Consider the following 121896-nt stretch of genomic DNA (forward strand, 5'->3'; position numbering starts at 1 on the left):
AGTTTACTATGCATTAGGCGACGGATCTATCCTGGTAAACCACCCAGGTCACAGAAATCGCATTTCAAATGCGATGGTGGAGCTGTTACCCCCGCGACCCGACTACGGATAAGCGGTTGAAGATGGATGGATGGATGCGATTTCCGCGACCCTAATGGGACCCTCAGAGTTACCAATCATTTAGCTGGGGACCCCCTGGAAACCCCTCAAGGATCCCTGGGATTTTTGGACCACAATTCTTATGACGATTCTAAGATTACCCAATGATATTCTTCATAGAAATTCTCCATCACACCCGTGTGAAGTGAGCGGCGCTCTTATCATCGTACATCGTCCATCCATCCATCCATCCATCCATCTTCAACCGCTTATCCGTAGTCGGGTTGCGGGGGCAACAGTTCCACCAGAGAGCTCCAGACTTCCCTCTCCAGAGAAACATTAGCGACTTCCTCCTGGGGGACCACGAGACGTTCCAAGGCCAGTCAATGTGTTTCCTCCAACTGCACCTTGGTCTGCCCCGGGGTCTCCTCCCAGTGGGACGTGCGTCGAGGACCTCCCGAGAGGTATCCTAACCAGATGCCCGAACCACCTAAGCTGGCTCCTTTCCAGGCGAAGAAGCATCGACTCTACTCCGAGTACATCACATCATCTTGATGTAAAATAGATTCTGAGTCTATTCGCTCAGACACTATGATGTAAAATTTTCTATTCATTGTCAATGGGAATTTAATGTTTGTGTAGGACAACGTTGGAGCACATGAAGCTGGATATAGGAGGGGCTAGCGCCCCTCAAAAATAGTTCTGTAAACCAGGGGATGAACGAGTGACGTCAGGACTTCGGTACTCACTTGTACTTGTTGTATATCACTGCCTGCAATGTTTTGTGAGCTTGATGTATTTTCACCATTATTCAATATTAGTCCATTTCTGACCATTTCTGAATAATGCACTTGTACCTGAATACTTGTACTCTCTACTTTGTCCACCGCTGTAGTGTGTGCATGGTGCCCGTGGGTGTGCAATACAACAACAATAAGGCCTTTCAGCATGTGGAGGAGAAGGGTAATTGACAGAGATGTTGTATGTAGGTCATCATTGGTGGGTGTTACTCACATTTCTCCATTTTTCTTCTTTCTTTTTCATCCGGGAAGGGGACAGATGTGTAGACATGAGTCTGTGCGTGCGTGCGTGCGTGCGTGTGTGCGTGCGTGCGTGCGTGCGTGCGTGCGTGCGTGCGTGCGTGCGTGCGTGTGTGCGTGCGTGCGTGCGTGTGCGCCTTTGTATTACTGTATTTATGAGGACACCAACATTTTTGCATGGCAACTTATTAATGTTATTCTTTTTCAACAATTTTGATTTTGAATAGACGATCTACTGTACAAGTGCCCAACGCGTTATGGCACTTTTAGCTATGTTCTGCTTGCAAATAGATACACATCAGGCATTATAGCTGATGTGTATTATAACTCCTAAACCTAACCTTCAGGGAGCCTGGGACCCCAAGGGGGTCTGCCCCCTTGGGATCTTAGAACATTAGCCAATAATAGCAGATCTACAAGCTCTGTCTCATATCTGACCATTAATTGGTGCAGCAGTGCTACATGTTTAACTCTTCCGGCTGTCTCTTTAACCCATTAAGACCTGAGGCCGATTCTACAAATCGAATCTTCGAAACATTTCTGAAAAACATACTGCTCAAACTTTTTCATGTCAAGGACCCCCAAAATGATATGTATTTGGCCGCCGACCCTCCCCATCTCAAAATATTTTGTTACAGGGACCCTCAGAAGCAAAGATTTTGCTTGCATTAAGTGATGCATGATGATGTTATTATAGGTTATTCCACCCAGCAGCACATAAAGTCGTTAATTAAAAATCCCCACCTGTACCAACTGCAACATTAAAGTGATTAATTAATGTATTACTAATTTACAATTCAATAACATGAACGGACCATTCGACATAAGGAAGTACTTCTACCTTTGGTACTGAGTATATTAGTTTATGATGCCAATGCTCTTACTCGTAATAACTTGCATTTCGTCTCTGTCATGTACCGTCATGAAACCTTATGTCCAAAACTGTTACTTTCAAATTCAAAAGTAGCAGATCTAATACTGAAATGGACAGATGTCTACTGTGTATTGCTGCTTTTACTTATAACTATTGTATGTATTAACTCATACATCTTTTCTACGGCCGACATTGAGGGACATTTGACTGCGTCAGCAGTAAATGAGTTCCCCCATTGGTAGCAGGACGGGAACCCCTTTTGGTGTTTTAAGCATTGTGTTATACTTTAGCTATTAATAAATAGCAGATCTACAAGCTCATAGCGTGACACGAGTGCCGCGATACGAGCTTGTAAATCTGCTATTTTTGAAAAATCATGAAAATGTGGCGCAAATCTTTGAATATATGTTCTTTCAGAGAGAATGTTTTTAACTTTGCTTTTTTTTGGCGGTACCTGGAACAACACATTTTCAGATGGGGGTCGTTAGCCAAATACATCACATTTTTGGGGCTCCTTGACATGAAATAGTTTGAGAAACACTGACCTAGAAACATAATAGGTTTATCAGATTTAGAAGAATCTGGTCTCAGTCCTACATGAGGTAATACAATGGGAGTATACAGTTCTTCACAGTGCTGCTTGTGACACCCATTATTGCAATAGTTCCACATGTCTTGCATCCTCTTGCCTAAGCCGGAACTATATCTATAAGCAGCATGCAATACGTCTCTGTCGGGGGGAAACCTTGTAAGTCCTGAACCGCTCTAGCCTGGTTTCCAGCCCATAGACCCCGCCCACTCGACTGAGCGCACTGGAGGCTCTCAGAGTCTGACAATCAGGCTAGAACCGCTCCTTTTTAAAATTATAATAAAAAAATAAATCTGATCTGCTATCTTCAGTAACTCTGTGCGACACTCTGTATGATGAAGTAGGGCACTGATTTGCAAAGAATACGTAAGTGGAAATATGGAGATAAAAGGTTTCTTTAATGGCTTTTTTTTTCCTTGTATGGCTTTTTTTTAATACACACCGTTGCCCAATCTTCTATCGGCAGTATCTCACTTAATGCCCCACTTACTACAGATGAGGTTATCCTCACTGTCACGTGGAAAGCTTGTATGTCTAGTAAAAACGCTAATTTTCAGGAAATGGATGAAACGTATTCATAAAAACCAACACATACACTTTCAACCTGGCATTGCCATGTTGTGAGCTTGTAGATCTGCTATTTCTGTTACTTCTGCATGACACTCGTGTGTTATAATTATTAATGCTGAGTGCCATGTAGCAGGGCATTGGATGCCATTTTCATAGTCTTTGGTATGGCTCGGTGTCAGTGTTGGAAAGTAATTGAGCCTACATGTCATGTAGGCTACTCAAGTACTGTACTTAACTAAGATTTGAGGTATTTTATTTTACTGTAATGAGGTATTTCCAATTTTCAATAATTGTACTCCACTATGCTCAAAGGCAAATATTGTACTTTTACCCCACTATTTTTTGAAAACTGTAGTTTATAGTTACTATTATGATTCATACAAAACCACTACACCTACAGTGTACATATACTTTGGCAATTTAAAAATAGATTTTGATTATTATTACAAAACATACATTAACCACTTCAGCCCTATACATTTCGGCCATTTGAAAATAGCAGATCTACAAGATCACAATGAGTCGCGATGCAACACATTGTGCGTTTGTAGATCTGCCATTTTCAAAAGATTTTTATATATTTGAAAACTTGAAATGAGACATTCTGCATAATTAGACTTTTGGTACTTCAAGTACATTTTGATGCCAATAGTTTTGTACTTTTACTCAAGTAATTTCCGCAATTTACTTGCAACAGAGTATTTCTACATTGCAGTATTGATAACCTTTTCCACCGTACTGTCTAGGGTTTAAGTGGCTAATGCTTCCCTGGCATGAGGCGTGAACGTGGCCGCGGTTTCATTCGAGCGTAGCGTCCTTCCCCATTGGTGCAGTGCGGTGGGCAGGTGCTGGCCTGTGCGTTCCTTCCCCGTTGTGTGGTGTGGTGGGCAGCTGTGTGTTCTGATGCGACTTGGCGGTGTACCGTGGGAGAGGAAGTTGTGGGTTCTTTTCAGCCAGCCAGCCCTGTTCACGCTGCTCCACCCTAACGCAGCCCCGCCCATCTGGTTTACCCATCTACCCCCAAACAGGAAGCCACCATCCTTCCTTCCTTCCTTCCGTAGTCACACTGCTGCATCAGATAATGACTGTGTTTTTGGGATGCCGAGAGGTGACACCACGTCAACCGTGTGTGAGACATGGCCCACACACTGTCAGTGGTGGACAGTAACTAAGTACATATACTTGAGTATATAGTATACTTCTGCATCTCTCAAACTTGTTTCATGTCAAGGACCCCCCCCCCCCCCATCTGAAAATGTGACCCCCAATACAAGAAGATAAGATTGGTGTTAAAACAATAAAAAAAAGTATTCAAAATCTTCCTTTATTTCCTTTTCTCCTTTTTTTTTTTGAAAAAAAATTGCCGATTTGCAAGCTTGTAGATCTGCTATTTTAGCTGGGGACCCCCGGAACCTTTTCTTAAACCTGTCTTCTACCCTGAGCCACCCCAAACCAGCAACGTCATATACGGTGTAAGGCCGAGAAGGTCCGTAACTCAGAGAGTTATTGGGAGCCGAACGTTTGAGAACCTACTCTGACCTATACTGGATTCTGAGTTGGAAGTGAGAACGATCACATCCATGTTCCAGTGGACAGGACTGGCAGGATGCGCCACTATAGTAAACGACCTGACAGTGAGAATAATATGTTGTATACAATTACAAGCTGCGTCTTTGAAGGGTTCTTGTCCTCTGTTTTTCCCCCAGTGCCAGGCGCCGCTGCCAGCACTAGCTGCCCCATGCCTCCTCTGTTCTCTGAGGCGCCGCTGCCAGCACTAGCTGCCCCATGCCTCCTCTGTTCTCTGAGAGAGAGAGAGAGAGAGAGAGAGAGAGAGAGAGAGAGAGAGAGAGAGAGAGAGAGAGAGAGAGAGAGAGAGAGAGAGAGAGATTCAGTAACTTAAGTGAGACAGACACAAACTACTTCCAGCGTCAGGGAGAGACGGCACAACAGAGTCAGACAAACAGAAGAGAAGAGAGAGGCCTCTGCTTTGGAATTATCTCTCTATAGCGGCACAATGCACCGCAGAGCGAGGACCTTCAACCACGTGAAGATGAAACAATGTTACCAGTACTCCTACAGTAGGTGTTTTTATGTTGGTTAGTCCGGGGTGCAGGGTGGGGGGTTGTAGAAGTGTTCTGTGGAGGTGTGTGCCATGGCACGGACCCCCAGAAGAGAAGATTTATGCTTATGTTTATGTTTTGTTTTTAATACTTGTAGAACAACAGCTTGTAGAACGCTGTTTAAAGGAATACTTCACCCCCCAAAAATTCCTATCAATTATTCGGCCCATGAGTTCATGGGGAATTTTGATTTTTGTGTTGCATTCCTGAGCCAATATAATTCAATATTTGCGGTGTCCACTCTTGTTAAGATTGGTCTCCTATTAACTTCAGTTAGTCAAATATTGGATAGTTGGCTTAGGAATGCGACAAACTAAAGAATCCCCATGAATTCAAGGGTGAAGGGTGAAGTTCTATTGGGTCTATTGGGTGTGTATTATGTATGTTTCTACCGGTGATATGGTCGCAGCCGGACTCATATTTATCGTTTTTTCGGGTTGTCAGTCCGTCCCCTTTTCCCGGGATATCGGAGTCCGCTCGTAATTCCGACATCCCATCATTCAGACTATGTGGCTTTGCGTGTGGTTAAGGGAAAGGGTTAGTAATGGGGCGAGTCGGACCAACGCGTCGAAACAATTGAAACAATGCGCCGTCGGAACAATGACACGTTACCGTGATAACTTGCCTCAAACGCCCGCATGGACCCAAGGATGAACTGATTAGAATTTGGTGATCAAAGGTTACTGTAACATTTTAGTACGGGTGCGACAGGTAGTCAAACTAATCAACAAGCTCTGTCTCAATGCGTGCCGATGAGCTATAGATGGAGTGATATTAGTCTAGCTGCTTTTGCGCAACGCTGTCATGTGAGAAAGTATATCATCGTTGTTGAACCTTGCATCTCCATATTTTAACATTGTGTGGGTTTTATTGGTGTACTACAGCGTCACAGAAAAGCATCACAAGTAGCAAATCTGTAATCGAGATGTGGATCTGCTACTTTTGCTATTTTTTAATTTAAATCCTGAGAAGTTTCAGTTTTGGACATACAGTATGAGGTTTCAACCCGACTGACACAATTTAATCTTTTCATGAAAAGATAAATATGGAGATACAAAGTCTCTGCCCGACGACTTACTGTATAAAAGCAGTACTCTTTGTTGTTTTTTGTCTGGACCATTCGGTTGTCTTTTCTATTAATATAATCCCATTATCAGCCATAATGAATTTGTCTGCATGTATCGTGTGTGTGTGTATCGTGTGTGTGTGTGTGTGTGTGTGTGTGTGCGTGCGTGTGTGCGTGCGGGTGTTATATAGTGCGAGGTGGGTGACCCCACATGAATCAGTGTGAGTGCCGTGGCGAATCAGCTTTACCACGCAATGCCCTCATTATTGTTACCACGGTAACCAGACACCCCTCCACAATCATTTCTTTTTGTCAGCACCCTTTAGAGGGAGAGAGAGAGAGAGAGACAGACAGACAGACAGACAGACAGACAGACAGAGAAAAGCTGATCTACAAGCTCACAACGCGGCATGAAAAGAAATATGTTGTTGCTGATCAGATCCATCTTGAGCACATGACTATATAGGAAACAGTTGGCCGAATAACGAATATACAAATATGATTAATATTATATATCTTTTTTCCTACCATTGCTGTCATGGCTGTACCTTAAAGCTACCTGATTTATGGCAAAAGGAATGGTTATGGCAAAACTTAACTTAAATAATAATCACTATTATGGGTCCATAAAACATTTATTCAGCTCTTTTGAATGCATTAATTGCTTACATATTCGGTGATATATTTTCTGCCTATTCGGGCCGAAACCGAATAGGCCGAATATTCGGTGCATCACTAATCTACACCTAGCCCGATCGTTCATCCAGTATCATTTAAGTCCCGTGCGTTCTGTACACCATCTTAGTAAGTCCATGAATAAGTCATGTATAGCCAACTTACCATTATTGGCTCGGCTCTCCCGTGTTGGCATACCGTGTCAATTCAGGCTGTCTAACTAAACATCATACATGGTAAACTACATGTAATCTACACTAGCTATTAGACAACATTTGGGACAATTAAGTCATTATTTAGCAAGCTACACCAAACAAATTACTCGGCTGATACTGAACCCCATGCTGAGTTTCACAGGAGCGGTGCCACCAGTGTGCCCTGGCTGTACGTTGACATCCACTCTGTTGAGCTACTACATTACCCCCCCCCCCCCCCCACCACCACCACACACACACACACACACACACACACACACACACACACACACACACACTAAACCTCTAACAATATTAAGATATACACTACCATCCATTTTACCTGAATCAGACATAACACAAACCTCTAATTTAGCAGAATATTAGGATTCCGGGACTGATATATGGTACAAGGAAGCCAGTGAGTAAGTCCATGGGTCCAAATTTGGATTCTACATAGTGAAAAATTTATGATTTGACACCAAGATCATTCAAATAGCACAAGTCTATTGGATTTTTTTGCGAAATGCAATATTACTGTATATTCAATGGCGGCCATCTTGAAAAATGGCCGCCATATTGAAATTTTATTTGGCACAATGGTTTTATCAAAAGAGCAATCCCTAAGGAGTATGTGTACCAATTTTGGTGCTTGTATCCGCAAGTGAACGATTATTTCCGCTATCTGCCCCGCTATAGAGATACTGTGTAACGATTTGCGGGATTTTTGGACAGAATCTGGAGGAGTAATTAAAAAAAATGTGTTTTACAAAAGTCGGACTCTTGGTGGTGCTATAAAAAACAGATGTGAACTAGAAAAAGTGCCCCTCGGGGCACAGGTCTCCACCAAACCAGGTCAGGTTGTGGCCTCCTGGTGGCGCTATAATAGGCCAATGTGAAAAGGTGCCATTTCTTCATACGCCTTTGATGGCAATTGGATGATTTGAGGCATTTTGTTCCAAAAATTTGTTTTGCAAAAATCAACCTGTTGGTGGCGCTATAACAGGCCAATGTGAAAAGGGTGGGATATATTCCTCAGCCTAGTAAGAAAATGTGTGAAAGATTTCACGTAAATTGCACGCTGCGTTCATGATTTGAGGCTTTTGTTCAAAACGGGGCAATCTTGCAAACTGTGAAAGCCAATTATAGCCAATTAGGATGGAATATGAAATATCGGACAGATCCGACTTGAGCACATGACCATAGAGATACTGTGTAACGATTTGTGAGATTTTTGGACAGAATCTGGAGGAGTAATATCAAAAAATGTGTTTTACAAAAGTCGGCCTCCTGGTGGCGCTATAAAAGGCAGATGCGGAAAATGCAGGTCAAAGGTTTGTCCTTGGCCTCTAGGGAGTGTGCATGCAACGTTTCACGCAGATCGGTGCAGTTTTAGGTAAAAAATGTGAAAAGCTGCCTCATGGTGGCGCTATAACAGGCCGTTCTGGAAAATGTGGGGCAGAGGTTCATCGTTGGCATCCAGGGAGTGTGTGTGCAAAGTTTGGCATCGACTGGGTTAACGGTGCCGGAGATTAGCTGGTAACGGACGGATGGAAGGACGGACACACACACGGACGGAGTGCAAAACATACTCTCTCCCCATGCCTTCGGCCTGGTGGAGACAAAAATGCAGGTCAAAGGTTTGTCCTTTGACTCTAGGGAGTGTGCATGCAACGTTCCATGCAGATCGGTGGAGTTATAGGTAAAATGTGAAAATCTACCTCATGGTGGCGCTATAACAGGCCATTCTGGAAAATTTGGGACAGAGGTTTGCCGTTGGCATCCAGGGAGTGTGTGTGCAAAGTTTGTTGCTGCTGCATGCTGTTGCTCAAGATGGCTGTTCTGGGAAATCCTGTTTGCAACATCGATGTGGATTGTCTTCAGTGGGGAAACAGTTAGTTTCCTTACCAACTGTACTGTATATTTACAGTCTATGAGCTGTTTGAACTTGTAAGATGTGTCATTGATTGATTCCCCACATAATAAGGAGCAAAGTGTGTCCCTTATCAGATCAATAAGGGACACGTCTTTGTGTTTCCGAATAAGCACTGCATGGTGAAATAACGTAACTATAAGTACTGTACTTACAATTTACAATTTAGGCATTTATCAGACGCTCTTAATCCAGAACGACTTACATTAAGCAAGAACAAAAACATGGCGATAAATCATATACATAAAGACTAGTTATCATGGATCATACGTAAGCTAAGAACATAACAGTATGTGGAATATCTAATGAAACTATGCATATAAACTATATAGTGCTATGTGACTGTATATACATGTATAACATGCTATCTAAAGCCCAAACCAAACGGTTTTTAAGGTAGACCACACCAATGCAACTCATTGCAACTCAATGACTTGCGACAAAAACAAAAAAAATATCCGGGTGAGTAATCGATAGAAAAAAATATATTGATACCAATACTTTTGTACTGTAGGCTACTTTTACTCAAGTGATGAATTTTGAGTTTTAACCGCTGGAAACCCTCGATGCATACCTGTACACTACGGGGGTCCTTGGAATACTAGAAGACATTTGAGAACCACTGTTGTAAATTGTGTGTTTGGGCCCACCATGACAGGAGCCACACTGATGTCTATACTGTCAGTCAGAGGCCGAAAACTGTGTGTGTGTGTGTGTGTGTGTGTGTGTGTGTGTGTGTATGTGTGTGTGTGTGTGTGTGTGTGTGTGTGTGTGTGTGTGTGTGTGTGTGTGTGTGTGTGTGTGTGTGTGTGTGTGTGTGTGTGTGTGTGTTTGCGCGCGCGACACAATGCAGAAACCTTCCTATTCTAATCCGCGGGTCAATTGACAGCCCCATTGTTTGATCCCCCATTCAAGAAAAAATGCACCATTGTGTACACAAGAGATGTGATTGTCCCGCCGCGGGCTCTGGTGTGTGTGTTTGTGTAGTGTTTGTGTTTCCCGGGATGTGTGTGTGTGTGTGTGTGTGTGTGTGTGTGTGTGTGTGTGTGTGTGTGTGTGTGTGTGTGTGTGTGTGTGTGTGTGTGTGTGTGTGTGTGTGTGTGTGTGTGTGTGTGTGTGTGTGTGTGTGTGTGTAGGCAGTCACTGACATACAGCAGAACATCACAGTAAAATTGTTACTAAAATGTATCCATTTATATTCTGAGAGTGTACAAATGTAACCAAATGTATACACTGCAGTGTTAAAAGTGAATCTGAATTTTACTGTGCGGTATTTATGCTATGTTGCTCTCAGTGCAATTGTATTGTGATATTATCATGATAGTGTAATATTGTTACTTTTTATGATCAGCTGCTATTTAAAATGAGGTAAGTTAGGTTTAGTTTAACATATAACCAAGTAGTTTTGGGAACCATAAAACAGGAGCCTATCTCAGTTCTGAATGACAGCGAGCTGTAGTTATATCACCTCCCTTTACGAAGATAACTTTGGATGTGGGAAAGGAGCTTGTGCATGGGCTTTACGTCATTTATTGTCATTACATTTTTTGCAAGTACGTCTTGAACGTTTAGTCAATGAAACACGGAACGATTTTGTTAAACGAACAGATTGATTCTGGTAAATGCTGGCAAAAAAAACTCTTGGTGTGTGTGTGTGTGTGTGTGTGTGTGTGTGTGTGTGTGTGTGTGTGTGTGTGTGTTCTCTACTTGGCAGCATGACTAATGTCTATAGTTGCATCCTCACACATGTGCAGTCAGAGCACGTTCAACGCGCTAAGCTAACATGTCAGCTCTCTCCCTGAAGCAGCTCATTCATTCACTGGAGGATACGACCACTTCCACTCAGAGAGTGTACACATGTAACCAAATGGACCTGTAATGTTACATCTGTACTCTCTCTGTTACACATTTTTATTACACGGCTTGGTTGAATGCTTTACTCTGATTGGTAAATCGCTGAATTGCTTGATAATGACCGTGGCTCTATAACAGACCGCTGTCTAATCAAAGGCTCAGAGCACCTGCTCATATCAATTTGCGTTACTTGATTTCATGCCGTATCCAACATAACAGTCATGTAAACAAACACACCATGTCATTTACAACTAAACGCTCTCAAGAATGTTTTTGAAAACATTTGAAGCGAGAAATGGACAATGCAGTAACCTTGAAATTGATCAACACTTCCTAGTGTATGTAACAATGATGATTGAACACCTCGGCTTACCCCTTGGAGTTTAATCATCCCGTTTGGCGTTATTTCTCAACAACTACCAGCGTGGACTATATTATCCCTTGCATAAATGAACGAATGAAGAGTTTCACTGTGTATCATTCCTAGCTAATGATGTGTACATGCATGTGGCTCATGTCACTTCCATAATTCATTTCAAAGCATTTTTGGTACTTCCTTGTGTGAGTTTCGTTTTTCAAATTTTAGAAAACAAAATAAAATAGATATAGGCCTAGTGCGTCCCAGTAGTGAATGTGCCTGTCAAATTGTGCCTGTGGGAAGTGGCGGACAACATATTACTTATGACGAGTATCTGTACTCACATTACTCACTGTAGACGAGTATATATAATACTCAATATATATAAATATATATATATATATATATATTTTGTTGTACTGTAAATCCCTGTCTCTCAAAATGGGCTCTGGGGACCTCCAGGTGTCCGAGTGTCCGCCCTGGGGGGGACCTCCAGGTGTCCGAGTGTCCGCCCTGGGGGGGACCTCCAGGTGTCCGAGTGTCCGCCCTGGGATTGAAATGGGCTCTGGGGACCTACAGGTGTCCGAGTGTCCGCCCTGGGATTGAAATGGGCTCTGGGGACCTCCAGGTGTCCGAGTGTCCGCCCTGGGATTGAAATGGGCTCTGGGGACCTCCAGGTGTCCGAGTGTCCGCCCTGGGATTGAAATGGGCTCTGGGGACCTCCAGGTGTCCGAGTGTCCGCCCTGGGATTTAAATGGGCTCTGGGGACCTCCAGGTGTCCGAGTGTCCGCCCTGGGATTGCAATGGGCTCTGGGGACCTCCAGGTGTCCGAGTGTCCGCCCTGGGATTGAAATGGGCTCTGGGGACCTCCAGGTGTCCGAGTGTCCGCCCTGGGATTGAAATGGGCTCTGGGGACCTCCAGGTGTCCGAGTGTCCGCCCTGGGATTGAAATGGGCTCTGGGGGACCTCCAGGTGTCCGAGTGTCCGCCCTGGGATTGAAATGGGCTCTGGGGACCTCCAGGTGTCCGAGTGTCCGCCCTGGGATTGAAATGGGCTCTGGGGACCTCCAGGTGTCCGAGTGTCCGCCCTGGGATTGAAATGGGCTCTGGGGACCTCCAGGTGTCCGAGTGTCCGCCCTGGGATTGAAATGGGCTCTGGGGACCTCCAGGTGTCCGAGTGTCCGCCCTGGGATTGCAATGGGCTCTGGGGACCTCCAGGTGTCCGAGTGTCCGCCCTGGGATTGAAATGTCGGGAATCGATTCCCCTAACGGGTCTTGCCAAAGACTATTCTTCTTCTGCCTACACATACATCATGTCCTAGTATGAGCGAATAAGGGAAGGGGATCAACAACACGTGATTCCCTTGTTTGACCCATGCAGCAAAAACTCAGATGTGTCTCAAACAAGACTATTGGCAGAATCGCAGACAGTTTAGAATATTTGGAGGTCCAGTTTTAATTTTTCACAAGATCGGTGGTTGGTTGCAAATACCTGCACCATATGTTGCGCTATGATGAAAAAAATCACAATCGTGTGAACAGAGGGGCGTGCTCTTATCATCATACATCATCATACTGTACATCACATTCCGTGCTCAGCCAATCAGCTGAGCACATTCCGTGCTCATACAAACACACAGAACTGTGCATTCCGGGCCCATTCCGTGCACACACACACACACACACACACACACACACACACACACACACACACACACACACACACACACACACACACACACACACACACACACACACACACACACACACACACTTTTGAGAACTCTGCATGGTCTAAAGTAAACAAGCGTTTCCCAAGCAGCTGTGAGGTCTTCAGCCTCACAGCCCAATTGATGTTGAAGACTTTTAGCAGAGCCTCCCCAGGTCACGTTGTGGACTTTGAATTATTTTCCTATAGTGGCCGAGTCGCCTCATGGTGACGTGATAGTTGTCAGTGACATGCATGGGGTCAGTCATGTTGGTCATGTAAATCTATGAAGTATATGACCCAGTTCTGTACGATGTGTGGATGTCACCGCTCCTTCCATCATGTCCTAATCTAACGGCCTGACGCTTCAGGGTCTGTCTGTGTGTGTGTGTGTGTGTGTGTGTGTGTGTGTGTGTGTGTGTGTGTGTGTGTGTGTGTGTGTGTGTGTGTGTGTGTGTGTGTGTGTGTGTGTGTGCGTGTGCACGTGCACACGCGTGTCTATCTCATATTTCGTTTGAATATTACATTATTCATTACTTGAGCGGCACCTCACACATTCATGTCTTTCTCTCACACACACACACACACACACACACACACACACACACACACACACACACACACACACACACACACACACACACACACACACACACACACACACACACACACACACACACACACACACACACATTGCTCCATCCAACACCTGCCCACAGACCAGATATCCCATAATGCACTTGCAAGGAAGGACGACTTCCTCTCATCTCCCCACACACACACACACACACACTAATGACAGTGCATGTTATAGCATGTATTCTTCAGAACGCAGGTTCTGCCATTGTGCTGCTGGTTAGTTGACGTCATGAGGGACGTCTGGGCCAGCGGTGATAATGGGTTTTGTCTCCAGGCCTGTTACTCTGGGGGGCTTTAGGCTCTAAGGGGACGTGCACGTGACGTGCACATGACGCACACTATGGGGGAGGCAGATAGGAGAGGGCTGAGGGAATCAGTTAAAAATGGATCGACAGGAGGCCTAGTTTCTATTTAAGTGGGAGGAAACATTCAGTGTTAATGGGAGTGAGTCAGGACGCTAGGGCAGAGACACAGGTTTGCTGCTCTGTTTGACCCCCTCAAAGTGATGTCTGGGGGTCTCGGTGGGTGGGGTGGGGTGGGGGTTTAGTGAGGTCTGGGGGTCTCTGTGGGTGGGGTGGTGGTTTAGTGAGGTCTGGGGGTCTCTGTGGGTGGGGTGGTGGTTTAGTAAGGTCTGGGGGTATCTGTGGGTGGGGTGGGGGTTTAGTTGGGTCTGGGGGTCTCTGTGGGGGGGGTTTAACCACTTTAACCCTGTGCGTCTGCCATTTCAAAATAGCCGTTCTACAAGCTCTTATGAGCTTGTAGAACGGCTATGTCTACTTTCTGTATATGTAGATCGATGTAGATCTTCTATTAAAACACACACACACACACACACACACACACACACACACACACACACACACACACACACACACACACACACACACACACACACACACACACACACACTTCTTCAGAGTACCTGGCACGACATGTTTTGCTATTGTGCGATTAATTCACTTTCATTTGGAGTGCTGTTTGTTTCATGAGTAGCTACAAGCACACTGAGTTGATTGAGAAGTGAGAATTATTTGAGGTTTTCAGCGTAAATAAAACCATCAACCAATGGAGGCAAGTGAGATAATGTTGCATCACTTGTTCAGATCGCGCCGACATTATTGACAGACCTGGCTGGCTTTGACGAAGATTCAGAGAGAAGGAATCCACTGTCCTCACACATTGCTCTGAAGTGGAACGATACTTTTAATTAAATTGTGCCTACGCACAGCTGATATTAGTGGGGTGTGTTTGAGGGCATGTTTAAAAGCTGTCACATGCAGACATTGTCAACATCACCAGCCCTTCACAGGGCAGAAATAGAGGATGCACTCACTCACCACTCACCCAGCTCCCATGATTCCTAGCGAGATGTAAAGGAATGACAAGTAGAGGCAACCTTGCACCTCACACCCACACACACACACACACACACATACACAGGGCACGGGCACACACGCACAAACACACACATACACAGGGGCACAGGCACACACGGGCACACGCACAGGGGCACATATGCATTATGCACGCACGGACACACACACACACTCACTCACTCACACACACACACACACACACACACACACACACACACACACACACACACACACACACACACACACACACACACACACACACACACACACACACACATCCACAGCAGTCTTCATCTCCCTGCTGGCTCAGAATACAGAAGCTAATTATTGCTGCTAATCATCAACCACTTGGGCTGACTCACTACTGACACTCTGACAGACACACACGCACGTACACACACGCACACACACGTACACGCACGCACACACACACACACAGGTTCAAGTGCACTCCACACACACAGCTCACTTTCACTTCAGCTTTGCACAGGATATTATGAAACCACCAGTGTTGGGGAAACTTAAAGGGGAGGTAGAGTTGCCGGAGTTCGTTCTCTCTCTCTCTCTCTCTCTCTCTCTCTCTCTCTCTCTCTCTCTCTCTCTCTCGCACACACACACCCATCCACCCACACACCCACTTTCACTTGCCACACACACTCGGCACCTTCCACACACACACCCACACATATACACACACACACACACACACACACACACACAAACATCTCTCCAAAACATATGCAGAGAGACATCCGCCTCAGAGAGCCGTTGCACGCCGGCTGATAAACACAGCTTTTCAGTCTCTCTCTCTCTACACACACACACACACACACACACACACACACACACACGCACACACGTACATGCAGTTACTGTACTCAACCCAGTTCAGTGAGCAGAAGCTATTCTACCGAGTCGCGTGCACGCTATCGAGGAAGTGACCATTGGTCGAACGCACGGAATCGTCGCCCCCCCAGAGCCATCGGGGGGCCAGAAGGAACTAGGAGGAACCAGGGAACGGGCGGCGGGGGCCCAAGGGGGGAGCCCAGGAGGCCAGACGTCGATTCCATTCCATTTCAATTCACAGCCGCATGCAGTCGCTCGCCATCATCCCACCCTGAGTCCTGATTAAGCAGCCGTTGGAGGAAAAAAAAGAGACAGATAGAAAGAGAGAGAAAGGAGTCAGGATGGACATGTCCGAGGAGGACTACGACGACATGATGAGAGAGGAGTCCGAGGACGTCTTCTACCTGGACGGTAGGATGTGGTGCTGACTGCATGGGGGGGGGAATATGAGCTAAAAAAAATGTTTTCTTCATTTGATGATGTAAGTTTTACTTTGCAGTGTGTGTGTGTGTGTGTGTGTGTGTGTGTGTGTGTGTGTGTGTGTGTGTGTGTGTGTGTGTGTGTGTGTGTGTGTGTGTGTGTGTGTGTGTGTTGTCTCTAGGGAGGGGAAGGGTGACAGGCACAAAGCGAGCGTGGGCCATCAGAGGACCCATGCAGCTGTGTGGGTGGGGTGGTGTTTGGGTACAGTTGGGTAAGCACACCCATTCTAAAGATGAATAAGAACATCATGTTTACTGTGGTGTAAATTAATTTAGTGGCCATCGATTCCAGCAACTATAGAGCTATAATTGTTTTACCACTTTCACCCTGGTGTCACCAACCATGTTGGGCTCATCATAAGAAAATTTTTCACAATTCTTCATTTTCAAATGTCACAACATTTAACACTGTTTCTCAGGTATCAGGTAGCCTACCGTCACCCATAATCTTTTTTTCCCGCTGACCTCACGCCGACCGCTCGGTGCGCTGGTTCTTGTATTCTTTATTTTGTTTTACTGAGAATAAGGTTAGAAATACGTTTAGGGTTAGGCATAGTTTTTCTGGGGTTAAGGTTAGGAATAAGGTTAGGTTTAACCGTTTAAGCATAATTTACTTAGGTTACTTTAGGAATACCAGACTGAGCAGTTGCGCCAGCTATGCATGCCTGGGGCGAGTTGATAAATGGGCGACTCGTTTGGTATTCGTTTCTCACATTTTCATATTTTTCACACGTGAGAGTTCCTCTTGCAATATCTGGCAGTGCGGAGAACCCCGTGGCCTCGGTGTGGGCGAGCATCGCTGTTGTGTAACCGGGCAGATGTTTACAAGCAGGCGTCAGGTCTTCACAACACCAACGTGACTGGCTGCTTCTGTTCTATTTATTTTCATCTTACAGTAGCATCAGCTGTGGAGGAATTTGGACAGGCCTGAATGTTGTGCAATTGAAAGCTTGGGCGTTTCCGTGTGCCTTTCAACAGAAAAGGGGAAATTAATGTGTGAGCATTAAACCAGTGATGGTCAACCTTTTTATTTCATTTCAAGGACCCCCGATTTGACATGCGTTATAGGCCACCTAGGCTACCCCCATTTATATCTCTATGACACTAAACTCCACGGCAAATTCCTCTTTGTTCATTTAACTCGGAGTGTGTACAGTACAAATGGAACCAAATTGAACTGTAATGGTCCATTTGGTTCCATGTGTACACTCTCTGAGTTTCAGACATGAATCAGGTCCATTTGATTTCTAAGTCTAACTATCATTCATTTAGCTGGGGACCCCCTAGCTCTGGTCCATAGTGGGAGGACGTCTCCTTAACTTTTCAACTTCCTGCACACGCATAAAAGCCTGGAAAGCAGTCGAAAGTGCTGCAAAAATAAAAAGAACACTTACGCTACTCACCAATACATAGACGGTTTTGTGGAGTTGGAAGCCTAAAGGTTGACAACGACACCTGAAATAAACTTTTTTTTTTAATGGCCCAAAATTTGGATAACAATTGCCAGGCAGGGTTCTGAGATTAAGCCTAATGACTGTTGTCAACCCTTTTTTGTGTTTTTATTTTTTTAAATACATCACTCCTACTCAATAACAACAGATACAGTAGTCACTAACATGAGTCACAATAATGCTAACAGCCCAGCCATGCTGTCGTGCAGGGTTGTTACTTACGGGATCTCACATGTTCCTGTGATGCCTTGAATGAAAACGTTTCTCTCCACAGATTAGAAACACACGTGGGTCGTAAATTAGGCTTCAAAATGCCAATGACTGGAAGACTTGTTGTTATGAAATAGATTTCCCCAAAACAAGATTGCATTACACCTGCTGCTGTGTCCAATTATACAATCTTCCACTCATACACACACTAAAATGGATCTGTTGCTCTGAATGATGGAATTGTTATTGATGAAAAGTTTTTTTTATAGTAAATTATGTCTCTCTTTTTCTATTTCCTTGACATCACTCGATGTCGATGTTGATCGATGTCGATCGATGCCGATGTCGATCGATGTCGATGTCGGTCGATGTCGGTCGATGTCGATGTCGATGTCGGTCGATGTCGATGTCGGTCGATGTCGATGTCGATCGATGTCGATGTCGATCGATGTCGATGTCGGTCGATGTCGGTCGATGTTGATCGATGTCGATCGATGTCGGTCGATGTTGATCGATGTAGATGTCGATCGATGTCGATCGATGTCGATGTCGGTCGATGTTGATCGATGTCGATCGATGTCGATGGATGTCGATGTCGAAGTCGATGTCGATCTATGTCTGTCGATCGATCAATGTCGATGTCGGTCGATGTCGGTTGATGTCGGTCGATGTCAATGTCAATGTCGATGTCGGTCGATCGTTGTCGATGTCAACTGAGTCGCCATGAAAAATCGGCCACATCACTATGATAACATAACCATAAACAAACCACAGTCACGACTCAGCCATAATCCTATACAAATGACTCATTGTGACATCACATTGAGTCTCATCAGACTCATAGTGATGTCAGATGTGCAACGTAGTTGTGAAGGCAGTATGGTGCCTCAAACTATATCTACATATAGTTAGAGAAAATCAACCACATTATAGATCACCATGGTCTCACCTATGGTCATGAAGTGTGGGTCATGACCGAAAGAATAAGGCTGCGGATACAAGTGGCCAAAATGAGTTTTCTCAGAGGGTGGCTGGCATCTCCCTTGAGACGTCGCTGCTCAGTTGACTTGGAAAGGAGCCAGCTTACAGTAGGTGGTTCCAATTGGACACTGTATTTTGACATAATGGTCAACCCAGGACTCCATATTCAGCCATATCAGGCATCGCGACGTCACCACAATGACATGGGCAAACTCTATTGGACAGTATAAAGGGCAGGCGCAGTACCAGCCCGGAGCAAAGCTCCTTCAGAGTCTGAGAGTAAGATAGTTTGCTTTGGGAGACATAGAGATACAGAGAACAAGACATAGATGGAGAGAGCGCGCATTGAATAAAGCTTCCAAGATCCAAGACCTCCCTCCAATCACTTCATCCCCGTCACTTTCTGCGACCAGCTTTGACGATGAAGCAGGGTTATGATGAAGCAGCCCTCCTGGACGGAGTGAGGCCACAGTCTCCCCAGACTCAAGTCTTCTGTTCTGAAGCAGCCCTCCTGGACCGAGCGACGCCACAGTCTCCCCAGACTCAGGTCTTCTGTTCTGAAGCAGCCCTCCTGGACCGAGCGACGCCACAGTCTCCCCAGACTAAGGTCTTCTCCTGTTCTGAGTGCGCGTATGCCTTCGCGTCACAGGTCTTCCTCCACAGACATGTGAAGAAGAGTCACAACGACCTCTACTGCCAAATGTTAAGGAACGATCAGATCCCCTCTGCGGCCTGTCGGCAAATCAGGAGCACCGTAACCAGCCAGGAACAAGAAGCACCCATGGATGAACCGAGATCTTACAGCCATCAACGGTTTGCAGAGACAGAAGAAGCAAAGACGCATCCTTCGAATGGACGTGTCACCCCGGCAGCCGGTCAGCCAACCAGTGGTGCTGGAACCGTCCAGAAGGTGGGACCCGCCACAGATGAACCAAGATCTCACAACAATCGACAGTTTATCGAGACTTTGCCTCGGACGGAAGTGAAGACGCCTCCGCCGACGCGCACGGGAAAGAAACCCCACGTCTGCAAACAGTGCGGCAAGAATTTCAACCGGCTGAGTAATCTGAAGAGACACGAGCACATTAACACTGGAGAAAAACCCTTCCGCTGTCAGCACTGTGAAAAGAGCTTCGGTCGGATGAGTCACCTGAAGACACACCAGCTGATTCACACCCGGGAAAGACCGTTCCACTGCGATCAGTGCGACAAGAGTTTCAGCCAGCTGGTCAACCTAAAGACGCACCAGCTCGTCCACACTGGAGAAAAGCCCTTCCGCTGCCAGCAATGTGACAAGGGTTTCAGTCAGATAGGAGCTCTGAAGAGACACCGGCGCGTTCACTCCGGAGAAAAACCCTTCTGTTGTAAACAGTGCGACAAGAGCTTCAATGATTTAGGTGATCTTAAGAGACACCAACGTATCCACACTGGAGAAAGGCCCTTCCACTGCAAACAATGTGGCAAGAATTTCAATCGTCTGAATGCTCTGAAGGAACACCTGTATACCCGCACTCCACCTCTGTGTCCACCAGAGAGCGCTGAAACCACCGACATAAATGTCGAACGGCCATACGGAGGGAATATGTCATTACTTGAATGTTTAATGACACAACGACCCCAGATTGTACGTACATAATGCAAGCTTTAGGGGCCAGAGCCAGAGGCCAAGTGCCTTTGGGAACAGGCAAGACCAGGCAAGTGACACCGAGGAGATAACCAAGCAGCGACTTGCCAAACGGCATCAGCAGGCTGGCTGCACCTCGGACTGCTGTGGCTGAGGAGGACACCCAGCAGCGCCTTGCCAAAAAGCGGAAGTGTCGTTCTGCAACTGTCGTGTTGCGTAGCTGCCCCAACCTCCCATTTCCAAAATGTCTCAAAGAAATCTGGAAGGGTCTGATAAAATGAATATGAAATATCTAAAAACTATTCCAGCAGCAGCAATACAGACGTTTCTTTTTTGTTTTTTCAGTTCTAATTAGCGTGTTGGATTAGTTGCAGTAGGAGACTTTATTTATGTAGAAGCTTTCTGTTTTGTTTTGCACTGAATATTCAGCCCCTTGCTTTCATTTCGCTGCTGGATGCAAATTGCTCCTGGCCTATTTTCTGACAATGTTTAAACTTGGTCATTTAGCAGGGAGTGTTGCAACATTTCAGCATTGTGTGAAATGCCAAGACGAGTAGGACTGTCATGATTATGAAACTGTACATGACAAATAATTACCATTAACGATTTGATTGAGTTTTTGTCATTGAATACTGGAGCATAATGAATAGAAATTACATTTCTGTTTGGCTTGCACAGGGCAGATTTGACAAATAGGCCTCAGAAAAATATTAAAAGAAATTACTGACTGATTTAATAACTATACAAAAAAATCACACTCGTGTGAAGTGACGGGTGCTCTCATACATCACATTCTGTGCTCCGCCAATCAAATCATCACAAAAGTCATTCCGGCCAATCACTTTTGGCGTCTTCACTTTTCTGCCCTCACTTTCACTATGTACTTTGAGTGATCAGCCAATCACAAGCCAATGTTTGTGTTCACACAAACACAGAAAAACAGAAAAAAACAGGGAAAAAAATCACATTTATAGTGGAAATAGCTGATCTACAAGCTCGTATAGATCTGCTATTTTAACTATTTAGAAAACGATTATGGAAAATAATTGTGATTATCTCACAGTGTGTCAGACACGGAATCAGAAGCAATAATCGTTTTGTTGGGCAAGTAAAACGTGGACATCAGCACGATGTGTGAGAATTGCTCACACATTAAAAAAATCACACCCGTGTGAAGTGACGGGCACTCTTATCACCATATATCATCATACATGATCTCATCCCGGCCAATCGTAATTTGTGTCTTCACTTTTCTGCCCTCACTTTTTATCCTCAATACGTACTTTACTTTGCTCAGCCAATCAAATCATCTCAATTCCGTGCTCAGCCAATCAAATCATCGCTATATGATTCACACAAACATACAAGGGCATGGAGGGGCAGGGCACCTCAAAAAGATTGGGCACTTGGGACATAAGCAGATTCTGTTCGTCTACAAATTGTCACAGTGCCCCCTCCATAAAACTATCTTAGGAGTAATATTAGGAGTAATTCAGTCCGCTGTGGGTTGTGCCGACAGACAGCAAGCAGATCTACAAGCTCACATCTCTCTGATATACTGTAAACGCTCACAATGCTGTCACAGCACGATGCCGTGTGAGCTTGCAGAGTGGCTATTTTTGTGTCCCTCCTACTTCCACTGTCCCTCCAGGCCACAGGACATTCCCCTCCTACTTCCACTGTCCCTCCAGGCCACAGGACATTCAGCGCTGCAGGAATAAATCTGTGGAACGCCCTGACCCAGTGACTCTCTACCCCAAGAGCCCCCAAGCCCAGGGGGGTCCTATATGCCCCCCAAGCCCAGGGGGGTCCTATATGCCCCCAAGCCCAGGGGGGTCCTATATGCCCCCCAAGCCCAGGGGGGTCCTATATGCCCAGGGGGGTCCTATATGCCCAGGGGGGTCCTATATGCCCAGGGGGGTCCTATATGCCCCCAAGCCCAGGGGGGTCCTATATGCCCCCAAGCCCAGGGGGGTCCTATATGCCCAGGGGGGTCCTATATGCCCAGGGGGGTCCTATATGCCCCCAAGCCCAGGGGGGTCCTATATGCCCAGGGGGGTCCTATATGCCCAGGGGGGTCCTATATGCCCCCAAGCCCAGGGGGGTCCTATATGCCCAGGGGGGTCCTATATGCCCAGGGGGGTCCTATATGCCCAGGGGGGTCCAATATGCCCAGGGGGGTCCTATATATGCCATGAGATTCTCAACCTGCGGGCCACAGTGACAAGAAATAGGGAGAGAGAGAGAGAGAGAGGACATGCAGCAAAGGTCGTCAGGCATTACAATATTCATTAGGCCATTGGTGCCCCAAAAAATGATAATAGGCTACATTAAAATAAAATAAAACATTAACAGAAATTATCCAGAAAGAGTTGAGATGACAATCCCTACCACTTGCTTACTTTGCCTGAAATCTCAACGCCATTTATGTAATCACCCTGTGAGTGTGTAATTATGAATAATTATGATTATTATTTCCATGCATTTCACAGTGTATTAGCCTATTTTCAGCAGCGTTTGCTTTGGTTTTCGTATGAAGTGATCTTATTGGTGCTGATCATAGCTACAGTGATAATAATGATGTCCCTTTTAGAAATGCATAGATGTGATATCAGTATTAGTAGTATAGTAGTATCTGTATCTCTGAGGTGATAGGCCAGTGGTTCCCTAACCAAAAGAGGAACTGGTGTAAATAGCCAATCTACAAGCTCACAGCGGGTCACAATGTGATGCGTTGTGAGCTTGTAAATCTTGTAAAATGTATGCTTGGAAAAACATGAGGGTGTATATCAGTCTCTGGGGTGATATGAGTGTATTGATACATACTGTATATCAGTTTCTCTTGAGGTGAGAGGGCGTATATGGATGTATATCAGTTTGTCTTGAGGTGAGAGGGCGTATATGGATGTATATCGGTCTCTTGAGGTGAGAGGGCGTATATGGATGTATATCAGTTTCTCTTGAGGTGAGAAGGTGTTTATGTTCTGAGAGCTATGGTTATCATTCTAAATGATGGCTAAATGAGGGCGTGTTGACCTCTGTCACAGCAGAGATGTCACACAGGCCATTCGGCACTGCTATAGACAAGATACTCAACAACAGGAAGCTAGCATGTTCACTCTCCCTGCATCTCTGTCTCTCTCTCTCTCTCTCTCTCTCTCTCTCTCTCTCTCTCTCTCTCTCTCTCTCTCTCTCTCTCTCTCTCTATCCCCCCTGTCCACAGTACAGTGTATAGTTTCCAGGCAGACCAGTGTTCCTCTGCACACAGTTTGGGACTCATGATAGCCTGCTGTCCTTGCTGTCCTGTCTGAGTTCATGCGTGCAGGAATGTAGGCTATTTCCCCACTGGGGTCAAAGGCCACGTGTCAGCCAGCGGCAGGTGGCAGGTCATGTGTCTCACACCAGCACACTTTCGTTCTTTGAACAACTCCGCTGCTTGCGTGACATGCTGTGACACTGGCCATGAACCCTAACTCTGGTGTGCCCTGAGACAAGTCCAGGTGTGCCTTGAGATTTAGAAAATAACAATATGTTTAGCAATAACAAGCTCACAATGCGTTGCGATGTGACACATTCTGAGCTTATTAGATCTGATATTTTTTCTGTGAAATTTGCCTTGACTTGAAATTTTGGCTTGCCCATTTTGGCTTGCCTTAAGTTCCAAAACCATTGAATTAGCCCATGTATAGGCTACCATTGTATCATATTTTGATGCCAATACTTTTGTACTTTGACTAAAGTATGTTTTTTAATAGAGGACTTTTAATTTTACAAAAGTATTTCTGCATTGCAGTATTGGTATACTTACAGTACCCGGTCAAGACTTTTGCAGAAAATAGCAGATCAACGTGAACTTGATGTCTTGATGATTTTCAGCAAAGATATTTAATATAGAATAAAACAGAAAATATACTAGTATAGAGCCCTGTCGGGCTCTGGTCAACAATATGTTTGTTAAGTTTGTTAAGTAATAATGTGCTTCTTTACTTTCACCATTGCCCAGCATGGATCTTAGCTAGTGTCTGTATTAGACCACAGTAAGGTAATCTCTTGACACAACACTGCCCCTCCTGACAGATACACTGTGTAGACTGTAGAGAATACTTTTATTTCAGAGTTAACTCTGAGCTAACAACTAGCTAAATCCTTTACACACGCATGCACGCACGCACGCACGCACGCACGCGCACACACACAGAGACATGTCCACACACACACACACACACACACACTCACACGGATACTCACACAAAGAGCCCTGCTTACTTGGAACTATTCTCAGAATTGGTTGACAGGTTGTTTTTTTCTAATCTGATTCAGCCAGTGAAAAGTAGGGGAGAAATCGTATCCGAAAAAGGCTAAGTGCACAACAGTTTCATTGAGATGGAAATAAACACAAAGGTTGCTTTTGACTCTGTCTTCCCTGCGTGACTGATTCCAATGGGCCTCATGTTGATGCTGCTCGCCTCCTGCTGCATTAACCACTTAAGCGGTCTAAGTGATATTTATTTGTGGTTAAAGTGAGTGATAAATGCCTCTATATTGTGATTATAATCCATTTTACCCTGTAGCTGAGAGAGCGATGAAGCATGACTTTACAGATTGTATAAAACTGTATTTCATAGATAGCTCCATAGACTTGTTTGACGGCACTATCATCAGTCTTAAGTCTAAATTCATGTCATGTACCTGTTTGGGTCTGTTTGGGTCACCCTATGCAGCGGTTAGAGCGTACACCTTTCATGCGGAAGGTCGCAGGGTCGAAAACCTGCACTCGCAACGGGTCCCTGCCGCCAAGTGAAATGGGTTCAGATGTCAGCCCAGTCTACTGCAGGAGGTGCGTCTACTCTGAAGCCTGTGCTGCTTCATGTTAATGTGTACTTTCAGACATTTAACCACGTAAACCCTCAAGTGGTTAAATGTTCCGACCTGAACATGTATTTTCTGTTCGCTAAAGAGATGGGGAGACCCCTGTTACTGAAAATGAAAACATGCAGCTCACTGTATTATCCACTAATGGCTCAACACTGCATGGTCCCCAAAGGCCAGCAGTAGTCGTGGGGCTTTAAAACCAGAGGAAACCCGTCAGAGGTGAGTTTAGAGTGGATGGGCGGTGTGCATGGTCATAATGGAGAGTGGATGGGCAGTGTGCATGGTCATAATGGAGACTAGTTTAGAGTGGATGGGCGGTGTGCATGGTCATAATGGAGGCTGGGCGGTGTGCAGGGCGGTGTGCATGGTCTTAATGGAGGCTGGCTGTTTGGAGACTAAATAAAGCAGTGTTTGACTAACTGGGTCAGGTGGTCAGGTGGGCCGGATAGCAAGAGAGAGAGAGACATGCTCTCTGTCACGAGAAACAACCGTGGTCCGTATAGCCCCTCTGGCTATCCGACGCTATCAAACATACCTCTGTTCCATTTTGTTTTTTAAGGCGATTGGTTTTTGGCATTGCTGCGTCATTACCGACAATAAGGGAGAGTAATTAGTCTCCGTGTGGCCCATATCACACCGGTCTTGACTATGAGGTCTTCTAATGTTTCTCTAGTCTAGTGTGAGGCAGCTTGATGTACAAGTACACTCCCTGGACATGATGTATGTAAGTACTGTATACCCCCTGTTTTTTTTGGAAACATGTAACTTTAATTTTATAATGGACATTATTACTTGCGCAAGCAGAATGCGCAAGTACTGCGATCGACTGGGTATGTATGTCGGGGTATGTACTGTATGTCGGTGTCCTCTCTTGTTTAAGACCGTAGCCCAATCAGGGACCAGCATCTCTGGCAACGTCATTTATCGTCATTACAATATATAAAATATCAGGGTTTTTTTTTAAAGCGGTGATGCCAGTGGTGAGCGCACCTCATGGCGTGCTCTGCTTGTGCACAAGTAGTCCATACATGCCCTACTTGTGTGCAAGGCGCAAGTTGGCAGCTCGACAGAGTGCATTACTAGTTGCTGTTGTTGCCGTGGGCACGTGTGATCTGGATACTTGTGAGTGTTTGATGTCTATGTTTTTAGATGTTCCTAATCTGCTGTAACTCAATTTGCCCAGATGGGGCTGAACCCTTGCCCAAAATGTCCAGTCATACGTCACATACTGTATGCCATTTACGACTGATGTCATAGATGACTGATGTCACAGGCTGCCCACATTGAAGTCTGAGATCCCACATTGGAGCCAAGTTCAAGATCCACATGGGAGCCATAGGTCTATAGCCTTGGATCAAGTCTGACGTTTTGCCATGCTGTGTCTAAGTGCATCCTGGCATCCACATCATTTCCTTTTTGAAAAAGTGTTATGTGTTAAAAGGTTAAATCCCGAGGTGTAGGGATTGAGACCTACCCTGTAGAGTAGAATTTGGTATTGCAGCTCGAGCCAGTGCTGGGCCGTTGACTATCATTGCGCACGTTCATGTTATTGGGTCAATGACACGTGAACGCTGTTTCATACGTGAACGTGTGCAATAATAGTCAACGGCCAGTGCGTTCACGATTTGGCCCAATCCATCCCAGAATGCTACCCGGAAAGAGGAGTGAAATCGCCTCATGCTGCTCAATGCAAGTGGATGGGAGGAGAAATCCGGTGACGTTTTTTTTCTCCCTATCGATTACTCACCCCATGAAGACTTGAATTCACGGATATTGTTGTGTTTTTGTGCACATTCCTAAGCCAATAGTTTGATGACCAGCAGTGGTTCCCTATGGAGACACTCATAGGGTTGAAAAGGTTTTTAAAGTTGTTCAACTAGCCGGTCTATATACATCGACATGTTGTGAGCTTGTAGATTGGCTATTTGAATTATTCCAAAATATTTTTCAAAATAGTAAAAAATAAAAAAAATGAGGTTTAGGCATAAGGCACTAGCAAAAATAGGGCCCAAAGAGTCTCTTTTGTGTCTCTATAGGGAGTATAGTGAGCATAGGGAGCATAGGGGTCATCAAATGATTGGCTTAGGGATGCAACAAAAACAAAACAAATATCCACCAATTCAAGTCTTCATGGGGTGAGTTAATTGATAGACGAAAAAGGTGAACAATCCCTTTATTTCACGAAAAAACAGTTAGGAATATGGAGATAAGAGGTTCCAGGTGGTCCAACTCCCGCTGCACCTGTCCGTGTGCAGGACAGGTTCAGTGTTTGATCCCTGTTGTTTCCACACGTGGCCACGGGGCTGTTCACGTCAGATGGAGCGCGCTCAGCTGTGAAGCACCTGAGAGTGCAGTGCAGTCATGCCAGGCCGCGTAACTAACGGTAAGACAGCACATAACTGGGCGAGGTCGCGGCAGGCGATACGTGTGTGCGTTTGTGTGCGTGTGTTAGTGTTACAGAAGAAAAGGGTGTGTGTGTGAATGCATGGGAGGAAGCTGTGGTAGATCGTATCAGCTGCAGTCATGGAAGAATACTCAGATTTTTATCAGTGCCACCATGTAGAAAGCTCTGTTACAAGTAAAAGTACAGTACAAAAAGTTAGGTATCAAAATATACTTACTGCTAATAGAAAAGTATTAATTATGAATGGCCACCGTTATTTTCATAAAAGTAACAAAATTGCACTTCATAGTTTAATTTTCAAATAAAAGTAGGGCTTAATTAAACCTAAAACTAACTAGTATAAACTAAACTGTCAAATAATTGCAGTGGAGTCGAAATGACATTTGCCTCTGAGATGTAGTGGAGTAGTAGTGTCAAACACTACTCAAATACTCACGTAAAAGTACCTCAAAAGTGTACCCCCTTGAAAACGAGTTGCTGCAACTCAAGGGAGGGTCCTTTCAGTGAAATTTAAAAATAAATGTGAATACTTTCTACCAGTATTCACAGGTACTGTATGTCAGTCACCACAGGGGGGCCGAGGTACAGGCTTTATAAACAACTGCACTACAAGTATGTTATAATCACATCGACGCTAATGAACAGCGCAGGATATGGAGACCACACACATGCACGCACGCACGCACGCACGCACGCACGCACACACACACACACGTGCACGTGCACAAACATTGTTTGTAGTAGTACTTGTGAGGACATACACACAGCAATATTGTAAGCTAAATGCCATTTTTACCAATTCTTTTGACACCTTTTAACCCAAACCCTAAGTTATACTTAGTTGCGTGCTGGTGTACAATAACAGATCTACAAGCCCATAACGTGTCGCTCTGTGGTGCCTTTTTAAATGTTTTTTTTTGTGGCTTTCGCCTTTATTTTATATTTTTTATGGAGGGACAGACAGTAGGCTGACAGGAAATGGGGAGAGAGATGGGGGGAAGACATGCAGTAAGGGCCGTCGGGATTGGGAGTCGAGCCCGCGGCACACTGCCAGACTGGATTACCAGCCAAGGTTCCTGGACCACTGAGCCATGGCCCAAGCCTCTGTGGTGCCTTTTAACCATAACATGTATCTGGGCAATTGGGAAATTGCCCTCACAATGTGTTGATTTCTCAAATTATACTACTTGTACTTGTGTGGAGACATTTGACCCTCATAATAATATATAGTAATACACGCAAGCACACACACACACACACACACACACACACACACACACACACACACACACACACACACACACACACACACACACACACACACAGTTCAGACTTCAGTGACGAGGCAGGTCAGGTTGCAGGACTCCATTCCTCCTCCTGCAGTTTCGTGTCTAGACTCGCCTGCACAGCAAGCCCCAGGAAACTGGATCCTCCTTTTGAGCCGCAATGGAGCCTTTGTACTGTATATCATAGAGAAGAGATGAGATGAGATGAGATGAGATGAGAAGAGATGAGATGAGATGAGATGAGGGGGACTCCCTCCTGCTAGAGTCTAGACTGATTGATGGACCTGGAGGGAGGGACGGATGATTTATTTTGCGTGCATGCATGCGTGCGTGCGTTTTGTTCTGTCACACACTCATGGCTGCTGTCCATTCAAGTGATATTAGAAAGACCCTGAGCCCGTACAAACACACATACGCACACACATACGCACACAGACAGACAGACAGACAGACAGACAGACAGACAGACAGACAGACAGTGCTGCTTTAATAGGCCAGCTATAGTTCACATGCACCGTCCCAACGGTCCCATGCCGATGAAGGAGCACTGCCACTCTCTCTCTCTCTCTCCGTCAGGGACGGCCCCATTTTCCGAGAACTGTGGGCAAAGGATCTGTCAACCCAATGAACTGGCATGGGCAGGGAGTGGGACACAATGGCTCCACTCAGTCCATTGTTCCCGGGGTGTGATGATCGGGCCTTGTTGGATACAACAAATGTCCTCCTGGCCCTCTGTCAACTCTCCCCGCTCCAACAATGACAGGCTCAGTGTCACTCTGGACGCTCCCACCCAGTGCCACCCACCCTCCCGCCCGCCCTCCGGGGATGAATGTCTCCGTTTGAACATCAGCGATATTATTATGATGAACAGGAAGTTGTGGCCGTCGTCCCGCCAGTCATTATGCTAATTGTAAACAGCTAATTACAAAAATTGTAAACAGCTGTCGAATCAAACCGAGACGTCCACCCACTTTGCTGTAGTTAACATAGCTAGTTAGTGATGGCTAATTTATTCTTTGTTTAATGACCAAAAACCACGTCCCTGTCGGGACTGTCGGGTGGAAACCCGACAGTTATTATTTAGTTACACGCTCTTTAATAATGTATCGTGTTTCGGCGTGTTATGAGATTGTATTTCTGCAGAATGTACGCCCCCAAATAGGGACACTCTGGGGTTCATGTGGTTAATGTAAATGCAAATCATTGTCATTGTCATTGTCTTGCAAAGAGACCTCTGCATGTGCGTGCGTGCGTGCGTGCGTGCGTGCATGCGTGGAGAGACAGGATGGTCATGGAGGACGATAAAACAGGCCAGGTCATGTGTTATGTGTGTGGAATGGAGCTGACCTGAGGGGACCTACTGTACTCCAATAGACAATGATGGTACCATTCTAGATCTCGTTTGTCTGTCTGTCTCTTTCTGTCTCTCTCTTTCGCTCTCTCTCTCCCTCTCTCTCTCTCTCTGTATCCAGTGCGTCTTCATTGACCTAGTTTCATCGCCGCCACTGTTATTACCATGTTCTGTTTGCACGCCCGCCTCGCTGGAGAGAGGGAGAGAGGGAAAGAGAGAGAGAGAGTCTGAGTCAGAGAGAAGAAAGGAAGTTTTAATGGAAACGTGAAGGCTAAATGTTGTCTCATAAGACCATTGACGTCTGACGGTAATGACATATTTTCATTCCGTCATGTCAGTCAATGTAGTGTAAGCCTTTGTACCTTTTGAATGAGGCGTTCTGATTCAAATACATTCTAACATGTGTTGTGTTAGTCACTGAGACATCGTAACAGAAAGAGGTTACAATTTAATTTGACAGAATATTGTGTCAAATTAATTTGTAATCAAGTAAGTCTCTGCCTTCCATAACCTTCGGCAATTCAGACATTTGGGGACATGTCTGAATTTCACCTATAATGACACTCTAAAATAGGAACGACGGGTTGAAAGTGCTTCCTTTGACAATCATATTCCCATCAATCATGGCCAAAATAGTTTGCTATTGTTGCCTAATAACAAAATGGAGCAGCTACAGTTTAATTAAACCATAGTTTTAGCTCACGGCCATTTCTGAACTGGTGATGAGTGCATTATGGGAATCCCTGTAGGCCACAAGACTCCACTGAATGAACACACACTTCTCTTCTTAGAACAGATTCTGGGCACTCTAGTCTGGTGTGTTTTTAACCACTTGAACAGTAGTGTCCCTATATAGTCCATTCAGGTGGAACATTTGGGGAAATATAGGTGAACATTCTGCTAATATAGCCGACTTACAAGCTCACAACACGACGAGTATAGAGCCCTGGGGGATTCCTAGCCTGGTAAACCATCCCAGTCAGTCGGCGTGAATTCACATTATCACGTGTCTTCAGAAGACACATGATTCGAGTCGTTTCCAGAGGTTGTACTGTACAAAAGTGGAAATGTTTCAAAGTTTCATCTAATACGTCAACAAAGTAGACTACTGTGTGTGCCTAACATGCTCACGACAAGCATAACGTTGTTATTGTTAGTTTGGGCCGTGCTGTATATGCTCAAACGCAGGTTTCTACTGTGTTGTTATTGTTAGTTTGGGCCGTGCTGTCTATGCTCCAACGCAGGTTTCTACTGTGTTGGACGTGGGTTGCCATGGCAGACCTTGTGCTGTGGGAAGCTGTGACTGATCACGGTTTACAGTAGCTTTAACACTGGTTTATACTTAGTTGCACGCTTAAGGTTGCATGATGTAAATAGCAGATCTACAAGCTCACACTGTGTGTCGCGAATGTGACGTGTTGTGAGCTTGTAGATCTGCTATTTAGTGATCATGGCACCAGCGTGCAACTAATTGAAGGCATTACAACTACAGAGAAAGCATCCGTGTCATTTTAGATTTTTCAGAAAATTCTCAGGATTTAGATCTATCTATCTATCTATCTATCTATCTATCTATCTATCTATCTATCTATCTATCTATCTATCTATCTATCTATCTATCTATCTATCTATCTAACAATTTTGGATTCCTACACACAAAACTACTGATTTAGCAGGCATTTGTATATAATCGGCCTCAGATCTTAATGGGTTAAAGTATAACTGAGTCTTTACAGAACGGTGGTTTGGGAAGCTGTGACTGTACGAGGTCTACAGTAAGGTTTACAGTACGCTGTGGTTTGGCTCCCCTGTGCTACAGCACTGAGGTGAAGCCTCACAGAATAACACAGCTAGCCATCGTTTGGGTGGTCATCAACACGACACAACCACCTCAGGCTGTATTTCAGTCGCTGCATGGAACTCAGGGTAGGATTTTAGAGGGCTGGTTACTGCTATTATTATGCTTTCTGCGTCGTTTTGGGCTCTTTTGAAATGTCAAAAGCACTCAAACAACACAGAACCTGCATGATAGTCAGTCAAAAAAACCTCTTAACCCATTTAGAGCCAAGACGGATTCTACAAATGCCTTGTAAACCAGCAGTTCTCACACATTCAATATTTTTTCAAAACTGTTCAAAAATAGCAGATGTACAAGCTCAGCACTATAGTGCGAGTGTGTAGATCTGCCAGCAATGGGTTCCTTCACCTTATTCTCACTGCTTTTCTACCATAGTTTTTTTTTATTGTGGTGTAAGACAAAAATGGCGAACAAGTGTGTTGGAATTGTGCAGAGACGATCTTGTTTTAACAGATCATGTCAATGTCACACGCCTGGCGTGCATGCTTCAGACAGCTGGTCTACATGCCACTGTCTAACGAGGCAAATTATGAAGATGTGTGTCACAGGGATGTCCTTGACATGCACCCACGCACACAACACACACTGTACTTGTATGTGTATTACTACTCATGTGGACATTGACATTGGGCCACTTTTAAGCCTAAAGCCAGAAAACAGCTGATCCACAAGCTCACAACGTGACGCATTGTGAGCTTGTAGATCAGCTGTTTTTCGGTGCATCATGCCAGCACGCAAATATACAGGTGTAAATCCGGCATGACTCTATCTCTAATCCCTAAACCAAACTTCTGCATGCCCAAATCTTAAACCTATAACCCCAACCTAAATCATATTCTACTATGTTTGTGGGGACATTTGGTACGCACACACACACGCACGCTCGCACGCATGCACGCATACACACAGGCTCCAGGGAAGCGGCTGCACAGACAGCCTGTCATTACACATCACACAGTAGAGTTCCAGCACACAGAGCCATGATGCCACAGGGTAGCGCACTCTCTAATACACTCACCTCCGACTGGCTGCCGTCTGCATGGGAACATGTAGTTATTTGTCAGGCAGAAACCTATTATCTCCATATTTCAGGTGTTGTTATTTTTAATGAATGCCCTACTTTGTCATATAACAGAGTCACATAAAAGTAGCAAAATTGCCAATGTACAAGATCACAACGCACCACATTCTTTGTACTTTGTTCTCCCCTTTTTCTCCCCATTTTAGTCGTTAATATGCCAATTCATTCCTCCCCGCGCACATTGCTGTGTTGTCACCGCTGTTGTGTCCTGTACCGAATCCTCACCTGCCAGTGAGGAGCCCCCACCGGGAGGACACGGAGCCTCCGTCCTATACTCCTCCTGCCTAACACTCTATAATAGAGCACCGAAGTCCTGACGTCACTGTCAGTAGAGGGCGCCAGTCCAAAGGTTTGTGTACTTTTTATTTGCATTGTGATCGGTTTATTTTTAAAACACAGTTCTTATATGAAGCGACCTAAAATCACCCTATGGGGATTACAATGCAAATACAAAAATACATGAACCTGTGTACTGGCGCCCTCTACTGAAAGTGACGTCAGACTTCGGTGCTCACCTTTTTCCTAGGCTGTGTGTGCTCCACTTCCTGTCGATTTGATCCAATGAAATCCAATGAAACTGGTCAGATGACCAATGATGTCCAATGAAATCGACAGGAAGTGGAGCACACACAGCCTAGGAAAAAGGTGAATAGAGTCTATTCTTTTTATTCAGACCGCAGCCATCTTGCCAGCAAGGTGATACCTACTGTAGGTGACACTTCCCATAGACAGCCCATTCATCAGAAAAGTCCTCTCTAATTATATTAAACGTCAAAATCACCAACATTGCAGCTGTAGGGAAAGCTTGAATTATCCTCTTTCAATCTGTAAAGTGTTTGTTTCATAAAAATCCACCATAGACATTTTATGAGCTACTTCCTGTCAAGAAATTTCTTGCAGATGATTTTTTTCTAAGTGCTGGAGTTTGGAAGTGCTCGTTGACTCTCACTCAACGGCCCATGCGTACCACCTGTTTTGAATGTGCACATAATGCAGGAGGCAGCAGGAGGTTGCTTTACTGATAACGAGCGCTTCCATACTCTGATACTTAGAAAATAATCATCTGCAAGGAATTTCTTGACAGGAAGTAGCTCATAAAATGTCTACGATGGATTTTTATTAACACTGTGCCACCCGAGCCACTTCTAACACTTTGTGTTGAATATGGCCAAACAAATCTTGATTTTCAGCAAATTCCAAAAGATTGAGAATTTTTAGGTTTTTATATTTTAAAACCAAGTAATCCAGGAAGCTTAACATACCGTTGACCTGTTCTTTTTAGTGATATTTCTTATAGAGGGTATGCGCGTGACATAATCATCAAACCCGGAAGTTATGTAGGGACACCAACTGAGTGGCAAAAAACTACTTTCTGGCCTTCACTGTGGCAAGAGTTTTCAGAGACAATATTAAAACAGAAAATTATGGTGGTGACTTGTGTTGGAGTCTGCTAGAGCATATGTTTTCTTCTGCCATATCACCCCACCCTGCATCAATCATAATTGCTTCATTGCATCTGATTTGTATTATTATTATGATACTGTTTAATTGTTATATTGTTTGCTGAATGTTACTACTGTCTCCATGGAAAATGTCCCTCCAACATTATGCAGCAGCTAGAAATATACACGTCTTGATATGCAATTTAATTCCCAATCTTATTATTTGTTTTCCTGAAATTCGACCTGCAGATTTGCTGTATTTAGATGAGCTTTATCCCAGAGGCTGCTCAAACGTTATACATTTTATTTGTAGACCACTTGGAAGATAATAATAAACATTGGACCACTAAAGAACAGAACATTTGTGCCCAAAACAAGTTCTGGAGGAATTTGGAGCAATCATCAGTAAATTCAGTTCATGAGTTGAGATGTCTGTGAGGAGTATCAGACCAACTTTGAGTTTTGGTATGTGTTTTAATCCCTGGTGATGGTGGGCTATTTGAGCATGTAATATGATTGAAGAAGTTACCATAAACACAGTAGGCCTACATGGATAGTTCACCTCAAACTGCCCTAAACTGCTGTCCATTGTGCATTTCCTTCTGTCATTTACATGCATATGGTAACTATGCATGTCCTTGAGTGTGAATGGGACTGTCTCTCCTCCCTCTTGTTATTCAATGTGTATCCATTGAGCATATCTGGGGGGAGTAGGGAGGGTGGAGGACAGTATGTTAGACAGTGATTGGTGTGAGATGGTCCCATTGTTCTATTTGCTGTTGACCTGTTCTTTTTTTAGTGGTCATTTTTATGCACTCAAGAAATGTCAGAGGCCTTATTAGAACAGAAAAGCATGGTGGTGACTTGTGTTGGAGTCTGTTAGAGCCTGTTTTCTACATTATTACTTAATTTCATCTGACCCAAACAAACATTAAAGGGATCGTGACATTATTATTTTTTCTTATTTCTTGTAGGTTTTCTGAGCTCAATTGCACCCCAATGACTAAACTTTTAACATTCCGTTTTCTGGCTCAAACAAGTGCTCTGATTTGCCTGTGGATTGTGCGGTAAGACTCCACAAATCCCATATGACATGGGTTTTGTGACACTGTTTTGCCTGTTTTCACTGCATCTTAAAAGGCAACACAATGTTCAAAGTTCTGGTGGGTGGGTGGAAATGTATGTCATGAAGTCCATAGACTTGGCTGGCAAAAGAAAGAAAGAAAGAAAGAAAGAAAGAAAGAAAGGAAGAATAGGGACATTCTTTGTCATCATGCCAGTCATGAAGCAATACAGCCACCCTGTCCCAATAACTCACAACGAACCTCAGCAACCACAAGCACACATAAACTACTACAAAAGTGTTACTTTTCAACATTTGTGTAGTAGTAGTACTACAAATGTTGAAAAGTAACACTTGGAATTAATGAATTGCATTTTTATAGCGCTTTTCCAAGTGCTCAAAGCGCTTTACAATGGTTCATGCATTCATACATTGGGAGGTGAAGCGGCGAACAGTCGACGCCAGCGACTCTTTAGTCTGACTTTATTGTATGCTGGTATACCATATCTCTGAAGTGTTTCTGAAGTGGTTGTCCAACAATCTTTGAACAAATGTTCAGTTGTTGCAGCAGTTGTGACTTTAGGGCTGCAGACAAACATCCATACCAGGTGGTACTACAGTACTGAAGAACACTCATAATAACAGAAGTGAAAAACAAAAGAAGAATCTGTCTACGTGCACGAAGGATCTTAGACGGAGAAGGAAGTAGATTCTTTGCTTTGTTTTCTTACACACTGAATCAATCTGATCGTTCCATGACAACAGATGGTCTATTACTACTCCTAGGTATTTGTACGAACATACCTGGTTGATCGGTTCACCATGAATAGTAATGGGGGATCTGTGTATCTCTGGTGGTGTACCAAAAACAATCTCTTCTGTCTTTTTTGTGTTAATGATGAGAGCGTTGTTACTCCATTCAACCACCTTATTTACTCTGTGTTGGTGCAGACCAGGATCACTGGAACTATCTAGGAGAGAAATCAAAACGGTATCATCTGAGTATTTTAGAATGTATTGGTCCGGTGTGTCAATCCGACACACCAGACCACTGTCTTCTAGCTGCTAAAAGTGAAGTAATTGTAATGATCAAACGTACATTGCAACTTTATTTATATTTTTAATTACAGGGCACAGTGATACAGTAGGCTATGTACAAAGTGTAGATGTGAAGGCTGGTGTTAGTGTACGATTCATGAAAACTGTTCATTTCATGGGGTGGGTGTCAGTTTGAGTCTTGGAAAACAAACGTTGTATTTGTGTCCTTATTGAGGGGCGCCAGCCCCTCCTATATATACAGGTTTAATGTTTGTTTTTAGTTCAATGTTTGTTTTAAAAACGCCATTGACAATAAATAGAATGTAATGTTTGTTTTGTCCCAATGTTTGTTTTACATCATCATGTTGTAAGAGGTGTGATTTATTTAAATACATATTCAAAGGCAAGAGTTGTAACATAATATAGGCTACCCTTTTAGGTTGCATTGTTAATATTGCTGCATTTTTATTCAATTTCTTTCACAATGTTATTCTTCATTTCATTGTAATTTTACTATTAGATTTAGATGTGCAGTTGGAGGATAATAATAAACCTTGGACCACTGAATTTGGAGCAATCATCTGCAAATTCAGTTTGTACAGGAACATGGGTCCCATTATTAAATGTGTTTCATGAAGGTCTATGATTGAAACAGGATTACACACACTAAACATTTTGGCACATGGGCTTTTCATTAAGCTTTATTCTACATGTAAATAACAGTGTGGACAGCACATCCACATAATGCCCTAACTAACTATACACAACATAATTCAAACCCTTTCATTCTGATGTGGGTGTAAAAGGTGGTCTATGTTTTAATCTCTGGTGGTGGTGATGGGCTATTTGTAATTTATTGCTGAAGTTACCATAAACAGTGCATGTATAATTCACCTCAAACTATCTCAGAGTACAAATCCACATTTCACCTTATTTATGTAAAGGTCACTGCTATCCATTGTGCATGTCCTGTCTGTCATTTACATGTACAGCTCATGCAAATGACATGTCCTTGAGATGAATGGGAATGTCTCTCCTCCCTCTTGTTATTCAATTTGGATCCATTGGGCATATCTGGGGGAGGAGGGAGGGTGGAGGACAGTATCTTTGACTGTGATTAGTGGAGATAGAGGTGGTCCTATTCTATTTGGCCAATCATATCAAATCAGTTAGTGGTTATACCTCAGACTCTCTGGTATAAGAAGACTTGGTCTGTGTCATTTCTCCACAACTCCTCCAGGATATCAATCATTTCTGATCACATCTGACTGTGGACTCCAGACTTCAGCTAAAGATGAACTCTCTCCACCCCACCAGGGACATTTCTGCTGAACAGGAGGAACCCAAAGACCTTGGTATGTTACTCAACTTAAATATTAAGTAGCCACTTAATTCCTATATTTTTAGTCATGCAATGTAGTAAGGTAGTTTAGGCCATTGTTAGTTAGCACTTTGTGGACTAGTTGTTGTGCAACAATCCCTGTCATGTAGCGGTCTTTCTACCTATCAACAATCTTTCCTTTGTATTTGTTTCCAATTCAGTGTTGCATCATCAGCCTGACTGCCCTGACTTACCAGGGGTGAATGAACAAAGAAGCTTGGCAAAGCAAAAACACCACTGCTGTGATCCGTGTGGAAAACACTTCCCTTCTATCTCCACACTTAAATCACACCAGAGAATTCATACTGGAGAGAAACCCTATGGCTGTGAGCAATGTGGACAATGCTTCTCTCAAATGGGACACCTCAAACGCCACCAGAAAATTCACACTGGAGAGAAACCCTATGGCTGTGATCAATGTGGACAACACTTCTCTGAAATGTCCAACCTGAAAAAACACCAGAGAATTCACACCGGAGAAAAACCCTATGGATGTGATCAGTGTGGACAACACTTCTCTCAAATGGTTTGCCTCAAAATCCACCAGAGAATTCACACTGGAGAGAAACCCTATGGATGTGATCAGTGTGGACAACACTTCTCTCAAATAGCAAACCTCAAAAGCCACCAGAGAATTCACACTGGAGAGAAACCCCACGGATGTGATCAGTGTGGACAACACTTCTCTCAAATAGCAAACCTCAAAAGCCACCAGAGAATTCACACTGGAGAGAAACCCTATGGATGTGATCAGTGTGGACAACACTTCTCCATGATGTCAAGCCTTAAAATCCACCAGAGAATTCACACAGGAGAGAAACCCTATGGATGTGACCAGTGTGGACAATACTTCTCTAAAATGTCAAGCCTTAAAAGCCACCAGAGAATTCACACTGGAGAAAAACCCTATGGATGTGATCATTGTGGACAACACTTCTCTGAAATGTCCACCCTGAAAAAACACCAGAGAATTCACACCGGAGAGAAACCCTATGGATGTGATCAGTGTAGACAAAACTTCTCCGTGATGTCAAGCCTTAAAAAACACCAGCGAATTCACACTGGAGAGAAGCCCTATGGGTGTGATCAGTGTGGACAACACTTCTCTGAAATGTCCAACCTGAAAAAACACCAGAGAATTCACACCGGAGAGAAACCCTATGGATGTGATCAGTGTGGACAATACTTCTCTCAAATGGGACACCTGAAAAGCCACCAGAGAATTCACACTGGAGAGAAACCCTATGGATGTGATCAGTGTGGACAACACTTCTCTCTAATGGCACACCTTAAAAGACACCAGAGGATTCACACTGGAGAGAAACCTTATGGTTGTGATCAATGTGAACAACACTTCTCTGAAATGTCCAACCTGAAAAAACACCAGAGAATTCACACCGGAGAGAAACCCTATGGATGTGATCAGTGTGAACAACACTTCTCTCAAATGGCACACCTCAAAAGCCACCAGAGAATTCACACTGGAGAGAAACCCTATGGATGTGATCAGTGTGGAAAGAGTTTCACTACTTCAAGTGCCCGGAAATGCCATGAGCGCACACATATGAAAGATAAATCTGTTTAGTGTGAACAGAATGACAAGAGCTTCAATATAGAAACACCAAGTTGATTAATTGCAAACTTAATGTACTGTTGACCTGTTCTTTTTAGTGGTATTTCTTATTCACTGTGTCAAGAGTTTTCAGATACAATATTAGAATAGAAAAGTATGGTGGTGACTTGTGTTAGAGCCAGTTTCTTCTGCCATTTTACTCCCCCTCCTGCATCAGTCTATCTACATAATTGCTTCATTGCATCTGATTTGTATTATTATTATGATACTGATTAAAACTGTTATATTATTTGCTGAATTTTACTTGATACTGTATTGTCTCTGTGGAACATGTCCCTCCAACATTATGCAGCAGATAAACACGTCTTGATCATATTATTTGTGTCACTGAAATTTGACCTGCAGATTTGCTGTATTTAGATGAGCTTCATCTCATTGGCTGTTCACATGTTATACATTATTTGTAGACCACTTGGAAGATAATAATAAACCTTGGACCACTGACTAGAGAACAGAACATTTGTGCCCTTTGTAGACCACTTGGAAGATAATAATAAACCTTGGACCACTGACTAGAGAGCAGAACATTTGTGCCCAAAACAAGTTCTGGAGGAATTTGGAGCAATCATCAGTAAATTCAGTTAATGAGTTGTGATCTTAGTTGAGATGTCTGTGAGGAGTATCAAACCAACTTTGAGTTTTGGCCTGTGTTTTAATCCATGGTGATGGTGGGCTATTTGAGAATGTAATATGATGGCTGAAGTTACCATAAACACAGTAGGCCTACACCTCAAAGTTCCCAAGTGTAATGATTTGTGCTTTATGGTGTCATCCACTCACAGTTAACAGTTTTTTTGTATTGAGTTGTACATGAAATGTACTGTATTTCTGCAAACTGTTAATAAACCAATCAATCAAAAGCCCTAAACTGCTGTCCATTGTCCATGTCCTGCTGTCATGTGCTGAGTGTGAATTGGACACTCTGGAGGTGGTCCTATTGTTCTATTTGGCCAATCATATCAAAGCAGTTAGTGGTGGTTAGCATCCGGCAGTTTCTACATGCTAATAAAAACAATAGAGCACAATGTGGCTATTAGACTCTGAGGATTTGGAAATAGACTACTGTCTTGTTAGGCCTTGAACATCATTTGTAGTAAAAATGCAGGTGAAAACGTTTTCAAAAAATAATTGGATAATTTAGATAATTAAATTGACATCCCAACACACAGAGAAGATACAAAATAGAGAGTACAGAAGGTGTCAAAGTCATAGATTATCCAATAGGCTACTGTTCACCCTGGCATTTTGTGTTATCTTTTAAGTTGAGACATGGTAGGTGAATAGGGAAAAAAGTTAACTAATAGCTATCACAATGCAACTTCTCCAGTTGATTACTTATATTAAAACTAAGATTTTTTTGTATTACAAAATTATATGTTTAAATATGCAAATTAGGCATTATATGCGCTAATTTCGGGACGATAAATCTGAAGATCGGATAAAGCCAGATTCAAAATGATTGTTTCATTTTGTTGACATATTAGAGACAAAGAAAATTACAGAAGGGATTTTAGATATCTCTAATTATCACTCCACAAATCAGAAAATAGCGTCAACAGGCATAAAAAAACCCAATTTCCGGCATGTTTTTAGGTATAAAATGTGATGTAAATCAGGCTGTGAATACTTCAGTCCACCCGTGCTTTTAACACAATAATCACGAAATATATATTTTTTCTCAATAATTAATTGCACAAAAATAACTTAATTATGGTCCAATGAGTGTGTGTGCGCATGCCCCAGTCCTTCATAACTCCAGCTGAAGAGTGGTGAACACTGCTGATGAATTATATGTTGCCTTTGATTGTAATTGAAAGCTTCCATACAGTAAAGTGACTGGTGTGTGTTTGTATGGACGGTATGTGATTTACAGGATGCATGTTCAATGTGTGTGTGTTTGTGTCCTGATTGTGTATTTCTGCGTGGGTGGTTGCCTGTGGGCATGTGTCTTTGGTCTTTGTGCGTGCGTGCATGCGTGCGTGCGTGGTGCGTGCATGCGTGGTGCTGCTTTTAGTAAATATAGCCACTAGACTGGGGGCTGTTGATGGCAGGCATAATTACAGGCTGAGCCATGCAACAGCTGAGAAAAATGCCTGTGTGGTGGTGGTAATTTCAAACAACATTTCAAACTTTCATTTTTTTATGGACTCTAAGAACAATTGGCTTGTATTTCAGCATGCTAATCTAGGACGAGAAAGGCTGTAGTTTCTATTCGCGTGGAATCGCCAATATTTTTGTATTATTTGACCTGATTACCATGTTGTGTTTGTTCCACCCACTGACTGATAACGTGACCTGTGGGTGTCTATTTAAGTGGGTGAGAGACCACGCTGGGCAAGACCTACGCTGTAGAACGCTATCATTTGTTTTGGGCGGAAGTTGCGAGATTTTGGCGGAAGTACCGCTCAAGGAAATGACGTTGATGCTTTACAAATCAGTTTACATTCTCTGTGAATGAAACAAGTGTTGTGATTGATCGGAAAAATATCGTATCCGGGGGAAATACATCTGCCGGATGTTCCGGACCGACACATCCGCCAATAGCGTCTCTGCCTTACGGTAGGTTGAGACCAGTCTTTTCTCTTCGCAGATGAGTAAGCCTGGGACCGAGGCTAGTGAGAGACTCACATCTTGAGTTTGACCAGATGATGAACCCTTGGCTCGAAACATGGTCAAATTAGATAGCAGATGAGTGTGCGGGTTTATTTTTATTTTTCTGATGTCACTTTCCAACCCAGCACCACTACTAAGTGATGTGTATTCTTTTAGTTTTTGTAGACATGAATGGTGCCATCAAGGTTGAAAATGGGTGACGCGCTCCCATAATTCTCTTTCCGTGTAAATGTGAAGCTGACAGATTGGAAGGGACAAGTCATTTTCTGCTCTCTTTGCTGCCACTCGGGGAGGGACTGTCCTCAATTGGATTTGTCCGGACTTAGTGGAACAGCAGATCCACTCACACACTATTGGCCACACACTCGCACTGGGAGAGGCAGCTCAAGTCCAATCACTCTTCATGATAAGAATCAATTTACTACTACTTTACTACTACTACTACTACTTGAGTACTGCACAGAGGCAAATACAGTATTTTTACTCCACTACAATTTATAACGTATATTTGTCTATATACATGTACATTTCGGCCATTTGAAAATAGACGATCTACAGTACAAGCTCAGAACGTGACACATTGTTAGCTTGTAGATCTGCTATTTTCAAAAGATTTTGAAAATAGAAATGGGACATATGTGAATAATGAGAACTTTTACTTTTAGTAATTTAAGTACATTTTGATGCCAATGCTTTTGTACTTTTACTCAAGTCAATTTTGAATTTCAGACTTTTACTCGTAACAGAGTACTTCTACGTTGCAGTATTGATACATTCGAGTACTTTTTCCATCACTGAATTAGTCACACTGAAATGTGGTTTTCTGCGGCTGCATTTGTCTGACTTCCATAGTAGTGATGAGAACTGTCGTTCATTTCAGTGAACCGGATGAGCCCGATCAGGTACGACGAACGGTGAACAGTTTCTCTTCAGAAAATTGCATTTGCAACTGAACGGAATGAACAGATCTTTTTGGGAAGTGACCTAGTTCACTAGGTCAGTACTGGTTCATTTGAGCTGTTGTTTCATGGCCGACACAACAAGCTCTTTTTAGCAAAAGGCCGATGCACACCTCAGAAGGCTAGTGACAGGTGCGTAGGGCAATAGAGCATAATTAAAAAGGGTATCTTTGAAAAACAAAGAAAAGGTCCTGCACACTTGACAAAATGTTGCTCTTTATTGGGTCGACGTTTCGGTCGATTAGACCTTCATCAGGACAGACAACATTTAGACACAACAAGCTCACAACGCGTCACACTGCGACACGTTGAGGGCTTGTAGATCAGCTATTTTTTAGGTGCAACCCCGCACTCTTAAGCTACTGAAGATGCTGCGTACGACTGATTGATTTCAACAATGCAAAATGCTGCGTTCAAGTCAGGAGAGTTCTGAATGCTGCCTTTTTGGGTATGGCGTGGAAAGGGGGGAATTTGCATTTCTTTCACCATAGTAGGCCTAAATGTTGCATTCATGGTCTGGACAGTGCACGTGCCTGCAGTAACTGAATATGTTCACATCTTTCTGTCCAGGGAGAGGCAATTTGCTGAAGCACTACTAGAGACTAGGGCGATTATGACTTCAAATAGGTATCACCATTATTTCAAACCTTTGCCGCGATAACGATGAATGAAAGTGAAAATCTACACGTGTACAGTGCGTTACAATCAGGGATGTGCTGTGGATTTTTTTTTAACTAGTGGGGCTATGTTGCGCACACGTGCTCGTGAGTGATCACTGTCTCAAATAACCTCTTAAATGTACACCTATTTATTAACCCACAATATACTGTATATCAAATTTCATTCTATTTACTTGCATAATGGAAAAACTTTAGTGTTTTTTTTTACCTTGCAAACGTCACCTCTGTCATTTATGAATCCATCAGCCACTGTTATCCAACTCTTTTTTTCTTTTTTGTCTCCACCAGGCCGAAGGCATGGGGAGAGAGTATGTTTTGCACTCCGTCCGTGTGTGTGTGTGTGTGTGCGTCCGTCCGTCCGTCCTTCCTTCCTTCCGTCCGTCTGTTACCAGCTAATCTCCGGCACCGTTGGCCCGATCCATGCCAAACTTTGCACACACACTCCCTGGATGCCAACGACGAACCTCTGCCCCAAATATTCCTCAACGGCCTGTTATAGCGCCACCATGAGGCCCATTTAGGCAAAACACATTTCTGTAGATTACTCGTACACATTTTATCCATACATCACACAATTCGGTATACACTATCTCCATAGTCATGTGATCAACACGGATCTGCACCATTTCCCATCTTCCTTCCTGATTGGCTAAGATTCGCTTCCAAAGCTCACATGATTGGTCCGTTTCGAACAAAATGCCACAAATCACAAACACAGTGTGCAATTTCCGTGAAATTATACACGCACATTTCCACTAGGCTGAGGACGACATGACACAATTTATTTTCCAAACCAGCCTCATGGTGGCGCTATAACAGGGCAATTCCTGTTTTTACCTATAACTGCATCGTTCTGTGTACAACTTTGTATGCGCACTCCCTAGAGGCATGGAAAAACATTTTCCCTGCATCCCTCCACATCTGCCGGTTATAGCGCCACCATGAGGCTGATTTCTGCAAAACACATTGTTTATATTAGTCACACAGATTTCATCCAAATCTCATGCAAATCGGTATACATGATCTCTGTAGTCATGTGATCAAGACAAGTCTTCAGGAGTGGCCCGTTTTGTACAAAATGCTGCACATGTCCTGCTCATCCAGAATTCTATCCTCAGAGATGCTATGAGTGATCTGACTCTGCATTTCCTCAACACAATGAAGAAAATTGTTGCAAAAAACAAACAAATGTTTATATCACTCCTAAACATTTTGCCAAACATCACACACACTCCTATCCTCCTGGTGGAGACCTGTGCCCAGAAGGGCACTTTTTCTAGTTTTTATAATGTTTATCCCACGATTTTGCAACCCAGTTTTTTCACCCAGTGCCAATTATCTAATGTAATCCTGGGCGCTACACTTCCTCTGCCAACCTGGGGGGGCAGCGGACTGATCTCATGCCTCCTATCCAACTCAACTAGACTACAGTACTTCAGACAGAACATCTACCTACAGTAGTAGGCTATTTAGCAGGTCGACACAATGGACCGTCACCATTGATGTGCATACGGTATGCATCCAAGTTCTGTCATTCCTGTTATTCCAAGCTGACACTCAGGGTCGATCGGCAGGTTTTGTTAGCGAGGTTAGTGAGGTGCGACTGTGAATGGCTGTGCAGGCTTGTGTGCATCTTCAAAACTACAAGGGCGCCACTCTGGATAGCCCTACCGGCGTCAGCTCACCCCTGGTCACTATACTGTTTTTGTGCACCACCATTTCACAACAAAGTACAGTTAAGTGATTAATCAGACTAATAGATTTAGTTTAGAATCATTTTTGTGTTGATTTGTTGACGTATACGGGGGAATAAATTAAAAATAATATATATATAATATATATATATAATAATATACATTTGTCAGTCCTTGACATAGAATTGAGAACCACTACTAGAGCGTTCTGGCATGGTAAAACACCCAGCAGTAGCCAGGCCTGTTATACTGAGATCCCCAATGACTATGGTTGGAATGGTAGAAGACGTACAGTATAGGTCCACTCCACTGTTGTGCAACCCCCTCTCTGAAGAATTGTTCAGCTCTCTTTAGCACATGCATGGACCACAGGACAGTGACAGCTGTGTCAACATGTTCAGACATGGTCATGGAACTGACATGATGTACATGTACTGACTGAAAACTGATAATGTCTACAATGACCTAGAATGGCCAGCTAATGCCTACTGTATTTCAGCACCACCCGTCAGTGTGTGTGTGTGTGTGTGTGTGTGTGTGTGTGTGTGTGTGTGTGTGTACGTGCGTGCGTGTGTGTGTGTGTGTGTGTGTGTGTGTGTGTGTGTGTGTGTGTGTGTGTGTGTGTGTGTGTGTGTGTGTGTACACGGGTGCGATGAGGGAGACAGATGTTTTTAACTTTTTTTGTCTCCTCTGTAGTGAAAATAGCAGATCTACAAACTCATAATGTGTCACGATCTGCGAACTACTATTTCACTATAGGCTACTTTAGTTCAGTGTGACACATGTTTTCAAAATAATAACACAAAATAATAATACTGTTTTGGACACACACACACGGACACACGCACACGCGCGCACACACACACGCACACACACGCGCACGCACACACACACACACACGCACACGCACACGCACACACACGTACACGCACACACACACACACGTGGATTGACACGCCTACAATTACAGGCGGCGCTGTCCATTGGTCCGCCGTTAGTCGGGGTGGGAACTCAACAATAGCCCAAACTGGATTGTGAAGCACACTCTCTCTCACATAACGTTATGGTTGTTGGCAGAGAACGGATTACATTATGCGTGTGTACGTGAACTAATGTACCTGAATCATTATTAACAGAGATCGGTCGTGCATTCGTCTAGGATTTGCAGTTGATTTCTGGGGATCTTTTTTTTCTTTTTTTTTCTTTTGGAGAGACATCGATTCCTTTGGACGCGCAAACTTGGCAAAGAAGGGGACTTTTCTCCCTCTTTCGCGCACGGATGGATGAGCACAGATAGAGGGGACCCTCGCACGCCCCCAAGGACCCCCACCCAGCTCCTGTCAAGTTCTACAGAGGTGAGAACGCATCAAGATCACGCCGACTGATGGATTGGATAATCAAAAGTGGCAACACATTTTTTGCTGGAGGAGATAAGTTGCGGAGCACACAGAGTTAAATACACTCGGGATCGAGTGGCGTGTCGATCGCTTCGTTGCGGGGCAGTCGAGGGGTTTTTGCAGGGCACTAGGTTAGTAGAGCACACAGCAGCGACGGTGGTGGTGGTGTAGCGACGGGATCGGTGACTTGTCGAATTGTGTGACTTCAGGGTAGACTAGAGCCGAGGTCGCCCGTTTTTTGACATTTTTAGGCAAATCCATGCAATGCTTTGGGATAGTTTAGTTTTAATTGTCCCTGGATGAACAAGAGATTGAGATCGCGGATACCAGAAAAATAATGTGCTTGGTGCTTGGTGATTGTTTTATTCATTGCACTGATTGCAGTTTGTAAGATAACATATAGTGATGTTTTCCAGTTAAATGTGTTAGAAAAGGCTGTGTAGACACTAACAGACACTATAGTCTTCTTTTATGACAGATGGTATGCCAATGAATGAATGCCAATGGTATGACATTTTCCTCTGCACGTCTAATGAAGCAGATTACAATTGTATTTATTTCTTTGAGCGGTTTGGTGATATTTTCAATGCCAAAAGGACCCTCGCTAATTTAGCCGAAATCGGCCGAACAGCGAGTCGCATAATTCAATGGGCCACAAAATTGTGTGCAACACGGAGAAGGGAGTACTTTAACAGCAGCGAGACCATACAGTAGCTATAAAACCCCTCATTTTATGTGTATTTTAAGGATAAGATCACTTGACAACAGGCTTTTCATTCATACAGTTTCAGTTAGACTACTTATACAGTAGGTTAGGGCAGTGTTTCTCAAAGTGGGGTCAAGGGACCCTGCAGGGGTCCTTGAAGCAGGGGATAGGGATGTATGTAACAATCTTGAAAGTCTTAAGGTCCCTGGAGGCACAAAACATATTCAGATGGGGGTCCGCTTCCAAATACATAATCATTTGGGGTTCGTTGACATGAAACAAGTTTGAGAACCACTGAGGTTTTAGTTGACAGTTCTCTGGGCTTGCTGTCACCTCTGTCTTATGGCTATAGAGGTGACAGAAAACTTGAATTACTCTCTCTCTCTCTCTCTCTCTCTCTCTCTGACATTTTCTCTGCTCTTGTCTGGTCTACCTTAAAACAGATAGAGCTCTTGGAAGTTATTATTATTTTCTTCATGAAGCTATTTTTACAGTCTGGATTAATTCAGATGAAATAATGTGTCAGGCATAACCACTGCTTACATAAAGGCGAGTTCTTTGTCAGATTTCTCCCCAGAATGATTTAAACCTTCAAATGGCATGAGCCCTGCTCATATTGTAATGCAAGGCTATACAATGCACACTGTGCACCAATGCTGTTGCCCCAACGTATCATCATTCACTAAACTCACTCCACACAAAATAAAACACGGAACGCAGCGAATCAGGCTGTAACCCAGGCTAAAACAGGAGAGTGTCTAGTTTAATGTTTTTTTTTTGTGGCTTTCGCCTTTATTTTATATATTTTATGGAGGGACAGACAGTAGGCTGACAGGAAATGGGGAGAGAGATGGGGGGGGAAGACATGCAGTAAAGGCCGTCGGGATCGGGAGTCGAACCCGCGGCACACTGCCAGACTGGATTACCAGCCAAGGTGCCTGGACCACTGAGCCATGGCCCAGGCCGAGTGTCTAGTTTAGAGCCCTGGGGTACACCGGTCATCTAAGTATGTAGGTTTTTAAATGGTTAAATGAGTTGTGATGAGTTTCATTCTACTCAATGGCCTTATCTTTGTGTAGCATCCAGGATTTGAACCCCTGGTCTCTAATCTAATACCCCCCCTTGGCCAGGGGAGATATTCGGTTCATGCTCCGTTACATTCACCCCCCTTTGAAACTGCTCCTCCCCACAACCAGGTAACCCGATCCGGGTCACGGCATCCAACATACCACCCCAGGATTTGAACCCGGGTCTCCCGCATGTAAATCTTGAACATACAGTATCGCTTAGCCAAAAGGGAATCCCCTTTGGCCAGGGAGGGGAGATATTCTATGATTATGAGCTGTCAGAGGCTAATACCATGAGCTGTCAGAGGCTAATACTACGTTACACATGCAAAGGCTACTAGCAGAGAAGTAACGCTATCCTGGCTCCTGATTCTGTTTCAAGCCTTCAGACGTTATGTCAATTTTAAACAATTGAAAAAATAACAGACCTCGGTCAGCTGTTGTGCTACTTTTCAGCACAGGTGGTGAAAAACAACCATGCTGTTTTCGTGCTCAGACGCACCCACCCAGCCAGCCAGCCACCAACCCACACACATAGCTCCGTAAGGGAGTGGTTGCACCACTCAAAAGGGGTTCATGTCCTGAAGGGTAAAAACACCAAAAGGGGTTCATGTCCTGAATGGGTATAGAACTATAATTTAACAAGCATTTTAACAGAGAAATATCCCAGGCCAGCACCTTTAACCACTTGAACCCCAGCATCCATAGTCTGGGGGGAACATTAGCCAAAAATTACCAATCTACAAGATGTGTTGTCTGTTGTGTAGCTTGTAGATTTTATTTTTGGCCGAGAGATCTGCAGTATACCAGTGAACCAGCATACCAAACAAAAAAGTACAGTTGCAACGCTGCTCCATTTTTTTTACTAAGGATAGATCGGCTTTAAGTGGTTAATGTTCTGAAAATCCTCCTGACTTTGTTGAAAAGGAAGATGCTAAATTCGTGTCCTAGGCAAGCACAAAAAAACTAGCTGAGAAATCACAAAAACGACAGCGGCGAATCGTCTCTGCTCCGCACGCCGCTTTTCAGCCAGCTGCTCTATGTTGTTTTGAGAGAGAGGGGGGGGGGGGGGGGGGGGGCAAGATGTTTCAAGGGTAAAAAAAAAATCTGTGCGGCATACAGGCAGCAGGGTTTCTGCTTTTGATATGGTTAAGTATAAGTGCTTTGCTCGCCTGCCAGCCTGTTTAAGGCCATGGCTAAGCGGTTTTGAGGAGAGGGAGTGAGAGAGAGAAGGGGGGGGGGGTTGTAGGGGGTTGCTGTGCCAAGCGAGCGCTGCGGGGCCTCCTCTCCTTGCTGCCCCGGGTTATAATGTGCCAGACCGGTTCCATGCTTTACCCTGAACATTGTCATCACCCCCCCCCCCCCCCTCTTCTCTGACTCACTCACTCACTCACTCACTCACTCACTCACTCACTCACTCACTCGCTCACTCACTCGCTCACTCTGACACTCAAGCCATCTATAAGCCCAGCCATCTACAAGCCCACAATCAGGAAAACTGTCTTACACAATGTCTATTTCTTGAAAATCTGCTATACATGTGTGGTCCTCACATGTATAGCAAATTAGCAATACACACACACACACACACACACACACACACACACACACAGTACGCACACATGTTTTCCCCTTTCTGACTCCAAAAAACCTCATTAAAAGTAACTATAAGGAGGCGGTTTTGGAGGGGATTCAGACAAAAACGCTGCCGTTCTAATTGGGGTTTTCCCCCTCCACATGTACATATAAAATGCACCGCAGCATTGCTCATTGAGGATTCTAACAATACTTGCGATCGCACATGAGGGACGCCGTGTGACGTGAAGCACTCGACCGCCTCCCTGAATGGATGGATGTTGCACAGAACATTCGCCCGCACACACAAGACCCGAATCGATGGGAAAGAGTTCTTTATTGTGGGTGTGCCTCGTCGGAACGGCATCAGAGGCAGGGACGTCATGTGGGTAGAGACGTTTGAGAAGCTGGAACTGTATGTGTGTCTGTCTGTCTCTGTCTATATTCATGAATTAATAGCATACTTCACCATGTAACTGTTGTGCACACGAGTTGTGAAGATGGCCAAGTACACACACACACACGCACACAACGCACTGCATCGCAATGAACGTGAGCTACTTTTGAAAGATACGTTTTCGCCAATAAAGGCATGCCCGATAGAGGCCAGGTTGAAAGTGGTTGCATCTGTTTTGGGGGTTTTATAAATATACGAATAACCAATGAAAAGTATTAAGAGCTTGTGACTGAACAATAATAACATTGAATCCATTTGGAACACAAGGCATTTCCTGAGAAGTAACGGTTTTGGACATACAAGGTTTCCACCTGACAGGGATATAATGGGTTCCTATTCTTCACTGGAGGACAGATAGAGATACAGTATGTCATTATATATCTGTGTAGTTTTCACCCACTGCCCATTCAAGCTCAGTGTGTGTGTGTGTGGGTGCAGCATGCGTGTGTGAGTGGCTAGAGGCAGGTGCGTGCGTGCGTGCGTGCGTGCGTGCGTGCGTGCGTGCGTGCGTGCGTGCGTGCGTGCGTGCGTGCGTGCGCATTTGGCTGGGATGAACGGTCTGAAGCATTCTTCCAGGGGGAGTGTCTCCCGTCTTCAGTTTTCACAGCTGATAGTCATTTCATAAGGCGTGGAGGAGACGAGACCTCCCTGGTTGAGATTAGTGTATACTCTTAAGTAAATACTCAAGCATTCAAAAGTACAAATTCCCGAAATCTGGAAGTTTCCATCATTTTCAGATTCTTCTATTTTTGAGTGGTGAAAACCACTCCAACAACTGGCTTTGTTAGTTTACGTGTCCACGTGTCCACGTGTTTGTTCGTACCAAAAAAATTAGCATGGTTGCTATGGTCACTCAGTTCACACGGGTGTGATTTCATTACGTCAGACATTACGTCAGACCACAGCTGATCAGGCTATATAATACCTTACACCACTCAGTTCACACGGGTGTGATTTTTACTCCTATAAACGCCTATAGTGTAGATTCTGTCTGAACATAAACATTAAATGCCATTGACAATTAAAGGACAATTTACGTCATATGTGTCTGAGCAAATCGGCAAATGCACAGTATGTCGGTGGGAACCCGTGGCCATTCTTGATGATGATGTATTATGATTAGAGCGCCCCTCACTTCACACAGGTGTGATTGTTTTTTTAAATTTTTAAATAGGAAGTTGTTAACTCATGCCTTGTTTTGTACAGTATGTTTCCCTAGCTTCCTAGAAAAGCAGTGGAGTCAAAAAGTACAATATTTCTATTTGAAATGTAGCTGAGGGAAAGTCAACGGCTTGCTAAAACAAAAACAAAAAAACGGAATTCTCCAAAAATGTACTTGAGTACAAGTAAATGTACTTAGATACTGTCCAACACTCGTTGAGAGACCTCTAATGCTCTCATGGGAAGGAAGGAGAGAGAGAGAGAGAGAGAGAGTCCTGATTTGAAATCCGTCTTTACGTCTTCATCAGGCTCCCCGCCTCAGGACACTTTGTGGTTTCCTTTCATTAATATCCTTAATAAACATAATGAATTAATTATCATCTAATCTAAAAACTCCACCGTTTTGACCGTAACCTAGGTAAGGTTACGGTCAACCCTCCAACTGCAGTCAAAAGAAAAACTTACTTTTTTTTCTTTTCTTTTCCTTTTCCTTTTGCATTCTTGAATTTGAATGGGCTTAATAGTTGGGCTTTGTTTTGTTTTGTTTTTCCATTAGATGTTTTGGATTTTCTGCATGTACTTACAGGACTTCTTGATGTAATTCATAAGTATCAGCCACCAGATGCAGGGATGTGTGCTTTCAATGAGTCTAACATGGTTAACCTGGACTTTGAAGTTGAATGGGCTTTTATAGGAGGGGGCATGACTGATCAAATGAATGTGGGAATATCTAAATATCGAATCAAACAACTTAAAAAACTGCGTGGGCTGCCGCTGCACATATAAACATAAAAACTGCGTGGGCTGCCGGCTGCCGCTGCACATATAAACGTGAAAAGGATCCCAAAGAATGAGATAAAGTATGTAAAAGTGGAATTCCCCTTTAAGCCCTATGCAACCTTCAAAAAGGTTTTAACATTTCTGAAAACCATTGAAAATGCTCGCCCCCTCCAAAGAAATAGGAACGCCAAGGTGAAAGTGGTTAAAGAGTCACTTCCATTCCAAAATGCGCTGGTGGACATTTAACTAAACACGTCAAGGATAAGTGTGTGTGTGTGTGTGTGTGTGTGTGTGTGTGTGTGTGTGTGTGTGTGTGTGTGTGTGTGTGTGTGTGTGTGTGTGTGTGTGTGTGTGTGTGTGTGTGTGTGTGTGTGTGTGTGTGTGTGTGTGTGTGTGTGTGTGTGTGTGTGTGTGTGTGTGTGTGTGTGTGTGTGTGTGTGTGTGTGTGTGTGTGTGTGTGTCCGCCCGCACCCACGTGGAGGGGAGGAGGAGAAAGGATTTTAGTGCCTTCGGAAATGCAAACAGTCGCAAACAGTTAACCCTGTCCTGACCGGGGTCAGGGGTTATCAGGCGTGGAGATGCTTGTCCGTCTGTCACTGCACGTCCCAACACGTCCCACCCCGAAAAGGACAACAGTGGGGTTTGTGGGGGGGGGGTGGGAGGGAAGGGAATTTGGCATGAAGGGGGGTGGGTTTTTTGATCACTTCTTAAACCATGCCTATACTTAGCTGACCGGAATCCCCCAGGGCAGGGCTTTATGTAAGGCCCCCTACTTTTTTCCCGCTACACCAAATGTCTTCGCCGGAAAATAGCTGATCTACAATCTCACTTAAAGCATCACATCCCCCCCCCCCCCCCCTCAGAAGGGATTGGGATTGGGAGATGACTGTAAGGAGAGAGGGAGGGATGGAAGGAATGGGGAGTGGGGGAGGTGACGGAGGAGGAGAATGGACAGAATGAGGGAGACTTGAGAAGTGTGCTAGAAGAGGGTTGGTATGTTCAGAGGGGCTGTGCTGCTAGTACGCTTCTGGCGCTTTGAGACACATGAGGTCAAAGAATAGAATCGCTCACTCACAGTTTCTCTCTCGCCAGCTGCCTTCCATTGGCCATGGTGTGTGTGTGTGTGTGTGTGTGTGTGTGTGTGTGTGTGTGTGCACGTGTGACGTGTGTGTGTGTGCATGTGTCCACTAGTAGTGCTGGGATGTGTACTCTGATCAGACATGTGTTGTCTACATTTGTCTTTGTTTGTCTTGCTTTCCTTCTGGCTGGATTTAGTTTTTGTATGTCTGTCTGTCTATGTCTCTGTCTCTGTCGTGCCTTTTCAACCCTCCATCTGTCCTGCCAGGGACGTAGCTGACCATTTGGTAGGATATTTGTGCTGCCCCCCCCCCTCCCGACGAGAGCGCTGCTATTCCTCATCCAGATCGGCTATTTTCGCTGTTTGTGAGGACGCACACACGGCCGCTCGTTATTGCGTGGCGGAGCCGCGGATAAATTTGTTATTTTGAGGGTCGGCTTGGCACTTTTTGGCACATTTTGTTGCCCCCCTCGGCGTGTTGCCCTACTCGCAGTGCGTATTGCGTGTATAGTTAGCGACGGCACTGTGTCCTGCCAAATGTCTTTCACCGATTCCTGATGTCTGTCCATTGTCTTCGTCATGTCTTATCACTCAGTATCCCCCTATCATCCCTAACGCTCTCCTATCTCTGTCTGTCTGTCTGTCTGTCCTAATGTTGTCCTAACTCTCCATATCTGCCTCGTGTGGTTTACGTTAATAGATGGATATAAACACTGGACCGATAAGATGTGTTTCTCAACATTGGGTCTGGGGGCCACCAAGGGTCCAAATGGACCTTTACAGGCCTGTAACTCTTAAAGGGTCTATGATTTGGTTCCATTTTTACACTCTTGCGCATGGAACCCAGCTTGCAGATCGGCTAGTTTTGCTCACCAGGAAGATGTTTGATTATTGTCAACACAATTAGGAATGACACGGCCAAGATGGCTCCGCCTGGTTCAGAGTGGTTAATATGACACGTCAAGTCGCGTGTCGTTTGAAACAAAACACTGGACAATGGACATGCTTTAGTTTATTGGGTCAAGAATGTACTGTGTGACACAGCCGACATGAGCGCACACACACACACACACACACACACACACACACACACACACGCGCCTTCCAGCTGCTGCCCGATATTTGTGTGTGACTGTGTCATGGTAAAACAGAGAGCTTATCGGCTTAGCTGCTTCCTCTAAAAGCGTACGTTTTAGAACTGCTCTGAAACCGAGGAAGTCCTCACTACAGTAAATGCACGAGCGTGTGTGTGTGTGTGTGTGTGTGTGTGTGTGTGTGTGTGTGTGTGTGTGTGTGCGTCATTTGCCGGGTGGCACGTGACATTTACTCTACAACATCTGTCATGTTCTGTAGCATGTGGGAGGGGATTAAATGGGCGAACGCAGCACGCAAACCGAGCCCACACATAAGGCCACCGTGCTGCTGTCACAGATATGTCACCGAGCCTAACCCTGTCACACATGTGATGATCTGGTCAGACCTCCCGCCCAACACTCCCGTGCAGTGACAAATATCACTCTCCCCGGCCGGCTTCCCTTCCCCAAAACACGGGTCAATTGTGTTTATATGGACTCTAGATGCTCGATCAAGCCGGGTGCACCGCGGTTCGCAGGCCTGGGGTACAGGCTTTAGTTTAGACATACTATTGGTCCGACTGTCATTAGACCTCAAACCCTAACCGCAAGCACGGGAGCAGTGCATGTTCGACCGCATGTCCGACCGTTGTTTCCGCATGTCGTTCCGTCGGTGTGTCTAATCTGCGTGTGCATCCCGCAGGCCTGAGGTTCAGGCTGCACAGCAGAGCAATATCCTATATGTGTTTATCACTCTGTATGAACGGAACAGGTGCATGAAAAATGTCAGCCTCCTGTAACTTTTCATTTTCCTCTCAATGCCGGCTGTAATCAGCCACTGGTGTTTACCTGCAGAAACACATTGCCCTGCTCTCACTGGATGTTGGTGTTTTCACTGTTTGTTTTGGTAGATTTGGGCCTATACCAAATCAAACAGTGAAAACGCAGAGAAGGGCAATGCATTGCTGCAGGTAAACACGACCACACTACTTCAGTGGCTGCTGGTAACAGAGGGAAATGATGGGTAAAAATGTATAATGTTTTGTTATGTAAACACAGGGCAAAGTTACAGTATATACTCTTAAGCCTGCAGTTGATAGATACAGTGCACTGAGATACAGTAGTAGGGAAATTAAATGCAGAAGATTATCCAAAACGGGGACAGTTTAACCCTATTTTATTATTTGAAAAGAGCTCACAGTGGCGCCTTTTCCACCCAAAGAACTTTGGTTCTAGAACTGGTTCCGTTCTACATTCTTGGAACTTTGGTGCTTTCACGGAACCAGCGACCATTTTTTGGTTCCAGTTCCGAACCAACTTTTAGGGTTCTGAACCAACTCATTTTCAGTGGAAACACTGGTTCAATATTAGGTGGGGAAAAAAAGAACGGAACCGGTTCAACCCTGGTGGAAAAGGGTCCACCTTTGTTTGAAATTAGGTTTATAATATTTAAACATTTTACACACGTTCTCTGATGGAGGTCCCTGTCACAAAATCTGTTCACACGCGGCGGGTCTGCTGGCATATTTAATTTCGTATAAATATGAAAAACATGAAAAATAACCTATACCCACTTGGCTCTATACTGTCGCCCCCATCTTGCAGCCCTGGTTTGTTTGTTTGTGTGTGCACGTGCATGCGTGTGTGTGTTCTTAACTTCTTCTCGTTTCCCAGGAAAAATATGGGTCACTATAGTGCTACATCCTGCCTCTCTCCATCCGGTTGTTGTGTTGTGTTGTGTTGTGTTGTGTTGTGTTGTGTTGTGTTGTGTTGTTCTGTGTTGTGGACACACTGCATTTACGACGGTACGAATTGTCGCTGTTGCTAAGTTACAGTTGTCAAGCAGCAGGGAGCGCGTGTTCCCATTACCCAGGATGCTTGGGGGTTGCTGTATGATGACGGATGATGTTAAAAGGGGGTGACTCTGCTCCCTTTTATCCTGAGGCTCCAGTGATGACTGAATACAGTATTACATACAGGGGATGCAACTGTGTTCTTGCCTAATATATTTTTGGTCCTTATGGTTGCTACTTGTTTTTGGCCAAACAACACTTATTGTTCTTTAAAATAGTGTATTTTTTTTCTTTTTCTTTTTAAAGATATTTTTTGGGGGGATTTCGGAAGGAAACCGGGGGTATGTTGGGGGGGGGGGGGGGGGGGCAATGACAAAGGGTCTGTCGGGCAGCCTACAATGCATTGTAGGCTGCATTGTAGGCGGCTGTGGCTCAGGAGGTAGAGCAGGTCGTCCAATGATCCCTGGGTCGGCGGTTCGAATCCCGGCTCCTCCTGTCCACATGTCGAAGTGTCCTTGGGCAAGACACTGAACCCTACATTGCCTCCAATGAGTCGGTCAGTGTAACCTTGCCACCATTGGTGTGTGAATGTGGGAAGTGAGGACGCTGGCGTCGACTGTTCGCCGCTTCACCTCCCAATGTATGAATGAATGAACCATTGTAAAGCGCTTTGAACACTTGGAAAAGCGCTATAAAAATGCAATAAAAATGCAATTCATCATCAAAGCCTATATATGTTGTGTATCACTCTGCCATCACAGCCCCATAACTGGAGTTCATTTCACTTTGAGAGTGTAGGAATATGACTGAATGGAGGAGGACACGTAAGGGTGCATTTGGTTAAATCATGAAATGTGTCCCTTAAACACTTTCAATGTGGTTGAAATTTTGTTTAGTTTTGCAAAAACTCTTAACTCTTAACACACTGAGAAATACCCAACAAATAACAGATTTATTGAGGAGGTTCCAAATGGACCCTTACAGGTCTGTAACTCAGAGTGTTATTTGTGCACTCTGAGTTAAGGCCGGGGGTCTTTGAGATGGAGACGTTCGAGAAGCAAAGAGTTCAGACAAGAACTTAACGTCCCCCCCTGTTGCAATGTTCAGTCTGTCCGTCTGTCCTTCTGTCCCTCTGCTGGAGATCAAAGCCTTTCCAAAAGCATGAGCAGCATTTCGGAGAGGACATAAATCGCGTGTGTGTGTGTGTGTGTGTGTGTGTGTGTGTGTGTGTGTGTGTGTGTGTGTGTGTGTGTGTGTGTGTGTGTGTGTGTGTGTGTGTGTGTGTGTGTGTGTGTGTGTGTGTGTGTGTGTGTGTGTGTGTGTGTGTGTGTGTGTGTGTGTGTGTGTGTGTGTGTGTGTGTGTGTGTGGCAGATGTGCAGGTGAATGGGTTCACTCCACATCAGGGTAGCAGTGGGGTACCATTATCAGCCCTGCATGATACCCCATAAATACTGATAGTCTCTCTCTCTTTCTTTCTCGCGTCATAATGTCGACCCAGTGCCCTCAGGCTGGTGTGTCCATCTCGCTGCCACTTGCGATTTGAATCGCCTAAATAATTTACACGCTGCTAATTTCTTAAACTTCTTCACAGCTGTGAGCGTGTGTGTGTGTGTGTGTGTGTGTGATGAGCAGTGGGTGTGTGCATGTATTTATGTGACTATGTTATGTGCATTTGCACAGTCATGCACTAGCTTTTTAAAAGTGTTTAGAACATAGTTTGGTGGTGGTGGTTGTAGTGGTTCTCAAATGGTTGGTTACAGGTCTGTAACTCTGAGAATGTACAAATGGACTCTTAATTATTCATACTCCAGTTCATCATGTTGTAGTTTACTTTTCGGTGGTCACTTATCACCTACAACTGGAGTATGAATAGGCCTTTACTGGTCTGTAACTCTGACAGTGTACAAATAGAACCAAATGGACCTTTACAGGCCTGTAACCCTGACGGTGTACAAATGGAACCAAACGGACCCTTACGAGTCTGTAACTCTAAAAGTGTTCAAGTGGAACCAAATCATGGACCCTTATGGGTTCATTTGGTTCCATGTGTACACTCTTATTATGGGCATCCTTTTTTATTAAATGAAGAAGTTTGAGAAGCAAAGTATTAGAGAATCATGCATGAACTCAATAGTGATGATCTGCTGCTACGTAGAACATACATGGTCCACGGACACTACGGTGCAGTACTAGTAGTGTATTGATTCCAGGAGGGAAATGATTTATCACAAGCAAAGAAAGTCAAGAAAGTTGGAGGCAGCCATAATGTTGAATGACTAGACAGAGAGGCAGGCCAGATGGGATACAGAAGTTCACGTCCCGGCCCCAGTCTGTATACGTGTCCAATTCTCTTTGATATATGGTCCTTTTACAGCAGTGGTTCCTAACATGGGGTCTGGGAGAAGGCCCAGGGGTCCTTGGGGGGGGGGGGGGGGGGGGGGGGGGGGGCGCTCCAGGGGGTCAGCAAAATGACTTAATATAATAGAAAATCAGTTGAACCACTTTGACCATATTTTACACGCAAAAATAAAAGTTTGTATAGTCTTTACATGTCAATTCGGAGGTCCTTGACGTCAACATGTTTGAGAACCACTTCAATTGAGCATTCACCTCAGTAAAGATGGTTCACTTCGTGTGCGTGCGTGCGTGCGTGCGTGCGTGCGTGCGTGCGTGCGTGCGTGCGTGCGCGCGTGTGTGTGTGTGTCAGGGATACTATCACAGTAGCCACTATCAGTGAGAGGAAGAATGCGGCCTTTCACTGCTAAAAATAACAGGCGCTGCGAGGATAGCAGGCCTTAATCTTGTTTGGATGTGCGGCATACCTACCTCATCGGCAGCCATTTTTCAATGTGTACGTCAGTGGTTCTAAAACCTTTTTTATGTCTCAAGGACCCCCAGATTGACTTGGATTTGTCCTCGGGGCCCCCTTCTGTCCTCGGGCCCCCTTCTGTCCTCGGGCCCCCTTCTGAAAATAATCTGAGCCAGGGACCCCCTATACAACATTGGATTTGTCCTCGGGCCCCCTTCTGGAAATCTGAGCCAGGGACCCCCTATACAACATTGGATTTGTCCTCGGGCCCCCTTCTGAAAATAATCTGAGCCAGGGACCCCCTATACAACATTGGATTTGTCCTCTGGGCCCCTTCTGAAAATAATCTGAGCCAGGGACCCCCTATACAACATTGGATTTGTCCTCGGGCCCCCTTCTGAAAATAATTTGAGCCAGGGACCCCCTATACAACATTTGTGTTTTTCTTGGCACATCTACAATGTGGCAGATCATCTATTTTCAACATGAAAGAGCAGATCTACAAGCTCGCAGCACGTCGCAACGTGCTATTTTCTGTGAACGTTTTTCCAGAATACGGATGCTGGGGTTTAAGTGATTAAAAAAGAGACAAATGAGACAAAACTGCTGCGACAAAGGGAAAGGAAGCAAGGTGACGTGTGTGTGTGTGTGTGTGTGTGTGTGTGTGTGTGTGTGTGTGTGTGTGTGTGTGTGTGTGTGTGTGTGTGTGTGTGTGTGTGTGTGTGTGTGTGTGTGTGTGTGTGTGTGTGTGTGTGTGTGTGTGTGTGTGTGTGTGTGTGTGTGTGTGTGTGTGTGTGTGTGTGTGTGTGTGTGTGTGTGTGTGTGTGTGTGTGTGTGTGTGTGTGTGTGTGTGTGTGTGTGTGTGTGTGTGTGTGTGTGTGTGTGAGTGTGTGTGTGTGAGTGTGACCAATATTTCTATCTCCTGCTGGGTAGGAGGAGAGGTCACGAGAGAGAAGGGGGAGGGGGACATTCCTGCAGTCTTTTAACGTAATGACAGCTCTGTGTGGTGACAGTCCTCCTGTGACGCTATGTATACACGGCTCTAGTCTGGATACATTCACACAGCCTAGGGACCTGAATGGAACTTGTGTGTGTGTTGTTGTTGAAATGCTAACGGTGATGATTGGTGATTATAATACTAGTAATAATCACTATGGTAATGTTTTATGGCTAACGTTTGCTCCTGTTGCTAGAAGTGCGAACGTCGTGGTTTCTCTGAACATTGACCCTGAGAGCCTCTAGTGTTCGATTTGTAAAATGTACGAAAAGCGGGGCATTTTCTTAACTACTTAAGTGGTTGAGTGGTTGAGAATATTTTACTTCTTTGTACGACAAATGGTTAAAATAGCCAATCTCTAACACAACTGCTATTTTTGAAAATAGGGACGCCAGATTGAAAGTTGTTAAAAATCAAAGGTATTTCCTGAGAAACAGGGAGAAACAATTTGATAAGGTTTGGCTGCCCCTTGTCCATTACTTGAGTAGAAACAATTCATAGACAGGATACCACTGATGTGGTTGACTGTATGACATTTTCTTTCAGATGTTTTCCATTTTTCAAATTACTATTTTATTCTATAGTATGCGGTGTCACTGAGCAGTATGGGTGGGAGGGTTGAGGTTTTTTTTTCTCTTTTTTGTCCTTGTATTTTTTCTTTCATTTTTTGTTTTCTATAAAAGAACAATGTAATCTACAACAATTTATAATCTGTTCTCAATAAAAACCTATTTGAAAAACAAAACAAAAAAAACACACATTGGCTGCATAATTGCAGATACCAATGTTAAAATGTATTTAGGTCTTGGTATTTATATCGCTTACCTGGTGTCCTATAAACAAACATTAAAGTCCATAGACTTGGCTGGCAAGTGCTCTAAACAAACATTAAAAATCCCATAGACTTGGCTACCATATGACGCAATCTTCAAAAGCCACGCATTGGAGGGCCTAGTGGCAAAAAGGATGGATCTGCATTGAACAGTACCTTTTGTTGTTATTGCTTTTATTCAGAAGAGTGTATATTTTACAGTAACCCAGGCGCTCTCTGCCACCAACCCCCTGAGTCTCTCTGTCTTTAAGCACCCCCCCTCCTCCCCACTGTTCTCTTATCAGATCATCTGTGTGGTTGAAATGTCATGGCATATCCTGGCCTTAATTTAAATGAGACTGATAAGAATGTGGGTGCGGCAACATGAACACACACACACACACACACACACACACACACACACACACACACGCACTCAATCATACACAAGCATTCCTCTGTATCACTTTCTTGCGCTCAATGAAAGCTTTGACCTATCTCAGATTCAGGTCATGTGTGTGTGTGGGGATGGTGGTGGCACCGTGTTCATAGGGACATTGTTTTGTGACACTGCCAACCGGTTTGCCGACTCACGTGACTTGACACACGCACGCACGCACACACGCTACACACACACACACAGACACAGACACTATACACAGACACTATACACACACACACACACACGCACGCGCGCGCTGACCCGTGTCGTCATGTTAACCTGGTCGATGTGTGTGCAGTGGAACCAGTCCCCAAAACCAAAGCACCTCATTGGCTCAGATGGTTGAATTGTCAGGTGACGAGTCCTATGTTCATCACAGCCTTTTAATTTCATTTTAACTGCTGGAATGTTAATGGCCCGATGAAGCCTTCGATTGTGTTCCCCAAATCACTCACCACATGTCATTTCATGACATTTGAGAGATCAGGAGACTCATTATTCTGGACGAAAGCCTCTGGAGAAGATGCTAACTACATGGCCTCTATTTTGGGCGTGTCATTATATAAAAGTGCTTTTTAAAAGAATGCAGAAAATTTAATCAATTAAAAAATCAATAAATGGTGAAAATGGGAAAATGTTGTGGCCTGTTGTGAACTTGTAGAGCTGCTATTTACACTATTTAAAAAGAAAGAGGGCTTAAGTGCTTCATATTTTCATAAGCTTGTATTATTCTATCTGTGCTATACAAAACCCTTCTTCTTCGTGTTTAGATTCTACACCTGAGAGGTCTATTGTTCATGATGTAGAACAAGATCAGAAATATGGAGTTTTGGCCCTGAACCATTCAATGCTTTTTAAAAAATGACAGTATAGTAGCATTTTGAATTGCTTGGACAGACAGGCTGGAGTGAACATATTTTAGTGAACACTGTTGACTGTTGTCAAGTACTTGCATTCAAAATACTCAAAAGTAAAAGCACTTAAGTTTGTAAGTAAGTGCCATACTTGAGTAAATGTACTTAATTACTTTACAGCACTGTGGAATACCCTCGGGCATGAAGAGCAGATGACGGCTTCCTTTTCTGCAGAACTGTAACTGTCTGTGACGTTCCAATTCCGTGGATTGATTGATTGATTGATTGAAATATTTATTAACAGTTTGCAGAATTACAGTACATTTCAAGCACAAACTCAATACAAAGACTGTTAACTGTGAGTGGACGACCCAATTAAGCATTACACTTGTTTACAAGAGGGTCCACCATGTTCAATTCATCAAAACATTTAGAGACGTACATAGACACTTCTATATAGACAAAGAACAGAACAGGAATTCATCAAAATGGAGATAAAAAGGGAAAAGAAACATATACAGTGAGGGAAAAAGGGGGGGGGATTCAGATTTTACGGGGGCCAGTTTCGAATTGCAGCCATCCGTAGGTGCCCTTTGAGAGCGGTTTTGAAGGAGTCAAGGGATTCCCATGTCTTAATGACTGTTGGTAGGGCGTTCCACATTTTGGTGGCATAGGAGCGAAAAGAATTTAGTCCCTTGTTTGTGCCGAATCTGGGTTGTACATGGTTCGTTGCACTCCCTCTGGTGTTGTGGGTGTGGACTTCGTTAACATTAAGGAAGTATCTAGACAGGTACATGGGTATCTTGGTGGTGTATCGAATCTTGTGGACCAGACCCATTGCAAGATGCTGTACTCTGTCGTCGACCCTAAGCCATTATAATTAAGTCTGGCTTTAGAAATGATATATCATTGGTGCCCAAATGTAGATTGTGATATACCAGTAGATCACAAAGGCTGTGGAGGTAGACCACATGACATGCCACGTTCTATGAGTTTTGCTTTTGTATTTTCCGAAAATAAAATAGGCATAGTACTGTACCTGTGGTTTAATAACAAAACAATGACTAGGCTTACATTTTTTTACCCATCCTTTCCCTTTTATACCAGCACTCATCAGCCACTGGGGTAGTGTGGTGTGGTGGGTGGTGTTTACCTACACAAACACACTGCCCTCTCCCTTTATTGGCATTTTCACCATTTGTTTTGCTAGAAAAACGTCCCAGTGAAAACGCCACACGAGTCAACTCACAGCAAAGTAGCCTACTATGCCTTTTTAAATGGTTCCTCATTTTGCTAGTGGGGGCCGTCTGAAAACCCTTCAAGGACCCCTGGGGGTCCTCGGAGCCCGGTCTTGAGAACAATTGTCTCACATTAACTTCAGTGACGACAGTTGACCGAGTTTTTAATTTTGTTCCTTTCGTCACCTGAGGCGTTCTCTGTTCCATCTCCACACCGGCTGACATTCCTCCCGCACTGCTTGTCTTGTGCTGTCTTGTCTGTGTTTGTTTATGGGATGGAAGACACCGCAACATACGAGGCATTTGTTGAGCCCTGGGCCACAGCTGGAGGATGACTAAGCTGTATTCTCACCTTCAGAGCATCTGCAGACGTGTGTGTGTGTGTGTGTGTGTGTGTGTGTGTGTGTGTGTCACCTTGGGGCATGTCATGTGTCTGTAAACCACTTAAGTACAATGAATGTTGTCATACGATTGGCTATTACTGCTATTTCTTGGAAATGCATTGGAAGTTCTGTGGAAATGTGTGAACATTTCCTCCTCTGATGACATGCCCAAAGTTGGGACACCAGGTTCTTAGAGGTGTCTTTCACAAAGTCTTGTAAACTATATACTAGCTACTGTATACCAAATGAATATAGGTTAAAATCATTCAGACTCAGATATCAAATGAAAGCCGACAAACGGTTTACATATTGCACAGGTGTCCAAAACTTTGCAAACACTGCAAACCAGCGTGGTGCAAATAAGAACCTTTCAAAAAGGTGGCGACTGGTCCGGCCGGTTCCCAAGTGGAGGTGTCTGAATGAATCAGAGTGATTCTCAGAACCTTTCTGTCACTGCAGCACTGAGGTGACGCAAACATCGCACGCACGCACGCACGCACGCCGGGGGCAGAGTGAACATACATTTTGTGCCCTGTTTGCTTGAGGTTAAGAGACAAGTTTAATCTGGTTGTATTCATCACCAGTGTATAGAAAAGATGCTGTCAAGTGGTTGGGTCTCACACACAGGAGTGTTTGTTTATAACTATAGATGCTTTGTGTGGAGCCAGGGTGTTATAGGCATTGAATTAGTTCTAGTCAAACATTATCTCTTAGGTTTTGCCGAGTTTCGCTGAGATATCTCTTGGACAGATTTTCTGAGGTGTGAGAGAAATGTGGCGCTCCTTCCGTGGTCGTCCTTCTGGTTCATTCATGCTTTTTATTAGTTTGGTTTCTATAAACCCGCGTGACATTGGCATTTTAATGCTAAGCACAATAATCTTCATGGAGATCCTCCAGCCTCCTCTCCACCCATCCTGAAGAGTGAAGTGTACTTTTAACCTTGACTCCAGGAAAAAATACCGTACACTGGTGCTGTGTTCGGTGTTGACGCTCGACAGAGTCGACTGTAGGATGTCATGCCTATGTCATGTCTATGGACTACACTATTATCTGTACATGTCAACGTGTCTGTCATGTCTCTGTCAGAGCTCCTGTCAAGAAGACATGCAAACAAAGACCCGCTGTGTTGTGAGTGGAGGATGAACAAGACCATCAATATGTCCATACACGGACAAATGTGTCTGTGTAAGACTTGGTCTTATCCGTGGCATAGGTTCTAGGTTTCATACACCATACTTATAATGTTCTTATTTTGATCATTTATAGGACCCAATTACTGAATGTCAAGCCTCCAGGTTTTCTTCAGAATATGTATGACACTAGTCCACGTGCAATAGTAGTGGTTCTCAAATGTTTCATTTGCGAGGACCCCCTTAACTCTGAGAGTGTACTAATGGAATGGAACCATTACCAAATCGTTCCATTAGTACAGGGGTCAACTCTAAATGTCCATTTTCCAGCCATTCAGTTGCAAAAATATATGTGTGTGTGTGTGTGTGTGTGTGTGTGTGTGTGTGTGTATGTATGTATATGTATATATATATATATATATATATATATATATATATATGTATGTATGTATGTATGTATGTATGTATGTATGTATGTATGTATATACATACATATATATATATATATATACATACGTATGTATGTATGTATGTATATATATATATATATATATGTATGTATGTATATATATATATATATGTATGTATGTATGTATATATATATATATATATATATGTATGTATGTATGTATGTATGTGTATATATATATATATATATATATATATATGTATGTATATATATATATATATATATATATATATATATATGTATGTATATATATATATGTATGTATATATATATATATATATATATATATATATATATATAATTTCGGGACCCCCAAAATAATTTCGGGACCCCCCGAGGGGTCGCGACCCACAGGTTGAGAACCCCTACATTAGTAAAAGTTACAGACCTGTTTGGTCATTCAGGGCTAGCTCTTTATGTGTTTCTGGTGTTCTTATTGTCCACTCATGTTGTATGTCCGTGTGGCGAAAATTAATATCTTTCCCCAAAAAATGTCCACCACAGGCCAGCATGGTGATGACCTCTGTTATGCTGGTTTGTGTTCTGAAATCAGTGCTTGTTGCATGTCGCGTTTGAGTTTGATCGCGATTGTTTCAATGCCTCCATTCATAAAGATTGATTGTTTTATTCATGCTGAAAAATCATTTTTGGAAAAGTGGTTACGTCGTTATCACACTTCGGTGGGCATGTCCTCATAACGCAAACGGCAGTTAAAATGTTTAATAAATAAAGAATCGCTCCCGGTGTGTGACAAAAAATAACATGTATCTTGCATCTTGCAGACGAAGGTTCTGCATATACAAAAATCTACTCTAAATACATTTCCAAAGCTAGTGATGGCAGTAAATTCTTCATCTGAAATGTTCAAGAAGTCGACATTCTCCAATTTATTATAAACCTGAGTTGCCATGGTAACCATGCCGGGCAAAGTGTTCTTTCCCTCATCTTTCTTGACGTGTGACTGCGCTTTGCTCTTGACAAACTGTGTCAGAGTACTTGACCTGCTTCTTCCAGCTACTGTGATTCGCACACATCTGTAAGGTTTATGACCGCTTGTCAACATGTTGTTGAGATCACCAGTACACATATTTACACAGTGGTAAAACAAAGGTTGTAGTGGAGTAAATGTATAATATTTGCTCACGAGATGTAGCGGAGTAAAAGTACAGAAAATTGGAAATACTCCAGTAAAGTAAAACATACGTCAAGTACAGTACTTGAGTAAATGTACTTAGCTACTTTACAACACTGTTCACACACGTAATATTATAACCGCTTGTCAACGTGTTGTTGACATCACCAGCACACACAGAGCATACTGTATACATGCACATTTAACCTGAGGTCATTCACTACTTTTGACAAGAGCAGTTTCTCTGCTTTCTCTGCACGACAACCTGACTGACAGTGTGAGTTATCGCGGATGAGGTAACGATGCACTCTTGTCTACAGCCTTTTCGCTGAGAAAAGTCAGATTTGAGATGTGGGTCTGTAATGATTGATTCTGCCAGTTATCGCCTGCGTAGGCGAAAGACAACACTCTCTATGGGAGTCCTTGTCTATCGCCTACGCGGGCAATAACTGTCTTGGGGGTCATGGAGTGCTGATCCCAGAGCGATGATGGGAGAGTTAGCTTGGATGTTCACGACCTCAGTGCCAAGGGTATAGCAGGCTGTTTGAGCTTGGAGTTAGGGTGATAAACCATGAAGAGTCGTAAGGTTGTAAGCTGGGGAGACCCATACTAAGGCTGCTTGAGCGTATTGGCTCAAGCAGCGTTAGAGCGCGCACACACACACACACACACACACACACACACACACACACACACACACACACACACACACACACACGCACAACAGGATTCTGCTGTGGTTCACAAGGTGTCTGCTGACTTGAGCTCTATTGTTTTTGATGGTGCTGACCGAGACTCTCTCTTTTCCGAGGGGTTCATCCACGGATGGGCGTGGTTTTAAGGTTAGGGTTTAGGCCTATTTATTTTTTGGTGAATTAAAGGATGGGTATAATAGAGCGTCACAGTCCCGACCCCTTTCATGATGACGCCAGGCCCAGGAAATAATTCCCAATGCATTTTCCCCATAGACATTTCAAAAAGTATTTATTTAAAAACCTTTTTGAGCGTCGTACGAAGCCAACTCGAGTCGTGACAAATCATGACAACAAACACAATATTTTGGACCAAACAAATAATTACAAAGAAGAAAAAAAAAAAAAAGCTCGTTCTCCTCTTATGGGGGTCCATGCGGGCAAATATATATCAATGTGAGGGACGGGTCCTTGGCATGCATGATAAAGTTTGAGAACCACTGCTTTTGACGCTTGTTTCAAGCATTCATCATGTATCCTCCCGCTGGAGCATTACTGTACATGCCCTGTCTCTCTCCTACACTGTCTCCCTTTGAGCTAAATAACATTACTGTACATGCCCTGTCTCTCTCCTACACTGTCTCCCTTTGAGCTAAATAACATTACTGTACATGCCCTGTCTCTCTCCTACACTGTCTCCCTTTGAGCTAAATAAAACGACAACACCAACAGTCAAAAACAGATATAAATAAGCAGGCCGCCCGCACTCCTGTTTTTAGCATCGTGTGGTCTTTTCATGTTGTATTTAATAATCTTTACTTCCTTAATTGGCTTTAAATAGGAGCAGCTTTTCTTCTCCTTCGGCGGAAAGTGTGTGTGGTTTTTCCTTTAAAACCCTCTGCACTTTCTGTGTGTGTGTGTGTGTGTGTGTGTGTGTGTGTGTGTGTGTGTGTGTGTGTGTGTGTGTGTGTGTGTGTGTGTGTGTGTGTGTGTGTGTGTGTGTTCTAAAAAGAAAGTTAAGCTTGATTTATACTTGCTTGTAGCACACCCATCACAACCGATCTACAAGGTGACGATGCGTTTCAGTGTGGTGCATTTATGTGTTTGTAGATCTGCTATTTTGGGCGTGTGACAACATTGCACAATTAAACTCAGGCTTTGGGTTTAGGGTTGAAAAAAAAAGTACAGTTGTTTTACATAACACACTCATCCCATATTGTCTGGCGTTGCCATGGCGAGGCAAATTCATACTGGCATCAATAATTAGCCTCTGGTTGTTAACAGTCTCAGTCACACACACACACACACACACACACACACACACACACACACACACACACAGCCATCAACACATGCATCTTCTGAAAGGATTATTAAAAAGATAGGCTAATCCTGTGTGGGTGTGCGTGTGTACGTGCGCATACATGCCTGTCTGTAGGAAATGGTGATGAAAGTAAACATGTGTGTGTTGTGCGTGCGATGTGTGTGTGTGTGTGTGTGTTCACGTGCGTGTTATTGGGGGATCCGGACGCAATTCCGACGGAGCATTAGTCCGACATGCGGGAACAACGGTCGAACTACAGCTCGAACATGCGCTGCTCCCGTGCTTGCGGTTATGGTTAGGTTAGGGATATTGGTTGGTTGTCTGTCTAATGACCGTCGGACCAAAACATTGCCGGTTAGGACCGGTTAGGTATGTGTGGCTTCCCTGTGAGGTTAGGGTTAGGTTCGAGGTAGGTAGGGTGTCGGACTAATGCCTGTTGGACTGTTAGTACGTCGGACATGTGTGTTCCTTGGGGGGTGCGTGTGTGTGGTTATGATTATTTTGGGGGGTCACGGCCAGAAAAGGTTGAGATTGAGAACCACTGGTCTACTACTGATGTTAAAAAAATAAAGAAAAAAGTGTTTACATTTGCCTCTATCTGGAGATCCTGTGCTTTGAGCAGAATGGCCCTTAGCAAGCTTTTTATTTTTCTCTCTCTTTAATCTAGTTAGCCATTAAAGCATGTAATCTCTACTCAGATTATTCCACCCATTGTGAGGACCCAGGCGCTGGCAAATGGAGTCCAAGGGTGTAATTAGTTTTAACCGTGGAGAGACAAAAGGACGCTGATGAACTCCCAAAATCCAATGAATGTTTAAGCGCGGTCTGGTAATGAGACTGAGGGACTATAATATGTGTGATCCTGACCGTGGACTCAGGGGTCCCCTGGGGGTCCCTGAATGGGGCCCTGCGGGACCAGCCAGAGTCCCCTCTCTCTCATGGCTTTCTCAATTGTGCATTTATCTATTAATTTATTCATCCCAGCCCCCCCACCCCCCCTGCTCCTTTAAGACCCTCATTCACTCTTGGCTATTGACACACACACACACACACACACACACACACACACACACACACACACACACACACACACACTTGTATTATTATTTTTGTGAGCACATCACGTTTTTCTAAAATCAAAAGGTGCATAGAAAATAAATGCCCTTTTCTGTTTTATTTCATTAATTTGTTTTATGCATGTTACCGTATCCCTAAAAGCTGAGTTACACTTAGCTGCGTTGCCGACCGTGCACTGGAAATCGACAATGTACAAGATCACAACTTGCCATATAGCGTAAATCAGTTATGACTCCAAGTCCAACCCCTAAACCTAACTAAACTTAAAAACCATAACCCCAACCTGAATCTTTTACTAAGTGTAAGTCTTAACTCTCCAAATCATTTGTTATCGTAATAAAAAGAACAATGTCTCTTGTACGGGCCATGACACAGACACGCACACACGCACCCGCAGTCCCGCACGCAAACTACTTGGTGGATATTGAAGATGCGGTACCACATTGTAGACCTTAAAGGGTGGGTGTTAATTGAACTCGGAGAGACCGTCCACTCTCGGGCGGGGGTTAAATGGATGCTCTGGATTTCACGGTGTAGCAAATTGATATTAACCTTCTCCCTGTGAGTGTCCTTGGCCATGACGTCACCCCACCCCCTCCCCACCGCTGTGTGACACTCTGGCAGGCTTGCCAAGTTGCAGTTTAGAATACTGGATCACTCTGAACACACACACACACCCGCACACACACACACACACACCCACACACACACACTCTTACCCGTGTGAAGGGAGGGCACATAAGCCTACTTGGGGTGTGAGGGCCATGGAAGGGAAAAGGACCGGCAGTGTGAATGCTGTGAGTGGCAGCTTGTATTCAGCGTGGGTACGCTCGTTGGCACCTTCCCACAATTCAGTGCGAGAGACAGACCACTGTGGCTGTTCCCACGCTGGAACGCATGAGATGATGCTGAAGAGGTTTTTAAGAAGGGTACTTTGTGTGTGTGTGTGTGTGTGGTGTGTGTGGTTTGTGTGTGTGGTGTGTGTGTGTGTGTGTGTGTGTGTGTGTGTGCAAATACATTAACCACTTCAACCGTAGACTTGGTTGAGTGGAGTCCCTCACAGCTCTATGCTAGTAACCTTTCTGTTTTCACTATTCTCAGCTGAAAATTGCCGATCTGCTAAGTTTTCCCCGGGACACAGTGCTGGTGTTTAAACTGGTTGGTTTAGTTTGTAACTACTTACGTCCTATTTAAAAACTACAGTGATTGTTACTGTACTGTATGGTACAGTTTTATTGTTAGTTATATTTGTATTGTGTTAGTGCTCAGTGTGAATGGGCCTGTAGGCTGCTCGACAGTGCCACTTTAGGTCACCCAGCAGTATTGCAGCTGGACAGACAGACAGACACTAGCCGAAACATAGATACAAGGTCACAACGCATTGCATTGCGCTGTGAGCTTGTTACTGTATGTAGGCTATATAGGCGTTTGCCATTATAGAAAGGTTTAGTCATACTTTGCCTACTGACCACTGGCTATGCATATAAATCAGTGGGGTCATTTAGGTCGTTCTAGGGAGTGCCCAGAAAAATGTGTTAATTCAGCATCAAATCAAAATCAGTTTCACCCTATATTTTATTCTACAAGCTCACAATGCATCACAACGCGTAGCCTGTATATTTGCTATTTTCAAACAATTTTTGAGAAATCTTGGAAGAATGTAAGGGGGGAAAAACACAGATTTTCTCTTAAGCAGTTGCTGGCACAAAATATGTTCATATAACTTAGGGGTCCTTAACATTAAATTATTTGAGAACCATGAAAAAAATGTAATGTAAAAAATAATAAAAGAAAATCAGGCTTTAAATGACATTACTTTCCGGCAATAATTTGAATCCAGTGAAGCGCTCCTTTACTGTCATCTGAATGTAGGTCACATGCTGTGTGTATGTCAGGGTCTGTCAGCTCAATTTAGTGAAGGAGTTTGTTCACTGTGTTACTTTGGATATCATTGCAGAAACCTCGTATCTCCATATTTCAACAGTTCTTTTTAGGTTGTTTTTAATACCCTATTCTGTCAAACAAGAGTGGTTATGTCCGTCTTTGGGTTTGATTCATATCTAACTATAAATGCACTGTGTGTGTGAGTGTGCGTGTGCGCGCGTTCCACACCCCCACAGGGAGTGCAGTGTCCAGTGTCGAGTCGGTCGGACCCACGCTTGTCCAGAACCGCCACAAAAGGCCTCTGCCCGGGCCACAGCTGACATCACAAGGCCTCTGCCCGGGCCAGACTCCATATTTGGGCATGCCTAAATACGGGTTCGTCCCACCGACCTCTGACATCATTCTGACATCTGCATAGACTCCATATTTGGGCATGCCTGATAAAGAACTCCATATAAAAGGGGATACCCTGACATCACTTCTGACATCGCGATATAAGTGCAGTGCCCGGTGTCGAGTCGGTCGGACCCACGGTTGTCCAGAACCGCCACAAAAGTCCTCTGCCCGGGCGCCATATATAGGAATATAGGGACACAGAGAGACAGATAAAGAAATCTACTGCACATAAAAGGGATACAGACTCTGATACGGGTACAACTGGTATTGCATAGCCGGGTGGGGCATGGATCTCTCCAACTTCCATCGTTATCGACTCGGTGCTCTACAGTCGGGCACCGGTCTAGTTCAACCAATGACAAGTATAAACGAGTGCTTGTAATAAAATAATGACCACATTTGATCCAATGGAACACGGCTTCTTTTTGCTCCGTCTCCTGAAAAGTAGCTCTCATGGACATACAAGGTTTCCACCCGACAGAGTCCTTCGTGCTTAATTTGTTGTTGCGGCGCCGTTCTGTAATAATTAACGTCCACCAGGACCAGATTTGGTCTTTAGTTGAGTTTTTTATTGCAGTCAGCAGGTTCTAAAAACATTCAGCTGAGATTAAGACAGAACACACTCACAGCTACTAGGCTGGCCATTGGAGCAAAAGTTCAACTTGTCGTGAAACTAAACAAAGTAGAAGACTCCCTGTGTGCAGAATTCATTTGGTGATTTCTCAAGCCAGCAGGCTCTTCTTCAGACCCTGCAAGGACGCTGTACTACTAGGACTTTGTAGAGGACATTATGTAAAAAATCACACCCGTGTGAACTGAGTGGTGTAAGGTCTTATATAGCCTGATCAGCTGTGGTCTGACGTAATGTCTGACGTAATGAAATCACACCCGGGTGAACTGGGTGACCGTAGCAACCATGCTCATTTTTTGAGCACAGACAGACAGACACGTAAACTAACAAAGCCAGTCGTAGGAGTGGTTTACACCACTCAAAAAAATATATATAATGTTTTATGAAAATGTTATGGGGGATATCTTTCACAATAATAAATAAAACATGTTCTAGACATTCTAATGATCACAAAAAATATATATTACAGGCATTTTACTTACTCCTTTCAGTGTTAAAGGTCAAAGGTCATAGGTTAAAAATCATTACAAAATTGCACAGAGCCCAGAGATTTTGAAGTTGTGTGATTTTCTGCCTCTGTGGGGGGTATTTATATGCAAATATCATGACGAATGGCATTGCATGTTTAGATGAAAAAAGAACAGAAAAAATATATATTAAGTAATTCATAAAAATAAAAATGTTGCAATAGTATACAACCATAGGTCTTGCAGGGTTAATTAAAGGCATAGTGTACCTTTTCTTTATTGATATTTTTACCCATTTCCCTCTATACCAACACTCGTTTCTCCCTATACCAGCAGTTATCAGCCACTAGAGTATATGGTGTATTACCACACTGCTGGAGATCACTGTAGTTTGGTGTTTGTTTTGGTAGCCCAAAAACATCCCTGTCTATCAAAACAAACAGTGAAAACAGCAAACTACAGTGAGAGGACAGTGTGTTTCTGCAGGTAACCACCACCACACTACTCCAGTGGCTGATGACTGGTATAGAGCACCGAAGTCTGTCGTCAATATCGGCAGAGGGCACTAAGTCCACGGGTTCATGTACCTTTTATTCGCATTGTAATCCCCATAGGGGGATTTTAGATCGCCTCATATAAGAACTGTGATACTGTGATTGAAAATACATAAGCAAATCATCCCTGCCGTTGTTGATTGTTGGGTAAACGGTAAACACACATACTATGCCTTTTAACCTTGGTTAATACATTCTGCAAACGGGGGTGTTATACTGTCTGGTGTGTGTATTTCAGTTAGTTTTTGAAACGACATGCACACACACACACACACACACACACACACACACACACACACACACACACACACTCCTACAGCATGTAGTGCTCGGTGTTTGTGTAAATCTGAAGGGAAGTGACAGTGAAGAAAGCACACGGTTTGACACCAAACTGATTCTAATCTTTGACTAGATATTGAGCTGCTGTATTTCACTTTTTGTCATGCTGCATTTTACCCTCTGTTGTTGTTCTCCTAGTCCTCTTGGCCGCGTCTCAAATTCAACCCCATTTCTAGACGTCCTCCAAATATCCATGTTTGAAATCTGAGTTTCTTACTGTTCTATACTATAGATCACACTGTATAAATAAATACATAAATAAATAATAAGAATCAAGCATTTCAGACCTTTCGCTGCATGCATAAACCAGGTTGACAGTGTTTAAATTTAACAGTGTACAGGTATATGCATTCCAGAGCAGCCCCAGTCATTGTCTCTTGCCATTGGTCAGTTCAGGGGCATTCCTGTAGCCAGTGGCCCCCCTGGGTGCTCCATGTTGAGTCAGTACATCTACTGTATCTATAAATAGACCTCCCAGAGGGGAACAAGGCTCTAGTCTGTCCTGGGGGCCGCAGTGTCTTTGTGTTTCCCTCTATCTGTCTGGGGTATCACTGTCACCTCCCTCCGGCCAGGACCAAAGGAACCGGTATCAGGTTGCTGGTCGATACTGTGTGCGTGTGCACGGTCTATGTGACATCTTGGTGCGCGCGTGTGCGTATTGTGTACATACGTGCAGGTGGCCCCTGTCCTCTATAGACTAGAGACAGAAAGATGGATGGATGAGTGGAAAAAGCTGTCACAATGACCCCCCCCGACAAACAGAACAACACACAAACCTGACATTGTGTTCCTCACAGAGTGTTTCCACTGGTGGTGGTGGTGACCCACTGAGCCCCCGACCTTCTCACTTTCTACACTATAGAAGCCTGTTCTTCTTCTTTTAGTTTCCGGCAGGCTTGCAAACTAAGTGCAATGCTGCCCTCCACAGTTCGGGAGTATAACTCGGTAATATCCGTATCCCATTCAAAAGGTAAATGAAAACACCCTGTGATCCCATCACAGGGTGCACATAAATCCTCCCCAGTGATGTCTTCCACATTTAAAAATCTTTTAGCTGCTTCCAGCACCATCTGGATCCTCTCGGACTTCCTCTTTACAGACAAGGAATCTTGTCTTGTCCATACATATCTCGTCTTTATGAGCATTCCTCTTTTCCTCCTGTTCTCTTCGTTCCACGCCACAATATTTGTGCCACTCCGCTTTCTTTACAGCTTCTGCATACGACATTCCCCACTCAGTTCTCATCTTGTGTACCTTCACTTCCTTGATGGTCCTAGCCCCCCCCCCCCCCCCCATTCCTGCTTTTTGAAGGGCGCTAGCCCCTCCTATGCCTGGCTTTGTGTGTTTGTGTGAATCATAGCGATGATTTGATTGGCTGATCACCCCATAGCGATGAGTTGATTGGCTGAGCAAAGTACGTATTGAGGATAAAAAATTAGTACAGAAAAGTGAAGACTGAGGACAATCACAAATGTGAGGTTTGCAAAAATGAAGGCATTGATTGATTGTTGATTACTTTACTAACATTTGGCCAACGGCACAGCAAATACAATGAGGATAACACGAAAGCAAATCACTGGGGGATTGTTTCCATTGTGGTCCTGTCTGTGTACTCAATTAATCATCAATAGCCTACATACAATACAGACAATGAATACAATGCATATCATCAACAAAACCAACAGCAACAATAGGTGTATGTAGCGAGGGGGGGCAGATATGCCCCTCGGCTTGCTGACGGAGTGCAATTTGTTTGACTCTATGACTCTTTGAATCTATTAAGGCAGTGGTTTTCAACCCTTTTCATATCAAAGCCCGTTATTTATTGGGTATTTGAGCCACGGACCACCATTTGATGAGATTTAGCCTCTCAGATCCAAAACTAACAAATATTTTGTAGTCGTTGGACAATATTTTGTCCACAATTCCATTCTGTATTGATGATGGTACCATTAGGAGAGATAACAGGCAAACGTTGAATTGTGTAGACTTCTTGTAAATTAAGCAATGCAGAATGAAATTAATGAAACCTTTGGTTTGTCAGATTGTCAGTCTCTCTCAAACGAGCACTTGGTCGGGCATCGTGAAAGCAAGCAAACTACAAACTTTTATTTGGGCAACCCTTGGTGTCAACGCCTGCTAATCCACCCACCCCCTGCCTCTCTCTCTCTCTCTCTCTCTCTCTGTCCTTCCCTCCCTCAGGTATGTAGTGAACTCATGGTAGAGCTGGTGTGTGTTGCCATGAAGGACACACTTGTTCCTTCGTGTGTGTGTGTGTGTGTGTGTGTGTGTGTGTGCGTGTGCGTGTGCGTGGGTGGGTGGTACCTCCAGCACTTGTGCAGGGGTCATCTGCCGGTCGTCCCTGGCCACACTGGGGCTGCCTTCAAGTCAACTGAACGCTGACGTTTATTTGAACGGAGTTGGTGTGGATGGCTGTTTAGTCTGGGTGTTTCAGACTGGAGCTGTGTGTGTGTGTGTGTGTGTGTGTGTGTGTGTGTGTGTGTGTGTGTGTGTGTGTGTGTGTGTGTGTGTGTGTGTGTGTGTGTGTGTGTGTGTGTGTGTGTGTGTGTGTGTGTGTGTGTGTGTGTGTGTGTGTGTGTGTGTGTGTGTGTGTGTGTGTGTGTGTGTGTGTGTGTGTGTGTGTGTGTGTGTGTGTGTGTGTGTGAGAGACAGGTTACCTTTCATAAACTTCTGACATTTAGGCTATAAAACAGTAGTGAAGCATCAACTGAAGCATTCAAAAATAAACTGAAATGTCTAACTGAAATATCATGTGATAAATGACGTGGTATCACATAGCCTGGCATACTTTCTTGGACTGTGTCTTCCCACAACAAACCTAAAGTGCTGCCTCTTTTTCCAACATGCATGTTCACATTTATACTCTGCTTATTATTATTATTACATCTGCATGTTGGTACCGCAAAAATATTAAGCAGAACTTGTGACTAAATCACTACACTGGAACCATGCTCGTTTGAGCTTGTCGGGCTATGTTTGATGCTTTTGTGTGACACTGTTGCGTATGATCCGTATGAAGTAATAGGGCATTCATTTACGGAATAAAAATCACACCTGTGTGAACTGAGTGGTGCAACTCCCCTCCCCCCCCCCCCCTCTCTCTCACATTAGCAGGCAACAGTGCAGCACTATCTCTCTCTCTCTGTTTCTGGCACAACAGCGCCACTTTTGCCCCTACTGGTACACATGGTCACACACATAGGTTAACACATAGGTTAACACACAGTCACATAGGTTAACACGGACATTGCTGTTCCTTGGAGTGGTTGCACCACTCAAAAATAAACCTAAACATTAAAATATGGAGATAAGGGGTTTCTGCCCGACACTAACGATAGACAAGACCGTATGAACTTTTATTTTATTTTTAACTCGGCGCTTCCCTTTGTTTCTGGGGTCTCTGATGTTAACATGATTACCCACCCACCCCCCTTGAGCGTCTATTTACAGCCCTCTCCCTCTGTCTAGTGTCCAACATCGCCAAATTGAAGAAAACAAAAGCCTTTGTGGTCTCCTGACAGGCTCGTGCTAGCTAAATATAGCCGCAGACTCTGGTTGAGGGAGAGGAGAGGAGAGAGGATGTCACTCTATTGCAGGCTTATTAGATAAGTGGCCGCTAGAATTGGTGTAGATTGGCTTTCCAGGAATTTGCTCCGCGTAGAATTAGATTTTATAGGGGTGTGGTGCGTACAATGGCGGCTAAACGTCTAGAGGCCTGGTAACTGGTAATGTTTTGTTGTAGGATGCTGTGCTTCACCTAAATACCATTGTTGTTTACATGTGTTTTGTAACCTTTTCACAAAATGCAGTGTTGACGCCTGTGGTTTCCAAGTCGCACCTAGCCGGAATTGTTTTCTTCTCAAACAGAAATGTGTTTCTTAAACAAGGTTGTTATTACCCTGCTGGGTGTACAAAACAACTTTGACATTGACAAAAACATCACAAAAAATCTAAAGCACTAATATCTGATCTTGTCCCCTGAACATATAGTTTTGGACCCCAAATGAAAAAATAAAAGAATGCGGCATCTTAGGTTATGTCAACATTGTGCAACCACACAAAGTCAGTCTCTGTCAGTCCTGGTGGAAAAACAGATGTACAGATCACACACACACACGCACGCACGCACACACACACACACACACACACACACACACACACACACACACACACACACACACACACACACACACACACACACACACACACACACACACACACACACACACACACACACACAGGCCACCACGTGCACAGGGTTATTGGTGGTTGACACCTGACAGAAGGTGTGAAAGAGTAACAGTTTCAGTGTTGCCATGTCTTATTATTATAAGCAACCATGGGCATGTAATTCGGTGAAGTCACTTGTAAATATTGGTAGCTGCGGAATGCATTTTAATTTTTCCTTTGTTTTCTTTTGTTTGGGTGGGCCGGGGTTGTTTCATAAGTGTAGCTGCTTATTTGAGCTTGTTTCCTAATGTTGTTTAAAGAAGTGGTTCTCAAACAATTTCATGTCAAGGACTCCCAGATTAATATGTCATTTGTCCTCGGACCCCATCTGGAAATATTTTTTGTCAGGTACTCCCATACCAGATTTGTGTTGTTAAAATGTTTAAAAAAGCTCACGCATCACATGGTATGAGCTTGTAGATTTGCAAATAGCGGATGTATGTTTAAAGTGCTCCCTTGGCCTAAGTGCGTTGGCTTCTTCTGGGCTTTGTTTTCATAGACCTGGCTGCTTGTTTCTCTCTCTCTCTCTGGCAACACCGGTGTTGTTAACACGCTCCCGGGTGACAGACGGGGCCGGAGGAGAGAGCAGACATGTTGGCACAGGCTCTGAATGCTGCTAGTCCACATCGCACAGGGCCACCATCATCATCATCATCTTCATCATCACTGCCACATCGCTGCCGCTGCTGCGACCGCAGCCGGCCTTGCATTGCACAATGACTACGCACTCCAGTGAAGCATCACCCACAGAATATTTGAGGTTGACTGACTCGGGTGTCGGATGCACTTTTCCGCATATCTTAAGCCTGATTTGTACTTAGGAAATAGGCCTATCTATCTACGTGCTCACGGCACGTTGTGATGTGAAGTGACGCGCCGCTGTCTGTTTTGCCGGGTTAGAGGGCGGCCGCCGACCCGCCGTTAATCCATGTTGCTTCCGCTTCCGCTTGTGGAGGTACGTTTCTTTCCCCTTTAGAGACCATTGGCTACTAGACCCGTGTAGATGTGATGTGACTCATATCAGGGAAATAAGGAACCTTATGCCACAGAGGTGTTGTGGAGTGTAGAGCGACATCTAGAGGCTGGATGCTGCAATGTTTTGTTTTTTTTGCTATACATTTTATTGTGATATTTCCTAGTAAAACAGAAGCTGGTTGTGTCTTAGCCAATCACAGTCTCAGCCGACCATTCCCGTCCCCTCAGCCTATGGGATCTAAGTCCAACTACACCCACCCCACCCAAGGCAGAGAAGGGGAGGCAGTGCCGTATCTCGTTCATGTTACTGTCACCTCAAATGTTTTCCAAAACATATTTGAGTGTACTGTTGAACTTTAAAACAAGAATGTTTGTAATGCACTGTCCAGCTGTAATGCATTAGATATACCACAGAGTAACAAGTACAAAAAAAAAACAGTACAAAAAATATTGATCTATCCTTTTTGGCATCTATTGGCAATTACACATCTCCATTATGACCATTTCTTCAAGTGTCTTGGCTGCCTCGTAGAGATGTTGGCTAGCCTCTGGGTCCATCTAACACTATGTCTAGAGATGTTGGCTAGCCTCTGAGTCCTTCTAACGCCGTGTCTAGAGATGTTGGCTAGCATCTGAGTCCTTCTAACGCTGTGTCTAGAGATGTTGGCTAGCCTCTGAGTCCTTCTAATGCTGTGTCTAGAGATGTTGGCTAGCCTCTGGGTCCTTCTAACGCCATGTCTAGAGATGTTGGCTAGCCTGAGTCCTTCTAATGCTGTGTCTAGAGATGTTGGCTAGCCTCTGGGTCCTTCTAACGCCATGTCTAGAGATGTTGGCTAGCCTCTGAGTCCTTCTAACGCCATGTCTAGAGATGTTGGCTAGCCTCTGAGTCCTTCTAATGCTGTGTCTAGAGATGTTGGCTAGCCTCTGGGTCCATCTAACGCCATGTCTAGAGATGTTGGCTAGCCTCTGGGTCCTTCTAACACCATGTCTAGAGATGTTGGCTAGCCTCTGGGTCCATCTAAAACCATGTCTAGATATGTTGGCTAGCCTCTGGGTCCATCTAACACCATGACTAGATATGTTGGCTAGCCTCTGGGTCCATCTAACACCATGTCTAGATATGTTGGCTAGCCTCTGGGTCCTTCTAACACTATGTCTAGAGATGTTGGCTAGCCTCTGGGTTCTTCTAACGCTGTGTCTAGAGATGTTGGCTAGCCTCTGGGTCCTTCTAACGCTGTGTCTAGAGATGTTGGCTAGCCTCTGGGTCCTTCTAACACCATGTCTAGAGATGTTGGCTAGCCTCTGGGTCCTTCTAACATGTCTAGAGATATTGGCTAGCCTCTGGGTCCTTCTAACACCATGTCTAGAGATGTTGGCTAGCCTCTGGGTCCTTCTAACGCTGTGTCTAGAGATGTTGGCTAGCCTCTGGGTTCTTCTAACGCTGTGTCTAGAGATGTTGGCTAGCCTCTGGGTCCTTCTAACGCCATGTCTAGAGATGTTGGCTAGCATCTGAGTCCTTCTAACGCTGTGTCTAGAGATGTTAGCTAGCATCTGAGTCCTTCTAACGCTGTGTCTAGAGATGTTAGCTAGCCTCTGGGTCATTATGTCCTTCTAACGCCATGTCTTTTGTCCTCGTCTCTTCCTCCAGGAGTGTCTTCCCGCGTCCCGGAGATCATGGCGGCAGGCACCCACTCCCCTGGAGGACCCAATGGGATCATCCGGAGCCAGTCGTTCGCCGGCTTCAGCACGCTGCAGGAGAGACGCTCGCGGTGAGTATCCAGCCCGCCGTCTGTTAGGGGCTTCCAGAGGCTCTCCATCTACATTATTGATATTTAACCTGATGCACCCTCTGGCGGACAAATTATGGACAGAGTGACAAAGAAAAATTGTCATAAAGATAGCCAAAGCCATTGTTCCAGCCACGCGCCCGTTAAGTTGCTATGTGTTTCTTTTTATATATATTTTTTTCAGATAAAAAAAAAAAGGTTTTTCTGATGAATGCGCCCACGGTTATTTATTCTTTCATCTGTCCCATATCTCTGGCACATTCTATTGTAACAGGTGGTATGGATTGTGTTTTAACAGCGCTATTTTTCTAGCGCCTTTTTTGATCCAATTGAAACATTCGTAGGTCTAAGTCTGTCTATAATAAATGGATATAGTTTTATAATGTATTGGATACATAATAAAATAGTATAATAATAAATTATAATAATAAATAATACCTTTTGGAAGCATCCTGCTCCGTATACAACACGATGCACTGCTTTTCAGTTTATCATTCAAGTTTGAGCCAATAAAAATATGTGGTAATTATGCGATTGATCACGCGTTTAACTACACAAATCATGTGATTAATTGTTAAACGGCAATATTGAAAACGTGTGATTTGGGTTCGAAGAACATAAAATGAGCGGCACTGGCATCGTTATAACATGAGAGAGCAGGACGGCTCATCTCGGCTATGACAGTCGCCCATTCCATAAGCTGCAGCATGGAGCCACATTATCTCCAACTTGACTCCAAGGCTCTCCAGCAAGCCCCAGCAGGCCTACAGGTTCCCGCGAGGATTAACCCATTTTGATCGGGAACACCCTTTTGGTGTTTTAAACATTATGTTATAATTTAGCTATTGAAAAATAGCAGATCTACAAGCTCATAGCGCGCCACCGAGTGGCGCGCTACGAGCTTGTAGGTCTGCTATTTTTGAAAAATTGAAAAATTGAAAATTTTAATTTGAATGTTTGTTTTGCGGAAATTGTGAAAATATTTATTTCAGAAAACTGGAGGATTTAGAAGATTTTTTTTTTAAATTTCGAGGTCAGGCCTAAACGGGTTAAACACTCTCAGGAGATGATAAAACCAGTTCATGTCTGTTACATAACGGTGCCACCACCAACACCCCGTCTCCAGACGCTCCCTTATGCCTAAATTGGGTCTAAAAATCATTAACACGGGAAGCTGTTTTAACAGCTCCGCCAAATGTTCCTTTGTCACTTCATGCTACAGCGGCACACAAAAGTATCAGAAGTAGCACATCAGCAGGCCGGAAACACGCTGCGAGTGAGCTTGTAGATGTACTTGTACTTGTACTTGTACTTTGTCATCAAAGTTTTTTATTGATTTTACAATAAAGCATACAAAATACACATGACTTACACAAAAGAAAACAAAACAAAACAACTAGCAGTCAAAAAAGAAAAACCCCAATGGACAACACCCCTCCACATTCTGTTGTTGACAATAGTGATTATATCCGTAATGTATTACCAATTACAAATTGTTAATGCAACCATCCTTTAATATACAAATAAAAGTACTCCCATATTTCATGGAACTTCCCTTTGACATTGTTCCTCCTGGCAATTGAGTATTCGAAGGATGCAGTTTCCGTCATAAGTTGGGTCCAGTCTGTGATCTCTGGCGTAGCAGAGCTCTTCCAGTTTTGTACTTGAGGCTCAATTGTACGCCCATTTCCTACACCAGAGAACTGGTGTGGCCAATCGGGACACGGTATGCAATATGGGCGGGCTTTGGTACAGTGACGTTCAATGCTTGAGACCTTTGACTGACAGTAGCTCTGACCAATTGCGTCAAAGAGAAAATGTTTGAACCTGCCCCCCGGGAAACAAGATCCATACACAGCATCTCCAGACTCAAATACCACACGACAGTGTGATTTGAGTCTGGCTTATTAGCCAGGCTAGTTTGGGTGCAGACAGTGTGTGTTTGAGTCACGGCTGTGAATAGAATGGACGTAATTGGTTGGAATGAATGCAGCGTGGGCTGAGGTGACAGCGCGTGACGTTCTGCCATTCTGCTAACGAGCAAGGTGCAGAGTTGTGCGTATTGGACTCGAAGGCCACCACGCTGTGTGTGTGTGTGTGTGTGTGTGTGTGTGTGTGTGTGTGTGTGTGTGTGTGTGTGTGTGTGTGTGTGTGTGTGTGTGTGTGTGTGTGTGTGTGTGTGTGTGTGTGTGTGTGTGTGTGTGTGTGTGTGTGTGTGTGTGTGTGTGTGTGTGTGAAGGGCCATATACTGTGTGTGTGTGTGTGGGGGGGGGGGGGGGGGGTGGTCTGGCTGTGATTGTGTGCATTCTAGTCAGTGAGGAAGCACTTCCCATGTCTGAAACCATGAGTGTGTTGTGTTGTGCTACTGCTTATGCATGCGTGAACATGACTGTGTGTGTGTGCGTGTGCGTGCATGTGTGCGACTGCCAAGGCTGCACAATGTCGTCGTTCAGTGCGCCCTAGATTTATATACAGCTTGGCCATTTTGTTTTCTGGCATCAATCCCAATCTACACTGTAAAAATCACACGGTTCCAGACCCACAGGACCACGGCTAGGGTGCCGGCCCGGTTCCGGCGAGCTGCCCCACATCCGAAACGGTAGAGAAATGAGAGAGTTACCATGTGGGGGTCTCCAGGGGTCCCCGGGGAGTCGCCGGGGGGGTCCCCGGAACTCGCCCCACGTCTGAAACGGTTGAGAAATGACAGAGTTACCGTGTGGTGGTCCCTCTACTGTACCCTCTACTGTACTGTACTGTACTGTCACTGTACTGTACTGGCACACCCAAAATCATCATATATGCAGTTAATATGTGCGTGTGTGTTTGTGTGTTTGTTAGGTTGCGCACAGGTGGTGAAAAACAACCATGCTATTTTCGTAGCACACATATCTCCGTAAGGGAGTGTTTGCACCACTCAAAAATCAGACCCGTCTGAAGTGAGTGGTACTGTACTGTACTGTACTGTACTGTACTGTACTGTACTGTACTGTACTGTACTGTACTGTACAAGCCCTCCTCCCTGGCCTGTGTGTTAGGCTGTGCAACAGTGACACGTTTCGTGCTCGGACACAGCCAGGGACACAGGGACAGAAAACGTTATCTGTAACATTGTAACCATGGTTACCAGGTAACACTGTAACATCAGCTGGCTGTGGTTTATGCTGATCGTTATGGGCTTAGCCTGCTACTGTATTCCTTGCATCAGGCAGGGTGTTTGTAAAGGGTGTATAATATGTCTGTATACTGTATTATTTATTGTGTGTGTGTGTGTGTGTGTGTGTGTGTGTGTGTGTGTGTGTGTGTGTGTGTGTGTGTGTGTGTGTCTGTGTCTGTGTCTGTGTCTGTGTCTGTGTCTGTGTCTGTGTCTTTGTCTTTGTCTTTGTCTTTGTCTTTTGCACTTGACATTTGTGCAAATGGGACCCCCTTTCAAACACTTTTCGGACGAAATGTTCCGAAATTCTTTCACCATGCAAAAGAGCGTAGTGGCAATGAAGTGCAAAGAACTGAATCAGTGAAGAGGAAGCCTGACCCATTGTATTGTGTGTGTGTGCAGGTGTAACTCGTTCATGGGGAACTCTGCTGTGCAGAAGAAGACCCCGTCGAAGCCCAAGAAAGCCCACCTGTCAGGACACAAGGGGGGCAGCGCCTCCAGAGAGCCTCAACCCAAACGACTGGAGGACGTTTACGCTGCACTGAAACAAGGCCTGGAGTGAGTCCAGCTATACTGTCTGTCTGTCTGTCTGTACTGTCAGTAGTGCTCCTTTAAGATTAAAGGAACCAGTTTCAACCTCATCTTAAAACAATCTTCATAATGTCTAACCTCATGCACATACCGTACCATACCAGCTGTATTATGCTGTGAGTTTATGCCGATATATCTTAGATGTCTGCCTCCCCTTGACATGTATCTCAGAAATAAAAATCCTATGCATACAAGCGTAAGATTTGATGTGCCCTGCTGTTTCTGTCAGTGAGTATATGATTTAATGCGCTCTCTCTCTCTCTCTCTCTCTCTCTCTCTCTCTCTCTCTCTCTCTCTCTCTCTCTCTCTCTCTCTCTCTCTCTCTCTCAGTGAGTATCTGGAAGTCCATCAGACAGAGTTGGACAAACTCACCTCGTTGATGAAGGATATGAAGAGGAACTCTCGCCTGGTGAGACATGACGTCTTCTAGTTTAGTCCAAACTGTACCTCCATGTTTAATATGTCTTTATGTTTATGTCTTTTATGTTGTGTTAATAACTCGGCATCCTTGTGTTTTCTCTCCAGGGAGTACTGTATGATCTGGACAAGGTGAGTTATGGGCTTTTATATTTTATTTTTACCTCATAACATCCTAGTGGTGAACAGTGTCCCTCAGTTGGCTCTCAGTCACTCACCCTTAGAAAATGTCCATGTGCCATGATGAACCACCATTTACGAGACATACAAATAAACAACACAATATGTATGTAACGCTAAGCAGAGAAGAAGAAGCTCGCACAAGTTAACATAACGCCTGATTTATGCTTTGTCGTATGATGGTGTTGTGTGCCAAAAATAGCAGATGTACAATACACAGAACATTTCAAAAGGTGTGGAATACAATAATCACTCACTTTCCCTGTAAGACAATTCATTAAATAATAAATAATCTTCCAAAAATAAATCTTTTTTTGTTTACCTCTGAAAGCTGACAGCCGGCATCACTTGTGTGCTTTTGTTTAGTTGGGAAAGGTACATTTATGGACATTAGCAACCATATGAGACAAAGGCATTGAGAGTGCGACATTTAGTGGCTGAACATGGTCTTATTGCACCTTGCAACCTATACAATGGTAATATACCTTTCAATCCAGGAACATGCTCTGTCTCATGTGTCTAGTTGTTGCTATATACATGTAGCAGCATATATACATTATACATACATATTTTTTTAAACATTTTTGAATAACAATTTGGGTTTTAGAGGGCGTTTTTAGAGTGGGCCTCAGGTCTAAATAGTGTGTGTTGTGCCTCTTGTCTGCAGCAAATCAAAACCATCGAGCGCTACATGAGACGCCTGGAGTTCCACATGAGCAAGGTAGGTGGATTCTATGATGTGCTATCTTCCTCAATTAAACATCTTTGGCATTACCTAACTTAGCGTGATGTCACAGTTTCTTTATTATTATTTTTGTTTTGCCCCAAATGTTTGGTCCCCAATTTCCCCAATTGATTCCTACCCACACATTTTTGTGTGTTGTCATTGCTATTGTATCCTACTGACTCACCTGCCAGTGAGGAGCCCCCACCGGGAGGGTGTGCAGCCTTCGCCATACTCCTCCCGCCCAACACTCCCCGCTGACAGGTGCCGCTCCACAGCCTGTAGATCACCCTCCCTGCCCAGCTTCGCTCCCCTGAACAGTCACGGGCCAATTGTGTTCGTCTAGACACTTAAGTGACTTGACAAAGCCAGATGCACCGGATGTCACAGTTTCTGCATGTGCGTCACATGCACATCCCATATCTTTCTTTCCTGGAGAGCTTTTAGGCTTGCATGGCACAACGCACAGCAATGTTGGCTAAATCTAGTAATTAAAAAGTCATTAACCTATTAAGCCCTCTACCGGGATCCCCCAGGGCTCTGTACTACGCCCCCCTAACCTTTTTTCCCCCTCTACACCAAATCTCTTTGCTGAACATCGCTGTTCTACAAGCCCACAGTGAGTCGCGTTGCGACCTATTTTTTTACAGTCTATGGTTGCGACCTGCCGTGAACTTGTAGATCGGCTAACTGAACGTTCACCTGTAATGATGTCGACAGAACAGGCTAACTGAACGTTCACCTGTAATGATGTCGACAGAACAGGCACGCTAGGGATTCATGTCATGACTCAGTCATGCGTCATCTATATATGTTAACCCATTCAGGCCTGACGTCGAAATAAAAAAAACGTTCGCTTTGAAAGAATATATATTCAAAGATTTGTGCCGCATTTTTACGATTTTCCAAAAATAGCAGACCTACAAGTTCATAGCGCGCCACTTGGTGGCGCGCTATGAGCTTGTAGATCTGCTATTTTTCAATAGCTAAAGTATAACATAATGCTTAGTTAAAACACCAAAAGGGGTTCCCGCCCAAAATGGGTTAAAAGCTATAATATGACACAGATGCGTCCTCAGGTCTAAATGGGTTAAGGACACAAGGATTTGACAAAAGGATCAAAAGTTAAGCCATGGATTGAACACAAAGAATATCCAAAATGTATTGGGAAAAACCCCAGCCGTCTTCAGCCATACATGTGGCTTTGTGTTTGTAAGTGTGTTGTTATGTTTGGTATGGAGCTGCTGGTTTGTGGTGAGGTGTGTGGGCGGGGTGCCAGCCCTGTGTCTGTGTGTGTGTTTGGTATGGAGCTGCTGGTTTGTGGTGAGGTGTGTGGGCGGGGTGCCAGCCCTGTGTCTGTGTGTGTTTGGTATGGAGCTGCTGGTTTGTGGTGAGGTGTGTGGGCGGGGTGCCAGCCCTGTGTCTGTGTGTGTGTTTGGTATGGAGCTGCTGGTTTGTGGTGAGGTGTGTGTGGGCGGGGTGCCAGCCCTGTGTCTGTGTGTGTTTGGTATGGAGCTGCTGGTTTGTGGTGAGGTGTGTGGGCGGGGTGCCAGCCCTGTGTCTGTGTGTGTTTGGTATGGAGCTGCTGGTTTGTGGTGAGGTGTGTGGGCGGGGTGCCAGCCCTGTGTCTGTGTGTGTTTGGTATGGAGCTGCTGGTTTGTGGTGAGGTGTGTGGGCGGGGTGCCAGCCCTGTGTCTGTGTGTGTTTGGTATGGAGCTGCTGGTTTGTGGTGAGGTGTGTGTGGGCGGGGTGCCAGCCCTGTGTCTGTGTGTGTTTGGTATGGAGCTGCTGGTTTGTGGTGAGGTGTGTGTGGGCGGGGTGCCAGCCCTGTGTCTGTGTGTGTTTGGTATGGAGCTGCTGGTTTGTGGTGAGGTGTGTGGGCGGGGTGCCAGCCCTGTGTCTGTGTGTGTTTGGTATGGAGCTGCTGGTTTGTGGTGAGGTGTGTGGGCGGGGTGCCAGCCCTGTGTCTGTGTGTGTTTGGTATGGAGCTGCTGGTTTGTGGTGAGGTGTGTGGGCGGGGTGCCAGCCCTGTGTCTGTGTGTGTTTGTGAGTCTCTCTCCTCTTTTACGGTTGGACTGAATTCAATTAAACTCAACTCGATTGCCTGCCTGTGTACTTCACACAACACTGAGCATTAAATAAGAACATTTATGAACGTGACGGTGAAGGAAAACAGTGTGCGTAGACTAATAATACACACAGCAGAGGCAACAAAGCAGAATTGTGTAACCAACGCAGGTTACACTGTGGCCTCATGCACCTCAAAACATTATAGACTCATGTCCAAAACTTTTCAGGGTTTGCATTAAAACATGGCAAACGTACAGTAGCAGATCGACAAGCTCGAAACGCTTGTAGATCTGCTACTTTTAATGCTTTTGCATGCTGCTGTAGTATGATCAAGTAGGGCGTGGCCGACAGCAACGATATATATGCCCTGAGGCGACCGCGGCCTTGATGACCCACTCACATCTTTTTTGACTTTGTCGATTGGCAGTGTCATGCAAAAGTAGCAAAAATATTTTTTTACAGATTTACAAGTTCAAAATGAATGTAGATCTGTTATTTTCATAATTTTTTGAACATTAATTTTAGCAGTTATAATGGGATGTCCAGATGAGAATAGGGATTCCAGGGTGAAAGGGGTTAAGTGTGTCTGTGGGGTTTATTAAAACCCATTGAGACCTGAGACCAGATTCTACAAATGTCTTCTAAATCATTTTTCTGAAAAAACTGTTTCTATATCAGTGGTTCTCAAACTTTTTTGGCCGCCGACACCCATCTGAAAATAAGTTGTACCAGGGAAGATTTGAGTTTCAATGTTTGCTAGTGAAATAATTCAAAGATTTGCACACATTTTCACGATTTTTCTAGATTTTTCTAAGAGCTTGCATATCTGCTGTTTCTCAACATAACAGCTGAAGTTTAAAATAATGGTTAAAGTGCTTAAACGCTAAGGTGACACAGATGTGTTCCAGGCCTTAATGGGCTAATATGTAACCAATGAAAAGTATTAATTTAACAAGATCTTGTGACTAAATAACTATATTGGTGTACAGATTGTAACAGCTTTGGACATTTCCACCTGACCAACAATCTATAATAATATAATACATTAATTTCATAACCAATGACGTACATCCTTTAAACTGCCTTTTATCATTGTCTAGTGGTCACTATGATCTGACATGCGCGCACACACACACACACACACACACACACACACACACACACACACACACACACACACACACACACACACACACACACACACACACACCAGTGTTGTTCTAGAGGTAACCATGGTTACCTGGAGAAGTGTTCCTTTTCAAATCTTGAAGTGCACAGTAGACATCTACTGGGAGATGTTAACCCTTTACACACACGCACGCACGCACGCACGCACACGCACACGCACACGCACACACACTAATCATTGGACCGGCGTGGTCACGTTGCCAAGTGTTGTGTTGGCATTGAGGATGTAGGTCAAGGCAGTCAGTGGAGCAGAGCGAGATAGGGGGGGGGCGCTATACTTTGATGATGAGGACCGAGAGGGGCGTGTGTGTGTGTGTGTGTGTGTGTGTGCGTGCGCGCGCGTGCGTGTGTGCATCATATTTTCGGGTTTTCACTGTTTGTTAGCTTTGGTAACAAACAAACTGGGTAGCTCATAAACATCCCTGTCTTACAAAACAGTGAAAACGCCAAAATGCGAGCTGGGAAATGTGTTCCTGTGGGTAAACACCACCACACTACTACAGTGGCTGATGACTGCTGGTAATGGGAAATTATGTGTTTAAAAAAAGAATATATACATTCGTTTGTTGTGTAAACACATGGCAAAGTTACATACTATAACTTTAAGTAAATAAATGAGGAAATGTGACCTGGCCTCCGTTTTGGGTCAAACAGGAAGTGAGTTGTTGTTTTTAGAAGACGTCACCTTTTTAATTCTGTCTGTAAAGAGGAACACAGGGCTTCGCACCTCTGACTCAAAGGTAGCGAGATAATATCTCCCTATACCTTTTTATGAATACTGTGTTAGTGTTAGTGTTAGTGTTAAGCCAGCTCTCCACCGAGGCGGTGGAAGAAGGGTGGGGGGGAGGCTCTGTAGATCACCCTCATTGGCTATTTAGCTTGTCAATCAAAGCACGGGTAGAGAAACTGAAGTGAAGTGATGGCTCTGCAGAGACGTTTTTTGTTATTATCGAGAAGCGACAGGTTGTCACGATAATAAATAATATGCATACTAAATGACTGCTTGCATAAAAGCCCCAACACTGCTGTTTACTTTTATCATTTCTATTTATATTATCATTGGCCGTAACGTCCACTTCATCCTCTGATCATTGTCAGAGCTTCCGTTGCTCCAGACTGTATGACAGAAGCATTTGGAGATTGTGGAAGGCAACAGTCTGGCTCCCGAGATTATGCCGTCTATGTAGATGTCTTAGATTTTCGGCTTGTTCTTGACATGCCTCGCTTTACTGTTTTTTTTGTATCCTTGCTCTCCCTGTCCCCCCACCCTCTGTTCCTTTATCTCTTCATGTAACCAAAAATGGAGCTGCATGCACAATAATAATAATCTGTAAACCTGTGATGTGACGATAAAGATTGTGATTTAGCTTGACACACTTCACTAGGTGTGTGTGTGCATGTGTGTGTGCGTGCCAGTAGGTGTGCGTGTCTGTGTGGGGCAGCTGCAGATCAAATGACTGCCGTGAGGGACAACTAAACGGACATCTTTCAGCAAGTCGTCTGTGTGTGTGTCCGCAGATGTCCAAGATGTAATTGGCACGCGGGGAAGTAGCAGGTGGCTCAATTCAAGGCCTATATTGTGATGTTATCCTACATAATATAGGCTGTGAGTTTGTGTATGCTAGTATACTTGCAACTAAGGGCCAAATGTCCCCACAACTATTGTAGAATGCGTGTTGGTGTCGTGCGCCGAAAGTAGCCAATCTATTCCAGATCTGCTATTTTCAGCCTTAGGGTTAAGGATTAAAAATGGTTAGAGCCCTCATAAGTAAAGTGTGTGTGTGCACGTGTGTGTGTTTGCGTGTGTGTGCGTGTTTGCATCATGTTTACCGTGTGCTGGAAAGTGTCATTTGCATGTGATCCCGTTGGGGCTTTTTGATTCCCCCCACCTCCCTCGTCCTGCTTGTCCTCAGATGTTAATCGACACGCGCTCGCGCACACACACACACACACACACACACACACACACACTCACGCCTCCCCAGAGAAGGGTCTGCGTTTGATTTGTTTTTGAAGTGGTCCGCCTGGTTTAATCTCCTTATAATCACTGTTCGTGCGTGCGTGCGTGCGTGTGTGCGTGTGTGTGTGTGTGTGTGTGTGTGCGTGTGTGTGTGTGTGTGTGTGTGTGTGTGTGCGTATGAATGTGTAAAAACCCCTGTGAGCCAGGATAATGGCCCCAGCTTAATGGCCCCAGTTTAATGGGACCCTCCCCCTTTATCCTAGAGATTCTATGCTATCCACAACAAGCCTCATAGCATCATCTCTACATGCTATTGTCTGTTCACAACTGAAGCCAATATATCTGTGGTACAATGTATTGCTCATACTGTCACTGTCGGGTGGAAACCTTGTATGTCCAAAATGCTAACCTGTGTTCCAATGGATTCAATGTAGTTACATTGACAGTTACAGTCACACAGTTACGTTTACACTTTACAGTACTACAAGCTCTAGTTAATCTTTCTCATTGGTTCAATATTTATACAACCCACAGACCAACCTAACCACTTTCACTTATAGGAACTAAAACATGCATTTTAAAACTGTTTTTGAGGAGCTCCTATAAACAGCTATAGTGTAGATTCTGTCTTAACACAAACATTAAGTGCCATTGACAATGAATGGAGAATTTACGTCATATGTGTGGGAGCAAATCGGCATATGTATGTCGTTGGAAACCGTTGGCCAATAAGGGACCACCATTCTTGATGATTATGTTGTACGATGATTAGAGCTCCCCTCACTTTACATGGGTGTGATTTTTAACATTTAATATCAATTATCATATTGTTTTTGTCCCTCAAATGTATTTCTAATGGTTTGAGTAATTTCTGTCTGGCTTCTAAATCAGTTTGAGGTGCAGTACCACAATGTCCTGATGTGGTGGGGGCGCTGTGTATGCAAATTATTTTCTCTGCCACCCCCTCATCCCAGCTACTCCCCTCCCACATCTTTGACTCATTATAAGGCCCACACCCCTTCCCACAGTCCCCAAAGATGAAATGCTAATTTGGAACTGGAGATGGGGAGGGATTATACAAAGTAGGGAGATGACCTGTGATATCACGTGTACCTCTAAATCAGTTGGCCTGGTGTGAGACCACTATACATAAAAACCCAAATATGATGAGAAAACCTGATTGTTCAAAATTGGGTATTGGTGGGGATAGAAGACACGTAGGGGAACCCAACAAATAAAAAAGTTGAATTTCATGTTGTAGGAACTTTAATAATTTGTATGGCAAAAATAGTTGATCTACAAGCACACACTGTGTTGCGATTCAACACATTGAGAACTTGTAGATCGACTATTTTTGCAACTTTTGTGTGACACCGTAGTATGACAAACTAGGACATTATTCACCCAAAAAAAATCAGAAAGAAAATGTATATGAACATACACAGTCTCCACAGCAACGATATGTTTTATACAATATCTGATCCATACTCCTATTCTGTGTACAGTACTTTATACAGCAGACTTTCTTTTTTTTTTTAAGAAGTTCTGAAAAGTAGGGGCTTAGTACTGACAGACAGGGGGACCCTATAAACCAAAATATACTGTATACTAGGGTTTAAGTGTTAACAGTATTTCATGTTTTGTACAGTAAGTGGTGTGTGTTTGTGGTTGTTGGTTATTGGTATAGTGAGGCTTTACGGATGGTTGGAGAATAAATCATTATACCAGCATGCCTGCATTGCAGTGTGGCTGTGGTGAGGATAAGTGTGTTTGTGTGTCACTGGGTCGTCTGGTTTACGTACCTCAACATGATGTCCCTAGGAAGTGTGTGTGTGCGTGTGCGTGTGCGTGTGCGTGTGCGTGCGTGCGTGCGTGCGTGCATGCGCGCGCGGAAATAGACTGACAGTGATTGGATGTTTGAGGCGATATGAAACAAAACTGATGCATTTTCATGTTATTTTTCAGAGAGAGAGAGAGAGAGAGGGGGGGGGGGGGGGGGGGATTCGGGAGAGGGAGAATAAGAGAGCAAATGAGAGAGAGCTGTTATTTGTCCCAAAGGTTTTATATTTATACACAGTGAATTGAACGCAGCACATCGAAATGCGGCTGCCAGTTGCATCAAATGTGTATCCCAAGCTTACTTTTCCTATGAGGATGCTTAACCTTTTTCTTCTGACAGCAAATGCACAATTATAATGTGCTTTGTGAGAAAGTTATTCTCTATGTTGCAATGTAACACAGCTCTTGCTTACACATTTCTCTATTGCCATTTAATTGTATACCTTGTTTTTGTTTTGATTGTCTTGTTCCACTTTTTGCTTTGGCGATGTAAACGTATTGTTTTCTCGTGCCAATAAAGCCCCTTTTGAATTGGAAGAATTGAAATTGAATGACAGAGAATAAGTTAAAGAGAGAATAAGCGAGAGAAAGAGAGGGTTCTAGTTTAATTAGGCAAACTAGTAGAGTAGCCAGAGAGAGAGAGAGAGAGAAACCTGGCTGTTCAATTCAAGTCAAGCTTTCTGAGTTTCTGTGCATTTTTCCAAATGTTATTTAATTTTTGGGTTCTCAAGTATGAAAATAGGAATTCAAGCGATTTTGATTTTAATTGGATACCATGGTCTACAACTCTACATGCTCCCAACACGTGTTTTGAGCTTGCAGAACGGCTATTTTATGGGGCAAGGAAATTTGGTGTTGAGGGGAAAAAAATAGTTAGTTAGTTTGCTAAGTACAGAGAAATACATAACCGGGATGGTTTACCAGGCTAGTCAATGAATGGCCTACTTCATCATACAAGTGTGTCACACAAAAGTAGCAAATAGCAGATCTACAAGCTCACAGCGCCTTAAATCATTTTTTTAATAATACAAAAGAACGGTTTTGGATTCCACCCGACAGCATGATGTATGATATACATTTTGAAGAAGCATAATGTTCATATTTCTTGCACTGCAGTGCATTTCGTGTCCCTCCCTATGCACTTCAGTAAATAGAATATAACATTATATGGCTTTATTTCCCCTGCTGATGCAAGTTCTTTTTCCACAGTAAACTAATGTTTTTTTTGGAAGGGGTGTAGTTGTTGGTGCTGTCCCCACCGGGCCCACAGTGAACACACAGCTGAGAATAACAGAACAGTAGTTGTGGAGTGTTTCAGCTGCAGTATAGAGACCAGCAACATACCACCAGGTCCACTGCATGTCATGGACATACACCAGTATAGAGACCAGCAACATACCACCAGGTCCACTGCATGTCATGGACATACACGCAGTATAGGGACCAGCAACATACCACCAGGTCCACTGCATGTCATGGACATACACCAGACCAGCAACATACCACCAGGTCCACTGCATGTCATGGACATACACCAGTATAGAGACCAGCAACATACCACCAGGTCCACTGCATGTCATGGACATACACCAGTAGACCAGCAACATACCACCAGGTCCACTGCATGTCATGGACATACACCAGTATAGGGACCAGCAACATACCACCAGGTCCACTGCATGTCATGGACATACACCAGTATAGGGACCAGCAACATACCACCAGGTCCACTGCATGTCATGGACATACACCAGTAGACCAGCAACATACCACCAGGTCCACTGCATGTCATGGACATACACCAGTATAGAGACCAACAACATACCACCAGGTCCACTGCATGTCATGGACATACACGCAGTATAGAGACCAGCAACATACCACCAGGTCTACTGCATGTCATGACATACACCAGTATAGAGACCAGCAACATACCACCAGGTCCACTGCATGTCATGGACATATACCAGTATAGAGACCAGCAACATACCACCAGGTCTACTGCATGTCATGGACATACACGCAGTATAGAGACCAGCAACATACCACCAGGTCTACTGCATGTCATGGACATACACCAGTATAGAGACCAACAACATACCACCAGGTCCACTGCATGTCATGGACATACACACAGTATAGAGACCAACAACATACCACCAGGTCCACTGCATGTCATGGACATACACCAGTATAGGCACCAGCAACATACCACCAGGTCTACTGCATGTCATGGACATACACCAGTATAGAGACCAGCAACATACCACCAGGTCTACTGCATGTCATGGACATACACCAGTATAGGGACCAGCAACATACCACCAGGTCTACTGCATGTCATGGACATACACCAGTATAGAGACCAGCAACATACCACCAGGTCCACTGCATGTCATGGACATACACCAGTAGACCAACAACATACCACCAGGTCCACTGCATGACATGGACATACACCAGTATAGAGTGTCGCAGTCCCGCCTCCTACCCTGGCCCAGGAAATGAAACCCAATGCATTTCCCTCATAGACATTTTTTAAAGTATTTATTTAAAGACGGTTACGCCGCGGACAAAGCCAACTCGAGTCGTGACAACTCATGACAACACAAACAATATTTTGGACCAAACAAATAATTACAAAGAAGAAAAACAACAAAAAAAGTGTTGTAACCTGCCGTTTTTTTCTTCTTTCTAATTATTTGTTTGGTCCAAAATATTGTTTGTGTTGTCATGAGTTGTCACGACTCGAGTTGGCTTTGTCCGCGGCGTAACCGTCTTTAAATAAATACTTTAAAAAATGTCTATGAGGAAAATGCATTGGGTTTCATTTCCTGGGTCAGGGTAGGAGGCGGGACTGCGACGCTCTATTGAGACCAGCAACATACCACCAGGTCCACTGCATGTCATGGACATACACGCAACCGGGCTATATAAGGCAGTGGCTCAGGAGGTAGAGTGGCCGCGTGGGACCGGAAGGTTCCCAGTTCGATCCCAGGCTCCCCCAAAGTTGCATGGTTTCCAGAGGGTGTAGTTGTACAATGTACATCATGTCCATACGCACAAGTGACACAACCATGCCACGGACATGCACGCAACCATGCCGCAGACAACGTCAACCTCAATGTCACGTCAGGTGTAAAGAAAAGTGGGTGAAATTATTTTGCCATACAGGCTCCTGCATCATTTGCAGTTTTCAGGAAAAGTGGGAAAATAATAGCTATAGCCAAGGACAACAGGTCAGTAGTAAATGCATGAGGTGCATGGTTAAAAACAACTCATAGACAGCTCTCGGTTCCAGTGCATGCCACCCCCCCCCCCCCCCCCCACACACACACACACACACATACACGGTTGGTAACAGTTCAACAGTCTTCACACAGGAAGAACACGGACAAAGGGCTCTACATCCACACATTAGTCATGTATTATTGGGGTTCCAGCTAACAAGCAGCATGGGGTCTCTGAACTGACTGGTTGAGCTGCCAACCAGTTAGTGCACTGGACCCATGCTCCTTGTTGGTTCTTAGCAAGTCTACCCCCAGGAAGGTAGTTATTAACACTCACTCACGCACACACACGAACACACTGCATTATTGTATTGCATTAAGAATGTGCCCTGTTTTAAACAAAGAATTCACTCTATTCTTTAACAACATTTATAAAACGGTGTCAACTGTTGTCCTTGGAGGTTTGTGAACCACGCGGTTCGCATACCAGTGTAAGCTACGATCACGCTTCTTGTCCCGTGTTGCTATGTTTTCATCACAGCTGACGCTCTGAGTGTTATAAACCTGACAACCTGAAAGCAGTGTTATACATTTTTCCTGCACCTCACCGCGGGGGGTGTCGTGGGGGGTGTCGTGTGTGTTTGGGATGAGACGGCGTTGGCTGTGCATAATGAGCTCTGGCAGACGCCTTCAAATGAGCGGCGAACGGCGTCGTCTGTCGCGTGCCCCTCTCCGTGAGCGTCCCACCGGGCGGTGTGCACTGTCACTTTTAACAAAGAGAGGCTCTATGTGGAAGTGACAAATTATGATGGAGTACCTTGCTTCATATTTTAACGATCCACTCCTCCCACCAAAATCTTTTGTTTGTTGTCTTTTGGCACACGTGCGCTGCGTGGTGTCTAGGTGGACGAGCTGTACGAGGCCTTCTGCATCCAGAGCAGACTGCGTGACGGGGCCAGTAGGATGAAGCAGGCCTTCTCCTCCTCTCCCTCCACCAAGGGCACCAAGGACAGCATCGCCGAGGTCAACCGGCGCTACAAGGAGTACACCGAGGTAGGAAAACAAAACATACAATAGAACACACACATCACTTATAGGTGCTGGCTGCTGGGTTAGAAAGTGACACCAGAAAAAGACAAATGAACCCGCACACGCATCTGCTCCAATTATTTTTTTATTTACAGCGTTTCAAGCCAAGGCTCTTCATCTGGTCAAACGGGATGAAGAGCCTTGGCTCGAAACGTCGCCAATTAATTAGGCCTAATAATTGGAGCAGATGAGTGTGCGGGTTCATTCTTATTATGCTGGTCACCGAGGTCGGAACACAATCACCTTGACTCTGAATTTTCACGAACAGACATTCTCACGGAATCTATCTACACTGATGTCTATAGCCGTGTTTGTTTGACATCCAAAATCGGACCGCAATGCGATGCAACGCTTTGGCGTTGTGTGTGTGTGTGTGTGTGTGTGTGTGTGTGTGCGTGTGCGTGTGCGCATCATGTGAGATTATGCACGGGCACTCATTTAGTAATCACGTGATGTTATTTAAATGCATTCTACAAAATGGTGCGTAGACTGATTTGTAAGCAAGATGTTACTTGAAGGCACGTGTTCACTATAATGACCATCCACACCCTGTCATTCACACACACACACACACACACACACACACACACACACATGCACGCCTTGCGCGCGACTACTTATACCAGTTGGCACACACGCCTGTCATCACCGATGCTTAGATAAACTGTCCTACTTCCTGTTTGATTGCGTTCTCGGATGTCAAGCCTGCTTCCTGACGACTTAATGACCGTCATTGTTGTTGTGTGTGTGACAAAAACAGTGCTGTTTAGCAATGTCTTTAGCAATAGTTCTCAAACATTTTGGACTTAGGGCACCCCATGCCCATACAGACATAAATCCACATAACCCCTAAATGTGTCACTTTGTACTTCTATTCTAACTTTTGTGTTTTAATTAAATTTTTTATTTTTGTATTAATGTCCTAGAGTACTTGATCATACTACAGCGTCACACAAAAGTATCAAAAGTAGCAGATCAACAAGCTTGAAATGTGTCACGAAGCTTTGGGGACCTAGCCTCGCGTAGCGATACTAATATCACTGCGGGGATATTAGTCTCGTTCCTCTCAGTGAAAGATTTTTTTCTGCAATGCCCCGCCCCATATTTGCATACTGGGCCCTGGTTGGTTCTAGCCTGGTTCCAGACGAATCCGGTTGGCTCGTCACCATTCCGGCTGTTAAGTCCTCCCACAATTGAGAGGAGCCAGACTTAATCAGCCTGGGGCCATATGCATTGCAAAGGCAGATGAACGCGAGGCTATTGGGGACCCCACCAGGGGTCCAAATGGACCTTTAGGGGTCTGTAACTCTAAAGCCCAAACCACACCAAAGGGTCAGGTCAGGACAAAACGGTGTTTAAGGTCAACCACACCAATGCAACTCATTGAGTTGCAATGAGTTGCATTGGTGTGGTTGACCTTAAAAAAACGTTTTGTCCCGACCCGTCCCCCTTTGGTGTGGTTTGGGCTTAACACTTTTCAGGATAAAACATTCATAAAATAAATATCAAAAGTAGGCTACCAGATCTAGCTCAAGTAGGGCATTCATTTACGAAACAACACAATGTTTAGATAAGAGGTTTCTGTCCAACGTCAGCGATGCTGTTCCTTGAAATTAAAAACGTTGAGAATCACTGATCTATGGAAAATGTGTGTGTGTGTGCGTGTGTGCGTGCGTCCGTGTGTGTGCGTGTGTGCAGAACATGAACACGTTTGAGAGCGAGCTGGAGAACCTGCTCGGGGAGTTCCACATCAAAATGAAAGGTGAGATGTGATAATTACCCTACAAATAGGTTGTGATAATAACCCTACAAAATAGGTTGTGGTAATAACCCTACAAAATAGGTTGTGGTGGGATTTTCATGACAATATCGCAGTCAAATAACGACGGTAACAAACACAATTTGTATGTCTGGTTTTGGAGACTATTGACCCTTTACACCTAAATGAAACACATCCTCAATGAAAGGGCCTGTAAGTCAGTCTCATCCAAACAGTAATTGGGACCAAGTAAATATCCCATTTTCTTTATGTTTTACTACATTTGTTTTATTATGTCCTTATTATGACCTTAACATATTTATTATGTCTCCCATAATGGTTCCTCTCTTTGACCTGATACCTCTCTAAATCAGGTGTGTTTAATTGTGTTGTGGTGTTGTTCCCAGGTCTGGCTGGCTTTGCAAGGCTCTGTCAAGGAGACCAATATGAGGTAAGTCAAGAATAATGCTGCTTTAATGTAGGAGAACAAATATTTAGGTGATTTTCTACACCAAATCTCTTTGCCGAAAGTAGCCGATCGACAAGCTCACGGCTTGTATATAGCATATTTTTGCTGAATGTTCGCCTATTTTCACAGAATGTTTGCATGTTATGACTTACCAAGAATAGGGACGCTACGGTTAAATCTGTTTAGTCAGTTAGGAAATAAACATAAAGAATTGTGAAATTGAAATTTAAGTATGGAGAGGGAGAGAAATGCTTAATTATTTTATTGCCAGATACGTTTATAAACGTACACCCCCTCCCTCCCCTGGGACCTGTTCTTGCCAGCTACGAAACGTAGACAAACGTTTACTGTATATATGAACCCGCCGTCTGTTTACCTTTTAGCATTGCTCCAGGTAGTATAGTCCTCCTCCTTCACCATCAGCGATGCGATTTTTAAATCCAGCTCCGTTGAGCCTCCATTATAACCCGATTTTCAAAGAGCCGTATCTCCAAAGGTTCGAGAGTTGTCCATGGTGCGCTGGCACGCACCCGACGATTATAAATCATTTGTGATTTTGTATCGCATCGCTGAAAAAATTAAGCTGGTTGTACTGCTAGCTAAAGGCTGTGGGCTGTGTTGTGTTGTGTCGTTCCACTTCCGGAAGCCCCCACCTTCCTGTTTAACCCAGTAACAATTCAGGCTCCGTAGAATGGAAGCAGACGAGCGGCAGAGACGCAGTCAAAGTTTTCGAACACTAGATGGCAGTAAAGAAGTTAAAGGAGTCTGTTACCTCGTGGTTTTTGTGGTGTTGTTAGATCTTCATGCGATACGGACGCCAGCGCTGGAAGCTGAAGGGGAGGATCGAGGTGAACTCCAGACAGAGCTGGGACGGAGAGGAGATGATCTTCATGCCTCTCATCACCGACCTCATCAACATCAAGGTACTGACCGTGTTTTTTAAACTTAAATTATCCAATTAAATATCCTGTTTTTGTTTGTCTCTTTGTTTTGTCCCGCCACCCTAAAAACAAAACAAAAAACTGAAATCTTCTGATGGCACTTTATTCCAAAGCAACAGCTTTGTGAAGTATTATTTTGTTTTTGTAAAGTCTGGGTCCTATTATAATAGGGAAACGCCACATTTATATTTTGAGTCTCGAACAGGTTCTACAGTTGGAGGCCATCGATATTGTCCTTTTCTTTTTGCTGAGGTTTGCGTGATCTGCGCAAAAGGACAGTTAACCCATTTTGGGCGGGAACCCCTTTTGGTGTTTTAAACATGTTATAATTTAGCTATTGAAAAATAGCAGATCTACAAGCTCATAGCGCGCCACCGAGTGGCGCGCTACGAGCTTGTAGGTCTGCTATTTTTGAAAAATCGTGAAAATATTTATTTCAGAAAACTGGAGGATTTAGAAGGATTTTTTAAAATTTTGAGGTCAGGCCTAAATGGGTCAAATAATAAGGGACTATCGGTGGCACCCAACTGTAAATCTGTTTCCATCCGTCGTCCCTGCCCCCCCCCCGTTGTCCTGCTGGTTTCCCATGATGCCGCTGGGGTTAATGAAAGCCGTCGCCTCACTCATTCCAAGTGTAGAGTTTCACGTACATAGAGAGGAATCAGCGCTCCGGTGTAATGTGATGAGGCTTGTCAATATGCTCATTTAATGCATGGCATCATCACAACACTTCAAGCAGACCTGCAGATGCACATCGTCTTTATTTCAAGACCCAACATTTGGAGTGTGACAGATATGAATAATGCCTTTATTGCCATATAGGAAGCATGTTAAAACAGGCTCTGCATCCTTATATCATTTGACATATTAGTCAGTAGGCTGCATACTAATGCCACTGAGACTGTGTTTATTTTTTTGCTATGCATAATGCATACTATTGTATAGGGTGTATACTGTTTTTATAATAGTTGTCTATGTTTTGGCCTAAGCATAGGGCAGGATACTCTATGGGGATACTCTAATGACACGGTTATGTTATTCTTGTCCTGGGTAGTGCAGGCTATTTACTAGAGAGTGACCCTTATTGCATCCATTTGGTTACATTTATACACTGACAGTTAAATTAGCAGGGCACTTGAAATGAAAAGGATTGGGAAACAGACTCATACATTGGGCCACCACAATTATGTTTTAATAGCTTTCAGGTTGCCCTATCACAGTCTTTTAATTTATGTCAACGTGACCATATCTGTCGAGACACACACACACACACACACACACACACTAATTCACACACCGACGGTGGAGGAAAACATGAAAGCACCAACCTGCTCATCGGGAGCAATTTGGTGTTCAGCATCTTGCTCAAGGACACTTTGGCACTAACTCTGGGGGAGCCCGGGGAAGCGGCCGCTCTTCCTCCTGAGCCACTGCTGTCCCAAACAAATTTGAATTAACATGAATATTCTCTTCTGGGGGTCACTGGCACAAAACCTTTTCAGGTGGGGGTCCACCACGGCCAAAAATATAATAATAAAAAAATAAAATAATAATAATATCAAGGTCCTTGACCACTTGAACCACTGCCGTAGACAGATGCTGTAATGACTGAGGTGTTTCCAAAACGAGTGTTTCACAGGGTGGCTTTAATAGTGTGTGTGTGTGCGTGTGTAATATGTGTGTGTGTGTGTGTGTGTGTGTGTGTGTGTGTGTGTGTGTGTGTGTGTGTGTGTGTCAGGTGACAGAGCTGAAGGGTCTGGCCACTCACCTGCTGGTGGGCAGTGTGATCTGTGAGACGAAGGAGCTGTTTACGGCCATGCCCCAGGTGGTGGCTGTGGACGTTAACGACCTGGGCACGGTCAAACTCAACCTGGAGGTCACCTGGTTGTAAGTACTCCAAATCATCACACAATCTGACATGTGACAACGTTTGCGTATTTTACTGTGGTATTTAAAGCAGCACTATGTAGTTTGGGGTATCAGTGGCCACTTTGGACACAAATAACATGGCAGCCAATGTCTTTGACTTCATTACCCAAGAGTCTCTGCAAGCATGTACGGCGAGGACATGCTTTGATTGGCCAGTCTTCTCTTCGACTGGCAGTTCTGCCCAAGCCCAACGTTGAAGCATTGAAACTACTGGCCAAAGCTGGAACTGCAGGCCAGCGTTTTTTGCCCGTGCATATAGCACGAGTAAACCCCACGCAGCTGGGGTTTAATACAGATCGCTCGTTAGCACTTCTGCATTTTTTACACCAAATGTTGGTGTACTTCTGTATAGAAAAAATACAGAAGTACAGCGTTTTTCCAGGTCCTTCAAGCGCCACTGAGCAACTTCCATAAATATAGGGGGGACGGGGCTGTCCGCTCTCTAGCTTAAATTTAACTCTATGGTTCTGCCTTGGCAAATGGCAGGATGAAACTCATTGTCTTCCCTATATTAATACAGTCAAGCCCCTAGCAGGGACCCCCTGAGTCTATACATGTATGAAAGGATGATTATTGCTTAAACATGTAACTTTATAATTTTGTGGGACATAATATGCTTTGTAGTTGTTAAAAAGTTGCATAGTGCTGCTTTAACCACTTTAGTCTCTACATACAAACAAAATGCGCTATATGCGATGTGTCGTGAGCTTGTATGAGATCACCACAAAATAGTGATGCAAGGCTGAAATTTGTGGAAACTATGCACCTATTGACATAGGAAAGATAGCTTGTTCGGGGTAGTAAGCAATGAATACTTTCCAGTATCTCCTGCCATCTGCTGGTGTAACGTGGCCATTGCATGTTTGTACATTTTCAGTCAGTGGTTTTGCAAGCAGAGTTAATTCTAAGAAATTTCAGATTTGTTTTGTCTACTTTTATTTGACTGAATGTTTTTATATCTACAGTTGATTTAATCAACCATTAAAAAAAACCTTTGATGGCGTCATACATAATGCCTGATTTGTGGACCGGTTGCCAAAAAAAGCTGATCTACAAGTTCACAACGCTTTGTCTGTTTACTGATCAATCCACCGTCCACTGTGGGGTCTCTCTCCATCCAGCCCGTTCGACGTGGAAGACCTCACCTTGTCCTCTGGTAACTTGAGCAAGGCCACGGCGCTGCAGAGACGTGTGTCCGTCTACAGCCAGGGCACGCCGGAGACGCCTACCTTCCAGGACACCGCCTTCTTTGTGAGTCACACACACACACACACACACACACACACACACACACACACACACACACACACACACACACACACACACACATTTTTAATCTTGAGACTAAAGCCGAAGCTTGTACACTTTGACACTTAGTTGGTTCTTAAGCCACTCATCTATAATAGTTTGATTCAGTTAGATGTATCAGTTAGATTTGTGAAACAGCGGTTAATCTGGCTGGTCAAGTAACCGATTGATCACACCAGTCTTTATTAACGGTTAACACATGATAAAGTACACTAACTTCTAAGGTGTTCCAAATCTCAGTAGTCTCACAGCATAATATGGCTGCCGAGTCAAGTGGCATGGTCATTCTTCTTTTCAGGAGTTGAAAACTGCCAATTATCCAAGTTTATTTGACCCCTGTGTTTTCTGTGAAACGTTTGACCGTTGGAGCCTGCATTCTGTACACATCCAACCTCCCAACTAACACCACTCATCCCCCCATATCCTCCCCTCGCCCTTTACGTGTCCCCATGTCGCAAACCTCTTACTCGACCCCAATCTGTGCCTTCCTCCCCGTGCCCTTATATGACAACACCCCCCTCCCCGTACCCATTTGCCTGTTGCACGTTTGCGTAAAGAAGTGGCGGCCGCATCCCGTGGAACGCCAGCGTCTGTCCTTCCTGCATGCGCTCCGAGACAGCTTGCTGGAGAAACTGAGGCGCAGTCGCTCGTTCGGCGACCTGGCCTCGCTCCGGCCGAGGCCCAAGTCCAGCCTGGAGGTCTACGTGAGTGCAGTGTGGACCCCCCCCTGCTACCTACCAACACCCCCCACTCCCCTAACCACCCCCTCCATGTCCTCCCGCCTTCAACCGGTGTGACTTTGTGGCCTTTTTATGTTGACGTGACGAGGCGTGCTTCAGTCGGTGCATGTGGACTGTTTGTGTTTGCATGGCTTTGATCTTCATCTCTGGTTGCTGTTGACGTTGGTCTTCCGTCTGGATTTGCTGCCGAGTTGTGATTGGACTGAGTTTTATCCTGCGTTAGCGAGACTAGATTAACGGAGCTACAGCAGGTTTAGACAGAGGAAGGGTTGGGGATCCTTCAGGATTTACAGCAGGTTTAGACAGAGGAAGGGTTGGGGTTCCTTCAGGATTTACAGCAGGTTTAGACAGAGGAAGGGTTGGGGATCCTTCAGGATTTACAGCAGGTTTAGACAGAGGAAGGGTTGGGGTTCCTTCAGGATTTTAAGTCCGGTTCCTTAACAATGGTCCTTTAAATTAAAACGTTTAAGAACCACCGGTATTGACAATGTGATAAAACCGCTTCTAGAAACTGTTCCAAATGTGATGATGGAACCGATTCCGGTTCCTCTTTTTCCCCCAGTTCTAACCCGAAAAGGTCAGAACAGAGGAGGGAACCCACATTTGATCTACGAATAAGTTTCTCCCCAGATAGCCAGAGTATTATTATTAGAATATTCTTGCCTCTGTGTCTCCAGTCCACGTTGCCGGACGACATCTTCGAGAACGGCTGCTGCGGGGGCATGGCCGAGTGCAAGCGGCTCTCCTTCACCTTCTCCGACACGTCGGCGGGCTCCACGGCCAGCCCCAGCCCCGCCCCCAGCGCCCACTCTGCCGCCGCGCAGTCCACCCCGGAGATCACCGTCACGCCGCCCGAGATGGAACAGCACCCGCCCCCCCTCCAACACCTCCACGCCACGCCTCCTCCTCACGCCATCGCCACCCAGATGCGGGAGGACTCCATCGCCGAGGAGGAGAATGCCGAGGAGGTGGGATTACAGCCTTAACAGCCAAGGGCTGAGGAGGCTTAACCAAAGCTTTTCCCCAGCTTCCACCAAAGCATCTAATTTCATGTATACATGCCGACGATTGGGTCAATGACTCTCAGTATGTACAGTATACATGCTCGACTGTTGATTTGATATGCTCTTTACCCGCACAGTTAGATATATCTATATTGTTGTTGTCGGGCAGAAACGACTCGGGCAGAAACCTTTTTTGTGGTTTTCTTTGTAAATTCCGCCCTGCTGGCTTGCTTGCAGATACAAAAGTAGCAGATCTACAAGCTTGTAGCATGCAAAACATGCACGAAGTGATGTGTTTTCAGCTTATAGATCTGCTACTTTCTGCTCTTTCTGAACTTGAATCCTGAAAAGTAACAGTTTTGGACATATGAGGTTTCCACCCAACACACAATTATGCACCTCTGCTATTGCTGCACATGGATCAGCTAATGCACCCATCTAAGACCAGATCTGTTTCTTATTTGTATTTTTCTTCTTCTCTTAGGATGTTGTTGAGACCTGTTCTACGGGAACAGGTCTCAACAACATTTCACTAGCTTGTACTTTTATAACTTAGTGACAAATAAAACCTTCTGGATTCCCAGGAGGAGGTGGAGGAGGACGGCGGCGATACGAGCAGCGGCGGGAGCCGCGCCAACACGGGCAGCCTGGCCAGCGGCGACGAGGCCAGCGGCGCCGGCGACCTGGACTCGGAGTGGGAGCGCACCGAGTCCCAGCGCCGCCGCTGCTCGGGCTCCGGGGCCGCGTCCCTCTGCTCGGAGAGCCGCCTCTCGGCTGTGGCGCCCGAGGACGTGTATCTGGACCAAGGTTAATATTATTATTGTTTCTTTTCTTGTTTTACTCTGTTTTAAATTTCTGTTTTGTTTTTATTTTTTTGTTGAGCGGGTTAGGTTTTATATTTTGGAAAAGGCTTAGTTTTTGTTTAGTTATTAGTTTGAGTGTTTTTATATATAAATAATATAGGCTAAATATTGAAATATGGAGTATTTGTCAGGGCGAGATTCAAAATGCTCAGAAACAATATTTTTCAAGACAAATATTGGCTATTAACAAAGACAAAAAACAAGGAAATTTTTCTATGATTTTGTTTAGCTTTAGTAGTATAATTTACAGGTTTCAGTTAGTTATCATTTTTGTTTTATAAATCCTTGTTTCTTTTTAGTTTTTTTTGCTTTGAGTTCTGCCTTGGCAAATGCCAGGATGAAACTCATTGTCTGCCCTATACATAGTGATACAGTCAAGCCACTAGCAGGGACCCCCCTGAGTCTTATGCATTTATGGAAGGATGATTGTTATTGTTTCAACATGTAACTTTATCATTTAAAAAGAAGTTACATAGTGCTGCTCTAACAATAACAACCCTGTTCTGGTGGACAATGCAGACGAGGAGCTGAAGCCATTGGAGCTGGACACGGAGGAGGCCGGCAGCCTCACCAGGCAGCTGGTACGCAGGCTCACCTCGTCCGAGATCGACGCGTCCACGCAGGGCGGCGCCACCGCCGGGGGCACCGCAGCCGTCTCCTCTTCGGGTAAGGCTTATTTTGTCTGTGTACCGACATACTGTATTGATGACCCCTGCGAAAACGGTATCAAATGATGAATTGCCAATTATTTGAATGACTATCAACCAACTAAAAAACGGCGTTTTTGCTGGTGAACAGGCGTGTCGTCGGGCTGCTCGGGCTTTGCGGCGGAGGCCGGCAGCAGGGTGCTGATGGAGGCCGGTCTGGAGGAGTCCATCCAGAGTCTGCTCATGAGGCTGGAGGCTCTGACGCAGCGCTGCAGAGAGCTGCAGGACCTGGAGCAGGAGGTGATGCGCCTGGAGGACCTGCTCAAGGTGAGGACCATGTATTATCTTAAAGCGCTCCCTAGTAGAGAGCGATGTATTATCTTAAAGCCAGTGGCGGACAAAGTATATACTTGAGTAAATACTCAGGTATTCACAAGTACTATTCCTAAAGGGCTATTTCACTTTCAAACCTGTTTGGGGGTGATTTTAAAGTCTACCCCCAGACACTTTCTACCCCCAGACACTTTTTTTCAGTATTTAGATTTTATCAGACATTTCCCACTTCCTACGCAGTATATAAATGTTTTTTCAATAATTGTCTTTTGGGGGGGGGGGAATTAAAATAACAAACAAACATGGCCCCCCTAGGACAATATCAGTCCGGTCGGTGTCAGGCCGGTGGGATACACCGTTGTCCAGAAACACCACAAAAGGCTCTGGTCAGGCTCTGCCAGTGGACCTAATGAGCCCAAGTCCACCTGTACAATTCCCAGCCTCTGACTCAGCCAATTGATTGCCATGGAAACCGCACACCTGCCATTTGATTACTTAAACATGCAGTCAACTTTTCACAGTCAGTTCTCACTCTTCAGACACAGGCAGGCAGACAGACAGATACAGAGATCTCCATATGGGACACAGACAGATGGTTAAAACGGGTTCTTTGAAATGTCAATGGGTTTGTATAGGATGGGGGTGTGTCTGATATGTAAATGTAGAATCAAGCAACTTAAAAACTGTCTGGTCTCGAGGTCAGTCTTAACGAGTTGTCTGCTCTGCGTCCATCAGTGTCGTCTGCCAGGACATCGCAGCCGTTCGTCCAGCCTCAGCCTGACGGTGGAGAGCGCCCTGGAGAGCTTCGACTTCCTCAACACGTCCGACTTCGACGACGAGGACACGGGCGACGACCCGTCCCCTGTGGTGGTGGGTGGAGGGGGCGGGACCCCCGCCTCCGCACCCCATCCCCTCGCGCACAGGCCCCCGTCCTTTGACGTGGACGGAGATGCTATCGGGTGAGTGGTCTACAGTGGTCTACAGTATGTGGCTGTAGACCACCGGGTCAGATTTATAAGGACTGATTGGCAGTTAGGAGGAACCAAATGGACAGAGATATTTTTGTTTGAATGTGATGTCTTTGATTTGATTATTAAATCACTCTTTAAATATGAACAAAACATTATTATTATATGGTATTATGTGATAACTGATGAATCTCGCCTCGGTACAGAGTCTGGCCTGCCTCACAACAAATCAACTCTCCAGTTGTCTGGTCATTCTTTGTAGTTATTCCTGTGTGACATTAGTGACCCCTAGTGGTTAACTTTATTCTTTATTCGGATCCCCATTAGTCTTCCTGGGGTCCACACAAAAATGTATACAATAAAAACAGATCATTGAAATTTAAAACAAACTGTTTGTGACTCCCAGGGGCCAGCACCCAGAGGCCAGGGGCCACCTGAGTGAAGCCCTGACGGAGGACACGGGGGTGGGCAACAGCGTGGCTGGAAGCCCCCTGCCCCTCACCACGGGCTGCGAGAACCTGGACGTGGCTATCGTCATCCAACTGCAGTACTGCAACCGCCTGGTCCAGGTACACCGCATTCACTGGTCCTTTTGACAGCACATGTTGATTTAGTTTTATTTTATTTTAGTTCTTGTCATATTTCAGTCATCTGAATTTAAATGTTTTAGTTTTTGTCTAAATGTTTTAGTTTTAGTGTTTCTTTACTAAATATCATGAATATGATTTAGTAGACAAAAATGTATTTTGGCACGCCGTGATGGTGTCGTAATGGCTGATTTATAGCTGAGTGCCGAAAATAGCCGATACAAGCTTGCAACGTTTCACAACGCCAGATTGTAGATCTATTATCATTATCTATTTCTTCCAAAAAATATATAATAAATATTTTCAAATATTTTTATAATATTTTCAGATGGGGGGAGGTCCACGGCCAAAATATTCAGCATATTAATTTGGAGGTCCTCGACATGAAAATGTTTGAGAGCCACTGCTTCACGGAGTGTTACGGACGCGTATGTTTACTGCAGTATAAAATGTAACCTGTTGTGATGGTTCTCAGCTGCTGAGCAGCGGGCTGAGCAGCAGCGGGCTGAGCAGCAGCAGCGGGCTGAGCAGGGTCCAGAGGCGCGGGGTGTTGCAGAAGCTGTCGGAGCAGACCCAGCTGTTGGAGGACCTGGGGGAGATCAGCCTGGACAGACTGGACAGACTGGGAGCCAGCATGACCGCCGGGGACGGTTGGTATACCACATTAATAGGCTCTATGCAGCACACACGCCATTTTGGAAAAGAACTTGGGCCCATACATCCAAACAGAAAAGTACTATCTGACGTTAAACAACGTTAAACTCACTTTCCCACTCTCTTTGACACTCAATTTGCCATTCACCGTATGCATGCGCATACCCTCTATCTATAGTGTTTGTTCAGTAGTCTCTCCTTAATAAAGAGAAAAATTGAAATGTTCAGGTGGGTTGGCGATTTCAAAATCAACCAGGTGAGAGTATCAATTCATCACCTTCTATTTGACAGTGTTCCAGTTCCAAATCTGTCTGCTCACTTCTTTGTGTCATCACTTCCACCTTCATGTGCGTGTGCCAGGGAAAATCTCTCCTGATTCTCCCTGGCCCTGGGTCCACGGCCAAATGCATATCAATTTGGGTGACCCACTGGCTTGCCTTTAATCACACTGAATATCTAATTAGAATTGTTGTTGTTTCAGTGCTGCCCCGGTTGGCGGAGCGGCCGGGCATGATGGCGTTGTGGTCAGACTGCAGTGGACCACCAGGGGGAGTGTTCTACACCACGCTGGACACACTGCGCACACACATGATCCAGTGCTACGCACACACTGCACACACAGGTACCACCAGCACACACACACTCACGCACACACACTCAGGCACACACTCAGATTTTACTTAAACCAGTTTATGTGTCTCTTTCCTCTCTTTTCCCTTTTCTTAATGTTTTCACCTCCAAAATTCAAAGCAAAATCTTATTTTTTTGTTCAATTAAGTCAACTGCAGATTCAGTTGACTAAAATCTTATGATATTTAGTTATCTAAAATGAGACTAAAACTACAATATTTCAGATGACCAAAATATGATTTAAATTAAATGTTCTTCTAAAGACTATGATTAAAACTAAATCAAAAGTTTCCGTCAAAATTAACACTGCTTGCAGTTTTGTATTAACCTGGCGTCACCAGGCTTATTTCCTCGGAGGACAGCCTGCTCTGTGTTACTAAATCATCTTTGTGATCCAGTCTAGGCGTGGTTTGGACTGCATGAATAAAAAAAAAATTTAAACTCTTATTCCGGTTTGGGGGTTCCGGTTTAGGTTTGCTTTGTTTTGGTCCCCCTGTTTGTTTTTAGTCTCGCCAGTTGCTACGAGTTGGAATAAAAGACAAAAACAAACAATTCCAAGAAGTACTTGACGAAACTTGTCCGATTCATACACTGGGTAGGCCCTCAAATTATGATGCCCTTGATCACTGGGTAATTCTGGGTTCCGCCCTGATGACTACAAACCAGACTACAACATGCCGTAAGTTATCATCCGCTCCCGACCGGATCATGAACCCGAAATGGTATGCCTCCCAAGCTAGTTTAGTATAACCTACGCTGCAAAGTATTAATTAGGCTTGACTGAAGTGATTCCTCTCCCTCTGTCGTCCAGTGACAGATGTCCTAATGTCTCTCTGTCCTCTAGTGACAGGTGTCCTAATGTCTCTCTGCCCTCCAGTGACAGGTGTCCTAATGTCTCTCTGTCCTCCAGTGACAGATGTCCTAATGTCTCTCTGTCCTCCAGTGACAGATGTCCTAATGTCTCTCTGTCCTCCAGTGACAGGTGTCCTAATGTCTCTCTGTCGTCTAGTGACAGATGCCCTAATGTCTCTCTGTCCTCCAGTGACAGGTTTCCTAATGTCTCTCTGTCCTCCAGTGACAGGTGTCCTAATGTCTCTCTGTCGTCTAGTGACAGATGCCCTAATGTCTCTCTGTCCTCTAGTGACAGATGTCCTAATGTCTCTCTGTCCTCTAGTGACAGATGTCCTAATGTCTCTCTGTCCTCCAGTGACAGATGTCCTAATGTCTCTCTGTCCTCCAGTGACAGATGTCCTAATGTCTCTCTGTCCTCCAGTGACAGGTTTCCTAATGTCTCTCTGTCCTCCAGTGACAGGTTTCCTAATGTCTCTCTGTCCTCCAGTGACAGATGTCCTAATGTCTCTCTGTCCTCCAGTGACAGGTGTCCTAATGTCTCTCTGTCCTCTAGTGACAGATGTCCTAATGTCTCTCTGTCCTCCAGTGACAGGTTTCCTAATGTCTCTCTGTCCTCTAGTGACAGATGTCCTAATGTCTCTCTGTCCTCCAGTGACAGATGTCCTAATGTATCTCTGTCCTCTAGTGACAGATGTCCTAATGTCTCTCTGTCCTCCAGTGACAGGTGTCCTAATGTCTCTCTGTCCTCCAGTGATCGGTGCCGTGGTGGGGGAGATGGTGGACAGAAGTGACCTGCCGTGGACGGGAGGACCCCCCGCCTCGTCCTCGCCGTCCCACCAGGACGTCATCCTGACCGTCTTTCAGTTCCACGGCTATGTCCAGCGGCACGAGGTCCACCACATGGAGACACATCTGCAGCATCTGGCCAGAGAGGGTGAGGAGGAGGGCTTGGATGATTGATTGATTGAACACTTTATTAGTCAGAAATGTACAGTAAACACTCAGACTTTAAGGCTAAAAGGATATTCCTGGGGACTTGTTTCCATTGTGGTCCCATTAATTCATCAACATAGCATAAACTTTTGAATTATACTAATTCTATGTCCTCAACTAATTCAAACATTATATCATCTCTGTCGAGTGGAAACCTCATATGTCCAAAACTGTTACTTTTCAGGATTCAAATAGCAAAAGTTGTTTATACTGTAATCTAATCTGTTGTAAAGTCTGTCTGTGTGGTATGTACAGCATGCATGTCTCGCTGTACACAAATCTGTCCAGCAGAGGGTGCTCAAAGACTGGCTGGAGAGCCAAGAGAGAATGTATCTAGGACCCAAACTAGTGAAAATTGTTGTCAACATCTACTATTTTGACTATTTATTTTGAATACTTTTTCAAATGTATGGAATTTCTTAGATTTAATTTAATTTATGAAATTATTTTTGAATAAATAAATAATAATAATCTATCTATAAATGCACCATGTCTCGGCCTGTAATGCACGTAACTAGAACCATTCGCCCGACCGGCTTCAAATTCGACACACACGTTCCACACCCACACAGGGAGTGCAGTGCCCGGTGTCGAGTCCGTCGGACCCACAGTTGTCCGGAAACTCCACAAAAGGCCTCTGCCCGGGCTCTGGACAGGGCCCCTGCCCAGGCCCAGGCCAGGGACACAGACAGATGGGTGGACCGAGTACTCTGACACGGGTATTGCATAGTCTAGTGGGGCATGGGTCTCCAACTTCCATCGTTACTGACTCTGTGCTCTACAGCCGGGCACCGGTCTAGTAATAATAATATTAATAGATTTTTTGGGGAATTTATTTAGATTTTTTTTAAATAATGATTAAAAATAAAATGTAGGAAATGAAAAACAAAACGACCCACAAACCCACTGTTTGGGGGAAACACTGCGGCATGTGTCCCTCATGTGTGTTTAGATTTTTCCTTTTTAATAATTCAGCATGATTAACTTTGCAGTTAACTGTTCCCCAGGCGTGTTTTCCGAGGCCCTGAGCAGCGGTGACTGCAGCCGGTGTCTGGCGGAGCTGTCCGAGGTGTGTGCGTGGTCACTGTGGCCCCGGGGGGCCACGCTGAAGGCCCTGGCCTCTCTGCTCACCCACGAGGATCCCCAGGTCAACAAGGCTGCTGCCGACTACCTCTCCTCGGCAGCGTCGCACACACACTTCAGGACCACGGTCAGTGTCACCGGTGTGTGTGTGTGTGTGTGTGTGTGTGTGTGTGTGTGTGTGTGTGTGTGTGTGTGTGTGTGTGTGTGTGTGTGTGTGTGTGTGTGTGTGTGTGTGTGTGTGTGTGTGTGTGTGTGTGTGTGTGTGTGTGTGTGTGTGTGTGTGTGTGTTTTCAGACTCCACCATGGCCCATAGCACTTACCCTACCCCCTTAGACAGCACTTTTTTAGACTTAGATAGCATTTGAAACAGACTTATAGCATGTCATGTAGACAGCACAATAACAGTACAGCATAGTATAATATATATGTATAGCTTATATGTATAGTGTCATTATATATAGATATGTTCTAGTTATGTTCTTAGCTTACGCATGTTGCTTGATAAATGCATTATGTGATGTATTCCCATGCTTTTTGTTCTTGCTTAATGTAAGTCGCTCTGGATTAAGAGCGTCTGCTAAATGCCTAAATTGTAAATTGTGTCCTTCCGTCCGGAGTTGAAGGTACATTAGGTGATGTTTTTTTAGTGTTAAATAGCCTTATATTCTGATAGTAATCGTTGCTAGTATAGAGTGTCTCTCCAGTTCTTTAGTAAGCGGAAGGTTCATTTTTCAGGTCAGGATACAGTACCAATTTTCAGTATCAGGAGAGAGAATTCCTACAGGACACAGGATGAAGCAAGTGAAACACTATCAAATTGAAGTAGATAAATTTAAGGTGATGAGTTGATGAAATTCACCCTTTGTCTGATTGGTCCCTGACTGACTAACCAGCAGGCTCTTTCTGCCCTGTTCCGCCCTGGTTCCGCCTTGTTTATGTTGAATTTGCTAAAACATCATTTTTGGAAAAAACTAAAAACAAACATTATATGCCGAGTCACAGGAGCATGATATGCTGCACCTGTGATGTTCCTTTTTACTGTGACACCAAGTTTACAATAACAATTGAGTGGACAGAATATATACAGTATGAAGCAACTGAAAAACATGTTATTTCAATGGTAGTGGATGTAGAGAGAGGATTTTTGTCCAACCACGAAACTGCGACCAATGGGTGCGAAGAGGGGCACAACCATGGGCGGGACTTAACAAAGGGTGAATTCCGAATTAGGTTGATTTTTCACAGCGAATTAAAGGCATCAACCTGGATGAGGTATCGACTAGGCCATATGAAAATGTTACCGGCGATTATTTGTATTTATTTGTCCCTGGTATGTAAATACTAATGGTCTCCAACATGAACGCATACGTTGGCTAACTGTGTGTGTGTGTGCGTGTGCGTGTGCGCGTCCACAGGCGACAGACTACTACACCCAGGCACTGTCTGAGGCAGGAGTTCAGAGCCAGAGGGCTGCCTGCTCTGCCCTGAGCTGTCTCCAGGTCAGTTAAACCCCATACCTTGTCCACCCGGAGTCCCTCAGGGCTATATACTAGTGTGGTATATGTTTTTGCGCTACATTAAAATAATATTCTCGCGGAAAATTGCTTTTTTTTCCTTCATTTCTTTTTTTCCTCCTAAAGTCTAGTGAAAACAGCAGATCTGCAAGCTTGAGAGGTGCGGCGAGCTTGAATATCTGCTATTTTTAATGTTTTAAGTTTAATAAAGTTTAATGTTTTAAGTATGGGCGTTAAGTAGGGGCGTTCATTTACAAAAAGAAAATAACAAAAGGTTAGAATGTGGAGATTTCTGCCCGACAGCAACAATATAGTAATGCTTAATTGGGTAATCTAACCTTTTTTATATATGGGGAAAAAAATTGCATCTCGATTATTCAATTTGATTATAAAGACATTGATTAAATAATCGCTAAGAAATGAACGACAGTTGCAGCCCTAGTCTCTATTAACCGTGTGTGTGTGCGCGCGCGCGTGTATGTGTGTGTGTGTGTGTGTGTGTGTGTGTGTGTGTGTGTGTGTGCGCGCGCAGGCGGTGGAGAGCATCAAGGCGGTCACAGCACTGTGCGACTCGGCCGACGAGGAGCTGCGACACGTCGCCATCGAGACCCTGCTCACCTTCGGTAAGGCCACGCCTCCTTTGTGTCACCAGCCAATGAAAATCTGCCGTTTATTTTAGAAATCACCTGCCCTGTAATGCAGGTCTATGGTAGTCAGATCTGCTGTAGCTGTGGAAATGTCTTTTATGTGTGATTTCGTCTTGTATCCACTTTTCTACAACAATAAAAACAATACGCCCGCAGCCACGCACACTGCCAAACTGCACGGTACAGGAGCAATTTATTCCATTAAGATTCTACAAATGCCTTCTAAATCAGTAGTTCTCACATGCTCAAGATCTTTCTGAAATGTTAAAAAAAATAGCAGATGTACAAGCTCGCAGCACAGCACATGAGCTTGCATCTGTTATTTTTTTAATAGCAAAGATCTACATTTTTCATGGGTTATTAAGAAGCAACTGATGACCTTCAGGCTTTGATGTCTGAAAACTAATTAAAAACAAAGCAACAATGATGATTAAAACTATGACTAAATATATTGACAAGTGGAGATCCAGTAGTACTAAAAGACAAGTAATGTTATGCTTCATTGGGCATTGCGCTCTGAAAATAGCCGATCTACAAGGTCACAATGTGTCGCAGCTTGGCACATTGTGAGCTTGTAGGTCAGGCATTACAATATGATATTTATTAGACAACTAAAACTAGACAGCTAGATGACTTTGATTAAAACGAAGTCAGTTTTTATTCAAAAGACTATGACTATAAACTAATGCCAGTCCACACCAATGCAACAACTCCTTGCAACCATTATCCCCAAATGGCACCGGTCTACAACTGGTCAGTCCAGAGACCACTGCAATTTCTTGCTGCGATGGTGTGGACTGGGCTTAGAAACTAATTAACCCTTATGTTTCCTTGTGGCAGGTGAGGAGGGCCGCCTGGCATATGAACAGCTGGACACGGTGCCGGGCGAAATGATCCGCCTGGGCACACGGCGAGGGAACGCCGTCACCACTGCCTTCTGAGCCACTGTGCCACCGAGATCTCCACTCCATCATCAACCCCCCACGTCCAACACTGTCCCCTCGCAGTTCTGTCAGTCGGGTTACTTGTCCTCAAGTCGCCATCGCGTTTGGACGTTCTGGTGGACGACTGATGTTAATGTGACATCTCATAGTATCATAGCATACGCCGGCAGTCCCTCCACCCACCCCCACCCACTAACTCGCTGCTTCTCTGAGCCAGGCTTAACTGGAAGCAAACTGGAAGGAGCTGGAAGGCAGATTTCATCTTCTCTGCTCCCTCAACGAGGGAGAGAGAGGAACATATCTCACGCCGTCAGACTATACCCTCTGGGAGCCTAGTGTCCTTCTTAACCAGTGGATCTCTTTCATTTCAAGGACCCCACCCCCGCTTTATTATGGATTAAGGCCATGACGGGACCCCCATAACTCTTGAGAGTGAGTGTACAATCATTTGTACACTGTCAGAGTTACGGACTTGGTCACCCCCCACCCCCACCCCCACTGAACCACTGTTTTAAACACCTGCATACGGTCCTGACCTGAACTGTGTGTCACTCACACAAACCACTGCCCTGAAATCAAATCAAACAAGCCATCCTCATCTGCACAACAATGCATGGCTGGGTTGTTATGACTTCAATTCAATATCACCATTATTTAAAACTTAAGTTGCGATTTAACAAACTATTTTAAAATATAAAACGGTGGAAAAACTCCCTGAGCTTGTAGATCGACTATTATTGTACGCCACCAACAAAGTATAATAGGCCTACAGCAGGGCAACGTGTTTAATCAGACTAATTGATTTAGTCGATTGTAAAAAATATATACATTTGAATGTCTTCGAGTCGATTCGTTGATATATACAACATTTTAAAAAGTTATATTAAGATAAACTGCTTCTCGATCATTCGATTAACCCACATGAACTAGATTAAGTTGGTTATTGGTTCTAAATATTAATTGCCCAGCCCTAATGCTACGTTTATGGATCCCTAGAATCACTATTATCACCATCGTGATTGTCCAGCACAGTATCACAGTTGTGTTATTCTGTATCCTAATTAATATCTTTGTGTAAACACTGTTCTATTGTATGATTTTAGTCCGTGGCATATAGCATTTTGAGTACACATTTTATTTTGAGCTTTCCATATTTTTCATTAACTCTTTGCACTGATAGGCAGCGGTCATCGGCCGTCAAACACGCCACACGGGTGTTCTGCAAAACATTAGCTCTGTTTTTAGCCATCATCAGGCTCCACTTTTGAGTTTCAGGGATACTCGGGATTACTGCACTTTTTTTTTCCTTTTCTTTTTTTTTCGTGGCACGTGGACATTCATGGATGGGATCCAAGACATTGATCTACCTTAAACACAAATCTAGCATCGGTTTTCACACTCCCCTAGAGTTGACCTCATCAGCCGAGATGAACAATGACGCACGCTAAAATAACTCACAAGTTGGCACTAAGGTAACGCACCCCCCCTTTTTTAATTTTGAAAATGTAATACAAGTGCAATTGTGGTGTATATAGTGTGGGTGTTTTTCAGTCAAGGCAAATAACACACCCTCTTATAAAAAAGTGTGTCCCCCCCTTCCCCCGTGTTTATTTTCCAGGCTTTGATATGATGTTTCCTCCATTACTGAATCGATGGAATCCCCCCCCCCCACCCCACACACACACACACACAAAGGACAAAAGAAAGCAAGTGTTAGCTTTTGTCAGCCTTTTGTGTTTGATGGAATCAGAATGAATTGACCTAGGGTTGGGCGACATGACCTTCAAATCGATATCACCGTCATTTCAAACTTTAATTTTCATCCATCACAGTAAATGAACGGTTAAAAACACTGCAGCTCTGCAAGCTCATTTTAGCTATTTTTGGACAACAATATATCATACAGGGTTACGTTTTTAATCAAGTTAATCAATTTAGTCGATTATAAAAAATATAAGATTTTTTTTTTCTTTTAAGATTATTCGTTTAACCTACATCAGCAAGTCTGTTATTGTTTCTAACTATCGGTTTCCATATACTTTCAGTTAATTGCCCAGCCCTAGCATAATAATACTTTAATTGAAATTAATTACGTTTTATGATACAATGACATGGACTGCTTGGCAGTTCCCAGGTCAGCTTATACCTCCCTGCATTCATCCTAACCTGTTATACATGTTGGGGAATCGGGGAATAAGACTCCCCCCCGCTCCCACCACCACTATGTCCATCCATAGGCTACATAATCTTTTGTAACTTTTACTACTGAGCCCGGGCTCTTGTGTGCACAATGGCAAAAAAACAACAGGTCAGTTTGTTTATTTATTGTTTATTTACACATTTGCAATCCTAAGAGTCTTTGGAGTTTTACTTTATATACAGACAGTGCAAATGGTCTTTGCGTTATGTAAAAACGAACGTGTATAATTTATGTTCTATTTTGGATCGTGTCCAGTATTTTTGAGATAGTTTATGGTTGAAAGAAAGAAAAAAAGAATGCATGTGTATTACCATGGGAACGATGCGTTGAACTTGAATTGGGAGTATATATTTTGAATGGTTTATATAGATCTATATGAGCGATCGTTTTGGAGAAGATTATAATAAAGATTTGCTAATGGTATAGATTTCTTATCCCTTAAAAGGTCTCAACTGTAACGAGACAGAATTATATATATATATATATTAGAAATGTTACTTTAATTTTACTGTAACCAAAGGAGAAGAACAACATCTAAAACTCATTTAATAAGTCATTCTGAAAATAATAATTTGCATTAACCATTTACTGCTCACTCTTTCCTCTAAATTCTCGATTAATATTTTGCTATGGCGGTGACGAGTGCCACAAATAGTGCGAGACGCTGCCCTAAGACAAAGTACAGTTTAACCACAAAGTACAGTTTAACCATTCTGGGCGGGAACCCCTTTTGGTGTTTTAAGCGTTACGTTAAACTTTAGCTATTGAAAAATAGCAGATCTACAAGCTCATAGCGCGCCACCGAGTGGTGCGCTATGAACTTGTAGATCTGCTATTTTTGAAAAATCGTTAAAATGTGCCTCAAATCTTTCCGAAAATTGTCATGATTTAGAAACCTTTTTTTATTTCGACCTCAGGCCTGAATGGGTTAACCGAGGAGTACAAGAAGCACAAGTGAAAACCCATTCAACCCAATAACATGGGATTCTGTACAATTACATTTGGTTCGCATTGCACAGTCCCCCAAAAAGCCATATTGATGAAAAACAATATTTTTTTGTGAAATATGTAGGCTATGCTTTTCTTTTGTATTATAAGCTGTACATGTGTGAAAGTTATTACTATAAAAGCTGAAGACTGGCTTTTTACTTTTTTTTGTTGTTTGTTTCTGTCGGGCAGAAACCTTGTATATCTATATTTTAAACTTTTATGTTTTTCAAGAGTGTCGCACAAATAATAAGGTAATAGTGCAAAATAGTCTACAGGCTTTTTCTTTGTAATATTAAAAAAAGGAAGGGTTTTGGACATACAAGGTTTTCCACCCGAGAGCAGTTTTGTTTCCATCAAGGCTTTAGCCGTGATGTCTTCTTGATTTGAAGTAACGATGCATTTCATATAGCTTTTTTCCCATGATGTGAATAGCATTACAGTATTTTTGGCTATGAATTTATGTTTTCATCCATTTGTCTCATTATGTAAATCTGCTTTTCTTTGTACAAAATGGCCTGTTTGTGGTCGATGTTTAGGTGATGTGTGTGTATGTCTGCACATCTTATTTTACAAATCATCATACCTTTCAAGAATGAGTGTGTTTGCTGAAACTTGAACTTAATGCATAATGTTTTTGGTCAATAGCTTCAGTAATGATTACATTAGCTACCAAGGACACCCACCCCTCATCTTGATTCACAGCATTTCCTTTGCTCGTCGAAAGTTGCAATAAAATTTATTTTTGCATAATTAAGAAAATATCGTTTGGAGTTTAATCATCATTTTTTTAGGCCTACTATAGTATGGTATGTCGTTTTTCATGATTTATTTTTCATTGTCAAATCTGGAAAAACAACATAATAAATACAATTTATATAGCGCTTTTCAATAAGGTACTCAAAGTCGCTTTACAGAAAATAAAAACAATTTTATTAGAAAAATAGAATAGTTAAAAGGTTAAAAACTAGAAACCAAAGGTAGACAAACAAAGTGTGTGTGTGTGGGGGGATTTATGTAGGGAAAGCAAGTCTGAAAAGGTGGGTTTTGAGTGTGCTTTTGAAGGTGGGGGAAGCTCTGGACGGCCACTCCAAAGGCCCTGTCTGCCCACGTTCGCTTTGTTGGACTTGTTGGGGATCCAGTTGGTTGACAGTGCTTGACCTGAGGGAGTAGGTGGGGACATGGTTTTCCTGGTTGTTGAGGGCTTTGTATCTGATGGTGAGTAGGCCTATTTTAAATTCTGTACTTGACTTGGAGCCACTGGAGTTCACAGAGGACAAGTTCTGGTGAGCAGGCGGGCGGCAGAGTTTTGAACATACTGTTGTTTTTTGAGAACCTTGGTGACGCCGTCCAGGAGGCTATTGAGTGTGATAAAGGCATGAATGAGTGTCTCAGCGGCAGTGTGTGATAGCATGGGACGAAGGCGGGCGATGTTGCTGAGGTGAAAAAAGTGAGGGAGAAGTCATGAGAGGAGTGGATAAGGGAGTCAGGGCCAATGATGAGAATTTCAGATTTATTGCAGTTGAGCTTTAGAAAGTTTGTTTGCATCCATGTTTTGATGTCAGTCAGGCAAGAGGTGAGGGTGGAGTGGGTTATGGTTGTGGAGGGGAGATACAATTGTGACGATGAAAAAAA

General features: G+C 44.1%; 1 protein-coding gene across 2 annotated transcripts; it reads left to right on the top strand.

Annotated features, from left to right (window-relative positions):
* Nucleotides 1-16231: 16231 nt before the first annotated feature.
* On the top strand, nt 16232-118769 carry ripor2 (RHO family interacting cell polarization regulator 2). Of its 2 annotated transcripts, none has more exons than XM_079522473.1 (25): nt 16232-16351; nt 81632-81752; nt 85324-85479; nt 85843-85921; nt 86038-86061; nt 86777-86830; nt 98024-98173; nt 99908-99971; nt 100376-100419; nt 101235-101360; nt 103117-103265; nt 104429-104558; nt 106033-106323; nt 106944-107166; nt 107742-107888; nt 108021-108196; nt 108938-109161; nt 109577-109739; nt 110233-110407; nt 110893-111033; nt 112645-112827; nt 113894-114096; nt 115385-115468; nt 116016-116106; nt 116971-118769. In XM_079522473.1, the coding sequence occupies exons 1-25, from the start codon at nt 16282-16284 to the stop codon at nt 117069-117071; spliced, it is 3369 nt and encodes a 1122-aa protein (XP_079378599.1). In that variant the 5' UTR covers nt 16232-16281; the 3' UTR covers nt 117072-118769. The 2 variants fall into 2 exon arrangements, with proteins under 2 accessions (XP_079378599.1, XP_079378600.1); XM_079522474.1 differs by lacking the exon at nt 16232-16351 and adding an exon at nt 47127-47395.
* Nucleotides 118770-121896: the final 3127 nt, after the last annotated feature.

The sequence above is a fragment of the Electrona antarctica genome, assembly GCF_951216825.1.
Source record: "Electrona antarctica genome assembly, chromosome: 15".
In the NCBI taxonomy this organism is placed as follows: Eukaryota; Metazoa; Chordata; class Actinopteri; order Myctophiformes; family Myctophidae; genus Electrona; species Electrona antarctica.

Coding starts and splice junctions, on each gene's coding strand:
- ripor2 (XM_079522473.1), top strand. CDS start 16,282: ATGGACATGTCCGAGGAGGACTACGACGACATGATGAGAGAGGAGTCC. Junction 16,352..81,631: donor GGACGTCTTCTACCTGGACG/GTAGGATGTGGT, acceptor CTCTTCCTCCAG/GAGTGTCTTCCCGCGTCCCG. Junction 109,740..110,232: donor ACTGCAACCGCCTGGTCCAG/GTACACCGCATT, acceptor GATGGTTCTCAG/CTGCTGAGCAGCGGGCTGAG.